The following is a 141,859-nucleotide window of genomic DNA, read 5'->3' as shown; positions in this document are numbered from 1 at the left end:
TCCTCTCAGATTCTGCCACCTTCCAGTGCACCAAGGCTGAGGTCATCCTCTCATTGTATGGGCCTTTGGAGACATTACCCATGTCATAGCACACAACAAAATAACAACTCGCTCTCTCTCCCTGGGCCAGACACTGCTTGTTTACAAGTAGGTGGCATAACAGAGGCCTGTGCTAGGGACCCAGGAGGGTCCTGGTCACCAGTTCTCATGACTGAGGGTACAGGCGGTTAGTAGAGTGCCCGTATAGATGCAAGGAGGCCTGAGTTCTATTCCAGTACTACATAAACCAGGTTCAGCGGGGACAGGAGCTCCAGGTCTTTCCTGCCACATAATAACTGCAAGGCCAGTCTGGGTTAGACTTGGTCTCATTTAAATATAAAGGGATACAGTGTCCTGTTAGAGCTCAGGAAACCAATACAGGGATGCTCCAGTTGCCCAGCTCTCCTGCTGTCCAGCCATGTGAGTGGTGGCCCCTTACCTGCCCCACCTACACTTGTGTCCTGTGGTCTGGTTTTGAGGAAGACCAAGTGCGGGAAGCTCAGCTGACACAATGCCTGATTTGTAAGGTATTTCCTGCCACAGAAGGAAGGAAATCAAGCCTTGTATTTTAGTTTAACTTGTGCACCATGTCCAGGCAGCTCCCTGAAGATTACTGACGTGCCCTGCCTGTTAGAAATAATTTCTTCATTTAAAGGGCTTGATGGAGGCCAGCAGGTACAGCCACCAGTGGTAGAGCAGGCCATTTGATGCCGAACTCAAAATTGTAGGCAGGAGGCCAAGGCCCATCTGTGCCTCCAAAACAACAAAATAAAAATTCAGCAGGGATTCAAAGTTTCAAAATGAGGTATAGCGGCTCAAGCCTGGCTGAAGACCATGGCAGAAGAATCAGGAATTCAGGGCAAGTCGGCTGCAGGAGACCCTCTCAAAAGACCAGTGATAAGGGGCTGGGGAGATGGCTTAGCAGTTAAGAGTACAATTCCCAGCACCCACATGACAGCTCACAACTGTAATTCCAGTCTCAGGGAACCCAACGCCCAGGGCAAAACACCAAAGCAGATAAAATAAAAAATAAACTAATAAGATTCTTTGAGCTATGTGGAGAGGCCTGTGATTCCAGCCCTCTGGGAGGCAGGAGCAAAACTCGGGCTGCAGTGTGTTGGGATTTTGTTCCTTGGTGACTTGATGCATCCTATTGAGGAGTGGCTTCTGTCCTTTGGAGAAAGTCTAGTGGGCCCTTGTCTGCAGTGTGAGATCAATATATGCCCCACTCCTGACCCATACTGCAGTCCACTCTATCCTGCAGGGCATGTTCTCTCCCTCCGGTCCTGGGGCTCACCTCTGCAGGTGACTACCAGCATTTTCTTGGCTAGGAAGAGCTGAGAAAGCAGACTGCCTTGGGTGAGCTTGCTCCTGGAGACAAAGGGACTTGGGGAGCAGACTTAGGTCTGGGGCACAGAGCCTCAACCAACATGAGAACTCACTCTACAGACCTGGCCATAGCTTCTCAGTTTGATCGTTCACTCGTTCATGTAATGTGTATGGGTGTTGTACTGTGCCCACCAAAGCCAGAAGAGGACATTTAAATCCTGTGCAACTAGAGTATTCTGGGACTTGAACCCAGGTCCTGTAGAAAAGCAGTCAGTGCTCTTAACCATGGAGCCATCTCTCCGGCCCTTTTCACTTGACAAGCAAGCACTTCCAACCTGGGACCAGGATGCCAAATGGGCCAACACACATGCTCTACTTGGCTAGTTTACAACTCAGAGCAGTGGTGGTTTAGGCCTTTAATCCCAGCACTCTGAGAGGTAGATGCAGGCAGATCTGAGTTCCAGGACAGCCTCATCTACGGAGTGAGTTCTAGGGCAGCCAGGGCTGTTACACAGAGAAACCCTGTCTCAAAATACACGCCCACCCAGGGCTAACTCTCTGAGTTTAGTGGCTAGGACCCATGTGGTGAAGGAGAGAACCAAGCCCCACAAGTTTTCCTCTGACCTTCATGATATTGAATATGTGTGCTTCCACCCACGTGAAATACACATAAAAAGAAAAAGCCCGTTGACTGGGATGTGGCTCAGTTGGTGGGATACTTGGTGAGCATACACAAAGCTGTGAGGTTCATCCTCACATAAACCAGGCATGACATAGACCTTGTCTTTCAAAGTGTTACCATCCTGGAGCACATGACCCGCCCTTCTGGTGACCATCGGGGAAAGAACAGATCTTGTCATAAGCTCATGGGATGACAGGGAAGCAGCAGGGTGGCCCAATACACTCACTTTTACAAACAGTGGAGGGTGGGACGTGACTCTGTTGGTGAAGTGCCTGCCTCGCCTGCACAAAACCCCAGATTCACCCATAAACTAGGCTATCCCTGAGGTACATGCAGGGGAATCATCCTCGGGCCAGCCTGGGATGCATGAAATCCAGTCACAGAACTGTCTATTAGCTCCATTTTATATGTAATGTCAAGGAAGATAAGACCCAGGGAATCAGACTTCACCCAGGGTACACAGTATAGGTAGAACCCATTAGTAACTGCTTGGCTAGTTTACAACTCAGGCCTTTAATCTCTGCACTCTGAGAGACAGATGCAGGCAGATCTGAGTTCCAGGACACCCTGGTCTATGGAGTGAGTTCTAGGACAGCCAGGGCTGTTACACAGAGAAACCCTGTCTCAAAATACACCCTCCCACACCCCGGGCTAACTATCTTGAGTTCAGTGCCTAGGACCCATGTGTGTGGGAGTCTACCACACAGATCTCTGAGTTTGAGGGTAGCCATGGATACACAGAAACCCTATCTCGAAATAATAATAACCACCCTGACTCCTGAGCTGAGCACTAACTCTCCACCACTTCCCCCAATTCCGGCCAACTCTAACATGGTTCGTGCTTGCTAATGACTGGCAATTGCCAGGCTTCACCCTTGACCTTATTTGCAACTCACAGCAGTCCACAAAGTGGGCAATGGCCAAGCCATTTTATAGAGGAGGAAACTGGCTCAGGGAGCTTGAGTAAAATTGCCAAGGGACATACCAGAAAGCCGAGTCTGAGCTCCAGGTAGTTCTGTGAATGGAGCCACAAGGCACAGTGCCCATAACCTGGGTCTATTGGAGCCCTGAGAACGGAACCCTGGAGGGGGCCAGGTAAGAAGGTTGTCCCCAGTGTTGGAGATGAGGGGTGTCCTGCTGAGGTCTCATGCTCCTGCACCAGCAGAACCCATTTCTCCCTCCATGTTGCTAAGAGTCTCCAAGTAGGCAAAGAACTAGAAGACATTAGTTCCGTGAGCCTGCTTATACGCACAGCCTTGCCCCGCAGAGCCAGAGGCCCAACCGTGAAACCCTGTCCACCTTCCCCAGGGTCCTGGGAAAAATTATGGTCAATGGTCACTCAGCAAGAAGCAGCAGGAAGCTGGTGGTGTTGGCACACACCTTTTGTCCCAGCACTCGGGAGGCTGAGGCAGGTGGACCTCTGTGAGTTCCAGGCCAGCCTGGTCTACAGAGCAAGTTCCAGGACATTCAGAGAAACCCAGGCTCGAAAAACCAAATAAATAATAAAAAAGCAGCAGCAGGATGGGTTTGGGTTAAACAACAACTAACAGTGAAAGGCAGGTTTGTTTCCATCTGGGGAAGTCCCACATTCCTTCTGGTGGAAGGTCCCTGAGGTCACCTCCCTGTCTTCATCCCCAGCAGCAAGCAACTTCATGATGTCTTCTCAGCCTAGACTTGGGGATTTCCTGCTTAAGGAAATGGCCAGCCTGGCCTCTGGTCTAGGGGGAAGCCAAGTGGCTGAGGGTAGTGGAGACAGGCCTAAAGTCTAGGCCAGAGCATGAAGCCCTAAGGGGAAAGCTCTTGTCGGGCTTTTGCCATCTAGCTCTCTGGAATCATGCCCCCAGTCATTCATTTGTTCAATCATTCATTCATGTGTAAGAGAGCTTGCTGTTTCCCAGAGGGCCTGAGTTCAGTTCCCAGCACATACCTGTAGCTCCAGGTCCAGGGAACCTGACACCCTTTCCTGGCCTCCACGGGCACTAGCATTCTGGTGGCATGCATTCACAAAAAGACACACATAAGTAAAAATAAATTCTTAGTGGGGGTGGGGTAGGGTTGGAGTGCACGCCTTTGATCCCAGCACTCAGGAGGCAGAGAAAGGCAGAGTTCAAGGTCAGTCTGGTCTACAAAGTAAGTTCTAGAACAGCCAGGACTGTTACACAGAGAAAGCCTGTCTCAAAAAAACCAGTAAAGGGCTGGAGAGATGGCTCAGAGGTTAAGAGCACCGGCTGTTCTTCCAGAGGTCCTGAGTTCAATTCCCAGCAACCACACGGTGGCTCACAGCCATCCATTATGAGATATGGTGCCCTCTTCTGGTGTGCAGATATACATGGAAGCAGAATGTTGTATACATAATAAATAAATAAAATCTTTAAAAAAACAATAAATAAACAAGTAAATCTTTATTAATGAACAATATGTGCCCGAGTTTAATTCCAGCTATAACCACCTACATATCTCTGCCTCAGTTCCCTCGTCTATGAAATGGGGGAAGTAACAGTCCCTACCACTCAAAAGACTGGTCATGAGATGTGACCTTAAGCATAAAACACATCCAAGTGCCAGGTGTAGTGGCACTCACTTGTCAACCCTTGGGAGGCTGAAGCAGGAGGAGGTTAGTCTGAGCTACAGACGGATACCTTGTCTTTAATCTGAGGCTGTAACTGTTAGTGGAGTGCTTGTCTGTCACACGTGAAGCCCTGGGTTCCAATCCCAGCCCACTTAAACTGGACATGATGTGTACACTTTAACTCCAGCACTCAGGAGGTGGAGGCAGGAGGATCAGGTGTTCAAGGGTATCCTTAGCTAAGTAGGGTGTGAGGCCCGCTGGGACTCCATGAAACCATCTCCAAAGGAAATACAGGAGGGCCGGACACAGAACCTCTGACATCTAATCCTCACAGACTACTTGAGTGGATTTACAGACACCATGGAGCCCACCACTGGCTGTTTCCAGAAAAGTTTAACTGAGGTTGGAAGTCCCACCCTGAATGTGGGCAGCACCATCATCCCATGGCTGAGGTCTCAGACTGAGTACAAAGGAGGAAGTGAGCCCAGTACCAGCATCCATCTCTCTCTGATTCCTGACTGTGGATGCCACGTGACCAGCTGCCTCACACCCCTGCCACCATACCTTCCTCACCACAATGGGCTGTACTAAAACCCGTTGTCCTTCCTTTAGTCATTTTATCGCAGCAATGAAAAAAGCAGCCAATACAACACACGGTGGAGATTGGCTGCTTAAGGCCACCATGGTCGCTAAATGGCTTTAGACTGGAGAGATGGCTCAGGGGTTGAGAGCACTGGCTGCTTTTGAGGAGGACCTGGGTTTGGCTCTCGGCACCTGCATAGCTACTCAGAACATTTTACAACTCCAGTTCCAGGAGATCCAATGCACCAGGCATGCTCACCATGTACAAACATACTAGAAATCACTCATGCACTAAAATCTTTAAAATAGTCATGGCTTTAAATACAAAATAAGTAACGGTTAAGAGCACTGGCTGCTCTTCCGAAGGTCCTAAATTCAATTCCCAGCAACCAGATGGGGGCTCACAAAATAAGTAACAATGTGTACTTTTCTATGTACATAATCAGGTTAAACAATTGTTTCCCCCAATAAAACTTCTTTTATCCATGGCCTCCTTTGTTTACTCTCTGTATTTGGGGGGAGGCAGGAAGTTTTGTATTGTTGTTTTAGGATTTTTTTGTTTTCTCTTTAACATCGTGTGTGTGTGTGTGTGTGTGTGTGTGTGTGTGTGTGTGTGTGGTGTGGGTGTGTGTGTGGTGTGTGGGTGTGGGTATGGGTGGGTGTGGGTGTGGGTGTGGGTGTGTGACCAAGGAAGTCAGAAAAGTTTCTAATCCTTAGGTATCTAGGACAATCACATACACTCAACCACTGAGCCATCTCAGGAGAAGGTTTTGAACCTAGGACTTGATACACTGTCTTGTCACATGCTTCAACTGAACTACACTCCACATCCTGAATTATCTTTTTTTAAAAAATGGGGGCTGGGAGATGGTAAAAAGCACTAATCCTCGGGCCCCACATGTTAGAGGGAGAGAACTGACTCCTGTAAGCTGTCCTTTGACTGCCATACATGCATCCCGGTGCCATGATGCCCCCGCCCTGCTGCCCCTGCCAAGCAAATAAATGTAATTTTAAAAGCATAAAAGCCTGAGAGGGTAGCAAACACTTGGTAATCCCAGCACTCAGGAGGGAGCAGGCAGTGGAAGGATCTGGAGTTCAAGTTGGAGGCCAGCCCGGGCTCCAAGAGACCATCCCCAAAGACCAAAAGATGAAATAAAGAGTTCACATACATTAAAATAAATCCCATGTTATGACCTCATTATAAGGTCAAAAATAAAGTCACACTGCCTCTGTTTCTCATGCAAGGGGCCATGAGGGAATGGGGTGAGTTCTCAGGAGAGCAGTGGGAAGGGTGACTGTGTGTGGCCTCAGCCACTGGACAGGCCCACTGTCTGCAGTTATGCAAGCACCCACAAGACAAGAAGGAAGTGCTAGGGACGTGATGGTTAGCCCGACACAAGTCTCCCTTGGAACTTTCTGCCTGCTGCCCGCCAGGCCCAGGTACACAGCAAGTCTGGTGTTTTTGCGGGACTTTCCAGACCACGAAGTCTGAGACAGAGATCAATGTGTCCCAGAGTTCAGTGGCCCAAGGGACTAGCATGTGAGGAGAACCAGCCAGTGTGTGAGCCACTTGCTGTTTACCGATTATTCCCAGCTCCTTACCAGTGTCCACGCCTGGTGCAGCGTATCAACACAGGTCCCCATTCATCTGCAGACTGAGACAGCAAGATTGAGAGTTCGAGGCTAGCCTGGGTAGCTTCGTCTCCAAATGGCAAAAAGGGTTGGCCATGTAACTTCATAGTCGAACATTTTGCCTTAGAATCCCTGAAGACAGGCTAAGGCTTTGGCTCAGAGCCTGTATGCCTGTAATCCTGGAATCCCCAAATTGCATTTACAACCTGGCCCCACCCACTTTCTCCCAGTCCTAGCCAGAGTCATTGGCCAGCTGGGCTGCAGACAGAAGGCTAACTTTGAAGAAGACCACCCATGACCCAGGTTTCCTGGCAGTTTCTGAACCACCTAGTATGGAAAAGGAGAGACCAGATGTACCACCCCCAACCCCTGCCATTTTGAAAGCAGGGTCTTGCTATATATCTCTGGCTGGCCTGGAACCCACAGATCCTGCCCCTGCCACATTAGGAAGAAATCCCTGTGTACTCTGCCCAGCTGCTTCCTTCTTTGTCTACATACAGAGTCCCTCCCTACTGAGAGCCACCACCTTCAGGCCAGTGTCCAGGATCCAGGCTCACTCCTCCCAGGAAACCTCTCTGTCTAGTCAGCTCTGGGCGAGGCTCTGAAGTAGAGGCCTGCTGACACTGTGGCTTTTTTTGTTTCTCCTCCGTGGTGTTGGTTCCATTGGAGTCTAGCTCCTCCAGTGCTGGGATTAAAGACACCTGCCACATGCTCTGCTCCCATCCCCTTGTCATCTCAAATCCCCTTCCAAGCAGCCGCCTGAGGAGGAGCCACACCCTGAGGGACAATTGTGGTCATGTGGTGGTGTCTTACTTAGGTGGGAGTCCACATATGTGTGAAGACACTGTTTCTCAGGAGCTACCTTTTTCTTGAGACAGGGTCTATTACAGACTTAAAACTCACCTGGAGGGCTAGTAGATGGACTGGCCAGTGAGTCCCAGAGTTCCTTCTGACTCTGCCTTCCCAGTGCTGGCATTGAGATCACACCCCAGGCTATGGGGAGGGTTCTGTGGCTCAGAGTACTAACTTCTCTTGCAGAGATCTGGGCTCAGTTTCCAGCACCCATGTCTGTGGCTCACAACCACCTGTAACTCATTCTCCAGGGATCCAACGCTTCTGACCTCCACAGAAACCTGCCTTCATGTAACACACACACACACACACACACACACACACACACACACACACACACTAATAAAAAGAAAACTTCGAAAGCATATGCTACCACACCCAGCTTTTCTATAATATGGGACCTGGGGATAGAACTCAGGTCCCTTCTGGGTAGTAATAGTATACCACCCAGAGGCAGGAGGATCTCTGAGTTTGAGACCAGGCTGGTCTTTAGAGCAACTTCCAGGACTACACAGAGAAACCCTATCTCAACAACAACAACAACAACAAAAACAAGAACAACAAAAAATCCCACAACAACAAACAACAAAACAAAAAAGAACTCAGACCCTCAGGCTGGTATGCCAAGGACTTTACCAGCAAGCCACGTTCCCAGTGATGTTTTACTTTTAAAGACAATCTCATATAGCCCAGCTGAAACTGGCCTATAACTCCTGATTCTCCTGCCTCCACTTCCCAAGTGCTATGATCACCATATGTGACCTGTCTGGCCAGCTTGCTGTTTGTGAGGTTACTCAAAGTCCTCACAGAAGGGGAAACATCTGAGTAGAGACAGTGAGCTTGAGGGGGAGAGATGCACACACACACAGAAGATGAAGAAAAGGGGGCAGAGCGGGTACAAAGGCCCTGTGGTGGGAGCAGCCAGGGTGATTCAGACCGGCAGACAGGCCCACATGACTAGGGGGGGTGGGCAGCTAGGCCTCACAACAGGTTTTCTGCACTTTCGTGCCCTCAGCTGCCCCAACCACTCGGTGAGGCTCAACAATCCCCAGAAAGTGAAAGACTGAGCAAGATTGCCCTGGGCACTCCCTGCCCCCACCCCATAAGCAACAGAACCCACTTCCTCTTTTTAGTGTATTTAAGGCTTGGCTCAGGCTGTAGAGAGAAGTGGCCCAGCCACTCACTGCCCAGCCATGGGGGACACTTTCATTCGCCACATTGCCCTCCTGGGCTTCGAGAAGCGCTTCGTTCCCAGCCAACACTATGTGAGTAGCCTGAGTGCCCTGCAGGAGCCCACAGTGGGGACAGTACTGTCACCCTGGTGCTACCCAAAGGCCACCAGGGCCAGGGAAGGGAATGGAGGGTGGGGACCAGGGAAGATATGAGAGGGAGGGGACCAGGGAAGGACATGAGGAGGAGGGGATCAGGGAAGGATGTGATGGGGAGGGGACCAGAGAAGGACATGAGAGGGGACCAGGGAAAGACATGAGGGGGAGGGGACCAGGGAAGGACATGAGAGGGAAGGGACCAGAGAAGGACATGAGGGGAAAGGGAACCAGGGAAGGACGTGAGAGGGAGGGACCTCTAGGGCATGGGGCTCTCTGGCCTTTGGGCTTCAGGCTTCTCTTGGGTGTCTGCAGAGGGTTCTGCCATTCTGGGCACCCTTCTCAACTATTTCCCTCACACTGAGCCCCCATCCATGTCCATGTGCCACCACCCTGTCCAGTACTTAGGACCAAGGCTCACTCCTCCCAGGAAACGTCCCTGTCTAGCCAGCACAGGGAGAGGCCTGAGACAGAGCTATTTGTCTCTCCTATGATGCTGGTCACATTTGAGGTTAGTGCCCTAGGTGGTGACATCACCATGAGGAAGCAAGGTGATCCCTTTGCCCTGGGGGAGGTGAGTTAGAGAACTCTCTGCCCTTGGATCTATACTCCATCACTGGGCAAGAGACGAGTGCTACCTGGCACTTGTGGGGGGCTTGCATGGCACATGCTAAATCGTCTTCCTTCAGCCCTCCTTCTCTAAATATAAATATTCTGAGTCATCCCAGACTTTGTAACCAAAGCCACAGCAAAAGAGAGCATTTCGGTCACCCTAGGTGTTTCCTTCATATCCTTCACTCCCCCACCCCCAGAGACAATCTCTGGGTTATTTTTAGATTCTCCCAGTGTAGGTTAGGATAACCAGAGAGCAGACTTCCCACTTTACCTTCCAAATGCTGGTTTTCAGACCTCTCTCTGTCTCTCTAGTAATAGTTATCAAATTACCCCATAAGGCCTTGTCTTTGGCTTCTTTCAGATCCCCCTTCCCTGTCACAGAAATCAATTTGTTTTCTTTTCATGGCTAGCATTATTAATTATTGCCTAAGACAGCATATTATATAGCCCAGCATGTCCCACTGTCCTTATGCCATCCCAACAACTTGAACACTTCCCACTAAGCCCCATAAATAAGGAAATAAATTATTTTTATTTTCTGTATTTCACCTGAATGTTTGTGAAATCAGGTATGTGCAGTGCCCGTGAAGGCCAGAAGAGGGCGCCAGATCAACAGGAACTGGAATAACAGATGGTTGTGAGCCCCAGTGTGGGTGCTGGGTACCCTGGGGGCATAGCCAGTGCTCTCTTCCACTTTCCATCCTTCCTATATGAGCCATCTCTCCATCCGCAGTGCCCACTCCGTTCTTAAAGGTCCCTGCCTCTGTTAGCACAGTGGGGACAAGTTTTCCCACCCCAGTTCCTTTGAGAGAAGCCACATAGGAAGCACAGCTGGGGACTGTGACTGAAGCACTTGAATAGCATACATGAGGCCCTTAACTCAATTCCCTGAACTGGCAAAAGAAAAAAAAAAAAAGCAATAAGAAAGTGAGCAAACATTGGCTGCTCTTCCAGAGGATCAGGGTTCAATTTCCTGCGCCCACATGGTGACTCACAGCCAGGTGCAACACCCATCCAAGGGGATCCGATGTCCTCTTCTGGCCCCCATAAATATTGTATGCATGTGGTACATGGACGTACATACAGGCCAAACACCATATACATTAAAAATAAAAGAAAAACAGGGAGAAAGGAATTGATAGAATGGCTCATCAGGCAGTGAGCGGGACTTGCCACCATGTCTGATGATCTGAGCTCACGCCTCAGAACCCGGGAGGTGGAAGATGACGGCTCCCACAGCTGTCCTCTGGCCTCCACATGCACCTATGACATGCATGTGTACATACATACACATACACGCACACACACTGAATAAATGTGAATTTTCAAACACACCAGAGGTTGATCACATTGGTCTCCTCAGAACTACAGCTAGCTACCCGAGTCCCCGAAGTTCAAGCCCATCCTATGACCCAGGCTACCCCCAAGGACAGTCTCACCACAACCCTGTAGACTTCCATCCAAGGCTAAGAGACAGCTCAGGGGCACAGCATGGTACTTGAGGGCACTGAGGCCCTCCATGCTCTGACTCTCCATGCTCTGATGCCCCCAGGTGTACATGTTCCTGGTGAAGTGGCAGGACCTGTCAGAGAAGGTCGTCTACAGGAAATTCACCGAGATCTACGAGTTCCATGTGAGTGTTGGGGACGCTATAGCCTCAGCTGCTGCTTAGCCTTTGTAGGCCCCAAGCTCAGCATGTATCTAAAGAGGCCAGGTCTACAGAGTGACTTCCAGAGCCAGCCAGGGCTACAAAGTGAGACCCTGTCTCAAAATAAATAAATGGTGGGGCGATGGTGGTGTACACTTTTATTCCCAGCACTTGGGAGACAGAGGCAGGGGGATCTCTGTGAGTTCGAGGCCAGCCTAGTCTACAGAGTGAGTTCTAGGACAGCCAGGGCTATTTGTTTTGGAAAAAATAAAAAATAAACAAATGAGACTGGGACAGACAGATACACAGACAATATTTCATATGCATAGTTTTGTTTTTTTTTTTTCTGGTTTCTCGAGTCAGGTTTTTCTCTGTGTAGCTTTGGATCCTATCCTGGCACTCGCTCTGGAGACCATGCTGGCCTCGAACTCACAGCGATCCTCCTGCCTCTGCCTCCCGAGTGCTGGGATTAAAGGCGTGCACCAGCTCAGTATTTCCTATGCAAAGGCACTGGGCCAAGATTAGCCTGGAGCGTCCACAGCGTGGCGCTGTGAACAATATGAACAATGTAAACCAAGTAAGATGGGAGAAAGAGTTGTGTTAGGCAGAAGGCGGCATGAGGGGGAGCGGCAATGGCTTCCCCTCCCAGTGAGTGTTTTGGACGGCTCCAATTTAGATCTTTTCGAGTACCATGTCCCCCAGTTTTTTCTCACGTATCTTAGGCTGGCTTCAAACTCACTCACTACACCACTGAGAGTGACTTTGAACTTTTGATCCTCCTGCCTCACATTTCCTGAGTGCTGGGGTGACAGGACTGCACCCCCACACCCGTTTATGCAATGCTCAGGGTGGAACCCAAGACTTCACAAGTGCTAGGTAAGCACTGTGCCTCGGAGCCCCAGCCCAGGTTTTCTTCCTCTCTAGAAAATGCTAAAGGAGATGTTCCCAATCGAGGCAGGCGAGATCAACACAGAGAACAGAATCATCCCACACCTCCCCGGTGAGCACGACTAAGCCCGTCAGCAGGGTCCCCTGCCCCAGCCCTGCTCTCCAAAACCCCTTCCCACATACATTTGGACTTGACCTTGTGTGTGTGCTCATGGGTTTCTGGTGCCCCCACCCAGCACCCAGATGGTTTGATGGGCAGCGTGCCGCTGAGAGTCGTCAGGGAACGCTCACAGAGTACTTCAACACCCTCATGGGACTGCCCGTCAAGATCTCCCGCTGCCCACACCTGTTGGACTTCTTCAAAGTTCGGCCTGATGACCTGAAGCTGCCCACGGACAGCCAGTGAGCAGCTACCTCCTTGGGGAGCGCACAGGAGGACAATACACAGAGGGTGGGACCCACTGGCACACAATGCTCTAAAACCTGGGACCTGGCCAACGATGTCACTATGGGGCATGCTGGAGGCCGTAGAAGCCCCCCACTTCTCCCAGAGAGCTGGTGGGAGACCCTTCCCAGGCCAAGCATCTCCAGCTGGTGGAGAAGGCCTTTGCCATCTCCCTAGGGTCTGCAGTCGTCTATGCTTCCTCTGTCCCTGTTTCTAAGTCTGGCTGTGTAGACAACCCCTCATTCCAAAGACTGTGCCACACCCCCACCTCCCAGGGCTGGGCCTTCTCTCTGTGTTGATCATCTTTCTCCTGGTTCCTTTTGCTTTTGGGAACTCCTCCTGCAGGTCTAACCTAAAAGTCTTTCCTTCTGCAGTGGGAAGCTGAGGGTCTGCTCTGTCTTGCCTGTTCTTTCTCCAGGGTGAAGAAGCCAGAGACATACCTGATGCCCAAAGATGCCAAGAATAATGTAGCTGGTGAGAGGGCTGCATGTGCCCAGGGGTGGGAGGCACCCAGCAGCTGTGGACATGATCAAGGACCTCAAGTGTGGGGTGGGTGGGTACAGAACAACACTGAGTGAAGGAGTTTTGGAGGTCACCTTGCAGGTTAGGGTGTGTCCTCACCACTGCAGCCCAACTCAGAAGAATCAGGAGTTCAAAGTCATCCTTGGCTACAAGGTGAATTAGAAGCCATCCTTGGCTACACAAGACCATGATTCAAAAAACAAACAGGAGCCGGGCAGTGGTGGCGCACGCCTTTAATCCCAGCACTCGGGAGGCAGAGGCAGGCAGATCTCTGTGAGTTCGAGACCAGCCTGGTCTACAAGAGCTAGTTCCAGGACAGCCTCCAAAGCCACAGAGAAACCCTGTGTCAAAAAAAACAAAAAAAACAAAAACAAAAAACAAAAAACAAACAGGTAGTGGCGTACACCTTTAGTGCCAGCACTTGGGAGGAAAAAACTGGTGGATCTATGAGTTCCAGTCCAATTTAATCTACATAGTGAGTTCCAGGCCAGAGCTACACAGTGAGACCCTGTCTCAAAACACACAATGCATTCGAAAGCCATAGAAGGCGATCTGGGAGCATGTTAACCTCATCCGTGGAGAACACAGTTCCTAGCACCCTCCTTGTGTGAAAGATTCGAGATGCTCAGTACATTGTGAGCTTGGCAGATTCACTTTGTAGTGGGACCACTCCTGTGAGCCAGCAGCTAGGCAGCTGCCCATGTTTTCCTTTGTGTCCCCCACAGGGAACTGTGTACCAGACTCCCAAATCACAACACAGAGACATACTAGTTTTGAATGCTTGGCCTAGCTTAACCATGTTTCTGGCCAGCTCTTTTAACTTAAATGAACTCGTTTCTCTTTATCCACTTTTTGTCCTAGGGCTTTTTGCCTTTTCTTCCTTGCTGTCTCTATGTCTGGCCGCCTGGCTTCTGGCCCGGGTACACGCCTCTTTCTCTCTCCTCTTCGTTCTTTTTTCACTTCTCAAGCCTAGATTTCTCCTATTTATTCTCTAGGCCCGCCAGCCCCACCTATCCTTTCTCTATCTAGCTATTGGCTGTTCAGCTCTTTATTAGACCAATCAGGTACCTTAGGCAGGCAAGGTGAAACAGATACAACATATCTTTACATAATTAAGCACACATCCTTCCATTGTAAACAAATGCAGCATCAGCAAATGTAACACACCTTTATACAGTTAAAGTCATATTCCACAGCATCAGCAAATGTAACACATCTTTGCCTAATTAGAATAATATTCCACAACGGGACTGCCCTCCTTGCTGTATCCACTCACCCTGTCCCCACTCTGTGCAGACATCACAGGTCCCATCATCCTTCAAACCTATCGTGCCATCGCTGACTATGAGAAGAGCTCACGCACGGAAATGACTGTGGCTACTGGAGACGTGGTGGACGTAGTGGAGAAAAGCGAGAGCGGTCAGCCCCCCCATCTCTCCCCTACCACGTCCTGGGGTGACAGAGTCTTGAGTTCCATGCAGAGGCCCTAGCAGCCTTGGGACCCCAGCTCAGACCTATCCCATGCCTGGGTTGCATTGAGAGGTGCTGTCCCACCTGCTCATCACAAAGGGCTCTGAGCTCATGCTCCCAGGGTGGGATTTGGGTGTGGAATTTGGGAATATTGCTGAATATGAGCATTCGATGTCATTATCACCCTCATGGCTGAAGAAGGCTGCCAGGTACCACCCCTCACCTATCTCTCTGTGCTCTTGCCATAGGCTGGTGGTTTTGCCAGATGAAGACAAAGAGAGGCTGGGTCCCTGCATCCTACTTGGAGCCCCTTGACAGTCCCGATGAGGCAGAGGACCCGGATCCCAACTATGCAGGTACTTGCTGCCTTCTGAGGCGATATGGAGTGTGGGATAAAGGAGAGGAAGTGGTCCAGGGACACAAAGGAGCCAGCACTCCTCTGTTATTGTTAGCTTGGAGGCCTGGGTAGATAGATGGCAGTGTTGTTGGTCAGAAAAATAGGAGGCAGAGAGAGACAGGGGGAGAAAACAGCTGGGACCATGTAAGCAATGTAGCAGAAAGCTGAGCTGACTGAGGCTGGGAAGGAGGGTTTCCTGAGGGCACTGTCATCATCGATACCCAAGGCAGAAGCCGGCAGCTCCAGGACTTGAATGGTCTGCAATGAATCTGAAAGCAGAATTGTTTGATCATGTTTTAAGATTGAGAAATTGCACTTGGGTGTGGTGGAGCATGCCGGTCACCTCATCAACTAAGGAGGCTCCGATAGGAGGAGCTCAAGTCTAAGGCTGCATGGCAGGCTCCAGAGCATGTCCCAGTCAGGAACACAGGGATACCCTGCTACAAAAATATTGTGTGTGTGTGTGTGTGTGTGTGTGTGTGTGTGTGTGTGTGTGTCTAGTTTTCTTTTCTTTATTTTTTTTGAGACAGGGTTTCTCTGTGTAGCCCTAGCTGTCCTGGAACTCACTTAGTAGACCAGGCTTGCCTTGAACTCATGAAGGTCTGCCTGCCTCTGCCTCTGCCTCCTGATGCTGCCTGGCTCTAGTTTGCTTTCTATTGCTGTGATAACCACTATGACCAAAAGCAAGCTGCAGGAGGAAAGGGGTTATTTCCCTTATGCTTCCAGGTAACAATCTGTCACTGAGGGAAGTCAGGGCAAGAACCTGGAGGCAGGAACTTAAGTAGAGGCTGTGAAGGGGTGCTGCTTATTAGCTTATTCATCCTGTTTTCTTATAGAATCCAGGACCACCTGCCCAGGGATGGCATTGCCCACAGTGAGCTGAGTCTCCCCACATCTACCATTAAACAAGAAAGTGCCTTATAGACTTGCCTTATAGCCCATTCTGATGGAATCCCCCAGTAAGGGGCTGGGGTGTGGCTTAGTGGTAGAGGAATAGATCTGAGGGAACAGATGAGGGACTTGTGTGTTTGTGGTGGTGGTGTCTGGACAGCCTAGCACCCAGGGAGGAGGGAGTAGAGCATTGAGAGCTGTGTAAACTCTCTCACCTTCCTGGGGATTCCCTCCGTGGACCAGGTGAACCATATGTAACCATCAAAGCCTACACTGCTGTGGAAGAGGATGAGGTGTCACTGTCAGAGGGTGAAGCCATCGAGGTCATTCATAAGCTCCTGGACGGCTGGTGGGTGGTCAGGTAGGAGAGCCCCTCCTCCTGCACAACTCTACCTGAGTGCGCTCAGGGGACCTCACTTGGGCTCTGAGCTGACATGGCTGTGTGATTCTGGAGTTACAAAAGCAAGCAACAAGGAAAATGACATGGAGACTCTTAAAGGTCACAACAGACTCCGGCAGGATACACATTTAATTTCCTCCCCTGTCCAGACTCTGAAGGGAGGGCTGGGGGTGGGGGTCTTATATTGCTATAGATGAGGAAACAGGCTGGCCCCTTGGGTGTGGATATTTGAAATCCCTTAGCCTGCATTGGTCCCCATGGTTAAGGCACTTTGAAGCCCTTATGCCTGCCTGAGCCTCCAGTGTGACCCATCTTGCAGGAAAGGGGATGCCACCGGCTACTTCCCATCCATGTATCTGCAGAAGGCTGGGGAGGAGGTGACCCAGGCCCAGAGGCTGATTAGAGGCCGCGGGGCACCGCCGCGCAGGTGAGAAAACACCCCCCCACTCTGGGCTGGGCAGGCCTGAGGGAGACCTGAGGGAGGGCCACAGATTCCTGGAAGGGTAGGTATTTACCAGGTTTAGTGCAGTGCCTTCGCTGTTGCAGGATGTGGCAGACACAGTGATGGCGGGGAAGGCGGGGACAGAGGTAGTGAGGAGCCCACTGATGCTAGAGTCCTTTGGGATGGCCAGAGGGAAACAGGCCTGGGATCTGAGACAGGATAAGATCCATGACCCCCACAGCTCTTACAGGTTCTCCTGCCCGCACTCCACTTGCTAAATGTAGGCTTAGGACCTGAGAGATGCCACAGTCCCTCTGCACCCACTTGCTGAGGCCAGACTTAAGATTTCAGGGTGCCATTGTCTTTCGCACCCAACTTTCTCAGGCCCGGCTTGGGGTCCCTACCCCGAATCCTGGGGACAGGGACTCCAGAGTGCTGACACTTCCATCCTGCTGGGCCAGGTCAACCATCCGAAACGTGCAGAGTATCCACCAGCGTTCTCGGAAGCGCCTCAGTCAGGACGCCTACCGCCGCAACAGTGTCCGATTCCTGCAGCAGCGCCGTCGCCCAGGGAGACCCGGGCCGCAGAGCGCCCAGGGCTCAAAGAGTAAGGGCCGGAAGGAGGCGGGGCCAGCTCTGGAGGGCGGAGCTAACTACTAAGGGTCCGGTGCAAGGGCTGTACCGGTCCTAACCTAACAGGGTCGGGGATGGGGGTTGGGGGCTGGGGTGAGGAGAGGCGCACGCGGAGCAGAGCTGGGGAGGGGAGGGCAGGGCCTCTGAAGGTCCGGACATTCCTTTGCAGACAATCTGCCAAGTCAGCATGCCAAGGCGCAGCCTGCGGTACCCCCGAGACCCAGTGCAGACCTCATCCTGCATCGCTGCACAGAGAGCACCAAGCGGAAGCTGGCGTCCGCCGTTTGAGGGCGCACCGCCCCCAGAAGACGTCCCATCCCTATCCCTGTATATACTTGTATATAGCCTGGGGTTAGAGGTTCCTTAATAAATGTTGTTTGGAGTGGACAGAGGCTCTGCAGCCAAAGATAGGGCTGGGCGTCGCTCCAGGGGTATTGCTAGGATGAGAGCGGGCAGTGAGCGCTGCTGAGGGAGCGCTAAACTAGAGTATGTTTACTCTTTCCCAAGAGCAAGTCTGCATAAGGCAGATTTCATTAGTAAGGGCCTGAGACTGCAGTTCTCAACCTGTGGGTCGAGACCCTTACACAGGGGTCACTTACGACCATGGGAAGACATGTACATTACGATTCATAACAGCAGCAAAATTACAGTTATGAAGTAGCAATGAAAATAATTTTATGGTTAGGGTCACCACATGAGGAATTGTATTAAAGGGTCGCAGCATTAGGAATGTTGAAAAGCAGTGCTTTAGGGACTATGGAAAATGCCTCTATAAGATCCAGTGGAGCACTCCTTAATCCCAGCACTTGGGAGGCAGAGGCAGGCGGATCGCTGTGAGTTCGAAGCCAGCCTGGTCTATAGAGCGAGCTCCAGGACAGGCTCCAAAGCTACACAGAGAAACCCTTTCTTGAGAAAACAAAACAAAAAAAAGATCCAGTTGTAAAGCTGGGCATGGTGGTGTAAGCCTTTAATCCCAGTGAGGCAGAGGCAGGTGGATCTCTGTGAGCTCAAGGCCTGCCTGGTCTACATGATGAGAGTTCCAGCCCAGCAAGGACTACATACTGAGACCTGGTCACAAAATAATAATAATAATAATAATAATAATAATAATTTTAAAATGGGCTGAAGAACTGGTTCAGCTATTAAGAATGCTTACTGCGGGGGCTGGAGAGATGGCGCAGAGGTTAACAGCACTAGCTGCTCTTCCAGAAGTCCCGAGTTCAAGTACCAGCACCCACATGGTGGCTCATAATCATCTATAATGAGATCTGGTGCCCTCTTCTGGTGTGCAGGCAAAAACAATATGTACATAATAAAATTAAAAAAAGAGAATGCTTACTGTGCCAGGCGTTGATGGCACATGGCTTTAATCTCAGCACTCAGGAGGCAGAGGCAGGCGGATCTCTGTGCATTCGAAGCCAGCCTGGTTTACAGAGTGAGTTCCAGGACAGGCTCCAAAGCAATACAGAGAAACCCTGTCTCGAAAAAAAAGAATGCTTACTGCTCTTGCAGAAGACTATAGTTTCAATTCCCAAAACCCTCATGGAAGCTCACAACTGTCTCCAACTCCAGTTCCAGGTTATCTGACGCCCTCTTCTGACTTCAAGGGCTACTGCATGAATGTGCTACACACACACTCAGGTACACACACATATACATAAATACTTTTAAAACATACAAACTAGCAGGGTAGTGGTGGCGTATGCCTTTAATCCCAGCACTTGGGACGCAGAGGCAGGCGGATCTCTGTGAGTTCGAGGCCAGCCTCGTCTATAAGAGCTAGTTCCAGGACAGCCTCCAAAGCCACAGAGAAACCCTGTCTTAAAAAACTGGAAAACAAAACAAGAACCCAAACCAAACCAAACCAAAAACATACAAACTGAAATAAATACAATATGAAATACTTACCTCACTTTTCTTCTTGAAAAACAGGTCTCACTGTGTATCCCAATCTGCCCTCGATCCTCCTGCCTCAGGCTCCTGAGTGCTGATTCAGGATCTTAAGTGGGTCCGGCTGGCCTCAGTTTCGATAGGTGGCAGAAGATGACCTTGGGATCCAGATCACCCTGTCTCCATCTTTGAGTGCTGGAATTCCAGCTGGGCACATACCACACACTCATTTGTTTTTCTGTTTTGCTGATCTTGTATCAGCCTTAGTGTCTCGTGTCATGTGCTGGCCTGCAAGGCTGCCCAGAGGCCTGTGTGTGCAGGGAACCCTTGAGAGAGCAAGGACAACATACCCATGGCTGCCAGCTAGTCAGGTGCCACTGTCCACTGACCATCAGTCTCCCTGAGTGCACATACAGTCCTGGGCTTACTCCAGTGTCTCTGGGCTTGGGATTCAGAGACAAGGAGTCCACAGCCCAGGGAATGTTTGCAGCTTCCTTAGGGTAAACCCATCAGGAAGGGGGTAGAGCCCACTTGGGACCTCACCAACTTTGGCCTATGGGCACACATATTTTTGGACCACAGTTTCCTTAAACCAAGAAATCCACCTGGCTTTTCCACCCAGGTGCTGGGATTAAAGGTGTGTGCCACCATGCCTGACTAGCTGAACATTTTCTGGTGTGTGAACTGGATTCACTGTAACTAGGTGGGTGTGTCCTGAGTTGGATTTGTCTGGACCACTTCTCCCCATCCTTTGACTAACAGACATCAACGCTTGGTCTGATGAAACAGCAGCAAAACAAGAACTGCTCCCAGGCCAGTTCCCTCTCTACTTCTCTGGCCACACAACTCCGCAGACATGTCATTGTGATGGTTACTGAAGAGCATGCCCACATCGTCCATCCTCTGCCACAGAGGAAGTGCTTATCAGCCCCCCAGGGTCCCAAGTCACATTCCAGGGTGAAGAAGGATTCTGGAGCCGATGTCATGGAGTGTTGCTGCAACCCCAGATCTTTGGAGGCTGAGGCAGGAGGATCTGGATTTCTAGGTCAGCCTGGTCTGCACAATGAAATTCTGTCTCAAAAGAGGAGGGAGAAGGGCAGAGAAAGAATGGATGGAGGAAAAGTGAGGAGGCGAGAAGAGGGAGGAGGAAGAGAGAGGAAGAGGAGGGAAGAGGAAGGAGGAGGAAGAGGAGGGAAGAGGAAGGAGGAGGAAGGGGGGAGAAGAGGAAGGAGATGGTGGCTTTTAACCCTCAGCGTAGCTGTCAAATCCTGTGTTAATTACTCTCATCTTCTACCTCACTCCTGACAGGTGTAGCTCAGGGATTCTAGACTATGGGATAATCTCTCTAGACAATTGTTCTGAAACTCAGAAGCTTACTAGACCACAGGCCACAGCTAGTAAGTCGGGGAGATACTTGTATGCGTGTACACCCCTCAACACACACTCACACGGCTTTCACAGTGGGCTTACTGAAAACTGCAGTGTGTGAACGAACAACACAGTTCAGTCAGGAACAAGAGGCACCAACCACTGAAAATACTTCAGTTACAGGTTTTACTGAACTATAGCCAGGCACCAAACGTCATCGCAACAGGTGTGATATGCAAATTAGGATTCCAAATCAAAGAAGAGGGACTTTTATTTTATTAAACTGTATTAAACTGAAACGTGTTAAGAGTCTGTTTTCATTTCACAACCTATTAGGACTGGAACATTCTAGGTCTCCACACAGCGAGGGTACAGGGGGGCGGCCAGATTTCCATTCCTTCTTTTTCTCTTCCGGCACCTTCTCTGCATCTTGACACTCTCTCGGACTTCCCAGGGCAGGGGTTTCAGGCTCCAGTCTTTGTCTCCCTCACGTTGCCGAGGCTCCTGAGCCCTGCTGTGCTTCCTTCTTGCTTAGCTTCATGATGGAGAAGAGCTGCTCACAGATGTGGGTGCTGCTGAACATGGACAGCATCTTGGCACAGTGGCTCCTGTATTTGGGGTAGCTGCTCCAGAGGTGCTTGTAGAAGTCCGGGATGCCCACCTTGTCGTACTTTGTCCTTAGCACCGTGTTGCACTGCAGGTCGATTACCTCCATCTGGAGCTCGTCGGGCACGCTGTCAATCTTGGTGGAGAATGGGGAGCTGAACAGGGTGAGTTCGTTCTCCCAGGCCTTGAAATCCAACAGCCGCTTCTGGAACTCGGTCTTCAGTTCCACGATCTTGGGGATATAATTGAGCCCATCGCTATCGCTCTGGGAAACCGATTTCAGTGTGGGGAAGTGGGCCAGGTTGTTCTTGGCCAGGTGAGTCTCCCAGAGACACAGTTTTGCTAGGAAGGCGCGGATGAAGTCATACATCTGTGTCACCATCTGTGAATGACCTTGGAGGGAGGCGTCTAGAGTGTTGAGATGCGTTGTTATGTCCACGAGGAAAGCCAAGTCCAGGATCCAGTCCTGGGAGCTGAGCTGGGGCATAGGTTTGCCCCGGGAAGACATGAACAAGTCTATTTCCTCCAGGGATTCGAAAAACCTCCTGAGGACCAGCCCCCTGCCCAGCCACTTGAGGGACGTGTGGTACAGCAGGCTGCCGTACTGGCTGTCCAGCTCGTAGAGCAGTGTCGTGAAGTCACCATGGTTCATGCCACGGGAGCAGATACAGTTCACCGAGTCCACCACTACGTCCATGACGTGGCCCATCCTTAACTTCTGGGCACACAGCCACTCGGGGTGAATGATACAGCACACGGACTTGAGGTCAGCTCCCTTGCAACATGAGGCTGCCCTGGCTCTGAGCTTTGTCACCAGCCCACTGTTGGTGTCCACCATAGCTGGGGTGCCAGTAGAGGCCACGCTCACCAGCTTGGACCAGTCCACACTGAACTTCTTGAGGCTCTTTTCCACGCACAGGAGCATCTCATTCCCAGATCTGGTGCCTGTCATGGGCACAGTGTCTAAAAGTTCCTCGGCCACGTCGAAGTTGTCATCGACGCCTCGGATGAAGATGGCCAGCTGGGTGGTGTCGTTGATATCTGTAATTTCGTCAATGGCAATGGAGTATGCCACAAATGACCGGATTTTCTGTCGTAACGTCTTCAGTAAGTTCCCAGACAGGTCTTCCATGGGCTGTGCCACGGTGTTCGTGGGGGGACTTGCATTGGACAATGCTTGCTCAGGGCACATGATGTCCGAGGTCCCCACGAGATACTTCTGTAGCCCCCTTTTCAGCTCTTGAAGCTTCTCGTCCCGTGCCTGCCCTGAGTACTGGTCATAGTGCCGGCTGTGGTTGGTCTGGTAATGGCGGCGCAGGTTGTATTCCTTGGACACCGAAACACTCTGCTTGCAGATCAAACACGTGGGAATGTTCTGTACCTCCAAGAAGAAATATGCTCGCTCCCATTTTTCTTGAAACACTCGGCCCTCCTGGTCTATCTTCCGCTTTCCCACTTTACAGAGACATGGAATGGTGATTTTACAATTCCCTACCCCTTACCCCATTTTCTTTTATTTTTGAGAGAAGGTCTGATACCTCCTCAGCTGGCCTCAAACTCACTAGGTAGCCAAGGACTAGGTAGTAGACCTTGAATTTTGATTCTCTTGTCTGCACTTTCTAAATGTGAGATTGCTGGCATGTGCTACCATGCCCAGCCTCTCTCTGAGTCTCTCTACATAGCCCTGGCTATCCTGGAACTCAGTCTGTACACCAGTCCCGACTCAAACTCACAGAGATTTGCCTGTTTCTGCCTCCCGAGTGCTGGGAATAAAAGTCCTGCGCCACCACCATACCTGCAGAGCTCTCTCTCTGGCTTTTTTGAGTCTGCCTTACTCTGCCTTGAACTGCTAGTGAGACTCTTGTCTTAGTTTCGTGACTGCTGGCATCACAGGTGTGTGCCACCTTGCCTAACTTCCAAGAGAGATTTGAAATATTAAAATAGGGACTGGAGCTGGGGAGATGGCTCAGCAGTTAAGATCACTGGCTGTTCTTCCAGAGGACCCAGGTTCAATCCCCAGCACCCACATGACAGCTCACAATGGTCTGTAACTCCAGTTCCAGGTGATCCGACACCTTTATACAGACATACATGTAGGCAAAAACACCAATGCACATGAAATAAAAATAAAATAAAATAAATAAAGTAGGGACCAAGCAGAATCGATATATGACTTAACCTGCTGCAGATCTCAAGAGACCCAGGGTGTGGCTTGGTGGTGGTGGCCAGCTTGGTCTACAGAGCGAGTTCCAGGACAGGCTCCAAAACTACACAGAGAAACCCTGTCTCAACAAAACAAAAAGGACCCAGGGGAGACTTGGACCCCCCACTAACTCCTGTGAGTTGTGTGGTTAAGTGTGCATATATTGGTGGGGTTTGAGTTTGTTTGTTTGTTTTGGCTTTTTGAGACAGGGTCTCACTCTGTAGACCAGGCTAGCCTAGAACTCATGCAATCAATTCCCCAGATCAGCCTTCCTAGTGCTGGTATTATAGATGTAGGCCAGCACACCTGGTTCCGTGTGTTAGTGTTTGAAGCCACTATAAAGGTACGTGGAACAGTTCCTGATAACACAAATATGAAAATTTATCTTAAGAAAATGTAGTCAGGGGGAGGAGGGATGGTGGTGAGGGGAGAGAGAGGGAGAAGCTTGTTCCCTAACTTGAACTAATAAATAAAAAAAAAGAAAAAAAAAAGAAAATGTAGTCAGATAGACAGGTGTTGGTAGTGCACGCCTTTAGTTCCAGTACTTGGGAGGCAGAGGCAGGCGGAACTCAGTGAATTCGAGGCCAGCCTGGTCTACGGTCTACAGAGTAAGTTTCAGGACAGCCAGGGCTACACAGAGAAACCCTGTCTTGAAAATCAAAAAAGAAAAAGGAAGGAAGAAAATGTAGCCGGGGGCTGGCGTGTGACAGTGCTTGCTTATTATGCGTGAAGTCCTGGCTTTGATGGTTAATACCACATAAAACCAGGCATGGTGTCATGAGTCTGTAATCTAGCACTTGGGAGGTAGAAGCAGGAAGATTGCTGTGAGTTTGAAGTCAGCCTCGACTACATAATGAGTTCTAGGCTAGTCTGGGACTACAGGAGTGAGACTGTCTCAAAACACCAAACAGTTGGGTGTGGTGGTGCATACCTATAATCCCAGCACTCAGGAAGCAGAGATAGGGGGATCTTTGGGGAGTTTCCAGTCCAACCAGAGCTATACACTGAGACTCTGTCTCAAACACCAACCACACAAAAAGAAACAAAAATGAAATGTAAACCAGGGCTGTGGATGTAGATGAGAGGCAGAGTGCTTGCCTGGTATATGTGAGACCTTGGGTGTCATCTCCAGCCTCGAAACAAAACAGAACAAGCACACTTGAAAGGCCATGTGCTTTACTAGAAAGCTCCAGGCTGCCGACATGGGACACTGTCCCAAGTGCCCACCAAAAAGCACCGCATCCCATTATGTTCTTACTTCGTAGAGTACTCACCGTTACTAAGTTCAAGTCCAGGAAGTGGTCTGCGGGGAGACATAGGAGAAAGAAGGGGAGCTTGTTTTCATCTGCCCAGCTAGCTATGTCTGCACACTTTTGGTGGTATCAACACAATGCTAGGCAAAGGTCAGAGTGAGGCTGAGGGGTGTTACCCACAATGTTCAGCAAGATGCTTGCTGCCAAACTTGAGACCTGACTGAGTTCAATCTAGGGGCCCAGTTGGGAGAAAGAAAGAAATGACTTCCACAAGTTGTCCTCACACACATGTCATGTCAAGCCCCTCATAAATAATTGTAATAAGAAAATAATAAAGGAACTGGACTAGAGATGCAGCTGCCAAAGCGGAAGAGAGGGAAATGCCTTGGAACATCTTGATCCCAAAATGAAGTGGGGCTCCTCCCCACCCCACTTGCTTCCTGGCAGACTTCCTGAGCTGTCCACTCAGCAGCTGCTCATCTCCAGCGTCCTTCTCATGGGGGACTTGCTCACCTAATCACAGTGAACTTGATGAAATCTGCAGCATCTAGGATCCTCTTCATGGAGCTGATCTCCAGGTACCCAGGGGCTTTGAACACCACTCCTGGAGGCATGCCGTCAATCACCACACAGCCTGGGTTGAAGGTGATCTTCCTGTAGGGGACCTTCACAGGGAAGTCCACTCCTATGGCCTCCCCTGTGATGAGAGGTGGGGTGCAAACTGGATGACTTTGTGGCTTACTTTTCCAAAACTCTGCTTTTTGGAGTCAGAGTCTGTGGTAGCCAGGGCTGGACTTGAATTCACAACAATCTTTCTGCCTTAGCCTCCTAAGTTTTTGGATTACATGCCAGGCTGTCCATGCTTTGTTTTTAATGTCAAGCTTTGAGCTGGACCTGGAGGCACACACATACAATCCCTGCTACTTGAGTAGTTAAGGAGTAAGTTCACTCGAAGTGTCAGAAGTCAGCTGGGGTGACAGAAGTGACATGCTGTCTCCAGACCCAACAATGACTGAGCTGAGCCTAATGACACAGGTCTAGAATCCCAGCTACTCAGGAGACTAAGGAAGGAGGACCAAAAGTTCAAGACCTGTAAATGGTACAGACCTGTACTTCTGGTACTTTTCAAGGCTGATGCAAGAATGTCTTGATTGGATTCAAGACCAGTCTAGGCTGTATAGCCATATCCTGTCTCAAAAACAAACAAGTAAAAAGAAAAAATATTTTGGCTAGAGACTACAACAGGCCTAGAGTACTTTCACTGTTCAATACTTCAAAAAGGGGTAGAGACAGTAAAGTTCATAAATTTGGAGGATGTAAAACTGGAAAGATGGGCTGGAGAGATGGCTCAGAGGTTAAGAGCACTGACTGCTCTTCCAGAGGTCCTGAGTTCAATTCCCAGCAACCACATGGTGGCTCACAACCATCCGTTATGAGATCTGGTGCCCTCTTCTGGTGTGCAGATATACATGGAAGCAGAATGTTGTATACATAATAAATAAATAAAATAAAATAAAAAAGCTGGAAAGATGACTCAGCAGCTAAGAACACTTGATGCTCATCCAAAGGACTGAGTTTGATTCCCAGCACCCATGTCAGGCTTGAAACTGCCTGGAACTCCAGCTCCAAGGGATCTGATGCCCTCTTCTGGCCTCCATGGACACTGCACTCACATGTGCATACCACACCCCCCAACACATATGCATATTTTAACAAATACATTCTGGTTGTATGACAAGACAGAAGCTTACCAAATTTTCTGCTGAAGAGGTAGTTCACTTGTTCTCGAAGCTGTTTAATTTTCTCAATGCCTGATAACCTCTCCTTCTCATTATCTAAAAATAATTTGGAGAAGCAAAGCAGGCTCATTCATACATTGTTTTTTTTTTTTTTTCTTTTTCTCCAAGACAGATATTAGCAGAAATGCCTGTTGATATTTTATCTGTTGTGGTGCTTTGAATAGGTATAGGCCCCACAGACTCGTGTTTGAATGCTTGGTCCACAGGGAGTGGCAACATTAGGGGGTGTGGCCTTGTTGGCGTAGGTGTGGCTTTGCCAGAGGAAGTGTGTCACTGTGGGGGCGGGCTTTGAGGTCTCATGTGCTCAAGCTAGGCCTAGTATGGTACACAGTCCCCTGCTGCCTGTGGATCAAGATGCAAAACTCTCAGCAACTTCTCCAGCACCACATTGGCCTGCATGCTGCCATGATAATGGCCTAAACCTCTAAAAGTGTAAGCCAGCCCTAATTAAATGTCTTCCTTTATATTTTTTAATGATTTATTTATTTTTATTTCATTTTATTTTATTTGGGTTTTTCGAGATAGGGTTCCTCTGTGGCTTTGGAGGCTGTCCTGGAACTAGCTCCTGTAGAGGAGGTTGGTCTCAAACTCACAGAGATCTGCCTGCCTCTGCCGCCTCCAGAATTGAACCCAAGTTCTCTGGAAGAGCAGCCAGTGAACTCTGTGAGTTCAAGGCCAGCCTGGTCTACAGAGTGAGTTCCAGGACAACCTCCAAAGCAATACAGAGAAATGCTGTCTCAAAAAAAAAAAAAAAAAGCAAGCAAACAAACAAAATTATTTCTATTTATGTGTGTGCCACATGCATGCAAGAGCCCTTTGATGAGGATATGGGATCCCTGGAGCTATAAGTGGCTGTGAGCTGATGTGGGATGGGAACCAAATCCAGGTCCTCTGCAATAGCAGTGCTCCCTTTTAGCCATGAGTCATCTCCAGGCCCTGTTCATGACACTTTTAGGAGCATCTTCAATGCTGCATGAGACCACTGCCTTCAATGCTGTAGCATAAACCTCACCCCATGCAACATGACAAGAAAAGAAGATTAAATGATGCTAGGATTTGAAGGGACTATTTCCAGTACTTCAAAATTTTGTTTTTTTCCAGACAGGGTTTCTCTCTGTGGCCTTTACTGTCCTGGAACTCACTCTGTAGACCTGCTGGCCTTGAATTAGAGATTTGCCTGTCTCTGCCTTCTGAGTGCTGGGATTAAAGTCATGCCCCACTAAGCCTGGCTCTTATTTTTTTTTTTAAATTAAAGATTGGTGTGCTGGGCACGCCTTTAATCTTAGCATTTGGGAGACAGGAGGCGAATCTCTGTGAGTTTGAGGCCATCCTAGTCTACCAAGTGAGTTCCAGGACAATCAGAGCTACACAGAGAAACCCTGTCTTGAAAAACCAAAACATAAAAATAATTTAAAATAAATGAATTTTAAAAAGATGGTAGTGGGTCAGGGATGGCCAGGGAGAACACTCAGCAGCTAAGAGCTCCTGTGGCTCTTGCAGAGGCCTGGGTCCTTTCCCAGCACCCACATGGTGGGTCACAACCATTCTTAGCCTCATCTGAACTCCATGGGCAGTAGGCACACACATGGTGCACATGCATACAGCAACACACATACACACAGGCAAAACTCATATGCAGAAAACATACAAATGAAGACAAATTAAAAATACAATTTTAGCTGGGTGTTGGTGGTGCATGCCTTTAACCCCAGCACTTGGGAGGAAGAGGCAGAGTTCGAGACCAGCCTGGTTTACAAGAGCGAGTTCCAGACAGCCTCCAAAGCCACAGAGAAACCCTGTCTTGAAAAACAAAAACAAAATACATTTTTAAAATTTATTTATTGTGTATACAACATTCTGCCTCCATGTATGCCTGCATGCCAGAAGAGGGCACCAGATCTCATTACAGATGGTTGTGAACCACCATGTGGTTGCTGGGAATTGAACTCAGGACCTGGAAGAGCAGCCAATGCTCTTAACCTCTGAGCCATCTCTCCAGTCCCATAAAAATACAATTTTAATGTTCAAGACTAACCTGCTCTACGTATGAGACCCTGTCTCAAAAAGAAAAAAAAGAAGCCAATAAACAAACAAATAAATAAAGTGCCTTTTTTTTTTTAAGCCAATAAATAAGTTGGGTGTGGTGGCACAGGCCTTTAATCCAGCACTTGGGAAGCAGATGGATTCTGTGAGTTTGGGGCCATCCTAGTCTACATAGTGAGTTCCAGAATAGCCAGGGCTATTCTGTCTAAAAATACAAAAAACCAAAACACTCAAATAAACAAAAATACTAAAACTTCTGATTTTGACTATTTTTTTTGGGGGGGGCTCATGTGGAGAGCAGAGGATCTCTCCTACCATGTAGGTCAGGCTTGGTGGGAAGTGCTTTTACCTACTGGGCAATCTCATTGGCCATAATTTTACTTTTGAGTTACTAAAACAACTACATGGCTCAAAACTCAAGAGGTATAAAACTGTGTATTAAAAGAGTCCTGGGACTGGAGGTAAAGAGATGGCTCAGGTGCTAAGTGTGCTCACTGCTCTTGTAGAGAACCCAGGGTTAGATTCCAGCACCCACACAGTGGCTTACAACCTCCTGTGACTCCAGTTCCAGGAGATCTGATGTCCCTATCTAACCTCCCTGGGCTCTTACATACATGTGGTGCATATACACACACTCAGGCGCGCGCGCGCGCGCGCGCACACACACACACACACACACACTTACTTTAGAGTCAGAAAGATGGCTCAGTGAGTAAGGACACTTGCCACTTAACCTGATAACTTGAGTTCAACCCCCAGGGCCTGCATGGTGGAAGGAGAAAACCAATTCCTACAAATGGCCCTCTGACCTCCACACCAGCACCAAGATACTCTATCAAGCACACACACAAATTAAATGTAACTAGATCCCCCTCCCACAGGATTAGTTTCCTACTTTGTAGTAACTATGTAACTAGACTGTTTACTGAGTTTCCAGACAGAGCTTATACACACATGGAGAAAAGATGGTTTAAGTGACCAGAAGCAAATATATGAATCCCCTTAAGTCAATTCTGACTTCCTGGGAGCATGAAGCTTACTGTAAGACAGATTTTCCAGGTAGAACCTGGGCTTGGCTCTGAGAAGCTATGCAGATTTGGTGAGTGACACCTGCAGGGTATTAGACCCTCACAAATTCTCACTCTTTAGTTCCAGTGAACCAGGAGGAACACAGCACCATGGGACTAACACACATCAGAAAATTGCTAAGACAAAATGAAGACTATAACATGGGACTGGAGAGACTGCTTAGTGGTTAAGAGCATTTTCTGGGTTCATTCCCAGCAGCCATACAAGGCAGCTCACAACTGCCAGTAATTCCCACTTTAAGGGATCCAATGCCCTCTACTGTCCTCCATAGGCACTACACTCACATGGCTGACATAAACACACACATAATACATAATTAAAGGAAAGCAATCTTTTTTTTTTTTTTTTTTTTTTCCGAGACAGGGTTTCCCTGTGTAGCTTTGGAGCATATCATAGCACTTGCTCTGGAGACCAGGCTGGCCTCGAACTCACAGAGATCCGCCTGCCTCTGCCTCCTGAGTGCTGGGATTAAATATTTTTCTTTTTGTAAAGATGGCTTTCCTTGCCAGGCATTGGTGGCATCCAGGACAGCCAGGGCTGTTACACAGAGAAATCAAGTCTCACCACCCCCCCAAAAAAGGAAAGAAAAATATGATACAAATTATGACAGCAATTGACTGTCCTACCTGGAACCTTTACGATCCTAAGATCTTCAACGCCTGCTGCGGAGTTTACAATGTTGGGTGGATTTGCGTTTCCTTAAGAGAGGAGAGTTAGGATAAACAGAGAATCAAGTCTCTAAAAAACACCCTTGTTATTTGATAAGAAGTGCAGACAGGATATTCTACACCTGGAGGAGAAGAGTGAGCAGCAGTGTTTAATTGGGCATTTTGTTGCAGCACTGTGACAGTAACTAGCATGCCAGGTGGATGACAGCGATTGGTACTGAATTTCGCAGCTTAACAGGGTTACCAAGGAGAGAGGGACTTTACCTAACTCTCACCTGATGCTCCCACCACTCCACCTGTATTCATTTACTTAGTTTGCAAATCAAAAGGAGCAACTTTAAAGAGCTGAAAAGCATTACATGTGTGGAAGTATACATGGCTACAGAAAGAGACATTCGGCATCATTTAACTTGGCTCTTGAATTGCTTTCCTTGGCAACCAGACGTTTATGGATCGGGGATTACTTCCTGTCTTTGTACAGATGATTTGGAGGGACATTTGCTTTCATCGCTTGCACTGTTCTTTTGTTTTTGGAGGTAACCCATGAAGCCTGCTTTCCAAGCCCCACTGCTTAAGGGTTCCCTTGACTGAGAGAACCCTGCCTCTTTCCTGTGTTTCAGCTCAGCAATCAGAGCTGTTTTGGAAACAGCACTGGAAAAGCCCTATGTGCAAGGTTCTCCAGCATCAAATCCCTGTGCAGGGCTTCTGAGTGTCAGGATAGCCCACCTCTGCTTAGTGAAGTCCATGGTGAAATGACTGGTTCTTGAGGCTCACCCATTAAGGAGACAACGGCCATCATTAAGTCTTTTACTCTTGTTGTAAAGGAAAAACTATCAGGACCAAGGGCTCCAAGTGTTCTTGCTAGTTTTTCACAAATGGAGGGTGAGGATGCCACACAGTGACCCCACAAACCAAACCAAACTATAGTTAGCATTAATTAATTCTAACTATAGTTAAAGAGAGAACTATTAATCATTCATATTTGGGGGCCAGAGAGATAGCTCAGTGGGTAAAGGCACTTTTTCTGCAAAGTTGGTGACCTGAGTTTGGTCTCCAGAATCCACACATAGGTGGAAGGAATGAAGTGACTCCACAGAGCTGTCCTCTGACCTCCAAATGCACTGTGTCATGGGCATCTGTCTCAGTTAACTTTTCTATTGCTGTGACAAGAAATTGTTGCCAAGGCAACTTAAAGAACAAAGAGTTTATTGGGTTTATAGTGTCAGAGGGTTAGGGTCCATGACCACCATGGCAGGGAGGCATGGAAATAGAGCAGTATCTAAGAGTTCACATTTTGATCCACAAGCACAAGGCAAAGAGAACTGACACATCTCCACCACCAAGAATACACCTCTTAATCCTTCCTAGAACAGTTCCACCAGCTGGGGACCAAACATTTAAACATAGGAGCCTGTGGGGGCATTCTCACTTAAACCAACACAGCGCCCAACACACTCGTGGATGTGAACACACACACACCCTGGCTTCAATGAACACCCTACAATAATCATTTCAGAATCGGTGAAAGCCACTTTGATGGTATGCCAGTCACAAGCGTTTCTGGTGACTCACCTTCCACTTTCACATCAGCCTCAGGGTCCTCATTTGTCTCTGAAGAGACCAGTGGAGTAGACTCTTGAAAAGAAAAGGTCTAAAATGACATTTATTATTACATAATCTCAGATTCCAAGAGCTTACTGTCATCATCTGACCCCTCACCCAAATCTATCCTCACCCTGGGGTTCTGTTTTGTTTTGAGGCAAGAACTCACTTTGTAGTTCAGGCTGGCCTCATTTTGGAATTTTAAAGATTTATTTTATTTCATGTATATGAATGTTTGCTCACATGCTTATATGTGTGTGCAATTCATGTAGAGGTCAGATGTCAGATCTCCTAGAACTGGAGTTACAGCTGTAAGTAGCTATTGAGTGCTAGGAACCGAACTCAGGTCCTCTGGGAGAGAAGTGTTCGTAACTGCTGAGCCGTCTCTCCAGCCCCTAAACCTTGAATTTTTTTTTCTTCTGGTTTTTCGAGACAGGGTTTCTCTGTATTGTTTTGGAGCCTATCCTGGCACTCACTCTGGAGACCAGGCTGGCCTCAAACTCACAGAAATCTGCCTGCCTCTGCCTCCCAAATGCTGCGGTTAAAGGCATGCACCACCAATGCCCGGCTTCTAGCCTTGAAATTTTATGTATGTTTTATACATACTAAACATACAGTGAATTTTAATTTTGTCAGAGATAGTCATCAGGCATTGATGGGTAATTTCAGGATGGGGGACCTAGCTCAGTTAGTAGAGAGCTTGCCTAGCATGTGTTCCAACCCTAGTAGTGCCTAAGGATCATAAGTTGAAAGTGGGACTGGAGAGATGGCTCAGAGGTTAAAAGCACAGGCTGCTCTTCCAGGTCCTGATTTCAATTCCCAGCAACCAAATGGTGGCTCACAACCATCTTAAAGAGATCTGGTACCCTCTTCTGAATATATCCTTAATTACATGAGGTCTGTGGCCAGCCTAGGCTATATAAGACCTGTTCTCCACAAAAGTAAACATGATCTCATACATCCAATCCAAGCTTTAGGAAGCTGAGGCAGAAGGATTTCAAGTTTGAGGCCAGCCTGAACTGTATGTTCAAAGTTTGTCTTCTGAAAAAAGAGGGCTGTGTATCATGGTAAACTCCTTTAATCCCAGCACTCAGGAGGCAGAGGCAGGTGGATCTCTGTGAGTTTGAGGCCAGCTTGGTCTACAGAGTGAGTTCTGGGCCAGCCAGAGCTACAGAGTAAGACTCTGTCTCAAAAAACCAAATCAAAAATCAAAAACAAAAGAGGGCCTGGTGTGGTGATATATGCTTTTAATTCCAGCATGAAAGAGGCAGAGGCAGGCAGAACTCTGAGCTTGAGGCTAGCCTGGTCTACAGATCAAGTTCCAGAACAGCCAGAGCTACACAGAGAAACCCTGTCTCAGGGAATAAAAAAAGAAAAAAGAAAGGCCACTCTCCTCCCCCATACTTGTAGGGGACAGGACTGATGCAAGTTTGTGGCCAGTGCTATATGGTACACTCCAACCTGTCAACAAACAAACAAAGAGACTTAGTGCTGCAGTAAGGCCACAGGCAGTGCTGGTGTGAGGTCCCACTTAGAGACTGGGAAACGGAAGCCCACAAGCCCTCAGTGCTGCTTCCTAGGACAGCCATGCCCGGGAGCCACTGTCTTTATTTCCCACATGTTTAAGGGGAGGAGACGCTTCGTTTTCTAACCTTCGGATGGTAATTCCATTTCTGTGTCTTCACTGCTGGTGGAAGAATGCTGGCTTCCTGAAAGGAGAACAAGCATTCTATAGCTCGGTGCTATAGAATGAGAAATGCAACTCATCCAGAAGTCACTGGGGTCATGGGGATGCTCAGCAAGTAAAGATGCTTGCAGCCAAGCCTGATGCCTGGAATTTGATTCCTAGGACCCATGTTATGTAAGGGGGGAAACTGACTCCTGAAAATTGTCCTCTGATCTCTACTCCAGACCCATGGCACTTCCCTTCTTTCCCCAACAATAAATGAATAGAAATGTAATGTAACATTTAGAACAAAGTCAAGAAGGCACTGAATGCAAGGGAAACGTTTCTTTCTTTTTTTCTTGGGGGGGGGAGGGGGCGTTTCGGAGACAGGGTTTCTCTGTGGTTTTGGAAGCTGTCCTGGAACTCACTCTGTAGACCAGGCTGGTCTCGAACTCACAGAGATCTGCTTGCCTCTGCCTCCCGAGTGCTGGGGTTAAAGGCATGCTCCACAAATGCCCGGCTTGGAACACGTTTCAAAGCCTGGGATGCGGTCAGTAGGCAGAGTGCTTGCCTAGTGTGCAGGAAGTCCTGGATCACCCCTGCACCACAGAAAACTGAGAGTGGTGCCCACCTATAATCCAAGCACTCAGGAGGTGGAAGCATGGGGATCAGGAGTTCAAGGGTCCAACCTGGGCTACATTAGACCCTGTCTCAAACAAACAAACAAAACAAAAAGATACAATAAAAAAGAAGTTACAGAAGCACAGGGACCCCAAAACACATCACTAAAAGTCCTTTCTTTCCTATTTTAAAAAATTGTTTTACAATGGGTGGGTGGATCTCACCTTTAATCCTAGGACTCAGGAAGAAGAGGCAGGTGGATCTCTGTGGGTTCAAGGCCAGCTTGGTCTACAGAGCAAGTTCTAGGACAGTCAGGGCTACGCAGAGAAACCCTGTCTCAGAAAACCAAAAAAAAAAAAAAAAAGGTTTTTACATTAATTTATCTATTGTGTATGTGCAAATATGTAGGAATGCAAGCTATAGCGCATGTGTGGAGGTCAGAGGTCAACTTGTAGGACTTGGTTCTCTCCTTGGGATATGGGGGGTGCTAGCAGGTTTGGCAGCAGGCACTTTATCCGTGGATCCTCTTGACAGTCCTCTATTTTTGCTCTTGTTGTTTATTTTGAAACCATCTTAATTTAGAAATAGAAAGCACTTAGGAGGAGGGAAGGAAAGAACAAGGCATACAGGAGCTTCTCACGCCTCAAGTGTTCACCAGTTCCCATGAGGAGGGTGCATCCATCCGCCCACAACAGTGTTCACTACAGGCACCTGGATCAGTTTCACAAGGAAGCCAGTGAATCCGGTGACAGCAAATCCTATTGCTGTAGCCACAGCAATCCCCTGGAATTATTTATTTATCTATTTACTGCCTATGGGGTTTCGTCTGCATGTAAACTGCATACCAGAAGAGGGCATCGAATCCCACAGGATCACAGTTATAGATGACTGCAAACCACTATGTGGGTTAGGGGACCTCTGAAAGAGCATCTTAACTGCTGAGCCATCTCTCCAGCCCATGGGATTCTTTTCTATGAGGGACTGGAACAACCTTACCTTGCATGTTACATGGATAGTAATTAGGATCTTCTGACTCTGTCTTGACTAACATGGCTGCTGCCTTTGGTGAAGTACCTGCGAGAGTAGGAGATCACAGTGAGGGCTCAGGTAACCACAACCACCCAATGAAACATCTGGTTTGGTGGCAATGGTGGCACAAGCTTGTCATCCCAGCACCCCAGAGGCAGAAGTTAGAGAGTCAGAACTTCAAGATCCTCTTTGGAAGTAGGGTACTACGGCACATGCCTTTAACCCCAGCATTCCAGCCTCATCTGAATGACAGGCCAGCAAGGGCCTGGAACTTAAGGACTGAGTCTTGAAAATAAAATCTGCTTTGGCTAACGGTAAATTGGAGGCCAGTCTGCAGGGGCATACCTCGATGACCCAAAGACTTCCCAATAGACTCCACCTCTCAAAGGTCCCACCTGGTGCATCCCTGGGGAACAAGTGTTTAACATTGGCCCTGTGGGGAACATGCAAGGCCAAACTCCAGAAATAGCTCTAGAAAAAGAGAAAGAGAGAGAGAGGGGGGAGGGGGAGAAAGCCAAGAGGAAGAAATGAGCCAAATGTTGCAGTTGAGCAGAACTGAGCTGTGGGCCTTGTACCTCAGTCCCAACCTGTTGGCTTTCATCTCTCAACTCTTCCTGAGTTAACACTGGTGATGGGTGCTTTTCCAGTCTTGGCTGTCATTGGCTTGTATCTTGGGTGGTCAGAGAATTTAAAAATCAAACACCCCAAGGCTATGTGGGGGCTGGGGATGTGGGCAGGTGGCTAAGAGCACCTGTTATGTAGTCACGAGGACCAAAATCAGATCCCAGCACCCACAAAGCAGGCCAGGTGTCCCACACACACATATAATCCCAGCTCCAAATGGAACAGAGATAGGAGGATTGCTGGGTCTTCCAGGCTTCTAGCCTTGACCAGAAAATGTGAGGCTCAGGTTTGGGGGGGGCCTGCATCAAGGAATGGCTGGAGAAAGAGAGGGGTCAGGGGCTGGAGGGATGGCTCAATGGTTAAGAACGCTGGCTGTAGTTCCGGGGGTACCACATGGTGGCTCACAATGGGATCTGGTGCCCTTTCACTACACAGAGGTGTGCACAATTGCACATGGACACTCAATGGATACATAAAATCTCTGTGAGGAGGCTCACACATGTAATCCTACACTATTTATTTATGTACCTTAAGTAGAATTTTTTCCTGCATGTCTGCATATCTAAAGAGGGCACTGGATCCCATGGGACTACCATTATAGAACACTGTGAGCCATCATGTGGGTGCTGGAAATTTGAACTCAGGACCTCTGGAAGAACAGCCAGTGCTCTTAACCATTGAACCATCTCTCTAATCCCATAATCCCACATTTTAAGCCTGTGCTATATAGTAAGACTCTGCCTTAGGAAAAAAAAAATCTAAATCTGACAAAATCCAAAATTGAAGGTACTTTTGGAGCTAAACTTCATGACTTTATCTATTTTTTTCCTATTGGGTTTATTTTATTTCATGTGTACATGCATGCTTAGTGCCCATGAAGGTCAGAGGGGCATCTGATACTCTGGAACTGGAGTTCCCATGTGGGTGCTGAACAGGAAGTGCTCTAATGGCTGAGCCATCTCTCCTGCCCTTCACTCTTGTGTTTTTCTGCTTGTATGGTATATGCATGGGAGTGCACACACCATGGAGTGTGGAGGGCAGAGGACAGCTTGTGGGAGTTCTCTCTCTTCTTACAGGGTGTGTATCCTGGGGCTTGAACTCAGGTCCATAGGCAAGTGTCTTTACCCACTGAGCTATCTCCATGGCTGGGGCCAAACATTTCACATAAGCAGTATTTCCCTAGTACTCTACACATATGGCCCAAGTTATGGTTAACTACTAAGTTATTTTTATAAAAGACAAGTCATTCTTCTTAAAGGAAATACAAAGCAGCCAGTCAGGTGGTAACCTGCTAAACATTAGATTGTCAGAGCATCAGTGTACCTACCAGAATCTTCCATGGGTTCAGTTTTCACACTGATGGGGCCACAGCTGCAAGGAGAATGGAACCCAAGTCAGGAAAATCAGTGGAGCTGGGTGTGGTATCGCACACTTTTGATCCTAGTGCTCAGCAGGATGAGGCAGGTGAATCTCTGTGAGTTCACGGCCAGCCTAGTCTACAGAGTGAGTTCCAGGACAGCTAGAGCTACAGAGTGAAACCCTGTTTCTTGTGACACACACATATGTGCGCGCGCGCACGGTACACATACCTACATGCAGGTAAAACACTTGAACACATAAAATAAAAAAACCCGTTCCTGATTTTTTTTTGTTTTTTTTTTTTTTGTTTGTTTTTGGTTTTGAGACAAGGTCTTGTGCAGGCTGTCCTCAAACTCACTATGTAGCCAAGGATGACATTGAACTCCTGATCCTCATGCCTTCCCTCTTACCCTGGGATCCCAGGCTTTGCCACTATTCCTGGTTTATTATTCATTCTATGCACTTGTTATTTATTTATTTATTTTGGTTTTTAGAGTCAAGGTTTCTCAGTGTAGTCTTGGTTGTCCTGGAACTCAATCTATAGATCAGACTGGCCCTGAACTTACAGATCCACCTGCCTCTGCCTCCTGAGTGCTGGCATTAAAGGTATGAGCCACCACTGCCAGGTTCATTCTATGCCTTTATTTTTTATTTTTTAAAAATATTTTATTTATTTATTATGTATACAACATTCTGCTTGTATATCTCCACACCAGAAGATGGCACCAGATCTCATAAGGGATGGTTGTGAACCACCATGTGGTTGTTGGGAATTGAACTCAGGACCTCTGGAAGAACAACCGGTGCTCTTAACCTCTGAGTCATCTCTCCAGCTCCTCTATGCCTTTATTTTTTAAATTTATTTATTATTATTTAATTGCATTGGTGTTTTGCCTGCAGGTATGTCCATGTGAGGGAGCTAGATCCCCTAGAATGAAGTTACAGGTAGTTGTAAGCTGCCATGTGGGTGCTAGGAATTGAACCCAGGTCCTCTAGAAAGAGCAGCCAGTGCTCTTAACTTCTGAGTCATCTCTCCAGGCCCCATTCTAGGCCTTTACTGATTACTGTTTTAGTCATTACTTTTTTGTTTTTACCTGTCATTTGGTGGTAGTGCCAGCCTCTCAGCATCTGTCGCCATCCCAGGGCCACCTGCACAAGAACAAAAAGGTTCACATTAATCTCTCTCAGCCCGGTGAGACAGGACTCACATTTAAGGACACATCGTGTAAAAGCAAAGGCCACCACAAAATGCTAGCAGGGGAGGAGGCTGGGCAAAACAGCCCTGCTTATTATAGCAGTTGCTGGGGTTTGCTGGAAGTAGGCAGACAGTGCCAGGAGTGTAGGTGTTGACCCCAGCCTGGTCACTCACCAGCTAGCTACCTGAGTGAGTCACTACCCTGGCCTGTCTGCTTCTTCATGGAAACAGTGAGGCTTATCGAGTAGTTGGCCTTCCACATCCAGTGGTTCCCAGACCCCAGGTCCCCTGCCCAGACTGAGGAGACTGGGAAAACAACAATAACAACAACAAAAACAATGTCCTGGACATGCAAGGCTCTTTGTGTTATCATTATCCCCTAAACAATACCCTATTGCCTTTTGTTTTTTTTTTTTGTTGGTTTTGAAAAGTAGCTCAGGCAGGCCTGAAATACCCTGTAGAGCTAAGGATGACCCTGAACTCCTGATCCTCCTATCTCCACCTCCAAAGTGCTAGGCTTTCTTCTCTCCTTGCCTTTGAAACTTATGTCCTCATTCTAGATGAGGACTTTTCATTTTCTTATTAAGTTTTACTTTGGTCCTAAGATGGAACCCAGAGCAGAGCCTCGTACATGCTACCACTGAGTTCTGTCACCTCAGTTCTTTTTGGTTTGTTTACAATGAGGTCTCATCATGTGGCTTAGGCTGGCCTGGAACTCACTGTGTGGCCCGTGTAGGCCTCAGACCTGTTATTCTCCTGTCTCAGCCTCCCCACTGGGATGACAGTCCTTGGCCATCATGCTGGCCATTCTAACACTTGCCATTCTTCCCTGTTACTGGGTAGATTAAGTGCGCAGGCCTCACTGCCATTGTATAGAAGGAGTTCCAGTGCTGACATCCCACACAGGCTGAGAAACAACAGAACAGAGTCACCACGGAGCACTAAATGTCAGCTGCTGTGTGTGACTGCTACTTGGTAAGAAAATATGAGTTATTCTGGGATGATATTCACATGGTCACTTGTCATTCAACCATCAAACTACAGGTTTTTCTTTGGATTTTTTGTTTGTTTGTTTGTTTCTGGGACAGGGTTTCTCTGTGTAGCTTAGGAGTCTGTCCTGGAACTAGCTCTTGTAGACCAGGCTGGCCTGGAACTCACAGAGATCCTCCTGCCTCTACCTCTCGAGTGCTGAGATTAAAGGGTGTGCCCTCCACCCCCACCCCCGGCTGAAGCAGGGTCTTGATATGCAGTATAAGCAGATCTTGAACTTGCTACATAGTTCAGGCTGGCCTTACCTCCTGAACCTCTTGCCTTAGCATCCCCAGAGCAGGGACTACAAGAGTGGGCCACTACCCCAATAAGGCCCTGCTTATCTTGAGAGCCGTATCACTGTGGAGGTTTTCAATCAACCTGTTCTAGCCCATTCCAACCCTAGGGTGACGTAGGATGATGCTGGCATCCTACGAGCACCACTGGTTGCTTGGCTCTTTGCTAAACAGAATCACTCCTCCTATACTGAAGTTTCAGAGACAAAGGAATGCATCCTTGACCCCTCAAACCCAACAACCCCTGACCCATGCAGAGCTGGGACTCACAGACCAGCAGTTGACTCCCTCTGCAAGACCAGGTGGGTGTCACTACATAATTTCCCCAGCCAGGGCCGTGCTGAGTCTCAGGCTGATGTCTCCCTGCATGCTGGCCTAGCCCTTGAGTGTCACAGGTTCTCTCTCTCCTTTTTTTTTTTTTTTTAAAGATTTATTTATTTATTATGTATACAGTGTTCTGTCTGCATGTATGCCTGCAGGCCCGAAGAGGGCACCAGATCTCATAACAGATGGTTGTGAGCCACCATGTAGTTGCTGGGAATTTAACTCAGGACCTTAGGACCCACTGAGCCATCTCTCCAGCTCTTCTCTCTCCTTTGTAGTGTTGATGAGAGAACCCAGGGTCTTATGCATGTTACACAGGCACTCTCCCACCGAGGCATGTCTCAAGCTCATCACTGAAGGATTTTAGGTACCTGAAATACCCTGTAGAGCTAAGGATCTACCACTGAGCCATACCCCAGCCCCTCACTGGGGAATTCTAGGCAGGTGCTCTACCACTGAGCCCAGGCCCTGAGTCCCTCAGTAGAGAATACTGGACAAGGGCAAGTTCTCTCCCACTGAGCCATGCCTCTAGAACCTTACTTATGGATCTAGGCAGACACTCTACCAGTTAGCCATGCTCCCAACCACATTGGGGGATTCTGGGCAGGTGATTCAATTTACAACAGAACCACACATCCTCAACCCCTCACTGGGCAATCCTATAGGTAAGAGATCTAGTATTAAGCTGCCACCACCCTCCCCCCAGGTTGCCTCCTTGACATAGTAAAGTGAAGGAGAATCTCAAAACATGCATTGTTATCATAACAGCAGAATGATTTCGGTGGTTCTAGACAGGCACCAAGGATCAGAACCCGTTACTTACCCAGCTGGCTCTGTGCACCTGGGAAAGGTCTGCAAGGAAACCAATACCATTACCCAACATGAAAACGAGCAGAGCAGTCATACACAATGAACAATCCACTTTTATTCTGTTGCAATTCTTAGCATAGAACCCAGGACCTGGTGCATACCAGGTGAGTGCTTTTAAACTCAGCTGTGGCCTCAGACCATGACAATCTTATCTATTTACTTGAGACAGTTTTTCAGTATACATCCCAGGTTGTCCCTGAACTCACTGTAACCCAGGTTTGCCTCAGTGATTCTCCTACCTCAGTCTCCTGATAACAGTTAAGTGAACTGTTAGAAGACACAGAGCAGATTACCTGTTTATGATGAATGAAATCCCTGCTTTGTTTTCCAGAATGCACCTCAGGGTTGCAAGACTGTAACTGTCAGGGTGCTGAAAGGCCAGGCCTTCCGGAAGGCCTTGTACTACCACAGCTGCCTTGTCCTGAAGCATCTGCTCATAGGGAACAGGGACCATGGCTGTCGTCCCCAGTGCTTTACCTAGAAAAGAAGGTGAGAGAAGATAAATGATACTTGCAGAAGTTTCCACAAGCCAGCTTCAGCTTCATCTACTGGAACAGACACAGAGACGTGTGCATTGAATATACATTCAAAGCACAAAGTATGCTCTCTTTCTGCTTCCTGAGTGTCGCTGTGATGTGATGGATCAGTCAGCTTCCTGCCCCTGCTGCCACCCCTCCCCTGCCTGTTGCCATGGCTTCCCTGCCATGATGGACTTTAACCCTCTTGTGATGGTTAATCTTGGTTGTCAACTTGAATGCATCGGGGAATCAACTGAAACCCAAGAAGCTGGGCACAGCCGTGAAAGATTTTCTCTTCCTTCCTTCTTTCTTTCTTTCTTTTCTTTTTTTTTTTTAAAGATTTTATTTATTTATTACATATACATCATTCTGCTTCCATATATATCTGCACACCAGAAGAGGGCATAAACAGATGGTTGTGAGCCACCATGTGGTTGCTGGGAATTGAACTCAGGACCTCTGGAAGAGCAGCTGGTGCTCTTAACCTCTGAGCCATCTCTCCAGCCCCCGTGAAGGATTTTCTTGACTTTCTCATTTGAGGTGAGATGACCCACCCTGAATCTGAGCCATGCCTTCAGGTGGTAGCCCACATAAAAGGATATGGGAAAAGGAAGCGTTTGCATTTTGCCTGCTTGCCCTCACTCTCACTGGCAAGTTCATCTATGCTGCAGCTGTGGCATTCCTACACTGATATTAGAACCTGTTTTTTTGGGATTCCTACATAACCTGAAGACTAGATAAGACATCCAGCCCCATGGACTAAACAGCTACCAGATCCTTGTAAGGAGACAGCTATTGTTGTATTAGCTAGACCAGAGCCTGTAAGCCACTCTATTAAGTCATTTATGTGTATATATGTATATATGTGTATGTATACATATAATTCATATAAATACAAATACATATAGAAGATATAAACAATCATTTTTATATATAACATATATTCACACACACATACATACACACTTGCTTTTTATGTTTTGTTTTTCAAGACAGGATTTCTCTGGGTAGCCCTGGCTGCCCTGGAACTAGCTCTACAGACCATGCTGGTCTAGAATTTATAGAAATCCACCTGCCTCTGCCTCCCAAATGCTGGGATTAAAGGTGTGCATTACTAATGCCCAGCTCCAACTTGCTTTTTGGTCATGGTGTTTTAACACAGCAATAGAAACCCAAACTGGGGCTGAAGAGATGGCTCAGAGGTTAAGATCACTGCCTGCTCTTCCAGAGGTCCTGAGTTCAATTCCCAGCAACCACATGATGGCTCACAACCATCTGTATTGAGATCTGGTGCCCTCTTCCAGTGTGCAGGGACACATGCAGGCAGAACACTGTATACACATTAAATAAATCTTAAAAAAAAATAGAAACCCAAACTATGGATACACACACATACACACACATACTCCTTCATTCTATTAATTCTGTTCTTCTAGAGAACCCTGAGCAATACGCCTTTTAAACAACAGGCCAAAGAAAACCCTTTCTCATTTCAAAAAAAAAAAAGTTGAGGGTGGTGAGTGAGGTAGGGGGGTAGCTAGAGAGATGGTTCAGTGGTTAAAAGCTCTGGCTGTTCTTCCAGAGAACCTGGGTTCAATTTCCAGCACCCATATGGCAGCCAACAATTGTGTGTAATTTCAATTCCAGAAGATCCAACATCCTCTTCTGGACTCTGTAGGCACCAGGCATACATGTACGTACACATACATGCAGGCAAAACACACATACACATAAATCAAAAAAAATGTTCTATACAATGCAGGCAGATCTGTCTACTAATCAAGCTGAAGTGCAGCACATTTATAACAACATAAAAATAGACAGATGCTCCATCTTAGAGTCTTTACAGGCTGATCGGGCAAAGGACCATGATGAGATTCAGGAACTTATTCAGACCTTACAGATCAAACAGGCTACAGACCATGAGGAACTGAAATCTAGTTTAGGGATGCTACAAACTAAACAGGCTACAGACCATGGTGCCTTAATGGCTAGGCAGGCAGCAGACCGTGAATCATTGCAGACTGCATGCAGCTACTTAGAAACTCAGCTAGGCCCTCTCTCCTATTCCTTTGTTACTAAGGTACAAGATACCCAGAATAGGCTTCAACAATCAGATAATGCCACTAAATCAATGGCTGGGAAATGTGAAAGGGACTATAATGAACTTAGAACTGAGTTTCAAAGCTTACAGGAGGAGTTACAGACCAGGGTTACAAAACTGAAAATGTCTATCGAGTCTATCACTGAGGCGAATCACAACCTTGATTCTAAATTTCAATCTCTGGATGGCTATTTCCAGGCCACCCAAATGCTAGCTAGGGATGAACATATTACCCGTCTAGAAAATCTTACAGGAGAATTGTCAAAGCAAATCGTGGATTCTGCATCATGCCTTGAATCTTTCATGATGGATGAGATTAAAGCCTCTCATGAGGAAATCCTGACCAGGCTGGCAGATTCTGGACAAGAAGACACAGACTCACTCCGATCCGAGATGCCCAATTTGAGAAGGTATTTCAACCACCCTAAAGCAGTTACACACACACCTTCAGTCTACCCGGCCATGGTGGTGGAGAAGCAACCATCTAAAAAACACTCCCAGGGGCAGACAGCATATACATGGCAACCAACCCAATTAAAGGATCTTAGGCATATTAAAGAATCGGTTGTCTCCTATGGTCTTCATAGCCCATACGTAAAACAGCTGTTGCATTCATGGGCCACCTTTAACAGGGTGACACCCACAGATTGGGTAGGACTGGCGTCAGCTGTCCTTGACAATTCTTGCCAAATTGAATGGAGAGTGTTATTTAGGGAAGAGGGCAGACTCCTAGAATGGCAAGCCACCAGGGACGGAGTTGATGCACCCCTCCAAAAAATCCTAGGAGAAGGTATTTATGCTGACCCACAGATTCAGGCTGAATATGACGACCACATGCTGTCCCTATGCAGGACAGCAGCACTAAATGTATGGGACAAGGTTCGTGAATCAGGAGAACAACTAGAAGCTTATGCGAAAATAGAACAGGGACAAACAGAACCATTTAAGGACTTCTTAGACCGATTGACCAGAGCAGTAGAGATACAGGTAGCAGATCCAACGATACGACATCCAATTGTGTATAGCTTAGCTTATGACAGTGCAAACCCAATGTGTAAAAGAATACTTTTGCCTCTAAAGATCAGATCAGCTCCACTAGAAGAATGGGTTCTGCATACTGCCCATGTTGACTGTAACATACAAGATGCTGGAATCTGGGCAGGAGAAGCTGTCCCAAGAGGTTTCAACAGACAACAGGAGATTAGAAAAGATAGCAACAGAAGGACTTGGGAAGGAAGAGCACCTTACAGGGGCTCACACAGGTACCGAGAGGCCAGTGTTCATTGCTACCATGACCCAGAGCCTCGCATAGGAAGAGCACGCTCCAGGAGTCCACGGAGGCATCAGGAGAATAGATGTTTCAGCTGTGGTAAAATGGGACATATAAGGAAAAATTGTAGACAGAGAAATTCTAACAATTCCCCACGTGACAGGTCATTGCCCTCTGGGTTATGTAGGAGATGTGGTAAGGGCAAACACTGGACTAACGAATGCAGATCGACTAGGGACTTGCAAGGGAACTTATTGGTGTTGGGAAACTTGGAAGGGGACCTCCAGCAGTCCCCTGCCCCGAGAACAGTTCCATCATTCCCAGTAACAGTGGAAGACAAATCTCTCACAGGATGAATAGATAGTTCCTTGCCTATTGTGGAAAATGATACCGCTCTAGAAGGTATTTTGAATAGTGATGAAGAATCACATGTGACTGGTGAAAATGAGAAACGCATATTTTGGCAAGCTTCTATTAATGATAAAAGGCCTCAGTTACTGGTGAAAATTAATGGCAGAGATATTAAAGGTCTTATAAACACTGGAGCTGATGTAACTATTATCACTCAGAAATGTTGGCCTAAGAAATGGCCACTTAAAGAGGCAAATGTACAATTTTTAGGAATTGGAACTCTATCTAGAGTTCGACGGAGTGTTAACTTGGTGGTCTGTATTGGACTGGAAGGACAAAAAGGAATACTGAAACCTTACGTAGCAGATATTGCTATAAATTTATGGGGTCATGATTTATTACAGCAATGGAATACTCAAATTAACATCCCTCCAGTGTCAGATACGAATTCTAGAAAATCGCTGGATAGTAGAAAGGATCGGGTAAGATGCCATGGAAAATGGTTACCAACTATCCAGGCTGTACAGACACTAAATACAAATGACAGGCCTTCAGAGGAACCAAAGGCCCTGCCATTGAAATGGCTTACAGATGAACCGGTCTGGATAGGGCAATGGCCTTTGACCTCTGAAAAGCTTGAGGCTCTAGAAAAGTTAGTACAGGAACAGCTAGAGGCTGGTCACATAGAGCAATCTACCAGCCCTTGGAATTCTCCTGTATTTGTCATCAAGAAGAAGTCAGGTAACTGGAGAATGCTGACAGACCTGAGAGCCATAAATAAGGTAATTCAACCTATGGGCTCTCTACAGCCTGGAATGCCATTGCCTTCCTTAATACCTAAAAGATGGCCGATCATAGTAATTGACTTGAAAGACTGCTTTTTCACTATACCATTTCAAGAAAGCGATAGAAATTTGCGTTTACAGTGCCAACTCTTAATAACTCACAGCCAGTATGGAGATACCAATGGAAGGTTTTACCTCAGGGGATGCTAAATAGCCCCACCTTATGTCAACAATTTGTACAACAACCTTTGGAAATAATTCATAGAAAATTTCCACAATCTCTTGTTTATCATTATATGGATGATATTCTTTTAGCAGATTCTAATGAGGAAACTTTGGAACGTATATTTGAAATGGTGAAGGAGGTTCTGTCTAGATGGGGTTTACAAATTGCCCCAGAAAAGATACAAAGAGGAGATTCTATTAACTATTTAGGATATAAGATAGACTTACAAAGAATCAGACCTCAAAAGGTACAAATTAGAAGGGACCGTTATCAAACTCTCAACAGTCTTCAGAAGCTACTAGGAAAAATTTCTCAATTACAGATGATTATTGGTGTGGAAGGACATGACTTAAAGCATTTTAAAATGGCACTAAAAGGTGATAAGGACTTAAACAGTCCACGAATATTATCTGCTGAGGCAGAAAAAGAGCTACAATGGGTAGAAAACAGAATATTGAATGCGCATGTAGATCGGATAAACCTTGATCTAGACTGCATTCTGGTTATCTTGCCATCCAGAGAATACCCTTCTGGGATTCTGATGCAGAAGGAAGACACTATATTGGAATGGATATTCCTGCCACATAAGCAGACCAAAAAGTTCAAGACATATATAGAAAAGGTTTCTGATTTGATTTTAAAGGGCAAATTAAGACTTCGTCAGCTAACTGGGAAAGATCCAGCGGAGATTATAGTACCTTTAACTAATGATGAAATTTCCTCCTTATGGAAGGATAATGAATATTGGCAGATAGCTCTTACCGACTTTTTGGGAACAATTAGTAACAACTATCCCAAAACCGACAGAATTAAATTCATAAAAAAGACAGTTTGGATTCTTCCACACATTGTAAGACAAACTCCCATTTCTGGAGTTCTTACTTTCTACACTGATGCTAACAAAACAGGTAAGGTTGTTTATAAAGCAGGTGAGGTAAGTAAAGTAGTTCAAAGTCCATATACATCTGTACAGAAAACAGAATTATATGCAATTCTCATGGTGCTTATGGATTTTACGGAACCTCTTAATATAGTTACTGATTCCCAATATGCAGAGAGAGTGGTCTTGCACACAGAGACTGCAGAATTCGTCCCTGATAATACTGAACTAACCTTGTTGTTCTTGCAGTTACAGGAAACAATCAGAAACAGAAGTAACCCACTGTACATTATGCATATCAGATCCCATACGGGTCTGCCAGGCCCACTGGCACAAGGCAATGACGAGATCGATTGTTTATTGATTGGCACTGTGCTAGAAGCCTCAGAATTTCATAAAAAACATCATGTAAATAGCAAGGGTTTAAAGAAGGACTTCTCCATCACTTGGCAACAAGCCAAGGAGATAGTGAGAAACTGTCCTACTTGTTCCTTTTATAACCAAACTCCGCTGCCAGCAGGATGTAATCCTAAAGGCCTTCGGAGGAATGAGATCTGGCAAATGGATGTCTTTCACTTTATAGAATTTGGAAATTTGAAATATGTGCATCATACCATTGACACATTCTCAGGTTTCCAATGGGCTACTGCTCTCAACTCTGAAAAAGCTGATTCCATTATTACACACCTACTGGAGGTGATAGCAATTATGGGCATACCGGCGCCGATAAAAACTGACAATGCTCCAGCATATGTCTCCACTAAAATGGAACAGTTCTTCAAATACTATAACATTAAGCATGTCACAGGTATACCACACACCCTATAGGACAAGCAGTCGTTGAAAGGTCGAAACTCCCCAAACATAGATTGCATAATGCTTTATTAACACTAAACTTTCTTAATGTCAATGACAGTGGACAAACAGCTGCGGAAAGACACTGGACTACAGAAAAAACTGCTGAACTGAACCAACCAGTGTATTTCAAAGATGTGCTGACCTCGGTATGGAAACCTGGACATGTGTTACTTTGGGGTAGGGGTTTTGCATTTGTCTCCACAGGAGAAGAAAATCTTTGGATACCATCAAAATTGATCAAGATTCGAGTTGAGGACGACAACCCTCTCAACAAGGATGATTGACAGGTATTTACTGAGGTATATCTCATGAACTAAATAAAAGCCTCCCAAAGGATGGGAAGTGCTTTGTTTTCATCCTCACAGGAACCCACCTCCGAAAGTCAAAGGACACTACATGTGTAGATACTTAAGGAAAGAACGTAGCTATAATCATCGAACAAAAGGAATGTGCCATATGATAAAATTTACAGCTGTCTCTCAAATAATTCTATTTCTCTTCATTTCCTAGTCCCTATTCAATTAAATCGATGCTGGATTTAGAGTTGGATTTGGCTTTCCTATCCTAAAATCCAAGCATGTTATTTAACAACATTTTAAAAGTTTCTGTGTTATATCAAGAAGCCAATTGCTGTAATACAGAATAAATGAAGAATAAGAGGACTATCTTTGTCTTTTCTTGGCTCTTTCTTTCAAGACCTATACCCTCTCATAATTGTTGTTCTTCAAGGATTGCCTTTCCCAGTACACATACATGAACAAGCGAACATTTCTCTGATGACACTTATGTTTGAGTCCCATACAGCCAACGAGAACCAGCCTGACAGCGATCCCTGCATGCTCCGGAAAAAGAATTGGACTACACCTCCCCAACTGCACTGGATTCAACTCACTCCGTTTCGACTGACACTCCAACCAGAACCTCGAGTAATGACTTCAATCAAGTTGAGGATTTCAATGCAGATCTTCAATCAAACAAATCTCATCTAACATGGACTAGACATAACTCATTAGAGACTTTCCCTGTACTAGCATTTTTTTCCCCCACAGAACCCCACATGACTACCATCGTCCCATTTCAGCAGGAAGTAACCTAGAAGATGCTACGCCCCTGTTCCCCATTATTGTTTATTAGGGTAGTGTAAGCCTAGTTAAGAATGACCTTCTTATTGTTTAGACTTGGGATTGGAAGGAGGTGTTCAAGTTAGACAGCTTTTCCACATGACTTTAAGACTTAGCTGGAATAGACATAGGATGTGGCATAGGAGATTATCTTCTTGTATTTCACCTTTATGATTGTTAGTTTTGGATATTTTACACTATTAAGTTTTAATCTTCTTTTAGACTAAAAGGGGAATTGTAGGGAGACACCCTAGCCCCGCCCAATAGTCCTGGGACAGGTGCTAGGTGGACCGGGGACTCGCCCATAAGGGCGTGGTGAAGGAAAGCCGGGGTGACGTAAGGGAAGCTTCTTAATGGCTGCACGTGGAGACCCTGGCCCCTTCTCTCTGGCTGCACTAGCTGGGTTCCTGTGACCTCCCTCTGGCCTGCGTTTTGCTCTGGTGCTTTCTTGAATAAAGAAATCTTACCATCACGGACTATAGTTCATCTTTGAGCGCACACTGCACACAATAATCATCAGTCAGGTGGTGGCACACACCTTTAATCCCAGCACTCAGGAGGCAGAGTCAGGTGGATCTTTGTGAGTTTGAGGCCAGCCTGGTCTACAGAGTGAGTTCCACAACAGCCTCCAAAGCTACACAGAGAAACCCTGTCTCAAAAAAAAAAAAAAGCACAAAGTAGCTTTTAGCTTCTCTACACTAAAAGATCAATACAAATCCCAATCAAAGTTGTAAAACTATGGCTGAAAATCAGCACATAGAGTGCATATGCTTAGCATACACAAAGACTCAGGTAATCCCAGTACTGTATAAAGAGGAATGGTGGCACACACCTGTACTCCAGTACCCACATGGTGGTTTACCACCACACACAACTCCAAAGCGTCTGGTGTCCTTTTCTGACTTACATGGACAGTAGACAGATACACAGGAAAACAAGGCGAACAGGCCCGGTCTTCCATTTTCTTGGGGGCTGAGCAGTTAGTGTTCCTGCCCCAGGTCTGTCTCTATTGACAGCACCCCAATCCAGCTTAACTAACTCACTGTATGGAAATAAGTCAGACTGAGACAATGTGGGGTAAGGTAGCTTGCCTGGAGCATGTTCACTCATTGCCTAGAGCTAGGTCATCAGCAGGTGCTGAGGACCAAGGTACTAGAAGCCCACTGCTCACAGGGAAGTATCACCTGGGACCCCAGGCTCCCTGTGCTGAATGAAGGCTCTGACTCTCAGGCACTTAGAGGTTACAGAAATGCACGAAGCTGTGTGGGTTGGGAAGACAGCCCTTAGGAACTGAGGGCAGTATATTGTTGTAATTGTCATTCTGTGTGCTGTTTTTTTTTTTTTTTTTTTTTTGAGACAGGGTTTTTCTGTGTAGCTTTGGAGCCTATCCTGGCACTCGCTCTGTAGACCAGTCTGGCCTTGACCTCACAGAGATCTGCCAGCCTCTGCCTCCCCAAGTGCTGGGATTAAAGGTGTGCGCTACCAACGCCTGGCTTTGTGTGCTGTTTTTAAGACAGTCTCTTATTGCCCAGGCTGGTCTTGAACTCCTGATCGTTCTACCTCAGCCTTTTGAGTGCCAGGGTTATTGTTTTGTGCCTCTATCCCAGCCCCTTATACTGCTTTCTTTTCATGGTTTTCCTCTCCTTTCCTTTTCTTACTTATTTGTCTGTTGGGACCCAGCCCCCATGGGGTCTCTAAGAGTTGTTTTCTAGCATAACCACAGGTACCTCCTGTTTTCATGACCTCACCCCACTGGGATCAATATCCTGTTGTGAACCCTTTGACCTGGAGTTTTTGTAAGTTTATATATAAGGCTGCTCCACAATAAAGGTGGGAGACTTTCTGTCAGAAAAGGATCAGGAGTCTTGTAATTAATCCAAATCTCCAGGCTTTAGCCCAACACTCGGACTTAGTGGCCAAGAGCAGCCACATTCATTCATTCATCTGCCCCCTTCATTTATTCATTTACCACCCTCTCCCCAGCCTTGAACCCACAGAGATCCACCTGCCTTCACCTCCAGAGCGCTGGGATTAAAGGCCTGTGCTATCACCACCAGGCTTATTTATTGGTTTTTCAAGACAGGGTTTCTCTGTGTAACAGTTTGAACTGTTCTAGAACTCTGTCTGAGGCTGGCCTCAGACTCACAGAGATCCACCTGCCTCTGCCTCTGGATTGCTAGGATAAAAAACTTGGGCCTGGCTATTTCTTTTACTTTTGAGAAAAGTAGCCCATGGTGCCTGGACTCCAGGTTGGTATCCTACTTGCAGTGATCCTCCTGCCTCAGGGTCCCGAGTGCTGGGATCACAAGTGTGCTCATCATATCTAGCTTTCTTGTGACATTTTCCTATATGTATATGTGAACCATTGTACTTTACTCATATTTGCACTCATTGACTCCCCTGCTGCTGCAAAGCTATCTGATGATTTAGAGGTGTTTTGTGGGGTTTTTTTTTCTTTGTGATGTGGAGGCTGGAACTAGAATCCATCCCCCAATGAGGGGCCAAAGGTGTGGCTCAGCGGAAGAGCACATGCCTGGCATACGTGACACTCTAGGTGCCCCCTCACACAGTACTTCAAAATAAATATATACATTAATGAATGGATGAGTTCAAAGAGTCTTAAGTCATCAAGCTGATACCATTACACAACTCCTACATGGCTGCCTGGAGCACTCATGGGCTGGAGAGGGTTCAGTACATAAAGTGCTTACTGTGCAAGCATGGTGACCTGAGTGCGCATAAGCAGTCTCCTGAACCCACAGCGGAAAGAGAACACCAACTTCCTCCAAGTTGTTCTGTGACCTCCATGTGTACTGTTTGACACATGTGTCCTTCACTCTCACAGACAGACAGACACACTTGTGTGTGTGTGTGTGTGTGTGTGTGTGTGTGTGTTATATATGGATGGGGGCATATATACGTGGATGGGGGCATATATACATGGATGGGGGCATATATACATGGATGGGGGTATATATATGTGGATGGGGCATATATACATGGATGGGGGTGCCCATGCTCCATGGGGACTTACGGTAACAAAGGCAGAAATGATCCTCCACTGCTTTCCTGAGCATCTGGGCTTCTCCATTTTCGGGACAGAGCAGTTTTTCTTCAGGCAGCCCTTCCCCCTGGCCTGCAAACACAGGATGGACATGGGTCACAGCAAGCAATTCTTTCTGGCCCTCCCATCTGTTAGAGAGGAAAAGGAGGGAAAAAATCATAAAATGACCCTTCTATATAAAGAAATAAAGAGGGTTGTTGTTTGTTTTGGTTTTTCTGAGGATGGAGACCTCAGAATTCACACAATCAAGACAACTGCTCTACTAATTGAGCTGTACCCTCTGGCCTCAAGAATAGATCCCCCCTCCCACTGAGACTATTTCTCTGTGTAGCTTTGGCTGTACTGGAACTCTCTCTGGAGACCAGGCTGTCCTCAAACTCACAGAGATCCACCTGCCTCTGCGAGTGCTGGGATTAAAGGCGTGTGCCATCTCTACCTAGCATAGAGGTTTTTTTTTTGTTTTGTTTTGTTTTTTTAAGATTTTATTTATTTATCACCAGAAGAGGGCACAAGATCTTATAATAGATGGTTGTAAGCCACCATGTGGTTGCTGGGAATTGAACTCAGGATCTCTGGAAGAGCAGTCAGTGCTCTTAACCTCTGAGCCATCTCTCCAGCCCCAGCATAGAGTTTTTGTTTTTGTTTTTGTTTTGGTTTTTTGAGACAGGGTTTCTCTGTGGCTTTGGAGGCCATCCTGGAACTGCTCTTGTAGACCAGGCTGGTTTCAAACTCACAGAGATCCGCCTGCCTCTGCCTCCTAAGGCGCCACCAAAGCCTGGTAAGAAAATTTTTTATAAGATGAAATATGAGGTTAAATTGGGGATACAGTATACAGTTCAATGGTGGAGTACTTGCACAGCACAAGTAAGGCCCTAAATCCAATCCCCAATATAAAAACCAAACAAACAAACAAACAGCACCAGTGTGACACAATGCAATGGTGGCCACCTACAGTGCTGTGCAAAGTCTTTCTGGAAATCCTGCCTGGCGTTGACAAAGGCACAGCCTCGATCTGTCCCCACTACGTACACGTCCGTCTCATACACAGCGATGCAGGCCACCTCAGCCTTGGACTTGGCCAGCTCTTTACACTGAAACAGAAACACAAATGGCAATGGTAGCTTCTACACATGCAGGTCTAGAGTTGGTTAGGTTGACTGGGGAGCTCTACTGGAGGGACAGAAGGAAAAAATCACGTAGAAGAACGACTGGCACACACCCATGATCCCAGCACTGAGGAGGTGGAGGCAAGTTCAAGGTCAGTCTGGGCTGGATCAGAATCTGTTGAGGAGTATTATTTTAAGATGTGTTACATTTGTTTATGCTGTGAAACATTTGTTTAACGATGCAAGGATGTGTTGCATTCTTTTATGTTGCATTTGTTCAACTCCGTGAAGCTGTGTTAGTGTGCCTGTCTAAAACACCTGATTGGTCTAATAAAGAGCTGGGCAGGAGAAAAGATGGAGGGCTGGCAGGGAGAGAAAATAAATAGGAGAAAGAGAAGAGGGGATCAAGGATGAGAAAAGGAGAGAGGACACCAGAGGCCAGCCAGCCAGCCATGGAATACGAAGTAAAGGAACGTATATAGAATACAGAAAGATAAAAGTCCAGAGGCAAGAGGTTGGCGGGAGAATTTAAGAAAAGCTGGCTAGAAACAAGCCAAGTGAAGGCCCAGACATTCATAAGTAAGAATAAGCCTCTATGTGATTTATTTCAGAGCTGGGTGGAAGGCCCCCCAAAAGAGCCAAAGAGTTAAAAAACAAACAAACAACCCCCCAAAAAAACTACAAGAATCTGTCTCAACAAAGCAAAAGGAGCAAGTACCAAGAGACTTTTCCCAGCCCCCAAAGTACTCACTCATTCTCCTTTAAACATCTCTTTCCATATTCTAGTTTTCATTTTGAGTTGTAGTAGTAGGTGTGTGTGAGCACCAGCATACCCACATCACGGTACTCAAGTGAAGATCAGAAAATAACTTGTGTGCCTTTGATCCCAGCACTCGGAAGGCAGAGGCAGGTGGATCTCTCTCTGAGTTCAGGACAGCCTGGTTTACAAAGCAAGTTCCAGGACAGCCAAGGTTGTTACACAGAGAAACTCTGTCTTAAAAAAGGAAAAAAAAGAGCCAGGCATTGGTGGCACACGCCTTTGATCCCAGCATGCAGGAGGCAGAGGCAGGAGGATCTCTGTGAGTTCAAGGCTAGCCTGGTCTCCAGAGCTAGTGCCAGGACAACCTCCAAAGCAATACAGAGAAACCCTGTTTAAAAAATCAAAAAAACAAACAAAAAACCCACCTGTGAGGGGATCTGACCTACCCTCATGTCTGACCTACCCTCCAGTGTCTAGAAGAGGCCTGGTGATGGGGATGGTCTTCTGTATATATGTTTTTCTTATTGGTTAATGAATAAAACACTGACTGGCTGATTGGCCAGACAGGAAGTGACGCAGCTGAGCAGAAACTCGCCACTAGCTAACCAGAGAGGTCTGGAGGTCTGTACAAAGATAGGAAGTGACGTAGCTGGGCAGAATCAGGATATAAACAGGGAGAAACAAGAAATGGCTCTCTTCTCTACAGAGATGTTTTGGAGTCGTTATGTAGAGCCCAGGAAGAGAGGACAAGTAAGGCGTTCTCCAGCAAGACAAGACCACATGGAAATACATAGATTAATAGAAATAGGCTAATAATTAAGACAGAGCTAGCCAATAAGAAGCTCAAGCCACTGGCCAGCAGATTTATAACTAATATAGCGTCTGTGTGTTTATTTGGGGCTCAAGGGCCAGGGACCCGCCAGGCCAGAAAACTTACATCAATAGCCTGGATATAGGAGGTTCATCATGGGTACTTACTTGTCAAATGCAGGAATGGATCTGTTTCCATTGCAAGGTTCTGGGGGCAGATACTTCTAGTTTTCTTTTCTTTTTTTTAAGGGGGATGGTCTCATGTGTTCCAGACTGGCCTTGAACTCACTCTGTTGGGTTAGCAAAATGGCCCAGGGGATATTGCAACTAGAGTTTCACCCACATGATGGAAGGAAAATACCAGGTTAACAAACGAGGTCCTCTGACTTCAGGGTACATTTTATGGTGTGTACACCCCCCCCCACAAACACGTCATATATACTAAATATGTATAAAAAGATCAAAACAATGCCCTTGATGTCCTTGACCTCCTGATCCTCCTTTCTCTACCTCCCAAAGTGCTGGCATTTACGGTGTGTACCACCATTGCCCAAACTGAAGGCTACCCCCATACAGACAAGGGGGGGGTACATAAGAAGTGACGCTGAAGTGTGTCACCATCCTTCAGTTCAGCAGCAATGTGAGATGGTGGCAGAAGCAGAGTGTCTCACCATGGACTCCAGAGCAGACATGAGGAATGTCACCACCGTCCTGCTGTCTGAGGACTCATCTCCAATGGGCAGGGTGGACACTGCTACTTGGGCCATTGTTCCTGTATAAAAGAAACAAGGATATGAGTGATGTCAGTGTCCTTGTGATCACATGATACAACTCTGGGAGTTCATAAACTGAGGGTCCATTATGACTCAAAGGTTTGATCCCCAGGCCGGTACAGGATGGAGATGCCAGTAGCCTTGGGATGTGAGGCATCCTTAGGACTCTGAAGGCATGAGGTAGTCCTTGTAGGGTACTCAGACCCTACCTAACCTGCAGGTCCCAGAGCAAAGAAGCAAGGTGCATGGATGCATGTGGCTCTCTAACTGGTCTTAATTATAAAAACCCAGAGCCAGATATTGGGACAACTATTGAAAGAGCAGCCACAGCCAACTCTTACCTTGCTAACTCCTCAGCCAAAGAGACTGAGCTCCTGTGTCCTCCCACCTTATCACTTCCTCTCTCCACTGAGCCATCACACTTCCTGTCTGTCGGCACAGACCTCCAGACCTCTATGGTTAGCTAGTGGCTGGCTCTGCCCTCGAATCTTCAAGCAAGCTTTATTATTAGAGTACAAACAAGATAGCACCACAGAGACAGGAATGTGTGGTTAGATGGGTCCCATCATGGCAGACCAGGAAGTTCTGTGATATATATATATTATATATATATATATATATATATATATATATATATTCCTTGAGAATTGCAGCTGGCCTGAGATACTTAATGTACAGCCAGGAGTTGGCTAGTTACTATGGTCTCTCAACAGGTGAGATGGTAGATCAAGAAGCCAAGTTCCTGCTAGACGGTGGTGGTGCACGCCTTTAATCCCAGCACTCTGGAGGCAGAGGCAGTGAGATTTTTGTTGAGTTTGAGGTCATCCTGATCTACAAAGAGAGTTTCAGGACAGTCAGGGCTGTTACATAGAGAAACCCTGTCTCAAAATAAATAAATACATAAATAAATAAACCTAAGAAACAAAACATAAATCTTGGGCCGTAGCTCAGTAGTTCTGGGCTCAGTCCCAAGTATAAACAAACAAATAAAATAAAACACCCACAAAGTCTGACCCAGTAATTCTGTTCTTTAGTAAACACCCACAAGAATCCAAGAATAAATACCCATATCCAATGCACAGAACTAAAAATAGTGGTGTTATCCACACACAAAAAGCTTGCTTTATTTATTCTCCTACCTTTAAAAGATGTAGTTATATGTGCATATTTATGTGTGTGTGTGTGTGTGTGTGTGTGTGTGTGTGTGTGCGCGCGCGCGCGCGTGTGTGCGTGTATGTGTCAGAGGGAGAGGCGGGGGAGGAATTGAGAGAGCAGGTGTCTGTGTAGGGCAGAGAGCTTTAGATCCCTTGGATCTAGAGTTACAGAGGGTTGCAAGTTCCCTGCTATGGCTTCTCAGAACTACACTCTGGACCTCTGCAAGGGCAGCAAGCACTCTTAACTCCTGAGCCATCTCTCCAGCACCTCCATTTATTTTTATAAATGAATAGGTCTTATTTAATAGGTTCAAAGAAAATATTAACTACATAAAATTTATGGTGAAAAATGACCACATTTGAAACAGCTACAAGGATCAAAGGAGAACACAGGAGACCAGAACATAGTAAAGAGGTTTGTGTAGTCAGCCCCCTGGAACTTGTGGGATCAAATTCTTTTTTTTCTTCTTGAGACAGGGTTTCTCTGTGGCATTGGAGGCTGTCCTGGAACTCGCTCTGTATACCAGGCTGATCTCAAACTCAGAGATCCACCTGCCTCTGCCTCCCAAGTGCAGGGATTACAGGCGTGCGCCACCAACCCCTGGCGTGGGATCAAATTCTTAAGTGTTGATTTATGCTTCATGCTGTCCCACTGGCAGATATCCTCACTCTTCAAAGGACAAAGAGCTGCTATTTTAGACTGAGACCAACGTTACAAAATTGGGAACTCTTGATCACAACACATCTGGACTGCTGACCATAATCAGGTGTCTCTACCTTGCCTTTGTGGCAGGTGATATTGATAATGCACAGATAAAAAGGCTGGCAAACAACCAATGCACCATGCATCTTGGGGGCATAATGGAGGACTTCAGATTCTTTGGACAAATAGTTACAGGCATCTCTACTAAAACATTCAGACAGCAACGCTGCCTCTGTTATTTTTCTCTCTCATAACGAAGCCAACTCCAGTGGATCCACAAGATGTCCTTTTGGGCTGTAATGTTTAATCAAGAGATGGCATGTCTGAGAGTCCTTAATGCAGTCTCTAAATTTCACTTTTGTTAAAAAGTTTCTCAGCCAGGCGGTGGTGACCCACACCTTTACTCCCAGCACTCGGGAGGCAAAGGCAGGCAGATCTCTGTGAGTTTGAGGCCAGCCTCATCTACAAAGCAAGTTCCAGGACAGGCTCCAAAGCTACACAGAGAAACCCTGTCTCAAAAAATCAACCCTCCATCAAAAAAAGTCTCTCAGGAAACCATCTTTCAAAAGTTCTTCCCTTACAATAATTTCTGAAGAAATGGCCCTTAATGGCAGCACCTGCTGATGAGCCTCGATGCCGAGAGAACAGGCAGGACACCTGTGGAGGGGCACGCTTGGAAGAGCTCCTTCATTAAAAATCTGTGTGTGTTGCCAGGCTGTGGTGGCACATGCCTTTAATCCCAGCACTCGGGAGGCAGAGGCAGGAGGATCTCTGTGAGTTCGAGACCAGTCTGGTCTACAGAGCAAGTTCCAGGACAGCCTCCGAAGCCACAGAGAAACCCTGTCTCGGGAAAAAAAAAAAGTGTGTGTGTAGGAGTGTTTTGCCTGAATGCAATGTATGTGTATCATGTGCATGCCTGTCGATGGAGGGGGTCAGAAAAGGTACCGAATGCCCTGGAACTGTAGTTACAGGTGGTGGTCGTTGTGAATTGCCAAATGGGTCCTGGGAATTGAAGCCTGATCCTTAGCAACAGCAGTACAAGTTCTTAACTGCTAGGCCATCTCTTCAGCCTCTCTTACATTTATTTTTTTATTTTTTATTTTATTTTATTTTTGTTTTGTTTTTCGAGACAAGGATTTTTCTGTGTAGCTTTGGAGCCTATCCTGGCACTCGCTCTGGAGACCAGGCTGGCCTCGAACTCACAGTGATCCGCCTGCCTCTGCCTCCCGAGTGCTGGGATTAAAGGCGTGCGCTACCAATGCCCGGCTACATTTATTTTTTTTTTTTAAAGGAGTACCTGGCTATGTACTTTTATCCTGTAACTCTCTGAAATCCTCTTGTTGCAGCATCTCCACGTGCTGGGCTGACAGACATGTATGAGATACCACACTACACTTTATTTTTTTCATTTTATTCTTATGTTTTTTATTTTATCATGGGGGGGGTTCTGACTTGTGTTATTTATATTTTAAAGGGTGAATTTTCCTGTGTCTCACCAAAGCTGCTATAATTTATTTAGAGACAAGGTCTCACGGTGCAGCTTCAGCAGGCCTGGAACTTGCTATACAGACCAGGCTGTCCTTGAACTCAGTCCACCTGAAGGCATGCTCCACCACTGCTAGCTCATTTCTGGTTCTTTATGCTGAGTCCATGCTGGAATAATGCTTTGGGTACAACAGGTTATCTACATCGTTAAATAAATTTCACTTAAAGTTTTTTGGGCGGTTGTTGTACTAGGTGCTGCGGTCATTGGTCATCTTGTACCGTCACTAGGCCTCATTCTGGAGCCTGGCTCCTTTCCTCCGCTTTCCTGACTCTCATAGGACCTTGGCCACCAAGACCCCAGACCCGCCCCCTAAATCCTGCAGTCTATAGGCCAGGGGTGACAGCAAGGGCGAAACCAGAGCGCCGTTACTAGGCAACCGCGATGGCCCCGCCTCCTCCCTTCACCAATCAAGTGCTTCCACACACAGAGCGGGCAAGTCAGGCACCCCGTGATGTCCCTGCGCGCTGGGGCCTAGTCCTTTCCCGCCTCCGCGCTCCCGTCCCAGCCAATCAGAACGGAGATTTCGGCGTACGCCTTGCGTGCGCGGGTCCCGCGTCCAGCGGCGCGTCTCCCCCGCCCCACCCCCACTCCTTAGGGCCTGCTCGCGGTTCGGTAAATGGGGTTCGGAGCCGGTCTCCGGGCGCCTGAGGGTTCCGCCCCGCGCCCCGGGCGCTGTCTCTTCCCCGGGGGACTTCCGGAAGCGGAAGTTGTGAGGGAAACGGCGGCGAATACGCACCTGACGGCCCTGCCGGATGGGCCGCGCTGGGGGCTCGCAAGCCTGGGCTGCGCGTGCGCAGCGGCCCTGGCCGGGCGACGGGAGCGCGCGGGTGAGGGAGGGTGCACCGTGGCGCCTCCGCGCCGGCCTCTTTACACTCCCCCTCCCCTTTTTAAATTCTCTTTCTTTTTTTTTTTTTAACCCCCCCCCCCAGTTTGCTTTCTGGGAAGGTCGGCTTCCTGCGAGTGTCCGGAGCACCCCTAATGGGGACAGCCACTTCCGGTGCGCTGTAGCGTGGCTTCCGCAAGGCTGGAGTGCGTGGTGCGCACGTGTCCCCGCGCCGCCCCCTAATACTTGGCCTTTCTTGATATACATGTATTTTTAAATTTTGGCTTTGGGTGCGCTCAGGTGCTTGTGGAGGCTAGAACTTTCTTTCTTTTTTTAAATGTGTGCCTCCCCGGCGGTGGTTTCCAGCACTCGGGAGGCAGAGGCAGGTGGATCTCTTGTGAGTTCGAGGGCAGCCTGGTCTTCAGAGCGAGTTCCAAGGCAGCTAGGGCTACACACAGGGAAACCCTGTCTCAGAAAACCAAAATAAAACCGAAAAAAAAAAATGGTGTGTCTGTTATATGTTTATGTCTGCGGGGATGCTTGCCGCAGGAGCGCGCGCGCGCGCGCGTGTGTGTGTGTGTGTGTGTGTGTAAGGGCCAGCCAAAGAAACACATTCTGGCCCGACTCTGAAACCAGTGCCAAAGAAACACACTTTGTCCCTGAAATGAGAGCCAGCGAAAGAAATACACCCTGGCCGTAAAAAGAGCCAAAAGGCTAGAAAAGTCCAGTGAAAGAAACACACTTTGGCACTGAAACCAGAGCCAAATCTGCCCCTGACCTTGAGCAGAAAACCAACGAACCCCTGAGCACTGGATCTAGCCAATCTGAGCTCACGGATTGAAATCTGATCAATTCCCCTCCTGGAAATCTCCCTGGAGAAACTCCGCCCCTGAGAAGCCCTATATAAACTCTGTGCTTGTTCAGCTTGTGACTATCCAGCAGTCTGGTGCCAATCTACACACTCACAAAGACACATGTGTAGTCAAAACCAAAACATTAGTATGCATCAAATGAAAATAAACCAAACAAAAATAAAAAACATAAAAAAATAAAAATCCTAATATATATATCAAAAGATTTGTTGGGCGGTGGTGGCACACACCTTTAATCCCAGCACTCCGGAGGCAGGAGGATATTTGTGAGTTGGAGGCCAGTCTGGTCTAGTTCTGGGACAGCCAGGACTGTTTCACAGAGAAACCCTGTCTCAAAATAAACCAAAAAAAAAAAAAAAAAAAAAAAAAAAAAAAAAAAAAAAGGGGATTTTATTGTTGGGTGTGGTGATACATGCCTTTAATACCAGCATTTAAAAGTCCGAAATAGGCAAATCTCTCTGAGTTTGAGGCCAGGCTAGTCTACATAGTTTTAGACCAGCCACCCCTACATAATGAGATCCTGTCTCAAAATAAAAAGAGAAATAACATTTGGTCTCCATAGTTAATATTTGTCCATGTTCTTGAGGCAGCTACAATGAATTCTTTCTTCCCAGGTCACAAGTGGGCCCCTGTTGCTAGATGCTGTGGTTATCACTTAGCCTGCAAATCACTTGCTCTCCAGATTTGTCAAAATCACCTTTGCAAAATGTGGCCTTCCTGGACACAGTGTTGGTGGTTGTTCTTGCTTCCACACAAGTCCTCTTTTCCCCATTCACACAATACTGCAACATTCCTTCATTCTGTCTCGAATCTCTGCTGTTTGCCCTCAGTCCTTGAATCATCTAACCTGTTTTCAGGGTTGTGAAATACCATTTCCATGATTTGGTTTTTTTTCTTGTTTTTTTGAGACAGGGTTTCTCTGTGTAGCCTTGGCTGTACTAGAACTCGCTCTATAGACCAGGTTGGCCTGCAACTCGGAGATCTGCCTGCCTCTGCCTCTTGAGTGCTAGGATTAAAGACCTGTGCCACCACCGCCCAGTCTAGACCATTCATCTGAACTTGAGATCTATGTAAGCAACTGCTTGTTTTGAAATCTCCACTTGAAGCTGGGCAGTGGTGGTGCTTGCCTTTAATCCCAGCACTCGGGAGGCTGGAGGATCTCTGTGAGAGGCCAGCATTTAAGTGGATTTTTTGTTGTTGCTGTTCTTTTCTTTCTTTTTTTTTTTTTTTTTGGTTTTCTGAAATCGGATTTCTCTGTTTATCAGGAAGGGAGGGGGAACGAGAGGAGAAGGTAGAGAGAGAAATGGGAGAACACAAAAGAGGGAAAGAGAAGAGACAAAAAATTCAGGTAGTCTTAAGGATACATCACCAGAGAGATCCACTTCCTCCAGCTACGTCCTCCCTCCTGAAACCTCCACAATGTCCCAAATAGAGTCATCAGCTGGAGATCAAGTTTTCAATACATGAGCTTTGGGGAAGGATACTTTACCCCTGACCACAATAACTGGTTGATTTTTGTTGTTGTTGTTGTTGTTTTTTGTTTGTTTTAAAAGAAGGTTTCTACTTAGTCCTGGCTGTCCTGAAACTCACTCTGCAGATCAGGCTGGCCTTGAACTCACAGAGATCCATCTGTCTCTGCTGGCATTAAAGGTTTAGGCTACTACACCTGGGTAAATATATATTAACCAGGTCAGCCAGGGCTACATATTGAGACCCAGTCTCAAAAGTAATAAATAAGCTATAAATTGCAATCATAAAAGTAAGTATCAGCAAGAAAGGACAAAATAAGAAAATGAATAATGACACTGGTGATTACTGCATTCATGAGCAGGAGGACTCAAGGTTGCAAATGCCATTTATAGTAGTGCCTCTCAATTAGCTCATCAATTTAATAGAATCCCAATAATAAAACCCAGTGGCACTATTTTTTTTTAATGCTACTTGACAAGATGACTTTTAAGTGTATATGGAAGTAAATGTTATGAATAGCAAAGTCAATTTTTGGAGGAAAGAATAGAGATCAAAGCAGGGAGCTTTGAATAACAATTAGAACATACAACACAGCAGCTGAAACCTTGTCATGGAATCTGATTTCTTCCACCTCCGTTTTTGAGATAAGGTCTCATGTAGCCCAGGCTGGCTTCAAACTCACTATGTAGCCAAGGATGACCATGAAGTCCTGATCCTCCTGCCCCTATGTCCCTGGGACGACAGGCTTGCGCCTTCGTGCTCAGTTTCGCCATAGCATTTCAAACACTGAGGTTATGTTTGTGGTGGACAACAGTTTATTTTGTGGTGATAAGCTATCCATTTGGCCTCATGTGGCGACACATACCTTTAATCTCAGCACTTTGGAGGCAGAGACACAATCACTCTGAGTTCTAGGCCAACCTGGTCACACAGTGAGTTCTGTGTAAGCCAGGGCTATACAGTCAGGTCTTGTTTCAAAAAGAAAAGCAAGTGTATTAATAGTTTTTAATTGCTGGGTGGTGAGGTGCCTCAGAGTGTAAAGGTACTCGTCTTGAGAATGATATATATATATATATGTTTGGTTTTTCGAGGCAGGGTTTCTCTGTGGCTTCGGAGGCTGTCCTGGCACTTGCTCTGTGGACCAGGCTGGCCTCGAACTCACAGAGATCCGCCTGCCTCTGCCTCCCGAGTGCTGGGATTAAAGGCGTGCACCACCAACACCCCGTGAGAATGATATTCTTGAGTCCATCCTTGGAACCTACCCGGTGGAGGGAGAGAAGCAACTCCTAAAAAACATGTTCTCTAACTTCCACACCTATGCTGTGGCCTGCATGCACCCCTCCTGCTCCACACACAAATGCATAAGTGACATGTATTTTATTATTTTTTACATTGAGGCTAGGCTTGGTAGTGCTTGCCTGTACTCCTAGCACCCTGGAGGTGGAGGGAGGAACCCCCGGAATTCAAGCAACATAGCAAATTCAAGGCCAGCCTGGGCAACATGAGACCCTGTTTCAAGAAACAACACAAACGCTTAGTTTTATTGGGCTATGGGGAGAACTCAGGGCTTTGCACATGCTAGGGGAGCACTCTACCACTGAGCTACACTTCCTGTAACTGTAAATCTGACTCTGAACCCGCCTATTGTGGTCGGCTTCACAATGGGGAACAAAGTTTCTGGGCAAGCACTGCCACCTAGTGGCCATGACTCACATTGTAACTGTCCTCTTGTTTTTTTTTTCTTTTTTCCCCTCCACCCTAGACAGGGTTTTTCTGTGAAGCCCTGGCTGTTCTGGAACTCTCTCTGTAGACCAGGCTGGCCTCAAACTCTGAGAGATACGCCTGCCTCTCCCTTCAAAGTGCTGGGATCAAAGGTGTGTGCCACCACGACCTGGCTAATTTTTAAAGATTTTTTTGAAGAATTATCTTTATGTGTACGTGTGCATGTCTGTATGAGTGAATGGCATGTGTGCGCCCATGGAGCCCAGAAGAGGGCTTCAAATTCCCTGGAGCTGGAGTTACTGGTGGTTGTGAGCTGCCTGATGTGGGTCCTGGGAACCAAACTTGGGTCCTCTGCAAGAGCAGCAAGCACTCTTAACAGCTGGGACATCTCTCTAGCCCACCTCCCGCCATCCCTTTGAAATAAAGTCTCACCAGGTAGCCCTGGCAGGTCTGGAACCCACTGTGTAGACTAGGCAAGTTTATGTCCACCCGTTTGTGTCTCCTGAATGCTGGGATCAAAGGTGTGCACCACCATGTCCAGCTGTTTGTTCCAAGTTTACACCACATTAGACTCCTTTCTTTTGGCTACTTTTCCCTTTTGAGTTAGGGTCAACCTGGTTGCTCTGGGTCTCACTCTGTAGGCCAGGCTGGCCTCGAACTCACAGAGATCCGCCTGCCTCTGCCTCCCGAGTGCGTGTGACATAACCCTTTATGAGATCAATCTTGTTTCACATACTTAATTTTTTATTTAGCCTTTCATTCTGAAGCTGAGATCCAAAGGGCTAAGAAACGCACACAGAAGTCAGGCACAGTTCAACCACGGTTGAACCCGGCATGGTGGCAGCATGGGTCTGTAACCCCAACAGCTTGGGAGGCTGAGGTAGGAGAACTGCAGTGAGTTAGAGGCTAGCCTGGGCTGCAGAGTGAGACCCTGTCTCAAACAAGCGGGGAAAAAAAAAATTAATAGCTTCTGTCTCTTCCAGGCTGGCTTCCAGTTTGCAGCAACATTTCTGCCCCAGCCTTAGAACTGGGGTGACATATACGAGGCACTATACCCAGGTGTCATTCCCATTTTTGCTCCCGTGAGATAAGCATCTAGAATGCTTCCTCTACTTCCTTTATAAAAACAATTCCTGGGGCTGGAATTGTGGTTCGGTGTTAGCCTGTACCCTAAGTATGTGTGAGGCCCTGGGTTCAATTCCAAGCACCACCTAAATAACTCCATACCAAAAACAACACACAAAAAAAGAATTTGAAAAGGAGCGGGAAGCCGTAAAGGGCAACACTTCACAGGCATCTTCAAATAACACTGGGACACTCACTTAAGTCCCCTGCTCATGCATAGCGATGGTAATGCCACAGATTTCCCACAGGCTTTGCTTTCATCTAGGAGTAGCCATGGTTGGACCTCCTCAAAGCCGGTCCTATTTGCCAGTAGTAAATATAGCTGCATTCCCAGAAGCGCTTCGCCTTCAGCCAGTACTAAGCATGGCCGCATCTACTTCCGCCGGGCCAGGGGTCAAGGGTGGCGCAAGATGGCGGCACCCATAAGCGGCTAAACGTGAAGCGCAGGATGCTGGCGGCGGCAGGGACTCTGCTGGGCCGGCGGCTGAGGTGGCCCGCACCGGTCCGTGAGCACTGGGGACCGGCCGGGCGCTCACGGAGCCGGCGAGAGGCGGCCGAGGCCGAGGCGGCCGCTCCCGTGTTCCAGTACGTAGGCGAGCGCGCGGCCCGCGCCGATCGCGTCTTCGTGTGGGGCTTCAGCTTCTCGGGGGCTCTCGGAGTGCCCAGCTTCGTGGTGCCCGCCTCGGGGCCCGAACCCCGCGCTGGCCTGCGGCCCCGACGCAGAATCCAGCCGGTACCCTACCGCCTGGAGCTGGACCATAAGGTGAGGGCCTCCCTTAGGGCACTTTCTCCCTTCCGTGGCCGGATTTCCGGGAGCATGACCTCCTAGTCTAGTTCCTGGGATCTGCTGAAGAAGGCGTTAGGGGTGGGTGCCAAGAAGACTGTTTATCTCAGGCCTCTGCCTTTGACTGCTGAGCTTGCTTCTGTAGATATCTGTGCCGTAGCATTTTCTGTGTGTGGTTTGCTTGTGGCCAGAGGGAGTTTTGTGTATTGTTCTTGCCCGATTGCACAGGTTGACAATCACACCAGGGTGCTCTGCCCATCTTGGATCATTTGCTCAGCACCCTAGGAGTCTCACCTTCCAGTTACAGGGGGTGTAAGGGAGTTACTGCGAGGTTAAGTAAGGCCCAAGGCCCCCTCAGCTGGTAGCGTAGAAATAAATGATGGTATTTATACTCAGGCTAGAGAGACTTCATGAATTGTTAGGGAAGGAACATTCAAAAGGTAGGCGATGTGTTGGCTGGAGTAAGTGATGAACACCTGGTTAAGGGAATGTCATTCTGAGGAATTGGAAAGACAATATGGCTGGCTACACGTGGTGCTTCTGAAGGGGCTTACATTTTAAAAGGGCTCAGTAGGTCTGCTGTGGTGGCCAGCACCTGTAATCCCAGGATTGGACTGGATGGTTGAGACAAGAGGATTGCCACAAGTTTCAGGCTGGCTTGGGCTACATAGTGAGACCCTGTTGCTACCTTCAAAATGCTGAGATTACAGCTGTGTGCTACAATTTCTGGGTTGAGGTGGTGCTGGGGATGGAGCCCAGGGTTTATGCATGCCATGTAAGCACTGTATCAACTGATACATCCCCAACCTTGAGATTTTTTTTTTTTTTTAAAGATTTTATTTATTTATTATATATACAGCATTCTGCTTCCATGTATATCTGAACACCAGAAGAGGGCACCAGATCTCATAATGGATGGTTGTGAGCCATCATGTGGTTGCTGGGAATTGAACTCAGGACCTCTGGAAGAGCAGCCAGTGCTTTTAACCTCTGAGCCATCTCTCCAGCTCCACTGAGTTGTTTTTGTTTTGTTTTTTTGTATACAGTGTGAGATGAGGGTCTACATCTTTTTGCTGGTAGCTACCTGGTTGTGCTAGCATCTTTAGTTGAAAAAGCAAAACAACCCTTTCTTTTCAGAGTATTTATTAATACTTTAAAGAAGTATAGTTTTGTGCTGGAGAGATGGCTCATTGATTAAGAGCACTGACTGATCTTTCAGAAGACCTGGGTTCAGTTCAATTCCCAGCACCCACATGGCAGCTCTTAACTATCTGTAACTCCAGGATCCACTATCCTCACACAGACATACATGCAGGCAAAACACCAATGCACATAAAATAAAAAATAAATAAATTATAAAACAGTATAGTTTTGCTATTGTTTGTAGTGGTGGGGATCAAACCCAGGATTGTGTCATGCTAGGCAAGTATTCTAACCACTGAGCTATACCTCCAGCCCTACAGAGTTTTATTCTTTCTTTCTTTTTTGTTTTTTTGCTTTGGAGCCTATCCTGGCACTCGCTCTGTAGACCAAGCTGGTCTCAAACTCATAGAGATCCGCCTGCCTCTGCCTCCCGAATGCTGGGATTAAAGGCGTGCGCCCACCAACGCCCAGCAGGTTTTAATTTAAAAAAAAAAATATGTATGGTGTTGCCTGTATGCATGTCTGTATCACTTGTGTTCCTGGTGTCCATGGAGGCCATGGCCACAAGAGGGCATTAGAGCCTGTACAACTGGAATTACAGAAGGCTGTGCAATGTAGAATATTACTTTACTATGTAAAGATGTCACATTTGTTTATATTGCATTTGTTTAACTAGGTAAAGATGTGCTATATTTGTTAATGCTGCATATGTTTAAAGATGTAAAGATGTGTTGCTTTGTCTACCTAAGGCACCTGATTGGTCTAATAAAAAGTTGAATGGTTGGTTGATAGCTAGGCAGTAGAGGGCTGTCAGGCAGAGAGAATAAGTAGAAGGAGAGAAGAGAGAAAGACCACGAGGGGAGATGCCTAGGGCCAGCCAGCCAGATGCAGAGTAGGATGTACAGAATGAAAGAAGGTAAAAAAAAAAAACCTGGAAGCAAAACCCGTAAATGAAGCCAGGCGTTGGTGGCACTGGGGAGGCAGAGGCAGGTGGATCTCCATGAGTTCAAGGCCAGCCTGGCCTAGTTCCAAGACAGCCTCCAAAGCCACAGAGAAACCCTGTCTCAAAAAACCAAAAAACAGGGCTGGAGAGATGGCTCAGAGGTTAAGAGCACTGACTGTTCTTCCAGAGGTCCCGAGTTCAATTCCCAGCAACCACGTGGTGGCTCACAACCACCTTAAGGTCTGGTGCCCTCTGCTAGCATGCAGGCAGAAGACCATAGAAAATAAATAAATAAAATCTAAAAAAAAAACCAAACCAAATAACAACAAAAAAAAACCTAAACAAAGAGAAATAGGTTATAATAAGTTTTAAGAGCTAGGGGGGCAAGCTAGCTTATATAAGGCCGAGCATTCATAACTAATAATAGGTCTCATAACTAATAATAGGTCTCTGTGTTATGATTTGGGAGCTGGTTGGTGGCCCAAAAGAAATCCTGCTATAGTTGTGAGCCTCCATGGTAGGTGCTGGCAGTCAAACCCCGTCCTCTGAAAGGACTAGAAGTGCTCTTAACCACTAAGCCACCCACCTCTCCAACCTGTTCTCTTTTTTGTTTGTTTGTTTGTTTGTTTTGCTTTGTTTTTCAAGGCAGGGTCTCTGTTATGTAGCTCTGGATGTTGTGAAAGTCACTTTGTAGACCGGGCTGGACTCGAACTCACAGAGATAACCCAACTCTGCCTTCTAAGTGCTGGGATTAAAGGCATTCTTCATCAGACCTGGCTCCAGCCCCTGTGCTTACAGATTTTTTTGTGATTTTTTTAGTGTTTTCTATGTTTAGGAGGCCTGTGGATAGAGGTATTTTTTGTTTGTTTGTTTTGTTTTGTTTGTGTTTTGAGAGAGGGTTTCTCTGTGGCTTTGGAGGCTGTCGTGGAACTAGCTCTTGTAGACCAGGCTGGTCTTGAAGATAGAGGTAGCTTTATATCCTTGTTTCTAATCAGATGCTTCTTTTCCTTGCTTGATTTAGTACAGTATTAAATTGAATTAGTAAATGCTAAATTTTTTATTTTTATTTTGAGAGAGAGTGTTGATATGTAACCCAAGTGTGTAGTCCAGACTGATTTAGAGTTGTATCCCTGGCTTCAGTGTCCTCCATGCTGGGGTTGCAGGTGTGTGCCACCAGACCCAGCCTAGTTTAGTATAATTCTTGCTTGTTGGAAGACATCTGTGAACCTCTTCTTAAGACTGTGGCTGGAGTCCTCTCCTGGTATGTCATCCTGTCAGGCTCTCACTAGCTGGCACTTTTAGATACTGTTCAAAGCTTTTCACAAGTGAACAGATTAATGATACCATGCACCCATCAAATATTTGAGTGTTAAATAAACAGGTATCACTAAGCATGAGAATCTTAGTGTGCTGGGCATTTTTTTTTTTTTTTTTTTTTTGACACAGGATTTCTCTGTGTAACAGCCCAGCTTCGAACTCTCAGAGAGAGAGAGAGAGTTCCTCTTGAGTTCTGGGATTAAAAGTGTGTTCCACCACTGTCTGGTTCTGGGCATCATTTTTAGATCTATAGTTTTTTGGCTTTGGTGTGTGTGTGTGTGTGTGTGTGTTGCTTGCATGCCTGGAGCCCACAGAGGCCAGAGAGGGCATCGGATCCCATGGAACTGGAGTTACAGACAGTTGTGAGCAGCACATGGTGCTGGGAACTGAACCTGAATCATTTCTGTTTCCTCTCATGCAGTCCAGTTAGCTTCAGCTGCCCAAGTAGGTCATCTCTGTGGATCTCAAGCCATATCAGAAGGATGGTGGCTCGCCCAGTGGTGGTGGCGCATGCCTTTAATCCCAGAATTTGGGAGGCAGAGGCAGATGGGTCTCTGAGGTTGAGGTCAGCCTGGTCTACAGAGCGAATTTCAGGACAGCCAGGGTTGTTACACAGAGAAACTCTGTCTCAAAAAACAACAACAAAAAAAAGAGGGCTGGAAAGATGACTCAGAGGTTAAGAGCCCTGGCTGCTTTTCCAGAGGTCCTGAGTTCAATTCCCAGCAACCACATGGTGGCTCACAGCCATCCATAATGAGTTCTTGTGCCCTCTTGGGGCCTGCAGGCATACATGCAGGCAGAACACTGTATACATAAAAAAATAGAAATGTGGTGGCTCTAGGAAGCTAGAAACTGAAGTGTTTTGAGCAGAAGGATGGTGGTATAGATGTTTTGAATGAATCCTAGAAGGGAAACTGTCACAAGGTGAAAAGAGGGCCATGTCACTTTGTTCCATTCTGGCTGTCTTGCTCTCTAGACCAGGCTGGCCTCAAACTCAGAGATCTGCCTACTTCTGCCTGTGCTGGGATTAAAGGCACGTGCCACTACTGCCCTGCTGACATGTCACTTTTGAATGACATGATTAAAGCATCAACAATTTTTTTCTAAGTTTTTTTTTTTTTTTTTTCCAAGATGGGATTTCTCTCTGTAGCCTTGACTGTCCTGGAACTTACCCTGTAGACCAGGCTGGCCTCGAATTCATAGAGATCCACCTGCCTCTGCTTCCCAAATGCTGGGGTCAAAGGTGTGTGCCACCACCACCTGGCAACAATTTTTTTTCCATTCATTTATTTAGCTCATAAGTAAAGTCATGTACAATTATGATACACAATACAGTATGTTCACAATGGCATGGCTAAATTAAACCAACTAACATATCACACATATTCATCATTTTTGTTTTGAGAACACTTAAAGCATACTATCTCAAACTTTTAAAATATAGCATATTGTTATCAACCATATTTATCATGCTCTCAGTAGACCTCAGGACATCACAGAGTCCATGCCCCTGGTAACAAATTTTAAAAACATATTTAGCTAAGAAGCTGTGGAGATGGGTCAGCAGTTAACAATGTGTACTGCTGAAGAGCATCTGAGTTCATTTCCCAGCAGCCCAGAGGGGTGACTCACAGTTAACTAACTGTAACTCTAGCTCCAGGAAACCCAGCACCCCTCTGGTCTCTGACGGTACCCGCATGCATGTGTGGATATGCTCACATAGACACAGACACATAAATAAAAATACTAATTAAAAAGAAAGAGCTATAATTAAAAAAAGAGGCCAGGTGTTGGTGGCGAACACCTTTAATCCCAGCACTCGGGAGGCAGAGGCAGGCCGATCTCTGTGAGTTCGAGGCCAGCCTGATCTCCAGAGCGAGTGCCAGGACAGGCTCCAAAGCTACACAGAGAAACCCTGTCTCGAGGAAAAAAAAAAAAAAAAAGAATATTCCTGGCCACACTTCTGCAATGGCAGCAGTTAGGAGGCTGGGGCAGGAGGGTTATGAAGAGTGTTACTCTGGCATTTTTGTTTTGGATGTAGTGAGGTTCACAGGGGTTCTCTGAGGAAGTCGGTGGGTCTCTGGTAAATTCAGCAGCAGAGGGATAGTGGGGTGACACTAGGCTGAGGAGTTAATAATGTATAATAGAGAGGACATGGGGACATCAAGTGTAAAATTGAGGGCAACCCCTGCTAGCAGGGGGTGTAGTTGCTCTGGGTGGTGTGGAGATGGTTGATTTTAGAATGAACCCCGGGCTTGGGTTACTTCTGGCCCCAACTAGAATTAACGCTCCTACCAGAAGTGAGGTAGGTGTCCATCCCAAGTTGAGTTCCCCCAGTCAGTGAAAGTGAGGGCCAATGATGGTTTAGGTGAAAGACTGAACAAAGGTGTGGGCTGTCAACTGCCATGCTGGACTGTGCCCTGGTGGGTGAGATGAAAATGCCCAGCGCGTGGCATGTGTGTACAGGAGAAGAAATAAAAACATGGTCTAGCATAGCAGATGAGGGATGAAGCCCATTCATTGTGGGAAGTACATGAGTGCATGTAAATAGCTTGTCACTTTCTTTTTAATTTGTTTAACTTTATTTTATGTGCATTAGTATAAAGGTGTTAGATCCCCTAGAACTGGAGTTACAGACAGTTGTGAGCTGCCACGTAGGTGCCGGGAATTGCACCAAGGTCTCCTAGAAGAACAGTCAGCACTCTTAGTCACTGTGCCATCTCTCCAGCCCCAGCTTGTCACCATTTGCTGAAAGGATTGACATCACAAATCAGTCCATGGTGCATTGTGGGAACTCTTTTTCAGATTACCTCTGCTGCCTGTGGCTATGGATTCACTCTGCTGTCCTCTAAAACCAAGGATGTTACGAAAGTCTGGGGTATGGGACTCAACAAAGATTCTCAGCTTGGATTCCACAGGAGCCGGAAGGATAAAAGTAAGCAGGTATCCTTACCATAAACTACAACAGCAAATAAAGAGGGCTGTGTTGGTGTATGCCTCTAATCCCAGCAAGGGAGAGACTAAGGGAGGAGGAGCTTGAGTTTGAGGCCAGTCTGGGCTACATATCAAACACTCAAGGGTTGGCTGGGCAGTGGTGGCGCACGCCTTTAATCCCAGCACTTGGGAGGCAGAGGCAGGCGGATCTCTGAGTTCCAGGCCAGCCTGATCTACAGAGTGAGTTCCAGGACAGCCTCCAAAGCCACAGAGAAACCCTGTCTTGAAAAACAAAAAAATCAAAACAACAACAAACCCCAAAACAAAACCTCAAGGGCTGAAGCCAGGTGTTGTTGTGGAATATTATTTTAACTGGGAATATTATTTAAATGTGTTACATTTGTTTAATTACAAAGATGTGTTACATTTGTTTCACTTTGCCTGCCTAAGGCACCTGATTGGTCTAATAAAAAGCTGAACAGCCAATAACTAGGCAGAGAAAGGATAGGCGGGGCTGGTGGGCATAGAAAATAAATGGGAGAAGAAAGAGAGAAAAGAGAGGAAGAGAAGAGAGAACGAGGGATGTGTTTGGGGCAAGAAGCCAGGCAGCTGCCAGGCAGCCAGACACAAGAAGCAGTGAAAGTAAGATACACAGGAAGGAAGGGAAGAAGGAAGAAAAAAAGAAAGGCAAATGTGAAAAGCTCCCAAGCAAAAGGTAGATAAAGAGAAATAGGTTATTTTAAGTTAAAGAGCTAGCCAGAAAGGAGCCTAAGGTAGGCCAAGCATTTATAACTAATAAGAAGTTTCCATGTCATGGTTTGGGAACTGGTTGATGGCCCAAAAGAAAAAGCCTGGTACAGGTGTGGTGATGCACACCTGAAATCCCATGCATATGTGCCCCGCTGTGTGTGGGAGGTTAGAGCACAGTTTGTGGGAATTGATTCTCTGCCATGTGAACTTGGGTTGCCAAGAGCCTTTACCAGCTGTGCCATTTTTCTGGCTTGGTCTTTGTATCCTGAGTGCTGGAATTATAGATTTTTGTGTGTCATATAGCTAGCTGTGGTACTTTATTTGAAAAACAAAATTACTTTTTTCTTTTATTCATTCCCTAATCCTTTTAGACTACTTCTTCCCCTCTCACAGTTTTAGTTTGATTCTGTGTGTGTGTGTGTGTGTGTGTGTGTGTGTGTGTGTGTGTGTGTGAGTGTGAGTATGTGTGTGTGAGTGTGTGTTGCTGATAAGCAAACCCAGGGCCTTCTGCAGCTAGATTATTGGCCCATGAGACTGATTTAATCTAGGTTTTATTGAAACCAGGTCTCCATCTGTAACTCTCCTGCATCAGCCTCCTAAGTTCTGGGACTACTATTAGGGCCAACTTTCAAGATATCTCTTCTATTTTAAGATGGGTTTTCATGTAGCCCAGGCTGGTTTTGAACTTACCACTTAGCTGAGGATGACCTTGACTTTGGATTTCCTTGCCTCTGGGATTTCTGTGGTGCTGGGGATGGAGCCCAGGGCTCTGTGTATGCTAGGAAACTCTGAGTTTCCACCCCAGTTGTGGAGATTCCTTTCAGGAGACAAGCACAGTGCTCAGGACCTGTATGGGAAGGTAGGCTGGAGTTGGGCTTCTCAGGCTAGCCTTGTCCATGGTGTGCATGCTGAGTTATTGTTGAGTTCCTTCCTGTGTAAAGCAGTGAGGTTTCTGTAAGAACTGATGTGACCGAGTCAGTGGCCGCATTGTGACTGGCGATTCTGCTCAGCCAGGGGCTATGAGTACGTTTTGGAGCCTGCACCTGTCCCACTGCCCCTCGACAGACCTCAGGAGACGAAGGTGTTGCAGGTGTCTTGCGGTCGAGCACACTCCCTTATCCTGACAGACAGAGAAGGTGGTGAGTAGTCTTGCGGGGGGCTGTGGAGGAGGTTAGGGCATCTGAGAAACCAGCCTTGCTGTTGGCCATCTCCTGCTTGGTGTGACAAGGTGGTCCCAGGCAGACTCATAGGGGGCTTAGGAGGGTGGCACTGGATGGACTTGTCCCTTGTGCTCCCCGCTGTGCTCAAGCAGTTACCCGCTGTACCCCTGATCTCCACCTCAGCCATTGATGTTTTTTTGAGATTTATTTTTAATTTTTATTTATGTGTATGTTTGTATACTTGAGTGTATGCTACATATGTGTGGTCTCTGCAGAGGCCAGAAGACGGTTTCAGATCCTCTGGAGCTGGGTGATTGTGACTGCCCAGTGTGGGTGCTAGGAACTGAACTCAGCTCTCCTAACCGCTGAATTATCTCTGCAGCCCTACATTTTGTTTTTAAGGTTTTATTTTTAATTGTGTGTGTATGCTTATGTCTGAGTATGTGTTTGTAGGCTGTGAGCGTGTTAACAATGGTCATTATGGAGGTGTTATTAGCTCCTATAGACAGAAGGCGCATCTATCAGTGGTGTGGTGTCCTGTCCCCCTCCACCTGTGGCAGTTCTCCTGGGGTCATAGCAGTTGATTGTGATCTTCAGTCCCTGGAGGTGGACACGGGTCTGGAAGAGAGGCATGCCCAGGCCCTGCCACACTCATGGGCTGCTGCAGAGGCTGGAGTGTGGGGGAGGGAGATGTAGGGTTAGTGAGGGTATGCAGGTCAGGACCACCTGTGTTAGCCCCCTGGTCCTGATGTGATGGGGCCCTGGAACCCGTAGAGCTGACCTGATGGCAATCTGTGCTTCAGTCTTCAGCATGGGGAACAATTCCCACGGGCAGTGCGGACGGAAGGTGGTGGAGGACGAAGTGTACAGGTGAGTCAGACTGCGATGCTTTCCCCACACTGTGGAAACCTGAGGGCTTCTAATTACCCTGGATGTGCACCTGAGTGTAGGAAGTGGCCCTTAATGCTGAGGAACGACCCTTATCTCAGCAGAGGCTCCATCATTTGTAGGGTGAGAGGGGACGGTGGAAGAGCATTGGTCATGATATGTAAAGCTGTTAATTTTTTTTTTTATGTTTAATGTGGGTGTGTGTATGTGTGTGTGTACATGTACATGCCTCATCATGTGTGGAGGTCAGATAATAATTTTCAGGAATCAGTAATTACTTTCTACCATGAAGCTTCTGGGGATAGAACTCAGGCTGTTGGGTTTGGTTGCAAGTGCCTTTCTTTACTTACTGAGCCATCTTGCTAGACCCCCAATTCTTTCATTTTCTAGAGACAGGTTTCACTGTGTATCCTTGATTGGTCTGGAAGTTTCTGTCTCAGGGTGGCCTTCAATTTCCAGAGATCCACCTGCCTCTGCCTTCCAAGTGCTGGGATTAAAGTGTGGTTGAATATTTAACTTTTCCCTCCCAGTGAGAACCAGGCATGGTTGAACAGTAGAGCAGTTGCCCAAAGCTCCCCAGTTAGGGGCTAGAATGTGCCTAGGTGGTAGAGTGCTTGTCTGTCATGTATGAGAGCTGGGTTCCATCCTCAGCACCATAAAAAAGCAAACAAACGGGCTAGACAGATGCTCAGCAGTTAAGAGCACTTACTGCTTTTGCAGAGGACTGGAGTTGGGGGACTCACAACCACCTGTAACTCTAGCTTCAGGAGATACAATGTCTGTGGCCTCCAAGGGCACCTGTACAATTGTGCACATACCTACACACCTAATTGAAAGCTGACAGAGAAGACAACCTCAGTTAACCGTCCCACATTTGACCTTGAGAGCTGTTCTAATGTTTGTGTATGTAGGGACATGACTGTGCAGGTAGGGATGATAGGAGGTAGGGTGCTGGGTGGGGCCCAGCCTGCATGGTGCTCATGACTGCCTCTGTTGCTTCTCCCCAATTTGTTCCTGACTGCAGTGAGAGTCACACAGTACACAGGATGCAGGACTTTGATGGACAGGTGGTCCAGGTAAGAGGCTTGGTCTGAGGACTTTTGGGGTGCTTTTGAAAGGTTGCGAGGTGCACAGGGTGATGTCACATTTGTCATTGGACTTCTCTGAATGTCTTAGGGGTACTGTTGAAGCACCTGACCATAAGCAAATAGGGAAGGAAAAGGTTTATTTGGCTTAGGCTTCTCCATGACTGTTCATCACTGAAGGAAGTCAGGACAGAACTCAAATAGGGCAGGAACCTGGAGACAGGAGCTGAAGCAGAGGCCATGGAGGATGCTGCTTATTTTCTTGCTACCTATGGCTTGCTCAGCCTGCTTTCTTATAGAATCCAGGACCCCAGCCCAGGGATAGCCTGCTGCCTTGCTTACAGCACAATCTTTTTTTTTTTTTTTTCCTTTTTGAGACAGGGTTTCTCTGTGTAGCCCTGGCTGTCTTGGAACTAGCTGTGTAGACCAGGCTGGCTTTGAACTCAGAGATCTGCCTGCCTCTGCCTCCCAAGTGCTGGGACTAAAGATGTGCTCCAGCACTCTAAGCTAAACCCAATATTATGTTAGAGGCATTTTCTTAATTGAGGCTCCCTCTTCTCTGATGACTCCAGCTTGTGTCAAGTTGACCTGAAAGTAGCCAGCACACTGGATGAAGAGATTAGTGGAACTTTACTTACCACAGGCCAGAACTGATGCTAGAATGTAGGAGCAGGATAGAAGTGAAGGGGATGTTGCAGGTTGCAGTAGAGTGGAGTTCTTGAACTGGCTTCATAGTCTCACGAATATGAGTTCAAGTCCCTGCTCCTCCACTTACTTGCTGAGTAACTTTGGGTAAGTCACTGAACTTTGGTGGTTCCATTTGTGCTAGGGCATCTTGACTGTTGCCTTAGCGTAACTACTGATGGAACAGCTGTCCTGTGAGTTAGGAAAAGAGCTACGGTGTCTTACTGTCCTGTAGACAGGCAGTCTTGTGCTGGGCCGCAGGGAAGCCTGGGGGTGGGGGCAGTGGACAGTGCCTTCCAGAGAAGTGTGAATAGGGGAGAGACAACCATTCCAACAGGGAAGGTGATGGAGAGGCTGAGGTTACAGAGTAGAGGTGGGGAGGGGCAGGTGGGAGCTCTATGTGGGGGTGAAGGAGGGAAGAGCTGATGGAGAGAGTAAACTGAAGGTGATCTGGGTCAAGGCCGCCTGATCCGGTGCCCCGTTTTGCATAGGCCTGGCTGCCTAGGCTCTAACAACACCGTGTCTCTGTGTCTTCCAGGTTGTCTGTGGTCAGGACCACAGCCTGTTCCTCACAAACAAAGGGGAAGTCTATTCTTGTGGATGGGGTGCTGATGGACAGACAGGTAGGTGCTTGTTGCCCCCTTGGGGAGACAAAAGATCTTGACCTGTGACCTTTGTAGCCATTGTGGGCTGTAGGGTTCATGGTCTAGAATTGGGTCTTCTGGGGACTACCATCTTTTGTATCCTTTCCTGTTTCTTTTGCTGCTGGTTTCCATAGAAAGGAACAAAGAAGGTGTCAGAGGTTCGTGAGCACTGTTGTCAGTAGTGGAGCCCTGGGCCTCATTCATCCCAGCAACTGGAGTCAGGAGAGTAGGCTTATCTGTTCCCTCTACTGACTCCTGCTAGTAGTACTTCATCCCCTCAGGGGTTTAGTGACTTGACTATGAGCTCGTATTTTATTGAGTTTAATTTGTGGGAACCTTCACGACCTGTGTTAGCAATCATTCCTCTAGAAGGCATTTCATTGGCCTTGGCCTGATGCCAGGGCTTCTGCTTCTCTGAGATCTTGGTATGCCCAGGAGTCTGTGGTTCAGTGCTGTGCTTTGGCTGGCTGCCCAATAAGATCTTGTGCTGTCTGCGTGGCTTCTTAACTCCTGGCTTGAGTGGCCCCTTCCCTTAGTCTGCTGGGCCTATGTGTACATGAGCCTACAGGTGTATGCCGCTGTGCCGGGCTTCACTATCTCCTAGCAATCCCAGAGAGTGTTAGAAACTGCTTCTTACAGGGCTGGAATGTAGCTCACTGGTAGCTCTGCCCCCAAAACAGCAAATATAAGAAAGACAGTAATTGCTTATAATTTACACAGACTCTAAAAGCTTTATCATATGGTGCTAGTTCATCTTCCAAAATGTCCTAACTTGACTTTTGGGGGTTTTGTTTGAGGGTTTGCTCTCTCTCTCTCTTTTTTGACACAGGGTCTTTCTATTTAGTTCTGACTATCCTGGGACTGGCTATGTAGATGAAGCTGGCTTTGAATTCACAGAGGCCTCCTGCTTCTGCCTCACTAGTGCTGGGAATAAAGGCGCGCACCACCACATCTGTCGAGGGCCTGTTTCTAAGGCTGTCCTGGAACTAAAGTATAGACCAGGCTGGCTTAGAACTCACAGTGTAGGCTGTCCTGGAACTCATGATCCTCCTGTCCTCAGTCTTTCAACTTGATTTGGACCTAAACATTCCTAGTGTGTTTAAAATAGTCCAGGTATGGATTTGTTGTTTGTCCTCTTTGGGGAAAAGTGCTATCCATGTGCCTCTTCTTCCCTGAGTCTCCTGTGTCTGTGAGCTAATGCATGTTTCCTATCGTGTTAGGCCTGGGTCACTACAACATCACCAGCACACCCACCAAGCTGGCCGGAGACCTTGCTGGGGTAACGGTTATCCAGGTTGCCACCTACGGTGATTGCTGCTTGGCTGTGTCCTCCGATGGAGGGGTCTTTGGCTGGGGAAATTCTGAGTACCTGCAGCTGGCCTCTGTCACAGACTCTACTCAGGTGTGTAGCCAGTGGGAGCCGAGGCTTCCCTGTAGAGCTGTGCTTCAGGTGTAGCCTGATTTCACACTGCCTCTGCTCTGATGTCTCCTTAGAGCCCAAAAAAGAAGAGTAGATTTGAAGCCACTGTGACTAGCTGACCCTGGTTTAAGACAGGTTGGCCTTGAGGTAATAGAATCTGCTTGCTTCTGCCCTCTGAATGCTGAAATCAAAGGTGTGCACCATCACATCCAGCTTATTTTAACTTTTTTACATTTGCTTGTTTAGAGAGTGTGTCTATGTGTACCATGGTGTATGTGTGGTCAGAGGATAGCTTGTAGGAATTAGTTCTCTCTTTGTACCATGTTGGTTCTTAGGATTGAACTCTAGTAGTCAAGCTTGGCAGCAAATGGGTTTCTCTGCTGAGCTATCTCATTAACTTTAATATTTATTTATTTTTAAAGATTTTATTTATTATGTATACAACAGTCTGCTTCCATGTATATATGCACACCAGTAGAGGGCACCAGATCTCATTACGGATGGTTGTGAGCCACCATGTGGTTGCTGGGAACCGAACTCAGGACCTCTGGAAGAGCAGCCGGCGCTCTTAACCTCTGAGCCATCCCTCCAGCCCTGTATTTTTTATTTATTTGCTTTTTTTTTTTTTTTGTGAGACATGGTCTCCCACTGTAGCTTAGGCTGGGTGAGAACTCAAGGCAGTCCTCTTGATTCAGCTGCAGAGTAGTGGATTACAGGTATGAGCCACCACACCCAGGGGTGTGGAGTCAGGGGTCAGGCGATAGCCTTGAAAGGCAGGTTCCACCTCCTAGAAGTTCCCAGCCTTTAAAGGAGCACAACTGTTTACTGCTCTAGTTGGCAGCATGCCCTGGGGAGTGGAGCCTAAATATGAGGCAGACTGAAGTCTGACACAGCAGCCAGGTTTATTCAGAGCATCCGACAGTTTATACTCTGAGGTTAGGAGGAGTCAAGGATAAACTGTACGTGGCAAAAACATGTTTTCCATAGAGGCATATAAATAACAACAGCTGAAGTAAACTCACTCCTGTCTGCTACTTTTGGGAGGAGCACAAAAACACATTCCAACAATGAGTCTGTGTTTTGAAGAAACTGAAGTCATGAGACTTGTTTTCTTGCAGTTTTCTCACAAGCACTAAGAATTCTCACACGGCTCCATTCTCGGACTGTGTTCCATCACATCACAAGCTGGGGAGTAAGTTTCAAAACCTGATCTGAGCCGATATGGTGGCACACATCTTTAATCTCAACACTTGGAGGCAGAGACAAGAGGATCTCTGTGAGTTCTAGGACAGCCAGGGCTATATAGAGAGACCTGGTTTTAAAACAAACAAAAAATCCAAACAACAAACAAACACCCCCAGTATAACACATGAGCCTATAGGACCATTTCCGATTCACACATGACAAGGACCATATTCATATAGTGGTTTACAGTATCCCAGTGACCTGGCTTCCCTACTTGTTATCTTTTTTATTGTTTTTTTTGTTTGTTTGTTTGTTTTTTGTTTTGTTTTGTTTTGTTTTGCTTTTTTGTTTTTCGAGACAGGGTTTCTCTGTGGCTTTTGGAGGCTGTCCTGGAACCAGCTCTTGTAGACCAGGCTGGTCTTGAACTCTCAGAGATCCACCTGTCTCTGCCTCCCGAGTGCTGGGATTAAAGGCGTGTGCTACCACATCTGACCAGTTCTGACCTCTTACAGTGGGCTGTGCTTGTCCTGTTCCCCCAGTACATCTCTTCCACTGGAGGATGTTAACTTCTCCCTTGGCCCAGCTACCCCTTCGTACCCTTCTGAGCTCAGGAAAAGTGACACCTCCCCCCTCCCCCATGTCAGGTCAATCTCTTAGAGACTCCTGGAAATCTCCTCCACACTTTAGGCTAGCACAAACAAGTTGCTGAGTTTGATTGACATCTGCCTCCCAGAAGAGTGGGAACTGGGCCCCTCTGGCTCCCTTCTGTGTACTGAGCCCTTGGTTAGGAAGCTCAGTGAATGAGAGGTATTGGGAAGACCTTTGTGGAGTTAATGGTGAGCTGGTACACTAGCCAAGGATTCTTCCTACTTCTGGCTCCTTTGTTTTCCTAACCACGCCCACCCTTTTCTTTGGTGCAGGTTAATGTCCCTCGGTGCCTGCCTTTCTCCGAAGTAGGCAAGGTGAAGCAGGTGGCTTGTGGTGGCACGGGTTGTGCTGTATTGAATGGTGAGAGCCACTTCTTGGCAGCTCTTTGAGAAGCACTGGGCAGATCAGATAGGGAAGAGGATAGTTCTTTTGCTCCAGATTCCTAGACTGTAGATGCCATCCTCAAGAGGGGAGTATAGTGGCTATGGGAACATCTAGTTGGAGTCATTCAGTGATTACAGGGTAAGGGTGAAATTCCCAGCAGGTTAGAGCTCATGATATAAATGTATAGACAGCCATAGAGCTTTGTCATTTTATAGCAAACATCTGGATCTTGGCGCTGGGGACCAGACACAGGCCCCTATGCATACTAGGGGCATTCTAGGTGGGTGCTCTGCCACTGAGCCACATGTCTAGGGTCTCATGCATGAAAAACTTGCTCTGTCACTGTGCTCTAATCTAAGCAGTAGTATTGCACTTGTTATAGCCAGGGCTACAGAGTAGTTCAGTGGTAAAGTGCTTATGCTTGAAGAGCCAGATACTGTCCTTATCAAAAGGAAGGAAGGAAGGGAGGGAGGGGGGGGGAGGAAGGAAGAAAATAAGGGAGGGAGGGAGGGAGGGAGGGAGAAGGGTGATGAGAAGAAAGGAAAGAAGTGGAAAGGCGAAGGGAAGAAAAGAAAGCTGGACATTGCAGTTGCAGGTCTCTGATTCCCAACACTCAAGAGGCCGTGGTAGAAGATTATAAACTCCAGGCCAGCCTGGACTATGTAGTAAGACTTTGTCTTAAAACAAAACACCTGGAGCTGGAGAGCTAGATGTCTCGGTACTTAAGAGCACTTGTTTTTTGCAAAAGACCCAGGTTTGATTCCCAGCACCCACATCACAGTTCACAGCTATCCCTAACTCTAGTCCAGGGAATTTGATACCCTGTTCTGACCTCCTCAGGCATCAGGCACCCAGGTTGTACACAGATACACATTTGGACAAAAGACTCATACACATAAAACAAATCTAAAAAAGCAAAAGCAAACCACCCCATAGCAAAACCCCAAACTTCTACTCCCCAAAAAGCAAGTTAAGAAACATTTCTAAGAGTTTTGGGGTTTTTTTTTTTCCTTTTTCTTTTTTTTTTTTTTTGAGACAGTGTTTCTCTGTGTGGCCCTGGATGTCCTGGAACTCACTCTGTAGACCAGGCTGGCCTTGAACTCGGAGATCTGCCTGCCTCTGCTTCCCGAATGCTGGGGTTAAAAATGTGCTCCACCACCCTGCTCTTTCTAAGTTTTAAGAATCTGGTCAGGATGGCTTGTCTCTAGTGATTCTGATCAGTGTGAAGTTTAGAGCTGTTGGTGGGGAAAAGTGTCCACAAGATTTTGTGTGCCAGTGGGTTTTATGGATCTCCTCCCCCACTACCCTCAAGAAGTGGGTTGTTTCTGCTCTGAGATTGGCTTCCTCCCTAGCCAGACTCCACAGGCAAGTATTTGTCAGGGGAGAGAATAATTTTCAACCTGCTAGCACAGTGTGTCTCACATATCCCATATCCTGCCTCTACCTCCTGAGTTCAGGGATTACAGGCATGCTCCGCCATGCCTGTTTTCTTGGGTCTAGGGATGAAACTCAGGGCTTCATGCATGCTAGGCATGCACTCTACCAACCGAGCCCCAGCCCAGCCCCTGTAGTTTTTGTGGCCAGGGAGGGCTTTGTTTGGCTTGACTCACAACCACTGTTTTTGTTGTAACACAGAAGAAGGACATGTCTTTGTCTGGGGCTATGGAATTCTTGGGAAAGGACCAAACCTCTTGGAAACGGCTCTTCCAGAAATGATCCCACCTACGCTCTTCGGCTTGACGGAATTCAATCCTCACATCCAGGTTTCCCAGATCCGATGCGGGCTTAGCCATTTTGCTGCACTCACCAGTAAGTTACCCTGCTGGGCAGCCAGACCAAACTGGGACAGCTCTCAGCTTCTGTCTTCAACCTACATCCATTTATGGCCATTCATTTTTTCACCCATCTTTCTGTCTGTCCTTCCCTCCATTCTACTGTCTATCTATATCTGTCCATTTCTGTCCATCCTTCTGTTTATCCATCCTCTATCCTCTCTCTTCCTCCATCTGTCCTTCTGTCTGTCTGTCCGTCCAATAGATTGATGTCTTCATGGGATAAGCAGAGGGAGGCCATGTCAAGGTACTCTACTCTGTCATATGACACATGCCTTGTTCATGGTGGCATTTTGGTTTGGATTCTTTGTTTTGTGGTCAGGCTTGTGCTGTAGTGTGATCTCTCAGGAGGCATCTGTTGCAGGGTAGGTGGGGAGAAGGGTTTGGTAGAGTGCTAGTGAAAACCAGGAGAGGTTTGGGCCCTGCGTGGGTGAGTGATGCAGAAATGAGTGTGCAGGGTGGCAAGTGGCCTACCTTGCTGGCAATAAAGCTCAGACCCTCCAAGGTGCTGGGGAGGGATGAACACAGAGGAGGCTGGCTGGAGGCTCACTGGACAGGTTGTAGAGCCATGAAATGGCTAGTTGTTGCACAGGTGTCTGGACCGTGGCCTTCCTTGTGTTCTGTCACCATGCCTCAGTTCAGGTGGCTGCTCTGCAGTCCCCTGGACAGCAGTAACCATGTGCATGTCACTGTAGTGATTCCCAGGGAATATGCTGCTTCCTTGTCGGTCAGAAGTCTTCTCAAGAGAAAAGCTTAACTTTTCCTTTTCTCACCAGAGTCTAAATTTGCTTTTTCTGGTTTTTGTTTTGTTTTGTTTTGGTTTGGTTTTTCGAGACAGGGTTTCTCTGTATTGTCCTGGAACTCGCTCTGTAGACCAGGCTGGCCTCAAACTCACAGAGATCCACCTGCCTCTGCCTCCCGAGTGCTGGAATTAAAGGTGTGTACCACCAACGCCTGGCTTTTTCTGGTTCTTTTAGTCTGCCATGTAACTGACTTCCAAGTAAACTCAAACAGCATGGCTCCTTTTCACTCTCTGAAGTTCCCATTTGTGAATCTGTAATGAGCTGCTCTCTAAAACTAAAAAAAGTCTTTTTTGACTTGAGATGTGATTCAGCAGTAGATCTCTCCTGCCTAGAATCCCCCCATCAGGAGCTGGGGGTGTGACTCAGTGGTGGAGCACCTGCCTGGAATCCCCCAGTGAGAGGGTTAGTAGTAGAATGGCTGCCTAGACTTTGCCAGTTAGGAACGTGGCTCAGCAGTAAAGCACTTTCTCCAAGGTGTAGTCATTGTCTTTATTAGTTTGTTCATTTATTCACTTTTGGCTTTTCTACTAGGTGAAGTTCATGAGGACAGGAAGCACATTTGTTCAGTTGCTGGCCTGTCCCCAGTGCCCAAGGCATAGACATAGACCCTTGTTGCTCTCTGCCTCCTCACAGAACACCCACACACTGAAACCCAAACAGAACTGGCCATCTTGCCTCACCATCAGTCAGAAAGGGCAGAGCTGGGTCAGACGGAGCTGTGGGTGGTCAGGCCATCAAAGTGAGCAGAGAGGGCTGTGCATGGGAGCCCTGGACTCTGTTCCACACAAAGTCTTGTCTGCCCTAGGTTGGCTGTTAGAAGCCCTGGCCTGGGACTTGGTTTGGGGATGGGACATTTGCTAAGGGGCTTTTCTTTGAGACTCAGTTCAGAGGCTGAGTTGAGCAGTTGAGCAGTTGAGCCGTTGAGCAGTAGGTTCTGCTTGTCCCTGGCTCTTTTTTTTTTTTTTTTCCTCGAGACAGGGATTCTCTGTGCAGCTTTGGAGCCTGTCCTGGAACTAGCTCTTGTAGATGAGGTTTATCTCGAACTCAGAGATCTGCCTGCTTCTTCCGCCTGAGTGCTGGAATTAGAGGCGTACACTACCATCTCCCGGCTTCACCTCCATCACCTGGCGTCCCTGGCTCTTGGAAGGCCTTCCTCTTGATGGCCTGCTCCTTGTGTAACTCCAACCAAGTCCCTGTCTTCTTTCCTTTGCAGACAACGGTGAACTGTTTGTGTGGGGCAAGAATATCCGAGGGTGCTTGGGGATCGGACGCCTCGAAGACCAGTATTTCCCGTGGAGGGTAAGACTATGCAGGGGTGGGTTGTGGAGGGTACACCATGCAGTGGTGGGTTGTGGGAGGGCATGCCAAGGGAAGCAAAACCAAATACAGGACAGAGTCCAGGACCTACCATGTGTTGCTGTCTAGGATAGGCTCCAGGGAGGCTTATGTGGAGGTGATGGGCAGGGGCTGGCTGTAGCAGCAGCCTCTAAGTGTGCAGGTCTTCAGCCTTTCTGCTCTGTGCAGTCAGTTCATCCCAGGAGCATGCTGCACCGACTCAGTGCTCCAGTCCCCGTGGGCCAGAGATGTGGTTCAGTTGGTAGAGTAGTAGCATAGCACACATGAATCCTTGGGCTCCATCCCCAGCATCATGTAAACTTAGTGGGGTGGCCCACACCTTTAATCCCAGCGCTATACTTATGGAAGCAGAAGAATCAGAAGTTCAAGGCCATCCTTAGCTGCATGGCCAGTTTGAGGCCAGCCTGAGTTGCTTGAGTCTCAGTCTAAAAAAGGAAGGAAGGAAGGAAGGAAGGAAGGAAGGAAGGAAGGAAGAAATTCACAATTTAGGAACATTATCAAAATCCAATCTTTCAAGACAATATGTGTACAAGCACACATGTACGTGCAGATCCCTCTGCTGACTATTGCTGGTGTGGTCTGGAGAGCCAGCATCCCTCAGTCCCCTTCTTTCCTGCTTGCTCTCTTTTCTTTTGAGTGTGGCCTTGGAAATAGTGCAAACAGTTGGGTCTTGGAATAGCAGGTGCTTCACAGGCCTGTCACCTACCTGTGAGTGTGGATGGGTTAGTTTCTTTTCTTGTTGCTTTAACAAAAGCAGTTTAAGGGAGGAAGGTTTTTTGTTTTTTTGTTTTTTTGTTTTTTGCTCACAGTTTGAGGGTACAGTCCATCGTGGTGAGGAAGGCATGGCTGCTGGTGTGTAGAGCAGCTGGTCACAGGGCATCCAAAGTCAGGAAGCAGAGAGAGATGGATGCTGGTGCTCAGCTCACTTCCTCTTTTTTTTCCCCCTTTCCCTTTTCTTTTTTAAATTTAAATTAGAAACAAGCTTCATTTACATGTCAATCCCAGCTCCCTCACCCTCCTTGCCTCCCCTGACCCCCACCACCGGCCATCCCATCCTCTTTCTGCTCCCCAGGGAGGGTGAGGCATTCCATGGAGAATCTTCAAAGTCATATCATTTGGAGCAGGGCCTAGACCTCTCTCTCTCTCTCTCTCTCTCTCTCTCTCTCTCTCTCTCTCCAGACAGGGTTTCTCTGTGTAACAGCTCTGGCTGTCCTGTAACTCTCTCTGTAGGTTGGCCTCGAACTCACCAAAATCTACCTGCCTCTGCCTCCCGAGTTCTGGGATCAAAGGTGTGCACCACCACCACCACCACCTGTCTTCACTTTCTCCTTTTGATTCAGTCCAGGACCCCAACCCATGGGATGGGTGATTCCAGAGCCTGTTATGCTGACAATCAAAACTACCTGTCACTGCTGGTTACCTGCTGAGGTGCCTTGGCAAAGTCTGGCTAAGACTCCATGTCTAGACTGCTGGACCCCGAGACCTCTGTTCTCAGCATACACCCTCTTGTTCTGACTCATTCAGCTAGAGGAATGGCACCCTGCTGGCCATGGGCTTCCCGATGCGCTTTCCTGTTGAAGGGATGCGGAAAGTGCCTGTCTGCCCTAGTGACTGCTGTGCTGGCAGCATCTCATGGCCCACCCTCTCGCACATTTGGTGGGCCCCAGGGCCTCACGTGCCAGGCAACTACATTGTCTCTTGTCATCTTTTGATAAGATGAAGGAGAGGGCTTGACAGATTCATTAGCTTTTCATTCTTTTAACAAAATACCTGGGGTCATCAACTTAACAGAGGCGCTGTTTAATTTGGTTCCTGGTTTTAGAAGTCATAGCTGGGGTCAATTGACCCCATTGCTTTGAGCCTTTGGCAGGGCAGTACAACACAGCAGGGGACATGTGACCTTAAAGCTGCTCATCTCATGGAGGCTGGGATCAGAGGGATAGAAAGGGGTTGGGGTCTTGTCATTACCTTCAAAGGCATGCTCCCTATTCGGGCTAGGGTTTGCTTATTTATTTATTTGATTTATTTATTTTTGTCAACTTGACAGCTAGAGTCATCTCAGAAGAAGGAATCTCAACTGAGAAAATGCCTCCATAAGATGGTATAGGCAAGCCTGTAGGGCATTTTTTTTTAAAGATTTTATTTATTATGTATTCAACATTCTGCTTCCATATATATCTGCACACCAGAAGAGGGCACCAGATCTCATTGTAGATGGTTGTGAGCCACCATGTGGTTGCTGGGAATTGAACTCAGGATCTCTGGAAGAGCAGCCAGTGCTCTTAACCTCTCAGCCATCTCTCCAGCCCCTGCTCTTAACCTCTCAGCCATCTCTCCAGCCCCTGTAGGGCATTTTTAAAATTAGTGATTGATGTGGGAGGACCCAGCCCACTGTAGGTAATGCCACATCTGGGCTGGTGGTCCTAGGTGCATAAGAAAGCACGTTGAGCAAGCCATGAGGAGCAAGACAGTAGGCAGCATCCTCCATAGATTCTGCCTTAGTTACTGCCTCCAGGTTCCTGCCTCCTGATTCCCTTGGTGATGGACTGTGACATGGAGGCATGCCCAAATGAACCCTTTCCTCCCCAAGTTGCTTACTGTCATGGTGTTTCGTCACAGCAATGGGAAGTCTAAGGCATCCCCAATCCCTAATTTACTTTCAGCGGACCCCACCCCTATAGAGTTCTGCCATTTTCCAGGAGCATCAAGCTGGGGATCAAGCTTTCAACACACGGGCCTTCAGAGCACACTTGAGATCCAAACCATAGCCAAGGGTGCTGTGGGGCTCCCATAGCACAGCCCTTTTTGCAGAGTGTGAGTGTGAGACTTGAGGCGGATCCCATGGGGGCACACACACCAGTCATAGGTAAAGCCAGATTCAGATGGGCATTTCATTTGATGGGCATGATGGAGCATGCCTGCAATCCTAGCTACTTGGAAGGCTGAGGCAGGAGAATCAGGTCAGCCTGAGCTATATATAGTGAGATATATTCTCTCTCTCTCTCAAGCAAACATACAAATCCTGGGTTCAATTCCTAGCACCACATAAATTGGGAATGGTAGAGCACACCTGTAAACCCAGAACTTGGGAGCAAGAGGTAGTGGCAGGAGGATCAGAAGTTCTAGGTCATCGTCAGATACATGAGTTTGAGGCTAGCTGTGCTACATGAGACCCAGAGACCAAAAATCCCCACATGACAGGCTTATCGAGGAGTCATTTCAGAGACCTGAGAGAGACAACACACGCCAGGGGGCACTGGAGTCTCAGGAGCTACTGCTGTTCCCTAAGGTCTTTGCTGGCCCAGGTCCTGGCCAGCAAGCAGAGACCAACAGCTTCCTGTGCTTTGGGCTCTAATGGCCAGAGCATCTGGGGACCAGCATATAGGTGCTTAAGTGCAGTGGGCTGGCTATAGATGATCACGGGAAGGCACTTTCCCTGGGAAGGTAAACAGATGATCTCAAGGGGCCTGGGAGGTTGCTAAGAACCCACCTGGCGAGGTCATCACAGGGCAGCTGGTCACTGCTGTTCCCGGGCTGGCCTGGGGCAGTGTCTGCAGTTGCAGGCTGCCTCTGTCACCTGGGGCCCATTTCTGTTTGCTCAGTGGTCTGTATGGCAGCTTTTTCCAAGGTGTTTTGTTTGGGGAGGTGGTGAGACAGCGTGGCGTGGTTCCTGCCTTCATTTGCTGTTGCCCCTAATGGAGTTGAAGCTCCACGGTCAGCACCTGCCACTCTGGTGCTTTTAGGCCAGGCCACCTGTTGCAGGCATTCATTTCTGTCCTCAACTCAGGAAGTTGTCCAGGCAGGCAGTCCTAGCTCCTCTGCAGCTGCCAGCAGGGAAGGACAGTTGGATGGGGATCTTGGCTAGCCGATGCCGCACCCTCATCTGAGTGAGGGTCTGAAAGCCACAAGGCTGGCGTGTGCCCTCTGCATCCAGTTAAGTAGTTTTCAGTTGGGAGCAGGGCAGACGGCGATGGGTTATTAGGAGGTACTTAATGCCTGGGTATTTATTTGACAGGGACTCATGTAGCCCAGGCTAGCCTCAAATTCATGTAGTGAGGGACTTCTGATCCTTTTGCTTCTACTACGATGAGAGGTATGACCCACCATGCCTGATTTATAGGGCGCTGGAGACAGAACCTTGGGCCTTACCCATCGAGCTACATTCCCAGCCACAGTTGTTGTTTTCCACTGAATGTGCTTTTGTAGTATAGCATTGCTTATTACAATGTAACATAGTAATACATACATGACTATAATAGTAACAGTGATTTAAAAAGAGAAAGTGGTCATGGTGGTGTGCACCTTAGCTTTCAGGAAGCCGAGGCAGGAGAATGCCTAGAGTTCTGGGCCAGCCTAGGCTATGTAATGAGACCATGTCTGAAAAACTGAAGTAATTCAGTGCATAGTGGCACCTTTAAGCCCAGCACTCATTAAGCAGAGGCAGGCAGTCTGGCTTCCACAGTGAGTTCCAGGCCAGTCAAGCTTACATAGTGACATCCTGTCTCCTAAAACAAAAGGGGGCTGGGGAGATAGCTCAGTGGGTAAAGTGCTTGCTGTAGGAGTGGGAAGATTTGCGTTTGGATCCCCAGCACCCATGTAAAGCTCTGCTCCGCAGTATAGGCTATGACTGTGCCCCATAACAGTGGAAGAGCCAGACCCTGGATGCTTGTTGGCTAGCCTGCCTAACTGAAACCATAATCTCTAGGTCCATTGAGAGGCCTTGTCTCAGATAACAAGATGGGGAGTGCTAGAGGTCAGCCACTAGTTTACACACACACACACACACACACACACACACGCACCCCACACACACACACACACACACACACGCACCCCACATTTCACACACACTGAACTGTTCCATACCACACATCCATACCACACACCGCATCCCACACACACTGCACTGCACATAGCACATTCCACACACACACCATACATTTTCCACACACACTACACACACACCTCACATACACACACATCACATCCTCCATGTATACTACATAGACATAGATATACTACATTCTACCCATACTATATATTACTCCCCCCATACAATATACTCATATATACCACACACACATCATACACACACACACACACACTGTCTTAGGCTTATCCTTGCTATGATGAAACACCACGAACAAAGCGATTGGGGAAGAAAGGGTTAATTTGGCTATACTTCCATGTCATTGTTCATCATTGTAGGTGGAAGTTTCTGTTGTGCCTAGTTCCACTGCCGACTAGCCCCAAATAAACACACAGGGGCTTCTGTTAAGTATAAACTGTTGGCCGATGGCTCAGGTTTTTTACTGGCCAGCTCTCTCTTAATTTTTAACCCATAATTACTAATTTATGTATTTCTACATGATTTTATCTTACTGGAGAACTTCTGGCGTCCTATCTTCCCAATAGCTACATGGCATCTCCTTGGGCTTCTCTCTGTCTCCTTTCCCCAGAATTCTCCTGGTCTTGTTGCTCCACCTATACTTCCTGCCTGGCTACTGGCCTCGCAGTGTTTTATTCATCAACCAATAAGAGAAACATATATACAGAAGGACATCCCCCATCACATCATCAAAGGAAGTCAGGACAGGAACTCAAACAGGGCAGGACCCTGAGGCAGGAGCTGATGCAGAGGCCATGGAGGAGTGCTGCTTACTGGCCTGCTCTTCATGGCTTGCTTAGCTGCTTTGTGTGTGTACACATGTGTACGTGTCTGTATCTGTCTATCTGGAGATCTCAGCTCAGGGGTGTCACTACCCCTAACAGTCTGGGCCCACCCCCACCAGTCACTAGTTTAGAAAATGCCATACAGGCTTGCCTACAGCCTGATACTGGAGGCATTTTCTCAATTGAGGCTCCATCCTCCCTGATGACTCCAGCTTGTGTCAAGTTAACATAAAACTAGCCAATATAGACACTATATATACGACATTCCACATACATACACACCATACAGAGTACTTTTACACATGTATGCCAAAAACAACAAAAAAGGAAGAAAATAAAAATCAAATAAATTTAGAGCCTGTGAAGGTTCACTGGGTAGAGGCACTTGACACCAGGCCTGCCTACCTGAGTTTAATATTCACTATCCACAAGGTGGAGGGAGGAGGGGACTGGTTCCTGAAGCTGAAGGTTGTCCTCTGACTGAAAGTGGCGTGTGTACACACACACACACACACACACACACACACACACACACACACACACACACACGTCTAATAAAGAACAGAATAATGAGAATTGAAGGGACCAGTCCCCTGGGAGGCCCCAGCATAGCTCTGAGGTTTGTTTGTACTTGGGACAGTCTAGGGTGTCCATGGCAGGGAAGGCTCTAAAACAGTGAGTGTCCTCTGGAGGCAAACAGACTCCAGTGCTGAGATGGTGAAAGAGGCCAGCCTCCTGCTGCACTGTGGGCTGGGTCTTCCTGGGAGAAAGACTGGCCCAGATAGGCAGCTTGGCTAGATCTGTGGTGAGACCCTAATGCCTTTTGAGATACAGTGGAAACTGCCTCTCAGGTAGCCATGGTGGGGGACACAGGATCCAGCCTATGACTGTAAGTAGGGTCAACAGGTAAAGTGACAGAAGTCACTGGGCCAGCGTGGCCCTGTTCCCACACTAGACCCTCCAGGCAGAAGCCTTTCCTGCACTCTTGGGAAGGTCACTGAACACTCAGCCTTTAGGCAGGGAATCTGGAAGCCATTGTCACAGACAATGGCACCAGGAGCATCTGTGTCCTTCCCTAGGGCCACCTCTCTAGGGTGGCTACTAGAAGTGATGCCATTGATGGGCAGAGAGGTAGGGTGGCCTTTCTTGATACTTGTGAGCTGTGGATTAGAGTGGGCACCTTGCAGGGGATAGAGCCACACTCACAGAAGGCGAACAACCTACCAAGAGGTGGGGCTGAGGGTGAGAGGCTCAGTAGGTAGAGTGCTTGCTCTCGGTTCTGTCTCAGTACCACATAAAGCAGGGGTGGTACTGCATGTGTTTAAACCCGGCACTAGGGAGGTAGAGGCAGGGGGATCAGAAATCATGGTCAGCCTCAGCTACACAGAATTGGAGCTACACGAGTCCCTGTCTCCCCCAGAAGGGCTCCAGAACCTGCCTACCCTTCCCCTCACTGTGTCCTGGGGCTTGTTTTCCAGGTGACAATGCCCGGTGAGCCTGTGGATGTGGCATGTGGTGTGGATCACATGGTAACTCTGGCCAAGTCATTCATTTGAATCTCCTTCTGGGTCCATCCCAGGGTGGCCCCAGCCTCTGAACTATACAGCAACAACTTGGCAGAGGTAGGGTGTGGCCACCAGCAGAGCTTCTGATGATACTTAGAGAGGACCAGGGCCCCTTGGAGCAGGGTGCCTACTCTGTTCCTCAGTGGGGACAGTATAATAGGAGTCTGTGGACAAGACCTTTCCCCCGCTGAGGCTTCTGGCTGTGAACTCAGTTCAGGATGGCTGCTCTTGGCTTGATGTGCTCCTGAGGAGTACCAGAGCATGAGGTCCTAGGATGGCCAGGCTGATGCCCTTTCCAGGTAACACATGGTGGCATCTGGGGATGCGTCTTGCCTGAGCCACTGTTTCATGGCACATTTGATATTAAGAGATTGGAGACCTGACAAGGCACCCAGGAGAACTTGTAGTCCCTTGTCACAACAGAACACACTTGGGCCTCTTGCTGGCCCAGCTCAGCAAGACAGCTAGCTGACTTCAGCTAGGGCCTCTCTGATCAGCTGCCACCCCACAAGTTCCCAGGACAGTCTGGGAGCCCAGAATGCCTTGGCTTGAGATTTCACGGGGCGGCCAGTGTGAGCCAGCCTCCCACCATGGTCTACAGCATCCCAGCCTTGGAACCTCCTCCGTGCCTGGCTTTGAACAGTCCAGAAGCCCCCGAAGAGAGAATCTGTAGGCCAAATGCTTGTGGGCTGAGGGCTGTGGAATCTTGGCTGGACGGCCAGCTTTGGAGTAAGAAGCCTCAGAAACTGGGAAAATACTTGTTTTTAAGAAAGCTGTGTTTTCCTTTCAGAGCAGTGTTTGACAAGTTTTTTTTTTGGAATAAAGTCTATTTCTGCCTTTTTAAAGAATGGAAGTCTTGTAAATGTTTCACTCGATCATTTCGTATCATAAAAGCAGCTAATAGAAGCCAGTGGATCAGGCTGGCCCTGAACTCACAGGGTTCTGCTTGCTTTTGTCTCCAGAGTGCTGGAACTAAAGGTGTGCTCCATTACACCCAGCTCCACCTTATGTTGGGACACAGGATCTCTCCAGACCTGAAAGTTTCTAAGAAGGCAGGAGAGCCTTCTGGCTGGCTGGAGAGCCCCAGGGATCCTCCTGTTTCTATTTCCCCAGTGTCAGGATTACAGGCATATGACACCATGCTTGCCTTATACATGGGTTCTGGGGATTGAACTCAGGTCATCCGCTTGTCAGGCAAGCACTTAACCCACTGAGTCATCTCCCTAGCCATTGGAAAGTATTATCTGAACAGATAGATTCTTCAGCTGAAGAAAATAGCTGGTGCCTGAGTCACTAATTATGATCTTCCATGCTGCCTGTACACCCCACCCGTTACTTGCTCACCCCACAGGTACTTGTTGGCCCCTAAGTGCAGGTGTGAGGCATACTGAGTCATGCTTTGTGCAGCTTATCCTTGGGGAGGGAAAAAGGACATTATACAGAATATACAATGTGGTAGCTGCTTGTGTGGGCTGTGGAGGAAAGCAAAATTTTGCTCCAAAAACCTGATAGCAACAACTTAAAAGGAGGATTCATCTGGCTCTCAGTTCAGAGGGTTCCAATCCAATCCAGCATGGTAGAGAAGGCTCGGCAGAGGTTGGGGGGGCTGGAGCTTGTAATAGATGCCTCTCACATGGCAGATCAGGAAGCAGCATGCCACAGAAGTGGGGCTGAACTTCTGCCTCTAAGGACCGACCCCCAGCGACCTGTTTCTGTGGTCCAGGCCTCGCCTCCTTTAAAAGGTTCCAGTCTTGTAGAACAGTGCCACCCTCTGCGGAGCACACCTTCAACACAGGAACCCAAGGTGGACATTTGAGATTAAAACCTTAACATGGAGAAAACTTAACAAGGAAATGGGATGTGTTGGAAGGCTGCAGGTTAAAGTTGAGGGGATCAACAAACCAGATGTCATGGGAACCAGTTGGCTGGTGTTGGAGGAAATGGCTGTTTTGGCAGTTACAGAACCCCTCACCCACGCACATTGCCCCTGACACTCTATCAGGACCAGTATTAGGCTTGAGATAGGAAAATTTGCTGGGACCTTGAAACACAAGTTGAGAAGCTGAAGAGTTGTTAAGAACAGTTACTGCTCTTCTAGAGGTCCAATTGAACTCTTCTAGAGTTCTAGAGTTCAATTCCCATATCAGGCAGTTCACAAATGCCTGTAACTCTAGTTCCAGAGAAATCTGACATTCTTTTCTGGCTTCCCAAAGCATCTTTATGCATGTGTACAAACATGTTCCCATCACCACATATAATTAAAAATGTTTTTAATGTAAAAAGTCCTTAGAAAAACAAAGGGGCCAGGAATGTAGCTCTGGTAGGGTCCTTGATTGTGGTGTCCACGAAGCGCTGGGTCCAATTCCCAGCACCTCGTAAACAGGATTTGGTGGCACATTCCAGTAGATGGCAGCGGCAGACATGGAGGCAGGAGGACCAGAAGCACAAAGTCATCCTTGGCTACACATTGAGTTTGAGATCAGCCTGGAATACACGAGACCTTGTCCAAATGAACTAAAAAGCAAAACAAAGTACCTTGACGTTAGTCACCTGTGTACAAAAGGGGCAACCTTATTCTTGAGATTTTTTTAAAGCCTGTTTTACCTGTTGGGTCAGCCTGGCCATACAGCATCTGTCCCCTTTGCATGTCAGCAGGACTTCTGTTCAGCTGCCATCTGTACTTGGGTGTCAGTGTTTGTCTCTTTGGTCCTTACCCTCCTGCCCCAGAACCTGACACCTGGAAAACTTGCTAAGCCATTATCTTGGTTGCTCATTCTGTTCCGGTGAAAGGTTTACATATGACTTGTCCTTTTGAGTCAGTGAGCAAGTGAATGATACCCTAGGAGAAGTGACAGTCACCTGCCTCTCCCCAGGTGTCCTCTTGTTGTTCTCTTAAAATTTTATTTTTATATGTACATGTGTTTTACATGCATGTATGTCTGTGTACCATCTTTGTGTAATGACCACAGAAGCCAGAAGGTGGCATAAAACTTCCTGGAACCAGAGCTAGAGAAAGTTGTGAGCTATTAAGTGCTAGGAACTGAACCTGTCCCATCTGCAAGAATAGCAAGGGCTCTTTAACCACTAAACCACCTTCCCTGACCCTCTTTAATTTTTTTTTTTAATTTGTTTTTGAAGATGCTTATGTGTATGAATATTTTGTCTCCAGGTATGTATATGTACCACATGTGTACAGTACTCACAGAGGCCAGAAGAGGGCATCAGATCTGGAACTGAGTACAGATGGTTGTGGGCCATTGTGTGGGTACTGGGGGCTGACTGGATTGAGAGATGTCTAGGTTTGCAAACATTGCTGTCTGTTTCTATGACAACATGTCCAGAAACATTTAGATCATGAAGGCTCTGACCTAATTAATGGATCCATGGCTTGATGGATTCACCATTGGTTGACATTGCTGGGAGGTGGTGAAAGGTAGGAAAGAGGTGGTACTTATTGAAGGGAGATGTGATAGCTTGCCCTGGCCTTTTCCTGTGTTCCCATCTCTGCTTCTTGGATGCTGTGAACAATCCCTCATCTACAAGTTCCTGTTGTCATGGTGTTCTACCTCACTCAGGCCCATGATCACACACTGAACCTCCCGAAACTTTGAGCTAGGACATCATTCTTCCTTTTAGCTTTTATTTTATGCATATGGATGTTTTGTTACATGTATGTCTGTGTACCATATGGGTACCTGGTAGCTGCAGAGACCAGAAGAGGTTGTCAGATTGCCTGGAAATGGAGTCACAGATGATTGTGAGCCACCATGTGGGTGCGAGGAGCCGAAGAGAGCATCAGCCAGTGCTCTTAGCCACCAAGTCATCTCTCCAGTCCCTTCTTTTATTAAGACAAGGTCTCACTATGTGTCTCAGGCTAGCCTGGAACCCTCCATCCTCCTGCCTGATACAGCTTTGTATCATTTATTTAAAGCCATTGTTTTGGGGCAACTTTTTACACTGCATCAGGTAGCTGATACAAACACTCCTCACTTCTGGCAGTTTTTGAGACTCAAGGTGTGTTACACCTGAGGGTTATTCCCGATTCCTCTAGCCCATGACCTATGTTCTCCAAACAATATGGAAAGGAGGGAAGAAATGAGACATGATCCTGGATAAATCAACATAAAATCAGACAACTGTCAGCCAACATTCTTTTTTCCCCGTCATTTAATGAACACTTTACAAAGTACAAAATATACTGTCTTTTTTAGGGGGAACATTAGGTACTTTTTCTCTCCATCATACAGTACACAACTCTCAAGGGTTTTGTTTCTTTGACAAAAAACGAAAGCATGAAGGCCCTGGAGGAGGAGAGAGCAGGACTCGAGTCCTCCCCTCACCCGAGCTGCAGGGCCAATGAAGTACCACTGTTGCTGGTGACCTGGGCACGACATGCCAGGTGAGGGGCGACTGGGGCTGTGGGCAGGGCACCCACACCTGCTCCCCTGCCTCAGGATAACGGAAATGATTTTGGCATACGAGAGGAGGGCTGGGAGAACTACTGTTGCACGTTCATCTCCCTGTTTGTTTGGGGGCTGACCCTGCTCTAACTTCCTGTGATACAGGTAAACTGAGGCAGTCCAAAGGGAAACCGTGCTAGGCTCTGCCCATGGAGACTTGAATTCTGCCCATTGCTGGGGCCTCTAGCCTTGTGGACCCCTTTCCAAGATGAATTCCTGGTAAACAAGGGGCTCCTCTTGTCTCCAGCCCCTCTCCCTACAAATACTGTCTGCAAAATTGAAATGTCTGAAGAGTCCCATGGGTGGGCCTGGGCCAGCTCAGGCTGCCTGCATGGACTCCCCAGACCTCTGAGGGCAGAGTCTTTCCTGGGAATGCAGAAAACAGGGGAAGGAGCCTATCCCATCAGGGCAACTGCCACGTTCCACCTCAGAGCCAGGGCCTGCAGCCACCACCCCCAAATCTGGTTAACTGTGTGTGGCACTGGGTTAGGCCAAGGGGTCAAACACTGCATGAAAACAGCTTGTGGCTCTGAGACAGGCTCTGCACTTGTGTGCACACACTCATGCCTAATACATGTACCACACACACACACACACACACACACACACACACACACACACACGTAAATATAACCACACGGAACACCATCCTGACACACAGGACAGGGCCACCCTGCACTTTTGACTTTCCCAACTTCCCTGCTCTTCTACCAACTGCCACAAAACACCACCAAACCGATGCTCACAAATGCCATGGCCTCAGCTGGTGCCTTCAGTCCCCCTGGGATCAGTTAAATGTGTCCTTTTGCTGCTTCAAATTAGGGAACGGACATGAACAAGAAATCAGAGATGTTAGTTCTACTCTTCCACAACAGCCCCACACAACAAAGCAAGGCTGACTGGCTGTCGGCCATCTTGGCCCCGCTTCCTTCCTGGATGTCAAAATGGAGGTCAGCTGCCCCTCCAGACTATACTCTGATCCTTAGCACAATACCCATCATTTGGAAACTCAAAGCTGTCTATCCCTGTTGGAGGGTCCCCCTAATCCTTCATCATCCAGGCTTCCCTCACCAAACCAGATCTCATCTACGGTTTCCAATTCTGCTCACGGGTGGGCAAGGGGTGTCCTATGATGCTTAATAGTCATCTTGACAAGATCTAGAACCACCCAGAAGACAAACCTCTGCTTAAGTGTGTCAGGGAGACTGGGATTAATGGAGGTGGGAAAACCTACCCTGAATGTGGGCAGCACTGGACTGAATTAAAGGAGAAAGAGCTGAGCCCCAGCATTCATCTCTGTCTTCGTCCTGACTGTGGATGCCCTGTGACCAGCTGCCTCGTGCTCCTGCTGCCACGCCTTCCCCACTGTGATGTACTGTAATCCTGTCAAAACAGATCCTTCCTCCCTTACACTCCCTTTGTCAGAGTTGCCCTAGCCAAGAGGAGCCTGTGTTGTCCCCACATCCAATCCAGAGGCTCTGGTGTGTGACTGAGGATTTTTAAGGGTCAGCCTGGGAAATGTGGCTGGGAGATGCTGGTAGCTCATGCGTGGCTCAGCTCTTTGACGATCGTGAGCCTTACGAGGGGTGGGCTGCCCACGCACAGGAGCTAGCTGCTTCCCACCTGCTTGAGTATCTTTTGACTTCCACAGTTCCTTCTCCATGCTACAGGGAGAGCCACCTCACCAGCCTGAGCAAACACCACCTGACTGGCAGCAGACTGAAGCAGGTCCCTAGACTCCACCCATCACAAGCGGAACCTGTTGTCTGCAGCTGGTGGGGCAGGGTGAATGCTGACACTTAGGAGGCTTGAGGAAGCGGGTTTTATGGGTGTGTGTGTGTGTGTGTGTGTGTGTGTGTGTGTGTGTGTGTGGTCTTTAGAGACTCTGTGAAGGGAATAAATAGTAGGCAGTGCTGTTGGGGTCTGGGATTACTCTGTAGTGGACAGGTAGTCAAAAGTACAGGTGATTTTTTTTTTTTTTTTTTTGAGACAGGGTCTCATGTAGCCCAGGCTGGCCTTAACTTGCTGTGCTCTGTCTGCTTCCACCTCCCAAGGGCTGGGAATCCAACCCAGGGCTTCATGCATGCTAGGCGAGCACACTATCACGCTATCCACTGAGCCATACTCCACTGTGAGCTTTTCCAATTAGTTTTTCAGGCAGACACAAAGCACTGGAGTCCATGACTTGGTAGCCCTGTGCAGGGCACCTGTGTTTCCCAGTACTTCACCTTCTGAACAGCCCTATTCTCCTACCATGGAGTACTTGCCTTAACACACAAGGCCCTGCTTATAGTCCTCAGCAGTGCAGGAAAATACAAATTCCCCTAGAGAACCATGACTGCTGACTGCCATGCCACTTAGGTCACCTCTGAGGCTGGGTCAGCAGGGGCTGGAGTGACCACCACATTCATAAAACCAGGAGATGCAAAAAAGTAGGGAGACAGCACTAGAAACACAAGAGAAGTAGAGGGCCTCAATGGGGTCTATGAGGCTCCCACCCCCAGAGCCTTTGAGACTATGCCATGCCAGTGCTACCCACAGAACACAGAGAGCCAGCTTCCTCGTAAGGACCCAGTAGCTAAAGAGTGGCGTCCTTGGAAGGCTGGCAGGCAGAACCCAGGCCTCAGCTCCTCTCCCGACGCACAGCTGGGCTGATGTGTGGTGTTTTGGGTCCTATGGAGTCAGCTCTAGGAAGAAAGCAGGGGAGAGAACCTGAGATTCCTAAACTAGCAGGAATTAAGGGGAAAAAATCAGCCAGGCATGGTGGCGTACACCTTTGATCCCAGCACTCAGAGGCAGAGGCAGGCAGATTTCTATAGTTTCAAGGCCAACCTGGTCTACATAGGGAGCTCCAGGACAGCCAGGGCCATATAAAAAGACCCTGCCTCAAGAAAACAAGTAACACACACAACCATAAATCAGGTAAGATGCCAGACCTACAGCTTTCTATAGAGAAGGGGCTCTGGGCAGGAAGCTAGAACACAATGTGTTTATCAGACAGTTTTTGGAGTAACCCTAAGGGAGGGAGCCACTGTTAAAATGCCCCCTCCCAAAAAAATCCCAATCCCTCTCCTGGATCAATGTCCCCCCAAATAAAATAAGAGCATTCAAAGATCTAGGCTGTGGGAATGGGGGTGCAGTAGCTATAAAGCAGACCACGCTGGCCCTCTAACCATGTTCCAGATGCAGTGGGCTGGTGGTTTTGTCTCCCCTCCAGGCTGGCCTCAAGAACCCCAGGGCTTTTCCAATCATTGTATTGCCTACATATTCAAATTAAAAATATACGGTGGCTCAAATGTCCCCGTGTGTGCGCACATGAGGTGGGGCCCTTGCCTATGTCCTGCGCACATGGAATATATTAACATATATATTGCTCAAGTATATATGCTATTTACAGAATATATCTCTATTAACATAAACACGTATTTATAGGTGTGTACAATACACAGTTTCATCCTAGCAAGTCTAGGGGGCCACACAACTCTGGGGCAGGGAGCATGGGGCCAGCACACTTACACAGTGGGAAGGGAGAACTGGAAGGCAGGACTGAAGGGGTTACAGAGAGGTGTGTCCTGGACAATCAAGGCCTTCCAGGGTGAGAAGAAGGGGACTCAGGGGCCTCACTATGGCCCTGCCTACTTGGCCATTTCCCTTCTAGGACCAGAAAACAATTGATAAGATTTGGTTGTTTTGTGCAAAAGGAATTAAAGAAACCAAACCCCACCAGAGGTAATTTTGATTAGCATGCTGGGTTGTGAGCTTCTAAAGGGTTCTAGAATAGATAGATAGATCCTCCATCTGGGTTTGCTTCTGTGGTCTGGAGAAGGGAGGAATGCAGTTTGTACTGAGACCCATACAGGGGTAAATAAACATTCTCTCCTCTGACCTTGTTGGAGACAGCCTTGACAGGCTTGAGAAAACACCCCAAGAGCCTAAGTCTGCTGGACCCCATAGTCCCAGCTCATGGTACCATTCTCAGGTGCTCTTACCACCTCTGATATGCTGGGGGACCCCATTGGGGGTACTGTGGGGGTCCTGGTGTCTTATGCCAGAGCTTTGTTCCTAATAACCCTCCTCAGAAGACAAGGCTAAGATTCTTAGGATACATCTTTGCATTCATGTATGTCTCTGGAGAAACGCTGTACTGCTAAGTGCCACTGAACCCTGGGCACCCAAATAAGACTCTAACAGGCCCCATCTCCTCCAAACAAAGCTACTCATTCCCCAGTCACCTGTATGCAAACAATTAAATAAAAAACTGCAAGGGTGACTTTTTTTTCTCATCGTAGCCACCTCCCGGTTGTCATCATGGCTATGGACTGCTGGGTGTATTTTGGGCAGGTATATGAGCTGGGGGCTGAGGGCTCTTTGTCCTCTATAAGTGGGGTAGAGAGGATGATGAGGGAAACTCTAGGCTGGTCTAAGTGACATCTGGGGAGGTGGACATGGCCCAAGGCACTCCAGGCCTGGGCTGGTGGGGATATCCATTGCTGGGAGGAGACTGTGCCCATGTTGGGCCCAGGGAGAGCGAACAGAGGACAGATAGAAGCTGGTGCTCTAGGCTGGTGGGAAAGGAGGCATCCTGGGATTCCTTCCTCCTCCAGGGACAAGTGCTCTTGGTGGGAGGTTGGCCCAGGACCCCTCTTGGCAGTCATAGTGGGAACTGACACAGGCCCTGTGTGGTCAGCAGGTGGGTTCTGGGGTCTTGGTCCCCTCCCCCAACTTGGTAGGAGGCCCACAGCTACTGTCTGAGGCTCACTGGCCATTATGATCTGAGGGTGGCCTGCTGGCCTCCATCCTGAGGGAACCAGCCCCTGAGCCTCTGAAACTGGAGCAGCAACCATACCATTCATCCTGGGGGGTTTCTCATGGGGGCTTCCCCAGCTTTGCACACCCAATCTTGCTCCACCACCTGAAGATGTCCCTAGGTACATCGGGACCCCAATCCCAATGTCTTGTGGGAGGTGCCAGCTTCCTTTGGTGTTTGCTGTGGGCTGTATGTGAGGCCTGGGGCTGTTCCCAAGCCCCCTGGGCCTCAGAGACTACTTTCTGGGGTGGAACTTGGGGGAGGAAGATGGGCACATCCCCACTGGGGAGAAACTGAGTCATTATTGAAAAGGCTGGGGGTTCTGGAAGGCTGGAGGTGGATGTGGGGGTGGCCTTGGCTTGGGTACAGGCCTGGAGGAGTCAGGAATCAGGGGAGTGTCCCAGAGGCCCCTTCCTTAGGGTTCCGGGGCCGATCTTTCAGTCCATAGGGAAATACTGCAAGAATAACCTTCGTGGGGGGAAAGGCCCAGGTGGGCTGTGGCAGGGAGGAGCCCAGAGATGAGCTTTTTCTAATGTTTCCCTCCTTGACTGACCTTCAGGGCGTGGATAACCCCGCTGATATTCTCTTCTGGAACCTAGAGGGCAGGAAGCCAAAAAAAAAAAAAAAAAAAAAAAAAAAAAAAAAAGCATTAGCTCAGGAACCTATTCCCTACCTGCACAGCCAGTCCATGACTGTTTCCAGGGGCTACTCACCAATGCATGGTCGAATTTGAAAGTACTGATGTAATATGCTGGGATGTCTGCAGCTGCCAAAGGCTCAGAGATCTGGGCTACAATTCCACATTCGTCTAGGGAAACACAGGTGCTTAGAGCCTAAGCAGGTGCTTTACCACTGAGCCACACCTCAGCCCCTCACTGGGGAATTCTAGGCAGGGGCTCTACCACTGAGCCACACCTTAGCCCCTCACTGGGGGATTCTAGGCAGGGGCTCTACCACTGAGCCACACCCCAGCCCCTCACTGGGGGATTCTAGGCAGGTGCTCTAGCACCAAGCCACACCCTCAGCCCCAATGTCTTAATTTTTTAGCTGAGGGGTAAATAAGAGCCCTTTGGTAAGGCCCATTGGTCTCCCGAGGCCTTCATATACTTGTCACACCATGGGCAAGGGATCTGTCAGAAAGGGGGCTTCAGCTTCTGTTAGCATCAGTCTCCGTGTTTAGATCACCACACAGGTGGAGATGGCCAGGTACCCCAGGAATGCCTGCGTACATCCCTGCATACAGGTGTTGGACCCCAGGGGCTCACCGAATCCCAGGGGTTGTCCTCCTATCCGCACCATCTTCCAGAGCTCTCCAGATGCACTCGTGAATAGCAAATGACTCGGGAACCTTTAGAAGAAGGAAGTAAGAGGAATCTGAGGCTGGTGCTAACTGTTGCTCCCCCAGCTCTGGGGTACCTTCTCTGCTTTATGGGGGGTGGGCATTGGAGGGCCAGAGTGACAGTGGCTGTCCCTCAGGTATGTCAGAACACAGGATGCAAGGATATGTCAGTCCCACTGGGGGCAAGGAGGGAAGGCAATGCTGGGGTGAGACCCTGGGGACAGCTGGCGCTGGGACTGTGGTTCAAATCTCCACTTTGGCACCATCATGCTGTGGACCTTGGCAGACCCAGAGCCTATAGGAACATCTCTAATGAAGGGAGCAGGGCAGAAGGACTAGGAAGGAAGTTCATGCTCCCACCCAGGCCCCCTTAATATCCACACAGGGCCCTGCCCACCTCTGCTGGGTTTGTACATCCATCACCAGTGAGATGTAGCCCTCAATGAGTGAGAAGGAGAAGAAGCGGATGTGGCCACAGTCGTCACTGGCAGCCATGGGGTCCTTCACTCTGGGGATCAAGAGGGAACTGTGAGGGTGTGGCTTCTGCCACATCCTCCATGCTATCCGTCACCTACCAGTCTGGCAGGAAGGGTTGTCCTGCCTTGTGTTTTGCTTTCATCCAAAGCCCATGACTCAGGAGGTCACAGACCCCGAATGCTACGTTACTGACCTTCCAGGTAGGATGTGACCTCTGGTGCCATAGTGGCATGATGGTAACTGGGCTAAGCAATCGCCTTCCACTTCACAGGGGGAAATTCATGTTTACATGACGACGTTTGTATGTACCATAAACCTCGTCAAAAGCCTATGGCTTCAGGGGTCACAGGCCTTAGTGAAAAACCTATTGTTATATTGCCTTCTAGACATTTATATTCAGACTCATGGATTAATCCTGCTCCAGCTGCAGCCAGAGAGGAGACATTAGGTGGCAACTAACATATAGACTTACCCAGTCAAAGTGCTGACAGTGACTGTTGACCCCATCACAAGGTTCAAAAACCATGAGAGAGAGGGTGGGAAGAATGTAAGAGCTACATGATAGGCACATATATGTTTTCCCCTTCAGTCTGGGTTCTTGGGTAGAGCAGTGCCTCACTCCTCAGACTGGGCTCTGTACTGACTAGTATTATGTCAACTTGACACAACCTAGAGTCATCAGAGAGGAAGGAACCTCAGTTGAGGAAATGCCTCCATGAGATTCAGCTGTAAGGCATTTTCTCAATTAGTGATCAACTGGGGAGGGTCCAGCTCATCCAGCCCCTGGTGGGTGGTATTATCCCTGGGTTGTTAGTCCTGGGTTCTGTAAGAAAGCAGGCTGAAGCTGGGCGTTGGTGGCACATGCCTTTAATCCCAGCACTCGGGAGGCAGGAGCAGGCAGATCTCTGTGAGTTCGAGGCCAGCCTGGTCTCCAGAGTGAGTGCCAGGATAGGCTCCAAAGCTACACAGAGAAACCCTGTCTCGAAAAACAAACAAACAAACAAACAAAAAGAAAGCAGGCTGAGCAAGCCAGTAAGCAGCCCCCCTCCATGACTTTGCATCAGCTCCTGCCTCTTGGACCCTGCCCTGTTTGATTTCCTGTCCTGACTTCCTTCAATGATGAACAGCAATGCTGAAATGTGAGCCAAAAAAACCCTTTCCTCTCTGACTTGCTTTTTGGTTATGGTGTTTTTGACGCAGCAATAGAAACCCTAAGAAAGACAGGCTCCTACGTGGAACCACACCTCTTCCCTTAGACTTGTTTCCAGGGCAGATCTGTGATTAGGTTGCTGGGTAGAATGTGCCTCCTCCTGAAGACTGGACTTATGGGTAGTGTCAGTAGTTTCCTTCCTTCAGACTGAGCTCTTGGGCAGAATAAGGTCTTTGCCCTCAGTCAGGGCTCCTGGGTGGAGTGGTATTTCCATGTCCACCCCTGGCCTCAGCAACTCACCCCAGGGACCTACCCATTGGAGTAGAACATCACATCCATGAGGAGTGTGGTGACGGCAGGCAGTGTGTCAGGGTCCAGGCTGGTGACACAGAACCTGTTGCTGGGGCTGGATAATGGGTGGATGACTGGCCTCTTGACTGAAAGAGCACAGAACATAAGTATTAAGGCCAGAGTAGAGCCAGACGGTGGTGGTACACCCCTTTAATCCCAACACTTGGGAGGCAGAGGCAGGTAGATCTCTGTGAGTTCAAGGCCAGGTCTACAAAGCAAGTTCCAGAACAGCCAAGGCTGTTACACAGAGAAACCCTGGCTCGAAAAACAAAACAAATCAACAAAATGCCAGAGCAGTGCTTTTGTGTGTAGGAGTTGAGCCAAGCCTCAGACTTTGTTCAAGCCTGTGTGGCTTTCTCACCCTCAGCACACACTGCACTGATTGTTAAACTTCCCTTCAGGACCCTGGGCCTTTGTATAAGCTGCTTGGCTGCTGAGAAAGTCCTTCCCAACAGCCACCATCTGGCTGAGCTCCCAGTGCTCCATAGGCAGCCACCCTGATCATGAGCTGGGCTGAGATGGGAGTCATCTCTGGCCGTCGATGGCTGCTCCACCTGGATTCTAGTAAGCACCAGCTGGAGTCTGAGAGCCGAGCTTTCTTCTGGGGGTATTCCCCTTAATCCCAACTCACCCATCTTGGGCTTCACAAAGCCATTGGTGACACTGAGATTCTCAGCCGCTACCGTCTCTCCATTGACGACCCGAAGTATGGTGAACTCCGAGGACAAGGTGTGAGTGACAAAGGGCAGGTCACGCTCACGCACCTGAGGGTGAGAAGCAGAGTCCCCGAGTCCCGGCTCATCCCACCTCCTGTGGCAGTGCACAGGGCTGAGGTGAGGGGCAGAGCAGCAGATGGGACAGGACAATGCGTGCACTAGAAGCAGTCAGTGTGTGTGTTACACAGAGAAGGCTGGGCATGTGCACAACACAGATGTGACTCACCAGGATGAAGTCAGTCTGATAAGTGGACAACATAAACACGGAGATGTTCTGGTCAGCCAGTGGGGCAATGACAGACTTGGCGATCTTTGTCACACCGATGGGCTGGGAGCTGGAGAAGCTGCCGCCACCAGACACCACGTTCAGAGCCAGCCAGGTGGCATCAGCCACGCTCAGATGCTCGGAGGAGGGCAGTTCTACAGGGGAGCAGGGGACACAGATGATGATGATGTTGGTGACTGCCTGGGGCCTGGGTGTTGCCAGGCCTGGCTGGAGAGGCAGACAGAGGTGTGTGGATTGGCTGAGGCCCTAGAGACTGTCTTGCCTGTTTCTAGGGCCCCAGTTTCCTCATTTAAAAATATTCTTTAAAATTTTTTTAATGATTTTTTCTTTAATCTTTTATGTGCATTGGTGTTTCATCCCCATTATATCTATGTGAAGGTGTTGGATCTCTTGGAACTGGAGTTACAGACAGTCGTGAGTGCCATGTGGGTGCTAGGAATTGAACCCAGATCCTCCGGAAGAGCAGCTCGTGTTCTTAGCCAATGAGCCATCTCTCCAGCCCCCTTAAAAATATGTTATTTGCCGGGCATTGGTGGTGCACGCCTTTAATCCCAGCACTCAGGAGGCAGAGGCAGGCAGATCTCTGTGAGTCTGAGGCCAGCCTGGTCTCCAGAGCGAGTGCCAGGATAGGCTCCAAAGCTACACAGAGAAACCCTGTCTCGAAAAAGAAAATATGTTATTTATTTTTGTGACTGTGCATACTGTACAGGTATATGCACATGAGTGCAATTGCTGAGGACGCCAGAAGAGGGCATTGGATGCCCCTGGAGTTGGAGACCAAACTCAAGTCCTCCTCAAGAGTAGGTGCTTTTAACTACTTAATGATGGGGATGTCCTTCTGTATATATGTTTCTTTTATCGGTTGATGAATAAAACACTGATTGGTCAATTGCCAGGCAGGAAGTATAGGTGGGGCTACCAGATTAGGAGAATTCTGGGAAGTGGAAGGCAGAGAGGAGCCACCAGGAGATGTCATGTAGCTACCAGGAAGATAGGATGCTCGGCATTCTCTGGTAAGATAAGGCCATGTAGAAATACATAGATTAATAGTTATGGGTTAATAATTAAGAGAGAGCTAGCCAGTAAGAAGCCTAAGCCATCAGTCAAAAAGTTTATAATTAAGCCTCTGTGTGTTTATTTGGGGCTATATGGCTGTGAGACCAGGTGGGATAGAAACTCAGTCTACAATTGAGTCATATCTCCAGTTCCCAGTGTCCTCATTTAATCAACAGGAGGGCTCAAAGGTCCCTTCTAGGGAAGGCTGAGCAGGTGACATTCTGGATAGCTTATGATATGCTGGGTATCTCAGTGGGGCCTGAATCACTTGCCAAGTTGTTTTATATGTGTCTAGCATCAGTTTCCTCCACTGTAGGGTTGGCAATACCTTCATGAACTCCTACTTTTTTTCTTTAAAAATATATACTTTATTACTTTATTTTATGCACATGTTGTCTTCATGTTTGTTTGTGTGTCATGTGTGTGTCTGATGCCTGTGGAGGCCAGAAGTGGGTGTTAGATTCATTGGAGCTGGATTTAGACATGTTAACCAGCGTGTGGGTGCTGGGAATCAACCCCCAGTCCTCTCAACTACTGAGTAATCAGCCCTCCACTCCCAAATTCCTACTTCTTTAATGAAAAATGTAATTTGTTTTTAAAGATCTTATTTTTTCTTGTCTTTATAAACCACATTTGTACCTGTTGCCATTGTAGGGGAGATTCCCCAAAGTGGGGAGGGACTCTCATGGGGCTGGAGTTAGTTTACAGATGGGTGTGTGAGCTGCCATTTGGGTGCTGGGAATGAACACAGGTCTTCTGGAAGAGCAGTCAGTGTTCTTTTTGTTTGTTTGTTTTGTTTTTCGAGACAGGGTTTCCCTGTGGCTTTGGAGGCTGTCCTGGCACTCGCTCTTGAAGACCAGGCTGGTTTCGAACTCACAGAGATCCGCCTGCCTCTGCCTCCCGAGTGCTGGGATTAAAGGCGTGCACCACCAACGCCTGGCGCAGTCAGTGTTCTTACCTGCCAAGCCATCTCTCTAGCCCCAGAGTTTATTTGATTTTTAATTGTGTGCTGTGTGTGTGCATGTGCACATGTGAACACACTTAGTCCTTGAGAAGACCCCAAAAGAAGGCATCTGCTTCTCTGGAACTAGACGTAGGAATGAATGGTTGTGAGCCATGCAATATGGGTGCTGGGAACCTTTGCAAGAGCAGTATGCGCTCTTAACTACTGGGCCATCTTATAAGCCCTGACATTGTATGTAGGCATGTGTGGACTTGATGTATTTGAGTGGGTGTGTATGCCCAGGTGTGTGATGTGGAGGTCAGAGGATAACTCTGTGGAGTTGGCTTTCTCCTTCTATCTTTACATGACTGAACTCAGGTCACCAGGCCTGCACAGCAAGCAATCTTCCCTGGTGACTCACTACCCCCACCGTTTTCAAGGTCTCTTGTATCCCAAGGCTGGTTTTAAGCTAGCTACATGGCTGAAGATGCCTGTGCTGCCTCCATCCATCCATTGGGACGACAGGCTTTGTGCCAGTACATCAGGTTTATGTAGTGCTGGGCATGGGACCCAGTGCTTTGTGCATGCCAGGCCAGCACTTTAACAACTGAGCTCTCGCCCGTGAATCCCTACTTCTCTCAACCTTTCTGTGTGCCGTGCCACTGTTACCACATTAGTCAAACCTGAATACTTGACTTAAACTGGAAAAAGATCCTGAATCCAGATGCCTGAATGACACGTTCCTGGGTCCCATCCAGCAGGGTCAGTCTCCCAGGAGGACTCCTTGGAGACACAGGAGACAGGGCATGAGCTATAGACATCCAAATGCTGTGTAGCTATGTTTTTTTTTTTTTTTTTTTTTTTTTTTTTTTTGTGTGTGTGTGTGTGTGTGTGTGTGTGTTCTATCTGCATGTATACCTTTATGCCGGAAGAGGGTATCAGATCCCACTGTAGATGGCTGTGAGCCACCATGTGGTTGCTGGGAATTGAACTCAGGACATCTGTAAGAGCAGCCAGTGCTCTTAACCACCAAGCCTTCTCTCCAGCATATCTATGTTTTAAAACAGAAACATTTCCTTCTGGAGGAAGGCTCTGGAAAATCCAGGAAGCTACCAACAATATTCACGAGGCTTTGGGCATAGTGTCACTGGCCTTTAATCCCAGCCCTCAGGAAGCAGAAACAAGTAGATCTCTATGAGTTCAAGGCCAGCCTAGTCTGAAGAGTGATTCCAGGACAGCCAAGATTATAAAATGAGACCATCTCTCACCAAAACAAAACAAATAAAAACTACCCAAACCCCAAATCTCATAGTGCTCAGGATGATCCTGAAACTTACAAGACTCAGAAAGTCCCTGAAACAGTTGCTGGGTGCGGCTTTCCTGAGTCATCACCCATGCTGGTGAGGACTTTTTGTGACATAGCTGCCTTTGACTCATCCATGTCCTGTATGTAACCCCAATAGACTTACTGGTTCAATAAGCTAGACTTGGGTGGAATCATTTCCTGGGCCTGCTGTGGGTGGTCTATCTGGGATGAAGATATGTTTGTTCCTACCTCCCCAGGAAACATCATATAACACCATGTAAACAGTATCTCTGTGGGTATGAGCCCAGAGACTCAACTGTAGGATTCTTCATAAAATTCCATGCTCCTGCTAAGACTCCTGGCCCCATTCCTGGCACAGAATAGGACAGAGATACAGCAAGAAGTGGACTGTGATGCTATGTACACCCCAAGGACCCTGTAGAGGAAGCATGCCGGTCCAGTCCATACAAATGTTTAAAAGGGACCAGCAATTTTCCTAGTATCTCTAGACCAGGAGCAACCAGGCCAAGATTCAAAGACAAAGCCAGGTGGGGTGGAGTGATGAACTGAACACCTTCCTGGGAGGCTGGAGCAGAAAAACGTTGAATTCTAGGATAGCCTGGGCTACATAATGAGCTCAAATTAAAAACACCCCCCCCCCCCGCACCCCAAACAGATAAAAAGAGGCCTGAAGACAGAAGGGAGCTTGGCAGAGTGCCTCTCTAGCATCCAGAAAGCTCTGGATTCCAGCCTCAGCACTGCACAAAGAAGCGCTGGAGAATCAGGAGTTCAAGGTCATCCTTGATGCTACCAGTTTGAGATATATTAGATGGTCCCTCAAAAAAGAGAGAGAGAGAGAGAGAGAGAGAGAGAGAGAGAGAGAGAGAGATACAATAAACCAACCAACCAAATAAAGAAGAATCAAACTTGGTGGACTTAGAAAAATCTAGGCCAGCCGGGCAGAGGTGGCACATGCCTTTAGTCCCAGCACTTGGAAGGTAGAGAAAGGTGGATCTCTGTTGAGTTTGAGGCCAGCCTGGTCTGCAGAGCGAGTTCCAGGATAGCCAAGGCTACACATGGAGAAACCCTGTCTCAAAAGCAAAAACAAAACAAAACAAAACAAAACAACAGGAAGCAGCAAATAGTCCCCAAAGAGATGGGGTTGGGAGTAGTGTTAGAGAATAAGAGGGGGAGGGGCTGGGCCAGCCTCCAGAAAAGATGGCTTGGGAGGAGGGGATGTTGAATGAAGTCTATCAGAATCCTATCTGCCTAGCTCAGTTGCCATGGTGACCACAGCCTAGGGGAAGCCCACTGGTCCTGCTGACTCAGAAGGGCCTGTGGTCAACCAGTTAGTAATGGGGAGAGAGAAAGAAGAGGAGCTAGGGGAGGGCTAATCTCTGGTCTTGGGCTTCTTTGACTACCTGTTGCCCAGGAGGTGGGCTTTTTTTTTTTTTTTTTTTCTCCCTGTCTCTCCAGGAACAATATTCCCAAGCCCTGGCCCTGCCCAGACCTTGCCTTGGCTCAGTTCTGGAATTCTTTTCTATGTATACATGTGTACATTGATGTGGAGGTCAGAAGTCTAGTTGGTGTCTTTTCTTTTCTTTTATTTATTTATTTATTTATTTATTTATTTATTTATTTATTATGTATACAGTATTCTGTCTGCATGTATTCCTGCAGGCCAGAAGAGGGCACCAGATCTCATTACGGATGGTTGTGAGCCATCAAGTGGTTTCTGGGAATTGAACTCAAGACCCCCAGAAGAGCAGCCAGTGGTGTTAACCTCTGAGCCATCTCTCCAGCCCTGGTGTCTTTCTTAATTGCTCACACCTTTAAAATAGTTATTATTATTGTGTGTCTATGTATGTATGTATATATGCATGCCTGTGTGCAATGGCACACACACATGTGGAGGTCAGAGAGCCATCTGTGGGAGTCAGTCTTCTCTTTCTACCATGTAGGTCATGAGGATGGAACTCAGGTTGTCAGGTTTGGTTATGGGCACCCTTACCCACTGGGCCATCTTGCCAGTCCTTGTTTGTTTGTTTTTTGTTTTTTGAGACAGGGTCTTTCACTGAACCAGACTGGCTAGCCAGTGAGCACCAGGAATCCTCCTGCCTCTATAACTCTAGTTTTGGGGTTATAGACACAAACCATGCCTGTCTGTTTGTCCTTCCTTTCCTTCTCTTCCCTCCTCTCCCTCCCTCCCTCCCTCCCTCCTCCCTCCCTCCCTTCCTTCCTTCCTTCCTTCCTTCCTTCCTTCCTTCCTTCCTTCCATCCATCCTTCTTCCCACCCTCCCTTCCTTTTTGTTTTTTGAGAAAAGGTTTCTCTGTGTAGCCCTGGCTGTCCTAGAACTCACTCTGTAGACCAGGATGGCCTTGAACTCACAAAGATCCACCTGCCTCTGGGTGTGTGCCATTACTGCCTGGGCTTGCTTTTCTTTTCTTACATGGGTTCATGGGATATGAACTTGGATCCTCATACTTACTTGGCAAGTATGTTATCCACTGGTCCATCTCTCCAGCTTTTTGTTTTTAGAATTCAAAGGAGCCCAAACTTAATAACAGAAAGGGCTTCTTGGGGGGTGGTGGTGGCATTTGAAGCCTCTATTGTTTCTTGGGAATTTCTGGGAGCCTGGGTATCCTGTAATGCAGCTCTGTAAGGTGGTCACCCCTCACCCCTGATGTCAACCACACCTTGGGCAGTCACACTGTGATGTATTTCACAACAAAACATATAATGCCCATGTCCTTGGAGCACAACCTTAAGCCATTTGGGGGAAGATTCTGGTATGGTTGTAGGCACACGTGTTTAGTGGTATTAGAATGACAATGACATCACAGACCCAATTATGTCTTTTTATTTTTAAAAATTTCATGCATGTATTATGTGTCGGTGTTCAGGTGTGTGTGGGTGCCCATGGAGTCCGGAAGAGGACGTCAGATCCCCAGGAGCCGAAGTTACAGATAGCTGTGAGCTGTCTGATGCAGATGCTGGGGACTGAACTCAGATTCTTTGCAAGAGCAGGTGCTTTTAACTCCTGAGCCATTCCTCCAGTCTAAAGACAAGGTCTCATATAGCCCAGGCTAGCCTTAAATTTACTCTGTTGATGGATAGCTGGTTCTTCATCTGGAAAATGGGCAAAAACCTCTCAACGAGGACAAATGACAGGTATTCTACTAAGGTATATCTTATAAACTAAATAGAAACCCCCCAAAGGAAAGGGAAGTGTTTTGCTTTTATCTTCACAGGAAAACTCATCTTCAGAAGGCAAAGGACACTGCATGGGTAGATACTTAAGAAGAAAAGGTAGCTATAACCATCAAATAGAAGGAATGTGCCATACGGTAAACTTTACAGCTGTCTCTCAAAAAACTCTATTTCTCTTTATTTCCTAGTCCCTATTCAATTAAACCAATGCTGGATTTAGAGGTGGATTTGGCTTTCCTCCTCTAAAATCCAAGCACATTATTTAACTAAGCTTTAGTGTTTCTGTGTTGTATCAAGAAGCCAATTGATATAATAGAGAATAAAAGAAGAATTTGGGGACTGTCTTTGTCTTTTCTTGGATCTTTCTCTCAAGGTGTACACCCTTTCATAATTGTTATGCTCTCATGGTTGCATTCCCTAGCATGTGTACATATACAAGCAAACATTTCTCTGTTAACTGTTTATGTTTGAGTCCCACACAGCCAATGAAGACCTGTCTGACAGCAATCCCTGGACACCCTGGAAAGAAAATGGGCCACACCTCCTCGACTGCACTGGATCCAACTTGCTCCATTTCAACTGACATTCCGGCCAGAGGTTTGGGTACTGACTTCAATCAAGTTGAGGATTTCAAGCGAGATCTTCAATCAAGTGAATCCCATCTAACATGGACTGGATACTAACATTTTCTTTCTACAGGACCCCACATGACTATCATCGTCCCATTTCAGCAGGAAGTAACTTGGAGAATGCTACGCCCCCTTTCCCCATTGTTGTCACTTAGGATAGTGTATATACCTAGTTAGGAATAGCTTCCTATTGTTTATGGTTCGGTTTGGAAGGAGGTGTTCAGGCTTGGACACCTCTTTCAGATGACTTTAGGGTTTAGTTAAAATAGATAGTTAGGAGGTGACATAAGCAGATTGTTGTATCTTCTTATATTTTACCTTTATACTGTTAAGTTTTAATCCTCTTTTAGACTAAAAGGGGAATTGTAGGGGAAGCTGTAGCCACGCCTTCTTAGGGGCTGGCTACAGGGGTACCTGAGCAGGCTTGTGAGGGCGTGGTCAGAGTGAGTAGGGGGACTGCGTTTTCGGTTTCGGTTTCTCTTTGCTTCTTGCTGTACAGACTACCACCGGCTGGCTGGTTCGCTCTGTAAGTAAGGCTTTTCCCTATTAAATACCCTTATATTTCTACCTGACTCCGTATTGGTAATTTCCTACTATATTTAACTTTACTCTGTGGGCCACTGGAATGATCTCAAGGTTCCTGCTCTTTGGCCAGTGATGAGACCCACCCCCTGCCTTAGTGGCAGATACCATCTCAATCAAGACACACAAGTTTGATTTTTTTTCCCCCCCAAGGACAGATATTCCTGAAGTATGATTTCCCATCCAGGAGGCTCAGGGACTATCAGGTGAGGCATTTCCAAGACCCAAGTCATGATTTTATACTCTTTCTGGGGATGGAATTTGGAGCTTTGAATATGGTAGGCAACAGCTCCACCCCTGAGCCATACCCCAGCCCCTCACTGGGGGATTCTAGGCAGGTGCTCTACCACTGAGTCACACCCCAGCCCCTCACTGGGGATTCTAGGCAAGTGCTCTACCACTGAGTCACATCCCCAGTCCTTTGTGCCTGTAGTGGTTTGAAATAAAATGGCCCCCATAGGGAGTGGCACTTAGGAGGTATGGCTTTGTTGGAGTAAGTGTGACCTGGTTGGAGGAAGTGTGTCACAGCGGGGGGGGTGGGGGTGGGGGGTGGGCTTTGAGGTTTCCTTTACTCAGTGTGACTCACAGTTGCTTGAACTGCCTTAGGATCAGGATGTAGAACTCTCAACCACCTCTCCAGCACCCTATCTGTCTACACACGGCCATGTTTCCCACCATGATGATAATGGACTAAACCTCTGAACTGTAAGCCGGCCCAATGAAATGTTTTCCTTTATAAGAGTGCCATGGTCATGGTGTCTCCTCACAGCAATAGAAACCCTGACTAAGACAGTGCTTGAACACAAGGTTTTCCAATGTAACTCAGGCTCCTTCTGAAGTATTGATCCTCCTACCTCAGTCCCTTAGATACTGGGGTTACAGACCCATGCTTCCCACCCTGTCTCTTGCCACAGACTTTTGAAGACTGACTGTCACTTAGTTTCCCCAGAACCCTAACACCTGTGAGAAAGTTCAATGGCTCTCCACTGCCCTGTCATCAATAAGGTGCATGCAAGAACAAAATAAATGCTTTCCATTTGCAGACAGCCTCTGGGAAATCAGCATAAAGCTGGACACTGGGCTTTGGGGGTGTGGCTCAGCAGTACAGCACATGCCTACCATGGTAAAGCACTGAGACTCATCGCCACAGCTGCAAAAGTAAATGACTAAATAATTAAGTAAAGCCTAACACAAGCCATTAATTTTTGTTGTTTCTGAGACAATAAAACAAGGCTGTGTAGCCTTGGCTAGCCTAAAACTCACTCTGTAGACCAGGCTAGTCCTGAATTCACAGAGACCTGCTTGCCTCTTCCCCCCCAAGAGATTACAGGTATGTGCCACCATGCCTGGCCTGTCAATAAACTGCTCTAACAAACAAGGAAGTAGGCATCAGGTTTGGGGGAGGACTGGTAATAGGTATAAACCTTCATTTGGAAGTAATTAAACACCCCAAAAACCACTAAGGGATACTGCAGGGTGATGGCCTACCACACATGAAAACTAGGATTTTGCCCGAAGTGAGGTATAAGCCACTCGTGGTGGTGCACACCTTGACATCAGCCCTTGAGAAGTAGAGGCAAGGAGGACCAGAAGTTCAAGGACATCTTCAGCTACATAGAGTCCAAGGCCAGTCTCAGGCACTTGAGACTGTCTCAAAAAATCAAATAAAACAACTTGCTACACTTCTACTTCAAAAAATGGTGGTTAATTTTTTGAAAAAATATTATTATCTTATTAGTTTATATGTATGGGTGTTTTGCCTGCACGTTTGTCTGTGCCCCATGTATGTGCCTGGTGCCCATGGATGCTAGAAGAGGGCATCAGATCTTCTGGGACTGGAGTTACAGATGGTTGGGACCCATCATGTGGGTGCTGGGAATCAAACCCAGGTCCTCTGGAAGAGCAGCCAGTGCTCTTAACCACTGAGCCATCTTTTTAGCCCTCAAAAGGATAAATTTTATGATAAACAAATGATATTTAAATTTTAAAAAATGGAAAAAAATTAAGGATAGGGAGACGGCTCAGCAGTTAAAAGCACTTGTTACTCTCGAAAAGAACCTGGTTTTGGTTCCCAGTACCCCCACGGTAGCTCACCCTGGCCTGTACGTCAAGTTTCAGAGGATCTGGCACCTTCTTCTGACCTCCACTGGTTTCTGCATGCACACGATACACATACATGTATTAGGTACTCTCACTAACTAAATAAATAAAAAAAGAATTTTGTATGAAAAACATTAAAGAAAAGAAAGAAAAGTAGAAAGAAAATTAGGTATGATGACACATTCCTATAATCCCAGCATTTGGGAGGTTACAGAGGAGGATGGTAAGTTTGGGTTAGCCTGGGCTATACTGGGAGACCCTATCTCAAAAACAAGTAAGCAAGCAAGCAAGCAAGTAAGCAAAGGAAGGGCCAGCTAGATGGCTCAGCAGGTAAACATGCTGGCACCAAGCCTGAGGACCTCAGTGTAACCCTGAGGATCCACGTGGTGGAAGGATAGGTTGCCCTTTGACCCCCACACCCATGCTCTAGCATGTATGTGCACATATACACAAAATAAACCAATAAATATAAAAAGTAAAAAAAAGCCATCACCACCAAACTCCAAAATCTCCAACAAAACAAAACAAAACATCCCAAACAGCTTCTTTCGCCCATTTAAAAAGAAAAGCAACAAAGAAAATAGAAAAAGAAATAAGGAGGTGGGCAGGTGGCCCAGTTTGTGAGGGGAGACACTTACCAAGGAAACCCTCCTCATCTACGATGATGGTGTAGTCCTCAGGGGTCTCTGTCAGACTGAAAAACTTGCACCTGAGCAGAAAGACAGAGGAGTATCTGGTTAGTCTGGGGAAGATCCCTGCTGAGTCACAGATGAGCCCCTCACTGGGGAATTCTAGGCAAGTGCTCTACCACTGAGCCACACCCCAGCCCCTCACTGGGGAATTCTAGGCAGGGCTCTACCACTGAGCCACACCTCAGCCCCTCACTGGGGGATTCTAGGCAGGTGCTCTACCACTGAGCCACACCCCAGCCCCTCACTGGGGGATTCTAGGCAGGGGCTCTACCACTGAGCTACACCCCAGCCCCTCACAGGGAGATTCTAGGCAGGGGCTCTACCACTGAGCCACACTCCCAGCCCCTCACTGGGGGATTCTAGGCAGGGGCTCTACCACTGAGCCACACCCTCAGCCCCTCATTGGGTGATTCTAGGCAGGTGCTCTACACTGAGCCACACCCCAGCCCCTCACTGGGGGACTCTAGGCAGGTGCTCTACCACTGAGTTACATCAGTGTATTACATACTTGTGTACTCTTTGGTATGTAGTGGTGGCTGCAAAATCCTACATCTCTATCAAACCCAAAGAACTCTCCACTAAAAGGGTGACTTTTTTTTTTTTTTTAAAGACAGCCCAGGCTGGCCCCCCAACTCATTCATCACTCATGTTAGCAATGTTGACCTGCAACTCCCAGTTCTCTGCCCACTAAGGGCTGGGATGACAGATGTGCACCACCACAACTGGCTAAAAGAGCAACATTTGCTATGTGTACATTACATGTCACAAATCTGATCTTCAAGGAGCTGAAGAGGCAGCTCTGTGGTTAATAGCAACTACTGCTTTTGTAGAGGGCTTGTGTTCAGTTCCAAGCATCCACACAGTGACTTACAACTGCCTGTAACTCCAGCTCCAGCAGATCCAACTCCCTCTGACTTCCATGTGGTGCACACAGACCTCACACAGGCACACTCATGCACACACTTAATACATAGATTCCCAAATCAACCGACCAACAAACCCAATCTTCAAGAAGACGTCTGTTTGGGGCCAGGTGACAAACATTCCTTGTCTCATTGATTTTCTGATTAGTCACCAGTCACACACCCAACACCCCATCAAGCTCCTTCCTTTTATTTATTTGTGTCTGGAAACACGAGCAGGCTGTGGTGAGCCTATGGAGGTCAGAGGACAACTTGCAGGAGGAGGTTCTCTCCTTCCATCATGTAGGTGCTGTTGAGCTCAGGTGGGCAGACTTAGCCACAGTTCCTTTCACCCACTGAGCCATCTCCAAGCCCTCTCTGGTTTCTTGGGGGACATATCTATCCATGTCTGCCCCATAGCCAACTTGTAACTGTTTTTGTAGCCCTGGCTGTCCTGGAACTCACTCAGGCTAGCCTCAGAGATTGGCCTGCCTCTGCCTTCTAAGTGTTGGGATTAAAGATGTGTGCCACCACCACCTGGCCAACTTGTAACTGTTATCTGGACAAACACAATATACAACTGCCTCAAAGGGTAACACTAAACCATCTCCTTTCTTATGGTTTTTTTTTTTCATAGAGGTTCCACATCCTCAGAGAGAGCCTTGAAGCTCTCAGCTTCCAGATGGCTGAAACAGGTGCATGCTGGGAAGGATTGGGCCTCCCAGATGCCTGAGAGAGCCTGGTATACAGGAATGGGCAAGACACTCCAGCTACCCTCAAGGCTGTAGGGACACTCCAGAAATAGACCAGACACATTGGTCTGGAGGGCATAAACACCAGCAGACGGCAACTAGGGCCTCTGTGGACATGAGGTATAAATAAATAAGTTGTTGAAGTGACATGTCCCAGGGGGCCAGCCAGCTGTTGGATGTCCATCTCAATTCAATGTGCATACTGCCTCAGAGAGGGCCTTTAGGACAGAGAAGACAGAGGGACCTGTCACTCTCACGGGTCATCAAAGGCCCTGTGTCTGTGAGCTTCACCCCACCTGACCCTCTAGGATAGCAGTTCTCAACTTGTGGGTCTCGACATATCAGACATCTTATATACTAGACATTTACATTATGATTTATAACAGCAGTAAAATTACTGTTATGAAGAAGCCAATGAAAGAATTTCATGGTTGGGGGTCACCACAACATGAGGAAATGTATTAAAGGGTTGCAGCATTGGGAAGGGTGAGAACCACTGCTCTAGAATATTGAGATCTGTTTGCTTCCCGTTACTGTTTGTATATGTGTTGGTCACACACACAGGTACACACACACACACACACACACACACACACACACACACACACACACAAATGCATGTGCCTATATATATTAGAAGCCAGGGGAGGGTGTTGGGTGTCTTCCTCTATCATTCTCCCTCTTACTCCTTTGTGGCAGGGTCTCTCTGGAACTTGGAGCTCACATTGTTTTGGTTAGCTGGCAGCCAGAAAACCTCAGTGATATCTTGTCTCTTTACCCCCAACCCCCAGCACAGGGCATTTCAGGCAAAAGTGGTGCTATGGTACCTGGGTGCTAGGTGTTCAAGGTTGCACATAGACTCAGGATAGTTTGGAACTTGCAGCAATTCCCCTGCTTCAGCTTTCAGAGGGCTAGGATTACATGTGTGAATTACCACATATCCCTTTCTTTCCCTTTTCTTTTGGTGTATGTGTATGTGTGTGTGTTCCAGGACGACCTTAGTTGTTATTAAGGTGGGTGATGTTAATCACCTTGAAATTTTTTTTAAAAAATTATTTATTTACTTATGTAGTGTGTACGTGGGTGTGCCATGCTATGTGAAGAGCTCTCAGGACAATTTGTGGGCGTTGGCTCTTTCTTTGTATCATGTGGGATTGAACTCAGGTTTTCAGCTTGGTGGCTAGTCCTTTTCCTCACTGAGTCACCTCACCATCCCTACTACTAGCTTTTTTTTTTTTTTTTTCTTTTTTTAAAGAAAGGGTTTCTCTGTGTAGCCTTGGCTGTCCTGGAACGTGTTCTGTAGACCAGGCTGGCCTTGAACTCACCTGCCTCTGCCTTCCAAGTACTGGGATTAAAGGTGTATATCACCATGCCAGGCTACTATTACCTTTTTGGAGACAGTTTCCAACTGGCTTGCAGCTTACCAAGTAGGCTAGGCTAACCAGCCAGTGAGTGAGTTCCACCCCACTCTGCCCCCATGTTGAGGTTACAATCACGTGACACCACACCCAGCTTTTTAAATGGGAGCTCTGGTCACTGAACTCAAGTCTTCACGTTTACACAGCAATCACTTTAGTGCTGAGCCATCCTCCCTTCTTCCCATCTCTCTCTCTTCATGCCTCCCCACTATGTGGGCTCTGGTGGAGACCATCACCTGCCTCTCACTCGGTCATACTCCTTTACTGCCCACCTGCCTGCCTTCTCAGAAGCTTCTGAGGCTGCTCCTCTTTTCAGACCCTCCCTGCTCTTCTTTATTACCTCAGGCAAGCACCTGGGGAGCAGGGTATCAGTCAGCAGCTATCTCCTTTTCCTCAGCTAAGAAAGGATCCTCACTGATGGTATTCCAGTGTGAGGCACTCTGTAATGGGACTTGAGGGCAGTGGGGGCGGGGTTTGGGCTGATGATGCATCACAGTGCAATGGGGAGTCTGCTCATACTGTGTATGTGAAGAACTTCCTTCATAGGCAATGCCAGCACGGTGTATGGTAGAGCACACCTGACATCCCAGCACCATGGAGGACCGCCATGTGTTTGAGACCAGACTGGGTTACACTGAGTTCTAGGCCAGCCTGGAATCAGCAAGTGCCAGGCCCTTTTCAGTCTTCGACTTCTGACCCTTCTGTATAAGGATCCTTAGTGAAGGGATAACAGGTATGCTTGATAACACCTGGTGTGTGTGTGTGTGTGTGTGTGTGTGTGTGTGTGTGTGCCAAAGATGAAACTCAGGGCCTTGCATGTGAAGTCAGCACTCTATGGCTGAGACATGCACTTAGCTCTTCACTGGGATTCTAGGCAGGGGCTCTACCACTGAGCCACACCTCAGTCCCTCACTGGGGGATTCTAGACAGGAGCTCTAATACTGAGTGAGCCACACCCCTAGCTTGCATCTGTTCCTTGTACTGAGTTTCATTAAAAGTTCTCACATTGTTCTTCCTCTCCTGATGGTCCTTGAGACCCAATGAATTTCCCATGTCTTGCGCTGCACAGCAGCCCATTCATCCTCCCAAGGATGCCCACCTTTCTGTCAACACAGGAAGATAAGAACACAGGAAGTCAACCCTTGCCTATTAAGCAATCTGTGGTCCTGTGGCCATCTCCCCACATCCCAGATACTATAAACTGCAAATGACAGTCCCTGGAGGGCCCAGCTTGGGTGTTGCCTGAGGCTGTTGACTGGTTGCCTAGAAACTCAAGTGCCCTGTTCTCTAGGTCAATGCCACTCAAACTCCCTGTAGATGCCGTGTTCTTTTAGCTGTTTGTCTTTGGTGGCTCCTGTGCCCAACCTCATCTTTAGGTAACTTTCACTATTCCTCCAGCCTAGACATCCCCTGCCTGACACCTGACTCCACTTCCTTCCCCTCCAAGGCCTCTCCTATTTCTCCCTATCTGGGTCACCAAGCATTTTGAATTCCTATGATAGGTATCTACTGAGGGTTCCTCTCAAAACCCTGTAACTGTGTGCAGCTTGGCTTTTTGAGACAGCCTTTTTCTGTGTAGCCCTGGCTGTCCTGGAACTCTCTGTAGACGAGGCTGGCCTCAAACTCACAGAAATCCACCTGTCTCTGCTTCCAGAGTATCAGGATTAAAGGCGTGTGCCACCATCGCCTGGTTATAGTTTGACTTAAGAATCAGGACAGCTTCCTTCACAAACTGCTACTCCTTTTGTGTCCCTCTTGCACCTCTCCCAACCATGTTCTTCACACTTGGCCTCTTCCCTTCCCAGAGCTCAAGTTTTCTCCAATTAAAACAAGTTATTTAGAGACATGTTTATTTTATGTGTTTGAGTGTCTTGTCTGTATAGGTATGTGTAGCCCATGTGTGCCCGGTACCCAAGGAAGTCAAAGAGGACATCAGTTCTCCTGGAGCTGGAGTTACAGATGTGCCGGTGCTGGGACCAGAACCCAAGTCCTCTCAAAGAGTGCTCTTAACCACTGAGCTATCTCTCCAGCCTCTCCATTAAAGCCAAAAAAAGATTTATTTTCTTTTTAATTTATGTGTCTGTGTATGGGTTTGTGCATGTGAATGCCGGTGACCAGAGAGATCGGAAGAGGGTGTTGGCTCCCCTAAAACTACAGTTACAGTCAGTTGTGCGCTGCCCAGCACGGGTGCCAGGGACTGAAGCGGTGTCTTCTGCAATAGCAGCAAACACTCTTAAGTCACTTCTCCAGGCTCACGTTTCCTCCATGCTAAAAAAGGTTGTCCTTTATCCACATCCTTCCTCAAGTCACAAGCCGAAAGTCACTGCCAGCTGGATGGCAGCTAGCTTCTCTCCACCCTGTTAATCTCACCAGTGACCTCCACAATCCACATCTGATGACTGTGACATCCTGCCATCCTGCCCTTGACCTGTGATTGGTCCCTTATCCAGCCGACCACAGCCTTTCTGGAAACCCTGAGTTTCCCATAGTCTCCATCTCCTCAGGGATGGCCACTGTCTTCTGTTTCCTGAAGGGACTGTCACACTCTAGTGGGTGACAGCCCTGGAGCAGCTTTATGGGGCCTTGCTAGCCTTGGACTCTTCCTCTTGCCTCCCTGGGCTCTCTTCATACTTGCCTTTCCTTGCCTGATTGCTTCTGTTAACTGTCTGAAATGCATTTACCTCCCCTCCCCTCCCCTCCCTTCCCTCCCTCTTCCTTGACTTCTTCTCCCTCCACATTCCTTTTTCCTTCCCTTCCTTCTTCTTTCTCCCTTTCTCCTTTATCTCCCCACTTAATTCTTTCTTCTTATGTAGCTCAGGCTGGCCTGCAAATCAAGATCCTCCTGCCTCAGCCACTAGGCCAGGCTCTTACACAAATGTCTCATAACCACTCTCTCTACCACTGCCGCCTGTTTCACAATGAACCTGGAAGATCACCTGGCCTGCATCAGGCCTCACTAAAGATGGCTGTGTGTTCCCTCTCCCTTAGGGGAATGACATGTAGTCACACAAGTGAGTTGGTCTTCAAATTTCTACTGCTGTTCCCGTTGGGCCTGGCTGGAGCCAACCACATAGGCAAAGCCAAAGCCCAGGGCTGCCTGGATCAGGGGCCCAGGAGCTGAGTCACCTCTGAGAACACGCCTGTCTTCAATCACTGTGGATGCCTGGGTGGATGGCCTGGCTGCCTCTGGAAATTCGATCTGTTTACTCTCTGCTTCTTTCACCCAGCAGAGAGAGGCCCTCGCTGGGGCCTCTCCCCGGGGCATCCTGGGCCACAAGTCCCCAAGCCTGGGCTAGGCCAAGCCCTGTTTGAGAAACACACCTGCAGCCAGAAGGCAGATAGGGAGGGTGAGTGGGAGGCAGCGAGTGGCAGAGAGCCTTCTCTTGAGATGTACGGAACAGATAAATGAAGCAGAAGGAAGAGAAGTGTAAGTGCTCATTTAATTAGTGGCACAGTTTATCACAGAGTCCCTGTTGAAGTCTCAAGAGACTAAGGAGATGGTATCGGGGGTTAAGAGTGCCTGCTCTTCGAGCTCAAGGACATGAGTTTGAATGTTCTGCACCCATGTAAAAAGCCAGCGGGCAGATCCCAGGAGCTTGCTCTTCAGTAGGAGACCCTATCTCAAGGCATGCAAGATGGTGACGGATAGAGGAAGACACCCAGTGTCCCAAGATGCCTTCTGCATAAGCGCAAGCACCCCACACTCACACACCACACATCTGCACACGGCAGAAGGCTGACTGTGGTGATATATGCCTAGAAATTCAGTACTTAGGAGGCTGAGGCAGGAGGGTCTTGAGTTCAAGGCCAATTGAGCTACACAGAAAGACCCTCTCAGAAAAGAGGAGGGACTTCCTGGTATCATCCTGACAGAGGGCAGTAGGAGACAGAGGAAAGAGGCAGGACTGCAAGGCCATCCTGGGCAGCCTCCATCTGCATGCACCTAGGGATAGGAGGCTCGCTCCTTTTCCAAGCAATGCATCCTCTCCTGGCTTTTAGAAATCCTATGCCGTCAGTCTTCTGCTTCAAGCTTGGAAAGCACCAGCTCTTCACCTGACTGCACTTGGTGAGATCTAAACCCACCTGATGGAAAGCTGGGGATAAGGGCAAGGACCAAGTATAATCCCATGTGAAAAGGTCTGAAGTGGGCATTCTGACTTGTAATCCCAGCAGGGGGCTAGCAGAGACAGGGAAGCCTGGGGCTTGCTGGTCAATCAGCCTCGGTAGGTAAATTTCAAATTGATGAGAGACGCCATCTCAGAAAACAAGCGCTGGAGGAACAGCAGCTACAGCTAACTTCTGGCCTCCACATGCACACATGCACAATGCCCCACCCCTGACCCCTGGGTCTGAGGCTGCTGCTCAGTTGATAGAGTGCTTGCCCAGCATGCACAAGGCCCTAGGTTCTATACGAAGCATCAAATAAAACTCGGCGTGATGGTCTATGCTTGTAATCCCATCACTTGGGAGGCTGAGGCAGGAGGACTGCTGTGAGTTCAAAGCAAAGCCTGGGCTTTGCTGTCTCACTAAGCCCCAAAGAGAACAACAACAAAACACCATGGGTGGAGTCAGGTGGGAATGTGGGAACAGTGTCCCTTCCTGAAGCCTGGGCCCTTCTGATCACTGCAGGCCCCTAGTTAGTTGTCCAATGAGGAACATTAGGTTATTGGGAATCTATGGTCATGCCCAGGGTCCCCCCACATCCCTTGGAAAGAGCACCTAGCTTCAGAAAACTGTATTAATTTAAGCAGGCTGGGTCTGGGCAAAGCAGGTGCATGTCTATATCCCAGTGTCTTCACAGTTCACTGGTCACCCCGTGAGACAGCTACACTTCACTAGGGAATATGGGATGCTCCCCAGGAGGAAGCTGGGGTTCTAAGTTCTTTTTTCTGTAACTTTAAAAAAATTTAAATGTGTATATATGTGCCTGTCTATATGTATACACATATGAGCACGAGTGCACACAGAGGCTAGAGAGGGCATCAGGTCCCCCAGAGCGGGAATTACAGGAGGTTGTGAGTCATCTGACATGGGTGTTGGGAACCAGCCCAACTGGGGTTCTCTGTAAGAGCAACAAATGCTCTTAACTGCTGAGCCATCCCTCCAGCTCCCTGTGGTTCTCAGTTCTTTCTCTTGGACCTTCTCTGGGTGGCTGGTGGTCCACAGAGACAAGCCTCTGCCACTAGCATGCATGCTCCAGTAGAATGTGAGGGAGAGGTGGCTAGGAGGGAAAATGGGGCATTTAAGGTGCCTTCTTCCAGCACTTAGCATCGGTCCCTAGATTATGCTCTTTGCTCGGGCAAGAAGTTTGTTTTTTTCTCTTTCCTTTTCTTCCCCTCTCTTTCTCCCCTTCCCCTCCCCCTCTCTGGCATGAGTCACCATACCTAGCTTTTGTAATTATTTTTGCTTTATTTTAAGTAGGATAAAATAAAAAAAATAATAAAGGAGGACATGAAGTTGGGGAGGGTGGTATGGAGAAGGGGAAATGGGAGGGCAAACGGGGTAGACATACGTGGAGGTGGTTCTGATCATGATACACAGTATACATATATGAAATCCTTAAAAGTCTGCATTGTAAGCTGGGCGCTGGTGGTGCACACCTTTAATCCCAGCACTCGGGAGGCAGAGGCAGGAGGATCTCTGTGAGTTCGAGACCAGCCCTACACAGTGAGTTCCAGGACAGCCTCCAAAGCTACACAGAGAAACCCTGTCTCAAAAAACCAAAAAAGAAAAAAAAAGAGGCTGCATTGTAAAAACAAATAAATTCTGAATCTATCCATGGAGCAATGCACTGGTAATGTCAGAACCCTCACAATCCAATCACTACCCCAAGGCCCTGGCAGCTGCCAATCAACTTTTAACACGTGAGCTTCCAGGAACAGTTCAGATCCAGATAAGCACAGTTCTTTGTTTACTAGAAAAAAAAATTTTTTTCTGGCTGGGGAAGTGGCTCAGTTGGCACAGTGCTTGCTTAGCACAATATAGCCCCGACTTCTATCTCTAGCATTCCATAAACTAAGCGTGGTGGGTGGCACAACCCTGTAATCCCAGCACTTGGAATGCCGAAGCAGGAAGATCAGAAGTTCAAGGTCATCCACAGCTACATTCTAAGTTGAGACCAGCCTGGGCAACATTTAAAAAGCACAGCGATACTCAACAGGTATAGACTTAACTTGCCAGCCATCCATGAATCTATGGATATATATGTCATCTATCCACCTTACCTATCAATTTTTTTTATCCACCTACCATCTAACCGTCCACTTACCTATCAATTATTTATCTATTTACCTATTTATCATTTGCCCACAGATTGATAATCAGACTATTAATCATCCATTCATCTAGATGAGATCTGCCAGGGACCCATGACACATTACTGTATTATCACTATGTTATTAGTGACCATGGTACTGAAAAGTAGTGTGAAGTCCTCAGAACCGGGGGGCTGATGGTTAAACTGTCAGTCCCAGCTGAAGGCTGGAGAACCTGAGGGGCCATTGTTTCGGGTGCTGGGATCTAAGACTGGACACCCTGACGTCCTGATGTCCAAGGGCAGGAGAAAAACATCCTAGCTCCAGACTATGCAAATTCCCCCTCCCTTGCTTTTTTCTAGGTAAGCTCTCCCTTACCAAGATGCAACCCCAAAAGGGGGGATTATAGGCAAATTTTCAACACCCAGCCACACCCCAGCTCCTCACTGGGGATTCTAGGCAGGGCTCTATACTGAGTCATGCCCTCAGCTTCTTTTATTTTGATACAGGGGTCTTACAAAGTTACCCAGGCTGGCCTTGAATCTATCTTCCACCTCAGCATCATGGGTAGTTGGATGATAGGCCTTCCCCCCACCTGCCCCCCCACCCCGCACCACCACCAAGACTTAAGCATCTAGAATTATACCATCTTAGCTCCCTGCATAGCCCTGTGGCAGAAGGGACATTACTGTTGTGTAACCAGGAAGGCCACCTGTCTCTAGAACTCTTTCATCTTGCAGAATTGAAACCTAATACCCGTAAGCACAACTCTGAGCTCCTCCCCCAGCCCCTGGCAATTACACAGACACAATGTCTCTACTGCTACTTTTAGTGTTTCTTTGGTAAAGATTTTTTATTTGCATGTATAAATAAATATACATATATGTTTGTGAGTGTACATGCCCATGGAGACCAGAAGAGGGCATTAGATCCCCCAAGCTGGGGTTACAGGTGAATGGTCCTTTGTAAGACTTGGAACTGAATTCAGGTTCTCTCCAGGAGCATTAAATATTGTTTGTTTTGTTTTTACTTTTGGAGACTGGGTTTCTCTGTATAACAACCCTGGCTGTCCTGGAACTCTCTTTGTAGACCAGGCCGGCCTCACAGAAATCGGCCTCCTAAGTGTTGGAATTAAATTTGTGAGAGACACCAACCCCAGCTAGTATTTCTTTCTCTCTCTTTCTCTTTTTTTTTTTTTGGGGGGGGGGTCTGTATCAGGTTCTCACAATTTAGCTCTGGCTGTCCTGAATTCACAGAGACCCACCTGGTTCTACCTCCCGAATGCTGGGATTAAGAAAGGCGTGCACCACTATGCCCGGCTATACTAAGTAGTCTTAACTGCTGAGCCATCTCCCCAGCCCTTTTATGATTATTTTTGAGGCAGGGTCTGATATAGGCCAGGCTGGCCTCAAACTTACTATGTAGCTAAGAATGACTCTCATTCAACTCCTGATCCTTCTACCTTCACAAGTGCTAGGACTCCACATCTGCCTAATCTGTCTCTATAAAGTGGCCTTCCGAGGACTTGACAGAAGTAACATAGCCTGCCCCCACCCTGCACTGGCTTATATCTCAGCATAATGTTCCAAAAGTGTATCCAGGCTGTAGCAACTGTCAGCACGTCCTTCTTGAAGGTGGACAGTATTTCATCACACCCGTGTGTAACAAGTTTATGCATTCACCTGCTGATGGACTCTTGGGCTTCATCTCTCTTTCGGCTGTTGTGAATTCTGGTGCTGGGACCATGAATGTGCAGGCCCCACGTGTCCTCTTTCCAACTCTTTGGGATGGATAACCAGAAGTATAAAAGTAATTCTTTTAATTTTCTTCCCTCTCAGATTAGAATATATATATATATATATATATATATATATATATATATATATATATATGTTTAGTTATTTGTATGTGCATATGCCTGTGCAGGCTGGAAGAGGGCTGCAGATGTGGTGCTGGCAACAGAGCACAGGCCCTCTGCAGGGGCAGCCAGTGCTCTTAACTCCTGAGCCAGCTCTCCAGTGTCCTCGCCTGGATTTTTTTTGAAAGAAGTTCCCATTAATTAGTCCAAGCTAGCTTCAACTCCCTCTGTAGACCAGGCTGGCATTAACTTACTGTGTTAGAGTGCTGGGATGGCAGTTGTGTTCCACTACACTTAGCTCTCTATTAAAAATTAAAAAAAAATATTTCTTCATATGTGTGAGAGAGAATGTGTGTGTGAGAGAGTGTGTGTGAGAGAGTGTGTGTGTGAGAGAGACAGAGAGTGTGTTGAGTGTGTGTGTGAGACAGAGAGTATGTGTGTGTGAGACAGACAGAGAGTGTGTGTGACACTGAGAGAGACAGAGAGTGTGTCTGAGAGAGTGTGTATGTGTGTGGTGAATGTGTGTGTGTGTGTGAGAGAGACAGAGTGTGTGTGTGTGAGTTTGTGTGTGAGAGACACAGAGAGAGAGAGAGTGTGTGTGTGTGTGTACGTGAGAGTGTGTGTGAGAGTGTGTATGTGTGTGTGAGAAAGAGAGAGAGAGAGAGACAGACAGACAGACAGACAGACAGACAGACAGAGAGAGTGTGTGTGTGTGTGTGTGTGTGTGTGTGTGTGTGTGTGTGTGTGTATGCATATGTGGACATGAGTGCCATGGTGCATGTGTGGAGTCAGAGGACACCCTGTGGGAGCTACTTTTCTACTTCCACTATGTGAACTTCAGGGATTGAACCCTAACCATCACTCTTGATGGCACTTGCTAGGCCATCTTGCCAGCTCTACTTTGTGTTTTGTTTTTTGTTTTTTTTTTGAGAAAATGTCCCACTACTAACTATTTTTACATACCCACCAACAACTTGTGAGGATTCCAATCTTTCTACCTTTTTGCCAGTACTTTAATTCATTTAATGCTTACTGTTATAGTTATTGAATTTAAATTATGTGTATGGGTGTGCCTGTGTGTGAGTACCCAAGGAGGCCAGAAGAGGGTGGTAGATCCTCTGGAAGGGGAGTTGTCACAGGCAGTTGTGAGCTGCCCTGTGTGGGTGCCGGGAATTGAACTTGGGATTCTCTGAAAGAGAAGCAAGTGCTTTACCCACTGAATTTTCTGCAGCTTGTTTTATATTCTCAATAGTTGCCATTTGATGGGGGTGAATGAGGCCCCCAACTCTATTTAAGTAGCTTTCCTCTTTGGCCCCTGTGTCTTTTTGTTTTTAAGAAATGGTATTATGTAGTCCAGGCTGACTTTCTACTCTGTTTACCGATAATGATCCTCTTGCCTCCAGTTCCCCAAGGCTGAGATATGCGGTGTTGGGGATGGAACTCAGGGCTTCATGCATGCTAGCAACTGAGCTACATCTCCAGCACCTTTATGGGTCTTATATCTTTGACAGCATCAAGTCACAGGATGCTCCAACAAGTAGCAAAAGAAAATGCTATTCCCTGTCAGGGAGGAAGGAAACCATTGTCAACCAGGGCCTTTCAGCAGAGTGTCAAAGAAGGAAGCAACAGTCTTCAAAGAGCTGGGGAATGTCAGAACAAATGGTGTTCAACAGAGATCCTGAGTTTAAAACCAAATTATTTGACCTCTTTCTCTCTTCGTTTTGGAGACATGGTCTTGCCGTGTAGTCCTCCTGCCTCAACCTCCTGAGGACTGAGTGTTCTCACAATATGGTGGCTGGCTTCCTACCAAGCAAAGGCTCCAAGAGATGGTGAGCACTGGCAGAGCTTATTCTTCATGACCTAGCCTCCGGTGTTACCAAACACAGAGTCCCCAAGGAACACATTGGAAGGTGAGCGAGGAAGGGGCGCTGTACTCTTTGCATGAGGAGTGTCAGAGCAATTAGACATTTTAAAACCATTTCAGAGCTTGGCGGTGGTGGCTCACGCCTTTAATCCCAGCACTTGAGGCAGAGGCAGGTGGATCTCTGTGAGTTTGAGGCCAGCCTGGTCTCCAGAGTGAGTTCCAGGGCAGGCCCCAAAGCTACAGAGAAACTCAGTCTCAAAAAACAAACAAACAAACAAAAAATCACTTCAAAAACTGTGTATGGTACTGAGTGTATGTAATTTCAGCACTTGGGAGGTGGAGGCAGGAGGATTATAAATTCAAAGCTATCCTCAGCTACATAGCTAGTTTGAGGCCAGCCTAGGCTACACAAGACCCAGTCTCGGAACAAAACAAAGCTATGTCAGATGTTTTAAAATAGGGTATGTGGGAGATAGATGAGGCAGAGTATCAATTAAAATGGTCAATCTTAACATGAAAATGGGCCAAGAGGCACTCAGGAGACTGGTAAAAGGCACTCAAAGTGTGTCTGTGTGGCCATATTGGAGACAAGTAGATCATAAGGGGTCTGGTCTTATTAATGACTTAATTTACTGCTGGACTGAAAATCTGAGCAGAGGAACCAGTGAAGCTCAGCAGGCAAGGGCATTTGCCACCAAGTCCAATGGTATGAATTTGACCCTGGGACCCACAAGGTAGAACGACAGAACAGACTTCCATAAAATGCCCTTTGACTCCCATATGCATGCTGTGGTGTGGGCATCACACACACACACACACACACACACACACACACACACACACACACACACACAAGATTGGGAGGTGATGGAGCTGCAGAAGGTGGGGCCTGGATGGAGGAAGTAGATGGGGGCTGGCTGTGTTCTTGGGAGCTGTATCTTGTTTTAGGCCTTTCCTGTTATAGCTCCATTCTTTTCCATGATGTGAACAGCCTCACCACACACTCCTGCAGCCATGAAATGAGCTATTCTGCCACGCCCTCCCCACTAGGATGGATCAAAACCTCTGAAACCATAAGCAAAATAAACCATTCCTTTCATAGGCTGTTTATGTCAGGTATTTGACATAAATTATGATTAAACTACCATGCTAGGTAAGGAATGAGAGCCTGAAGCAAAGGCCAGGTTGAGAGTCTGGGGATGATTCTTCTAAACAAACGTGTGCTGCATGTGTTTGTGTGTGTGCAGGTGTAAGCACTTTACCCACTAAACCATCTCCCCAGCACCTTGTTTTAAGTCAGTAAATTCTGACTGTGACCTCGGCTGTGGCAGGTTCCCAGGCTCTATATCCCCAGTTTACAATTAAGGAGGTGACAGCACCGGCAGGACAGGTCAAATGACTTGCCCACCATCATACATGCCAGGATGTGGCTGTCTAGTTTCCCGTGGAGGCCAGCCTATCTTTCTTTAAATGTACTCAGACAGTGCCGTCAGCACGGCTCACCTAGGAAAGTGATAAAGATCTTGACACACTTTGTGTAGTTTTAAGCTTTTATTGCATAAATGCCCCTTTAGTTGATGGTATCCAGCACGGTTTGTTGGCAAGACATTAATATAGCAGCAATGCAGGGACACAGCACGTGGCAGTATGAACCAGAGACCTTAAATGTATGCCCAATCTAGGTGGCAGTTATGGAGTTTCCTATAGCTATGGGTCAATCAAGTGAATTGGGTTTTTGTTTTGTTTTGTTTTGTAGCATAGGTTAGACACAAGTTTCTGTTCCTCCTGCTTCAGTCTGCCAACCCCTGGAATTACAGGCCCACGGCACCATGCCTGGTAAAACATGTGTTTTCTTCAGTGCCACTTTTTAAAGGCCATAACAGAGGCTGGGGGTTTGGCTCAGTTGGTAAAGTGCTTCATGAGGACCTGTGTTCCAATTCCCATCACGAAGGTAAGAAGCCAAACATGTCAGTGCAGGCCTGTGATCTCAGATCTGGGAAGGTGGAGTTAGGTTCCTTGGGGCTCACGGGCCAGCCAGACCAGTAGAATTAGGGAGCTCCAGGGTCAGTGAGAGACCATGCCTCAAAAATAAGGTGGGGGGGCAATAGAGGACTGATTTATAACTGACAGGACAACAGACACATGTCACCATGGTGAAGTTCCTGTCTATGATTCACTCAGGAGGGCTGAGGAAGTACTGTAGGAGTATCAAGTCTACCTAGAACCTCCAGTAAGGGGTGGAGGGGTATTGCTCAGTGATAGCAGGTTTGCCCAGAATCTCCTGGTGAAGGGCTGGAGTGTGGCTCTGGCATAGTTCCTACACACACACACACACACACACACACACACACACACACATACACAGACACATACAGACACAAAGACAACAGCATGCCCTTGCCTTCCAGTTGTGGCCTTGGCTATCATTAGATTCCTAGGGACAGAAGTCCAGACCAACTTGGGCACCTGGCTGGGTGCTCGGAGTCCAACGCTTTCCGGATCTGAATTCTTGGATTCCTAACATAGCTCCCCAATCCCTGCCCCTTTTGGGTATTCCTGTTTTGTTCCTTATCAGTTAAATCAGGCTTCCACTCCTCTGGGCTGCTGTATGGCTGGAGAGACCTGACTGACAGGAGGGTTCCAGAAGAGCCTGCAATGTACTATAGTTGTCACAGTACCCCATTTCCAGAAGGGTCTGGCTATAAGGAAAAGAGGGAGCGGTCTGCTTTTCCAGGGTGACAATCTCTAGTCCCTCCAACCAGGTCCTGGGTTCCGAGGCTGTGGCAGAGACTAGCCCCAAGCTCAACAGAGGGTACAGGCAAGTGAAGGAGAGGAGCTGTAGCGTGACCCACCACCATCAGGAGCTCACATGTTGTGTGAACCAAAGCCTCCCCACACTGTGGTTACTCTCCATTACTCTCCAGACCAGCCAAATAATCCTTCCCATCTCTAGGCTAGAAACTCTCACGTGGTTAGTCCTATCTTAAAGGGGTGAATCTGATTGGCTCATGGGGGGGGGGTTGTCTCATGCTTGGTCAAGTGATAGAGCTCCAACCAATAAGGTGAGGTCTATGCAAGACTTGGGGAGGGGCAGTGTGTGTGTGTGTGTGTGTGTGTGTGTGTGTGTGTGTGTGTGTGTGTGTACAGGGCTTGTATATTTTGTTGGAGGGTCCTGTTGGAAGCCACAGCACTTGCTCTAGCTGGGTTCCTCACTGTTCACAATGAAGCTCACCCAGCTGTTCCACAGGGTGACACAGTTATTGTAAAGGATGGCCAGTCAGGAAGGTAGGGGGAAAAGGTCTTGATGACATCATCACATCCGGTGATAGCAGACTGATATCAAACAGCTCAGCTCCTGGCACTTTTGGTGGTTCTGGGGTTTAACTCTTCCAGAGTGAGTGTTTTACCTGCTAACCCACCCCAGCCCCTCACTGGGGGATTCTAGGCAGGGGCTCTACCACTGAGCCATACCCCAGCCCCTCACTGGGGGATTCTAGGCAGGGGCTCTACCACTGAGCCACACCCCAGCCCCTCACTGGGGGATTCTAGGCAGTTCTCAACCCATAGGCTTTGACCCCTTCAGAGGTTGCATATCACAGATATTTACATTACAATTCATAGCAGCAGTAAATTACAGTTATGAAGGAGCCATGGACCACAACATGATGAACTAACTATACTAAAGGGTCCCAGCATCAGGAAGGTTGAGAACCACTGTTTCACAATAACAACCCTCCATATTCTGTCTTCTAGGTTACAAACCACCATGCCAAGAACACTTTTTTTTTTTTTTTTAAGTTTTTTTGAGACAGGGTTTCTTTGTGTAGCCTTGGCTGGCCTAAACTCACTCTGTAGACCAGGCTGGCTGCGAACTCACAGAGATCTGCCTGCCTCTGCCTCCCAAGTGCTGGAATTAAAGGTGTGAGCCACCACTGCCCGGCCAAGAATACTTTTTAAAAGGTTTATCTGATGTTTAAATTACGTGTACATGTGTTGGTATGCACGAATGTGGGTATCTACAGAGGCCAGAAGAGGGCGCTAGATCACCTGGATCTGGAATTACAGGTGGTTGTAAGTCACCCAATGTGGGTGCTGGGAGTTGAACTTGGGTCCTCTAGAAGAGTTGAATGTGCTTTTAAAGACTGAGCCTTCTTCTCCCTAGCCCTCTACCCCAGAACACTCATATCATTACTATCTGTTAAGGTTTGGTTGTAAGATGCCTCCATAAGCTTAAACACTTGGCCCTTGAACAGAACTCAAGGTAGTGTTTTGGGAGGCTGAAGAAACTCTAGGGTATGGAGTCTCCCTAAAGAAGTGAGTCACTGTGGGCAGGCCTTGAAGCTTTATAGCTGGGCTCCTACTTCCTGTTTGTCACCCACTTCCTGGTTTGCCACCATGTGAGAAGTATTAGCGATGTTCCCTTGGTTATGAATGCCACCATCTTCCCCTCCATGATAGACTACTGCCATACTGTGAGCCGGACCAAACTGTTCCTCCTTCAAGCTCTTTTCGTCACAGCTCCGAGGCAAGCTAGCTCACATGGCTTTCCTTCCCACACCTTATTATATACAACGATAAAAGTTACTCTTTTGTGTGTACACGTGGGTGCATATATGTGCACAGCACATGTGTATATATTCACATGAAGACCAAAGGCTGACATCAGGTTATCTTCCTCTTGTTCTCTATCCCCCTCTTTTTCTTGTCTAACTCCCCCACCCCCGTTTCTGACACAGAGTCTCTTCTAACCTTGAAGTTCACCACTCCCTTCTTTTAAAGCTTTAGTTTTAATTATGTATGTGCGTGTGTGTATGTGTGTATAGATGACTGCAGGTCAAAAGAGGGCATTAGATTCCCTGGAAGTGGAGTTACAGGTGGTTGTGAACTGCTTACCATGGTGCTAGGAACTGAACTCGGGTCCTCTGCAAGAGCAGCATGTGTGTTCTTGACCACTGAGCCATCCATCTTTCTAGCCTCCAGTCCATCAAGACAGGATTTCTCTCTGTAGCCTTGGCTGTCCTAGAACTCTCTTTGCAGACCAGGCTGGCCTGGAACTCACAGATCCACCTGCTTCTGCCTTCCAAGTGCTGGGATTAAAGGTGTGCACCACCACCATCCGGAATTTTTTTTTTAACAGGGATCCCCCCAATTCAGTCATGCTTGCATACAGCTGCTTTACCAACTGAACCATCTCCTTGACTCTAAAAGCTACACTTGACTTAGCCACATATTTCAAAGAGGTGAAGAAACTGAGCTGCCAACAGGAAAATGAAATAAACCTAGGGATATCATACAGCTGAAGCCAGGACTTAAAGGCTGGTGAAGGGCAGTTATCCTAATGAGTTCCAGGATATATGGGGGGGGGGCGGAGAAAGTGGGGGAGAGAATGGAGGGAATGGGAGGGGAAGGGGAGAAGGGAGGAGAAAGAGGCAATATGAATGAGAATGAATGAATGAATGAACATAACTGGACAGTCCCCCCACCCCTGCCCTGCATATGTTGTTCTGCAAGTGCTTAGGGACTGTGTGATAGCTCTGAGTCAAACAGAGCAAGGGATTTGACAGTCTTTCTGAGGAGTGACTTGGGGGCTGTGCAACATGAGCACACCCTGCAGAAGCGGAACCTGGCTATCCCAATCCAGATTTCTTTGGGAAAGATACACCTGAGTACTCCTGTGTTAAGGAGTCAGAATACTGAAGTTGGATGTGGTATCCCAGGCCTGTCTTCCCAGCTACTTTGAAGGCCGGGGCAGAAAATTCCTTAGTTCAGGCTTGTAGACGCTTCAGAGTGATTCAAGGTCAGCCTGGGCAACTTAGTAAGGCCCTGTATCAAAATTAAAGCTGAAAAAGGCTGGAGATGTGTCTCAGTGGTAGAGAGCCCCTGCCTAGAATTCCCCCAGTGAGGGGCTGGGGTGTGGCTCAGTGGTAGAGTATGCTTTCCTTGTATGCAGGAGGCCCTGAGACCAATCCTCAGTGCTATAAAAAAGAGAGAGAGAACAGGGAACACATGAAGGCTCTTGAATCTTTTTGAACAGCATACTGCAAACAGAAGGGCTGCTGGCACTGTTGAATATGAGCCTCCTTTGCAACCTGTGCTGGCAAAAACAGCTTAATCCACAGAGATGTAGACTCAAATCTCGGGCTCTATCACTGATCTCATGACCTTGAGTTAATCCCTGAGCTCCAAGTTCCTTCTTTGTAAAAGCTCTGTCACCATGTTGTCCTTCCTTGTATACGCTAGGATATATGTCATTTACAAGTTCATATTTCTACATAGAGACTAGATCCCCCTTCCTGCCTATTCCTACTAAGATGTCCCATCAGGTAGGCTCCCAGGCTACCCTAGCGAGTGTTCAGTCTCCCCTCTTTCTTTATTCAATGTATATATGTTTATATCTATGTGTACGTATGTGCACATGAGTGCAGGTACCTGCAGAGGCCAGAAGAGGGCACTGGACACTTTGGAGCTGGAGTTACTGGAGGCTGTGAGCCATCTGGCATGGGTGCTCGGAAGTGAACTCAGGTCCTCTGCAAGAGCAGCAATCAGTCTTAACTGCTGAGCCATCTCTCCAGGCCTGGGCCTCCTTTCTTCTGCCCTGATGGACTATGTTTCTTAACTTCAGCTTTCTAACTGCGTCCCTTTCCTTCCCTGGACTGGGCACTTAGCTCGGCAGAGGGAGAGGCAGTCTATCTCTACATCCCTTGGGCTCGGCGGCAGCACCAAGTGAGTATTTCCAGTGTCATTCTCTTCCCCATGCTCTACCTGCTCCACCCAAAGGAGACATCAGAGATGGAGGTGGGGGGTAGAGGTGATTAAGTCTGCTAGGAGGTGGAGGCAGGGGAGTGCTTGAGGAGGTTCAGGGTGATGTCACTAATCTTGAGGACTAACGTGGAACTGACAGGGGAGGAGGGGACATTCCAGGAAGAGATGAACGATGTACAGGTGGGAAGAGGAAAGAGAAAGCAGGCAACCTGTGGGTGTTACTAGTATATCTGCTGCTGCTGCTGGTGATGGGCATGTGGGGGGGATGATGGCTAAAGACAAGGTTTCTGGATCTAGGTTCCTCAAATGGCCTTGAATGTCACAGCAAGGACCTGGCCCTGTGGAAACAGTGATTGTTTCCTTTAAACAGGCCGTGAGATGTTCTGGGGATGCCCCGTTTTGGGGAGGTAGGTGCTAACAGGAATCTGGACCACTGTGGTGGAGGAGAAGCAGCTCACTGCTGTAAACAAGTTAATAGCCATACACCACCACTATTCCATTTGGGGCACAGTTGTTTTTACAGGAATTGAATGACCTACCCCCAGCAAGCAGCTCCTTGAAAAAGAAGTGGGCCAGGCTGTTCTATGTCCATTTCATGGAGGGACAAAGAAAGAAATAGAAAAGGACAATGACCTGGCCTGGGCCTCTGGTGCTGATTCCAACATGAAGCCACGCCTGGGCTCAGAGTGCATAAGGGCAGTCGGTCTGAGGACTGGCTATACTCAGCGATTTCTAGAGTCAGAGCCTGGAGACAAGGAGGTGACCTTTGACCCCCCCAGTCATCTTGCCACTGGTCACTTGGGCCTACCCTGGAAGGGAGGAGGGGTACCCACCTTACAAGGGGACAAGGTTTCCCTGTGGTCAGTGTGAGCTTGTCTCTGGGTCTTAATCTGAGACCTTAAACTTGGACCACGTGAGTCGTAGATAAGGGATGCCCATAAAAAGGCCAGTCCCTTCAACAAGGCACAGGGGACAGCCAGGCAGCCTTTTTCCAGTCCCCCCAAGAGCCCCCTTTTCTCCAGCTTGAGAAAGGAGGAACCAGAGGGCTGTCATGGACTGTTGGGGCCAGAAGTTGGAGATCTGTCACCTCCAGCCTCTGGGTCCTAGGGATTGCCTGGAGGGTGCGCAGAGGGCAAGTGTATATGATTGAGAGGGGCTGTTTTGCACTTGGGGGTGTGTGTGTGGGGGGGAGGGGGAAGCTTGTTCAGAATCTGAGCTGTTAGCTTTGTTTTCAAATGACCTGTTTAATGATTTACCTGGGGCCATCCAAGGAGCAAGGGGCTCTACCCTCCGGCTAGGGAGGTAAAGATTTCAAACCTCCCGGTCCCCACTCAGAGAAGAAAGTAAATAGATACAAAGCTACCTAGCTGACTTCATCTTCCAAACAATAGCGCTGACCAAGCTGTTGAAGTCAGGTCCCCTGGCAAGAACTTTTAACAGGTTCTCTCCCTTGAGCCCAACACCACAGGAGGGAGACAAGGCAGCCTGGGAAGGGAAGGAGGGAGGGGGGTGTGTTTGCTGTCAATTTAACTTAATCTTGACCTGTAATGTATTCATTCCTTTGGCAGAGAGGTTGAAGCATCTTCTCTTTAACTGCTCCCCCCATCATAATGGTAATCAAATGAGGTTTAAGTTAACCGTAGCTTGCTCCAATTCCCACTCCACAGGAGGAAAAGGGCAATTAAAAAAAAGATAACCGGATTCTAATCCAACAGGAGTTTATGAAGTCAAACGCACACCTAGCAATGGGAAAAATCCAAGATTTAATTTTTTTTTCTTCTTACCTCTCAAGGCCTTCTACAATTTTTTCCCCTTCTGCAACATCCAAGCCCAGCCTTCCTGCTCCTCCCCTTCTATGGTTCAAAATCCCCCCTCCCTCCCACTTCGCTGGACCCCCAAAGAGAAAAGAAATCAGCAACCCTGGCCCTGCAGCCCCTCCCCCGCCGCCTGCACCTCCTTCCTCCCTTCGCAGGCACCTGGAGATAAACATCTACTAATGATTTTATGATTTTTTTTCTGTTCTGGGGTAGACGAGCTCAGCGCCCTCCCTCCCCGCTTGCCAGTGGCTACAGGGGGGCCGGCCCAACCAGTAGGAGGGGAGTGGTGGTGTTGGATGGATGGGGGGGGGGATGGGGCGTGTTTAGTTTGTTAATTTCCACCTCCGGATCCCCACACCTGTTTTTCATTCATTCGTTCGTTCGTTCGTTCATTCATTCATTCATTCATTCATTCATTCATTCACGGATGCATCACAGAGGCCATTTGTGGAGGTTACTAGAGATCTCAGGGAAGGGGCTGCGATGGGGGTGGGTGGGTGTTGGTGGCAGCAGTTGGAGGCGCAGTGGGGTGGGGGGATCTGGGTGGAGGGGACCCCCAACTAGAGAGCACAGGGGTGGCTTTGTCCGATGCAGGAGGACGGCAGAGATTCGGGGGGGGGGTGAAGTTGTTTTGCACTGCGTCCCCCCGGGGTGCGCCTCTTTGTCTGTCCCGGGGCGGGTGCCACGCTCCCCCATCCCCATCCCCGCGCCCCACACTCCCTTTCTCTCACCTGGTCTTGGAAGACAGGAAGGCAAGTTTGATGAGGCCGTAGGTGAAGAGCGGGATACTCTCCTTGGCGACGCTGGCAACTTGCAGCCGGTGTTCCAGAATGTGCAGTTCCATCGTCCGCCCAGGGGTCCTCCACAGCGGATCATCCGCGATGGCCCGAGTTGCGAGGGGGGGCGGGGGGACGGGGACGGGGACGAGCAGCGGCCCCCGCCCCCTGTGTGCCCCAAGCCTTGGGGCAACCGGCCCAGGGAAGGGGGCCCGGAGCTCGGGGCTGGGCTGATTTGTATTCGATCCAGAAAAAGGAAGCTTGGCAAGTTGCAAAAAAAGGAGGCCTGGGGAGGACCTGCGGGGTGCAGCGAGCTACGGGGTGGACAAGCAAACAGCGCCCGGCTGAGCGCGGCGCCCGGCGCAGCAGCAGCTGGTGTTCGCTGTAACAAACAACTTGCCACTCAAACGCCGGGCCCGTGCTGCGCAGGCGCCGGCCTCGGGGCCACGCGATGCGTATCGGGATTTGTAGTTCACGCTCACGCTTTTACGCGGCCCTTCCCCCTGGACTACTCCAGCTTGCTGATGTCAAGCCAGGGGGGCTGGGCTGTTGCGCCACAGTGCACCCGGGATGCAAGATTTCGGGGTTCCCCAGGGTCACAGAAGAACCCTATGGGACACATAGGACATTTAGAGCGGATCCAAGCTTAGATGCATGCTCTGTCATCTCTCAAACTCAGGATTAGGCTCTTTCTTTGGGGTGTCAAGAGAGCAACCCCTTTTCTCCACAAACAACTCCAGCGTTGAAGGCCTGAGCCTGCCAGGGGAGAGATTTAGAGGAATCGGTGATTGCCGTGCAGCGAAGCCAGAGCAAAAGACAAGGCTTGGATTAGATAGAGAAGGGTGCTGGGTCCTTGTGGAAGGGTGCTGAGGGCTGAATGAGAGCACACAGGCGGGGGTGGGGGGCGGGGGGGCGGTGGTTCAGAGGGAGAGCTGCGCGGCCTTCCAGGCAGAAGGAACACCATGTCCAAACGCACGGAAGCGTGAAAGCCCCCACGGTACTGTGTTTGGCTTTGTTGCTGCGGAAAATGTGAGGGAGGAGAGAGATAAGGCAGGCACGGGAACGGGACCTGGGTCTCTGGGATCATGGGTGCAAAGCTGCTGAAGTAACTGTGGATCTCGGGGAGAGGGGAGGGTGCGGGGGTGGGGTGGGAGTGGACCTGAATCTGAATGAGAGTCATCCTTAGTGTTTCTAACCCCAGGCTCGCATGCTGTTGGGGGAACCTGTTCAGCAAATATACCCCCACCCCTGCCCCCACGCCTTTCATGGCTGACTAGGTTCTGAAATCCTTTAGGTTAAAGTTACTGACTAGTGCTTTTGCCCTCTGGCAGAGTACTTTGGGGGATGTAATGGGTCAAATCTACCTGCTGAGGTGGGCAGGAAACTGAGTTTTTTGTTTTTGTTTTTTTGAGAGGGGGAGAGCCCTGACTGTCAATCTCACATTCTTAGTCCCTTTTTATTAGATAGGGGCTTATTATGCTTCCTCATACCGAGTGTGTCTCATAGCCTGTCCATTCCTCTGTTGCTTTAATTTCACTGAAGACTGACCTTCGAGATGGCTCAGTGGGTAAAGACACTTGCTGCCAAGCCTGGTGACCTCAGGAAGATCTCCTGGACCCAAACCTTGGAAGGAAGAGAACTGACTCCTGTAGGCTGTCCTCTGATACACACACACACACACACACACACACACACACACACTTTAAATAAATAATTGATTGCTCTATTTTTATTTTGTTTTTGAGTCAGGGTCTCACTTATCTTGTACTATCCTTCAACTCTTCATATAGTTGAGAACGACCATGAACCTCAGATCTTCTTGCTGCCGTCTCCTGAGTGCTGGGATTACAGGTGTGCAGTGCCACGTCTGGTTTATGCCATGATAGGGATGGAACCCAGGACTTTGTACATACTAGGCTAACACTCTTAATTGAGGAATCCCAGCCTTCTTTTTCCTTTTCCTTCAACTAAAAACTTAAAAAAGACATTATTTTGTGTATATAGGTGTTTCGCCTGTCTGTCTGTATGTATGTGCATCACAAGCATGCTTTGGTGCCCAGGGAGTTTAGAAGAGTGTCAGACTCCCTGGAACTGGAGTTACAGGTGGTTGTGAGCTGCTCTTTGGGTGCTGGGAATTGATCCCCAGGTTCTCTTAACTACTGAGCCATCTCGCCAGGCCCTTATTTACTTTAGAAAAGATTTGTTTTTATTTATGTTTCTGTGTATATATGTTGTGTCTGTGTTGGGGATATGTGTGCCCTGGAAGACCCAATGGGTATTGAATCCATGGTGCTGGAATTAATTATATACAGGTGGTCATGAGTCACTTGACATGGCTGCTGAGATCCAAACTCAGGTTCTCTCTTAATCACCAAGGCATCTCTCCAGCCCTTATTTTTGTTTTCTGAATTTTTGGAGACTGGGTATCCTGTAGCCCAGGTTAGACTGGGATTCTTGATTTTACTGCTCCTGCCTCTCAAGTTCTTCGATTGAGGGTGTGCCTCCGCCACACCTAACAGACCATGGCTCAGTGGCAGAGCACTTGCCTGGTGTTTGCAAGGCCCCAAGTTTGATTCCCATCACTGTAAATAAATAAAATAAAATACTGGGCACGAAGGCACACATTTGTATTTCAGTGCTTGGAGGTTTAGGCAGGAGGATTGTTGTTAGTTGGGGGCCAGCCTGGGCTACATAGTGAATTCATGGCAGACTTTGGCTACATAATGAAGGTCTGTCTTGAAAAACCCAAACTAACTTACTGAAAGAATCTGTTGCTCTACCCTAAAAATCTCTGTTCCATAAAAGCAATAATTTGGGTGGCTGGTGAGATGGCTTGGCAGGTAAAGGGGCTTGCTGTGCTGCCAATCTTTATGATCTGAGTTCAATCCCCATGACCCACTTGGTAGAAAGAGACAACCAACTTCTCAAGTTGTCCTTTGGCTTCTGTATGTTCTCTCTCTATAAGTAAATGTGATAAAAATTAAGGGGCAATGACTTTTGGCTATTCTCTGCTGTATTCTCACTGTTAGCAATAGCAACTGGTGTATGAGGGAAGGTCACTCATTCAATGTCTAGGGAATACATACACTCAGAAGTTTATGCTTTTGCAATGCACTCTACAAGTCTAGAAGGCCCAGACAGAAATGACTCAGTTGGTGGTACATATATAATCCTAGCACTTGGGAGGCAGAGGATCAGGAGTTCAAGGTCATCCTCA

At 47.8% G+C, this 141,859-nt stretch overlaps 4 protein-coding genes across 6 annotated transcripts; 2 read left to right on the top strand and 2 right to left on the bottom strand.

Moving 5' to 3' along the window:
* Window positions 1-8,852: 8,852 nt before the first annotated feature.
* Window positions 8,853-17,670, top strand: Ncf1 (neutrophil cytosolic factor 1). Its single transcript, XM_027416108.2, has 11 exons — window positions 8,853-8,950; window positions 11,178-11,258; window positions 12,198-12,273; window positions 12,398-12,563; window positions 13,025-13,080; window positions 14,425-14,547; window positions 14,847-14,954; window positions 16,130-16,247; window positions 16,606-16,713; window positions 17,190-17,335; window positions 17,531-17,670. The coding sequence occupies exons 1-11, from the start codon at window positions 8,879-8,881 to the stop codon at window positions 17,647-17,649; spliced, it is 1,173 nt and encodes a 390-aa protein (XP_027271909.1). The 5' UTR covers window positions 8,853-8,878; the 3' UTR covers window positions 17,650-17,670.
* Window positions 17,671-20,872: 3,202 nt separating this feature from the next.
* Window positions 20,873-59,815, bottom strand: LOC100771200 (general transcription factor II-I repeat domain-containing protein 2). Its single transcript, XM_027416106.2, has 16 exons — window positions 59,661-59,815; window positions 55,420-55,520; window positions 53,025-53,163; window positions 52,043-52,144; window positions 41,189-41,372; window positions 40,849-40,877; window positions 38,276-38,330; window positions 37,150-37,193; window positions 35,166-35,243; window positions 33,535-33,591; window positions 31,853-31,915; window positions 30,239-30,310; window positions 26,433-26,516; window positions 25,195-25,378; window positions 24,703-24,731; window positions 20,873-22,680 (listed from the first exon to the last, which is right to left on the bottom strand). Exons 2-16 carry the CDS (start codon window positions 55,513-55,515, stop codon window positions 21,107-21,109), a joined length of 2,790 nt encoding a protein of 929 aa, XP_027271907.1. The 5' UTR covers window positions 55,516-55,520; window positions 59,661-59,815; the 3' UTR covers window positions 20,873-21,106.
* A 5,512-nt stretch (window positions 59,816-65,327) lies between these two features.
* Rcc1l (RCC1 like) lies at window positions 65,328-92,982 on the top strand. Of its 3 annotated transcripts, XM_027416103.2 has the most exons (11): window positions 65,331-65,699; window positions 71,929-72,058; window positions 73,818-73,946; window positions 74,771-74,837; window positions 75,880-75,931; window positions 77,163-77,247; window positions 78,489-78,670; window positions 80,794-80,881; window positions 82,541-82,714; window positions 84,754-84,839; window positions 92,048-92,982. In XM_027416103.2, the coding sequence occupies exons 1-11, from the start codon at window positions 65,385-65,387 to the stop codon at window positions 92,123-92,125; spliced, it is 1,386 nt and encodes a 461-aa protein (XP_027271904.1). In that variant the 5' UTR covers window positions 65,331-65,384; the 3' UTR covers window positions 92,126-92,982. The 3 variants fall into 3 exon arrangements, with proteins under 3 accessions (XP_027271905.1, XP_027271906.1, XP_027271904.1); XM_027416104.2 differs by lacking the exon at window positions 73,818-73,946 and having other exon boundaries at window positions 65,328-65,699; XM_027416105.2 differs by lacking the exons at window positions 78,489-78,670; window positions 80,794-80,881 and having other exon boundaries at window positions 65,329-65,699.
* Window positions 92,983-96,283: 3,301 nt separating this feature from the next.
* On the bottom strand, window positions 96,284-139,029 carry Castor2 (cytosolic arginine sensor for mTORC1 subunit 2). The gene is made up of 9 exons (XM_027416102.2): window positions 138,598-139,029; window positions 116,186-116,256; window positions 105,661-105,854; window positions 105,350-105,482; window positions 104,681-104,804; window positions 103,138-103,248; window positions 102,667-102,749; window positions 102,115-102,209; window positions 96,284-101,996 (listed from the first exon to the last, which is right to left on the bottom strand). Exons 1-9 carry the CDS (start codon window positions 138,708-138,710, stop codon window positions 101,931-101,933), a joined length of 990 nt encoding a protein of 329 aa, XP_027271903.1. The 5' UTR covers window positions 138,711-139,029; the 3' UTR covers window positions 96,284-101,930.
* Window positions 139,030-141,859: the final 2,830 nt, after the last annotated feature.

This window comes from Cricetulus griseus, chromosome 4 (genome assembly GCF_003668045.3).
Source record: "Cricetulus griseus strain 17A/GY chromosome 4, alternate assembly CriGri-PICRH-1.0, whole genome shotgun sequence".
Taxonomy (NCBI): Eukaryota; Metazoa; Chordata; class Mammalia; order Rodentia; family Cricetidae; genus Cricetulus; species Cricetulus griseus.
Note: the sequence above shows the minus strand (reverse complement) of the source record. Positions and strands in the feature narration are given on the sequence as shown.

What these genes read in the sequence shown, in the direction of transcription:
- Ncf1 (XM_027416108.2), top strand. Translation starts at nt 8,879, where the DNA reads ATGGGGGACACTTTCATTCGCCACATTGCCCTCCTGGGCTTCGAGAAG. An exon ending in AATCATCCCACACCTCCCCG is followed by an intron (nt 12,274 to 12,397) that starts GTGAGCACGACT and finishes GCCCCCACCCAG; the next exon opens with CACCCAGATGGTTTGATGGG. An exon ending in AAGCTGCCCACGGACAGCCA is followed by an intron (nt 12,564 to 13,024) that starts GTGAGCAGCTAC and finishes TTCTTTCTCCAG; the next exon opens with GGTGAAGAAGCCAGAGACAT.
- Rcc1l (XM_027416103.2), top strand. Translation starts at nt 65,385, where the DNA reads ATGCTGGCGGCGGCAGGGACTCTGCTGGGCCGGCGGCTGAGGTGGCCC. An exon ending in GGGTTGTGCTGTATTGAATG is followed by an intron (nt 80,882 to 82,540) that starts GTGAGAGCCACT and finishes GTTGTAACACAG; the next exon opens with AAGAAGGACATGTCTTTGTC. An exon ending in ACCAGTATTTCCCGTGGAGG is followed by an intron (nt 84,840 to 92,047) that starts GTAAGACTATGC and finishes CTTGTTTTCCAG; the next exon opens with GTGACAATGCCCGGTGAGCC.
- LOC100771200 (XM_027416106.2), bottom strand. Translation starts at nt 55,515, where the DNA reads ATGGCCCAAGTAGCAGTGTCCACCCTGCCCATTGGAGATGAGTCCTCA. An exon ending in TCATTTCTGCCTTTGTTACC is followed by an intron (nt 41,373 to 52,042) that starts GTAAGTCCCCAT and finishes CTTCTTTTCTAG; the next exon opens with GTAAAGCACTGGGGACGACA. An exon ending in ATTTCATTCATCATAAACAG is followed by an intron (nt 40,878 to 41,188) that starts GTAATCTGCTCT and finishes GTTTCCTTGCAG; the next exon opens with ACCTTTCCCAGGTGCACAGA.
- Castor2 (XM_027416102.2), bottom strand. Translation starts at nt 138,710, where the DNA reads ATGGAACTGCACATTCTGGAACACCGGCTGCAAGTTGCCAGCGTCGCC. An exon ending in TTCCTGTCTTCCAAGACCAG is followed by an intron (nt 116,257 to 138,597) that starts GTGAGAGAAAGG and finishes CTTTCTGCTCAG; the next exon opens with GTGCAAGTTTTTCAGTCTGA. An exon ending in TCAAATTCGACCATGCATTG is followed by an intron (nt 101,997 to 102,114) that starts GTGAGTAGCCCC and finishes CCTGCCCTCTAG; the next exon opens with GTTCCAGAAGAGAATATCAG.